This window comes from Cydia amplana, chromosome 5 (assembly GCF_948474715.1).
Source record: "Cydia amplana chromosome 5, ilCydAmpl1.1, whole genome shotgun sequence".
Lineage (NCBI taxonomy): Eukaryota > Metazoa > Arthropoda > Insecta > Lepidoptera > Tortricidae > Cydia > Cydia amplana.
The window spans coordinates 8,452-142,437 of NC_086073.1; the positions used below are offsets into that span (position 1 = coordinate 8,452).

The 133,986-nt window shown below is 47.3% G+C and overlaps 7 protein-coding genes and 1 non-coding gene across 8 annotated transcripts in view; 2 read left to right on the plus strand and 6 right to left on the minus strand.

Moving 5' to 3' along the window:
• Positions 1–642, minus strand: part of LOC134648201 (uncharacterized) — a 948-nt gene extending 306 nt beyond the window's left edge. The window contains exon 1 of the mRNA XM_063502684.1: positions 1–642. This exon is cut by the window's left edge and continues 306 nt beyond it. Within this exon, the coding sequence (XP_063358754.1) occupies positions 1–642 (642 nt within the window).
• A 28,181-nt stretch (positions 643–28,823) lies between these two features.
• On the minus strand, positions 28,824–31,127 carry LOC134648203 (uncharacterized). Its single transcript, XM_063502685.1, has one exon. It carries the CDS (start codon positions 31,125–31,127, stop codon positions 28,824–28,826), a length of 2,304 nt encoding a protein of 767 aa, XP_063358755.1.
• Positions 31,128–46,320: 15,193 nt separating this feature from the next.
• LOC134648204 (uncharacterized) lies at positions 46,321–48,624 on the minus strand. Its single transcript, XM_063502686.1, has one exon. The coding sequence runs from the start codon at positions 48,622–48,624 to the stop codon at positions 46,321–46,323; it is 2,304 nt and encodes a 767-aa protein (XP_063358756.1).
• Positions 48,625–60,922: 12,298 nt separating this feature from the next.
• LOC134648205 (uncharacterized) lies at positions 60,923–61,882 on the minus strand. Its single transcript, XM_063502688.1, has one exon. The coding sequence runs from the start codon at positions 61,880–61,882 to the stop codon at positions 60,923–60,925; it is 960 nt and encodes a 319-aa protein (XP_063358758.1).
• Positions 61,883–77,667: 15,785 nt separating this feature from the next.
• On the plus strand, positions 77,668–94,801 carry LOC134648402 (TBC1 domain family member 20). Its single transcript, XM_063502922.1, has 10 exons — positions 77,668–77,881; positions 78,029–78,157; positions 88,084–88,190; positions 88,561–88,698; positions 89,143–89,345; positions 89,702–89,918; positions 90,396–90,505; positions 90,630–90,723; positions 90,923–91,044; positions 94,773–94,801. The coding sequence occupies exons 1-10, from the start codon at positions 77,731–77,733 to the stop codon at positions 94,792–94,794; spliced, it is 1,293 nt and encodes a 430-aa protein (XP_063358992.1). The 5' UTR covers positions 77,668–77,730; the 3' UTR covers positions 94,795–94,801.
• On the minus strand, positions 87,036–87,139 carry LOC134648553 (U6 spliceosomal RNA). The gene has a single exon (XR_010096905.1). It is a non-coding gene; the product is annotated as a U6 spliceosomal RNA (small nuclear RNA).
• A 1,929-nt stretch (positions 94,802–96,730) lies between the features above and the next one.
• On the minus strand, positions 96,731–109,603 carry LOC134647757 (phospholipase A2 group XV-like). Its single transcript, XM_063502054.1, has 6 exons — positions 109,336–109,603; positions 108,855–109,229; positions 106,162–106,389; positions 102,345–102,516; positions 99,247–99,369; positions 96,731–96,984 (listed from the first exon to the last, which is right to left on the minus strand). The coding sequence occupies exons 1-6, from the start codon at positions 109,415–109,417 to the stop codon at positions 96,744–96,746; spliced, it is 1,221 nt and encodes a 406-aa protein (XP_063358124.1). The 5' UTR covers positions 109,418–109,603; the 3' UTR covers positions 96,731–96,743.
• Positions 109,604–110,510: 907 nt separating this feature from the next.
• On the plus strand, positions 110,511–112,193 carry LOC134648403 (uncharacterized). The gene is made up of 5 exons (XM_063502924.1): positions 110,511–110,662; positions 110,761–110,857; positions 111,318–111,445; positions 111,576–111,700; positions 112,054–112,193. The coding sequence occupies exons 1-5, from the start codon at positions 110,527–110,529 to the stop codon at positions 112,183–112,185; spliced, it is 618 nt and encodes a 205-aa protein (XP_063358994.1). The 5' UTR covers positions 110,511–110,526; the 3' UTR covers positions 112,186–112,193.
• Positions 112,194–133,986: the final 21,793 nt, after the last annotated feature.

The window sequence follows — 133,986 nt, forward strand, 5'->3', positions numbered from 1 at the left end:
CACCGCTGTGTCCTCTCGTCGTGCCACTCGCCACAGGTACCTACCAAAGCAACCGTGCCCAGTAAGTATCTGTGTCAAGTGGTACGTCATTGGCCCGAAGTCGCGCTTCAACCAGTCCCTAAGGACTGGGCGTACTGCGCCCACCACCTCGCGGCTTGCGCTCGGGGCTTCTAGCCTTTCATCCCACCTCCGGAGAAGGTCATCCTTGGCCTCCTCCCTCCAAAGCTTGATCTCCTCCGGAAGTGGACGATTTCCCGCCGCCCGCTCTTCCGCAACTTGCCAGTATACCGCCGCCAGGACCCCAGCCTCCAGGTCCCATGGTGGGCTGCCGGCCAGCAACGTCGCCGCCTCAAAGGAGACCGTCCTGTACGCTCGTATCGCTCTTGTGGCTATAACCCGTTGGGGTCTGCGCAACATGGCCACGTTCCGAGCGTTCAGGGATTCTGCCCATATTGGGGCCCCATAGAGTGCCATGGAGCGCACAACACCCTGATAAAGGCGGCGGCATGTGCTGCCCGGTCCCCCGGTGTTCGGGAGCAGTCCCCCGAGTGCTCCGGCTGCGGCCAGCAATTTTGGCGCCTTCCGCGCAAAGTGCTCAGTGAAGCTCCACCGACCGTCGAGGACAATGCCTAGGTACCGCATCGTCGACTCGACGGCGATGGAGGTTCCCCCGACCACTATTTCCAGCCCAGGAGGCGGTGCGTTTCGAGGCCCGTGAAAACAGAGAGCCTCGGACTTGTTGAGGGCCACTCCGAGTCCCAAGGCCCTAATGCGACTCACCACGTGAGCTACCCCTGCTGTGCCGAGCAGGACGGCCTGCCTGTGGGTGCTCCCCTTTGCGGTGACGAGAGTGTCGTCAGCGTAACACAGTACGTTGACGCCCCGCAGGTTGGTACCGCGAAGCACCCAGTCGTACCCGATGTTCCACAGGAGTGGTCCGAGGACTGACCCCTGTGGGACACCGCACGTGACCGTCCTGCTTGCCCATCCAGCTTGAGTCGGGTATGTGATGGCCCGGTCTCTGAAGTAGTCCTCGACTACTATTCTGAGATAGTGGGGCACACCGTGGTACTTCAGTGCCTCCTTGACAGTCTCAAAGGGCAAAGTGTTGAAGGCATTCGCTATGTCTAGCGACACTGCCAACAGCACTCCACCCCGTGAGACTGCCCCATCGGCGAGGACCCTCAACCGCGCTATGGCATCAATGGTCGACCTTTCCCGCCGAAAGCCGTACTGGCACTCGTGCAAGTCGGGTCCTACCTCCCCGAGGTGTCTGACGAGACGGGCCGCGAGCACTCGCTCAAGGAGCTTGCCCATCTCGTCAAGCAAGACTATGGGGCGATAGGCCGACGGCGACTCAGCCGGGCGCCCGTCCTTCTGAAGAAGGACGAGCTTACCGGTCTTCCAGCTTCGCGGGAACCGACCTTGTTGGAGACATGCGTGGAAAAGGGCCCTCACTCTCTCCTCCAGCTCACCAAGCGCGAGCACCACGACACGTCCGGGCACACCGTCAAGTCCGGGGGCGCTGTCTTTCAGCCGGAGCCTTAACACCGCTGCCCCGAGTTCCCCCTCTGTGACAGGAGGTATGTCCTCCTCTACCGCAGTGCTGGTAGCGTTCCCACCCATCGCTGGCGGATGCCATACACCTCTTTCAGGGAACAGACCAGTAAGGATTCGTCCTAAGAGGTCCGGCTCAAGGTTGCTGGTTAGCGGAGGGGCCCAAGGCCGGAGTTTTGCCCTTACAGTTTTGTAAGGGCGTCCCCATGGGTCCCGGTCCAGCGTCTCCAGCCACTCCTTCCACGCCGCTTCCCTAGCCTGTGCGATGCCTGCCTGCAGGGCGTGGCATTTGGCTCGGTAGGCGGCGTAGAGCTCCTCCTCCCTGGCCGGATCGCGTATCCTTCTCCGTCTGCTCCTGGTGTATTGGCGGCGCGCAGCTATGCATCCGCTTCGTGCCTCACGAAGCTCCTCGCGCCACCAGTAAAGCCGGCGCCGCGGCGGAGTCGCCTTTGCTCGGGGCATTGCTGCATCGCATATGCGCTGGAGAGCAGCAACCTGCCGCTCCGCCTCGGCGTCGACTTCACCGATGGGCCTAGGCCCGGCCTGCCACCCCTCGACAATCGCTGCCTCTTTGGCCATTTCTCGGTCGAGTTTGCGCAGTTTCCAGCGCGGCCCTTCCCCCGCAGTGGGTCGACCGACACCCCTTGGAGTGGCAGGGAACGTGGAGACATCGAATCGAATGTAGCGATGATCCGACAGCGTCTCCACGTCTACCCTCACTCCCCACCCCATTACGCGCCGTGCGAGAGCAGGGCTGGCCATTGTTAGATCCACAATTGACCCGCCCCGCTGTCGCACGCACGTGTGTGTCGACCCCCTGTTGAGGATCTGCAACCCCACTTCGACCGCCCATTCTTCCATGGCCTGCCCTCTCGCGTCCGTCGCTGGGGATCCCCATGTCGTGGACTTGGCGTTAAAGTCTCCAGCGACGAGCACCAGCCCCGGGCGACTGCTGCCGATCAGAGAGCCCACCTCATCCAGGAATGACTCGAACTCGGCCAGTCTCCTGTTTGGCGAGAAATACGCCCCGACCACCATCGTGTCTCCTAATAGTGTGGCGACAAAGCCGTGGCCTCTGGTGACGTTTTGGTGACGCGGCGCATTAGCTTGGGCCTGCGTGACAACCGCTACTAGGCCATCCCTGTCACCAGCCCAGTTGTCCCTCGGGGGCACAGAGTAGGGCTCTGCCACCACCGCGACATGTATCAACCACTCCGCCATGCTTTGGAGCAGGAGGTCTTGAGCTCTGGCGGAATGGTTGATATTCGCCTGCAGATACCGGACGGCCATTCCTAACCATTGGCTGTCCGATCCTCCTCGACCCCAGGCTCAGGCCTTCGTGGGGGACTCGGCTGCGTAGAGGCTCCGGGGCCACCTGCAGCAGTTTTCTTCCGTTTGGGTGGGTTGCATGTTTTGCTTCCCACCCTGTGGTCTGCACGGATGCCCGCAGCGGCGCACAATGAGCAATGCGCGGTGGCATTGCAGTCACGCGCGATATGGCCCGTCCCACTGCAGCGGTAACATATCAGGCTCCGATCCACCTCCGACTTGCACTTCGCACGCACGTGTCCCACTTCCAAGCATCGGAAGCATCGCGTGGGCCGACTGTCGAGCAGTCTGACCTGCGCCGACACCCACCCCACGCGGACCCGTCCGCCCTGCGCCACCTTTTTGGCAGCTGCGATAGGACACCGCAGCCACACCGTACCCAACCCCGAAGGACCGAGCGTGACCTCCCCGGACTTGATGTCCTCCTCTGCGCAGCCACCTTCCTTTGCTACCGCCGCCACCACTTCCGAGGAAAGTACGGAGTCGTCCAGGCCCGAGATGCGCATCTCCGCGCATTTGGTGGGCCTAGATATACGGACCAGGGCAGGGTCCAGCACCTCCCGCAGTTTGGCGGCCAGATCATCTGCCTTTTGGCCGCTCGCCGCTCCGGGGATCTCGAAGGCGCGGGCATCCGTGGCGGTCCTTCGGATCCGAACACCCGCGATCCCCATCGAGTCAATGTCGACCTTGCTTTTAGCCTCGTTGAGTACGGCGGCGTAGCTCGTGCTGCTATCGGCCTGGGGTATCAGTGTCAGCACCACCGCTGATGTGTTAGGAAGGCGAAGCTTCCGGGCTTTCTTTGGTGGAGCCTTGTTCGTATTCGGGCTCACCTCCTTTTTTGCACCCTTGGGCTTTCCCTTTTTCCCCTTCTTTACTACCTCGGACCAGGTTGACGTGGCAGGTGCAGGCGCCAGCGCAGCAGCGGCGGAGCCTGGCATTACCGGGGCCGGGATTTCCTGGGCGGAGCTTCCCTTCCGGGGCTTCTTCTTCTTCTCCCTCCCCACAGAGCCTGAGGAGGAAGGTCCCTTTGCAGGCACCATAGGCGAGACCAGGGCCTTCGAGGAAGCGCCCGCGAGCCTCGCGCCGGACGGAGGGAGGAGTCTGTCTTTGATTGTGGTCATGTGGGCGTCCAGGTACGACGTCACCTGGGCCATGACCACGCGACAGATCTCCTTCGTCAGAGGCGCCGAGGTTTTGCTCTGTTCGGCCACCGTCTTCGAACTCCTATCCTGTCCGGGTAGGGAGGATGCAGCACTGCCCTGCTGACGCATCGCCTCCATTTGGGCCTTAATTTCGGCCATTTCTTTTCGGAGACTGGCCATCTCCCCCCTCAGCCGGTCGTTGTCGGCCTGAAGCCGCGTCGTTTCCTCGGTGGCTGTGCGTTGGCTGAGTTCAGCAAACGCATCCGTGATTGCCGACGAGGCGTCTTTTAGGCGGCGGATGTACGGGCCCTTCAGATTCTTTGATGTGGCTGCCACCCTTTCGATGACAGCCACACTATCCGCGACCTGTCGTCTCAGGTCCCGTATGCCGGGCTCTTCTTCGGGGTTCGCCCCAGGCCGAGGAATGGTGTCTTTGCGGAACCCTTGCCGCGTTCGGATTTCCATTTGTTCCAGCTCTTTCTCCGCCTCGAGGCGAGCCTCTTCCCGGAGGGCACGGTTATAAGCTTCTCTTGCCTTAGCCATGCCCATGTAATTCCCAGTCGTGGGGGGGCGGCCCCGGCGTTTAGAGGCTTGGGATGAGCCCCCGCTGCCGGTTGAACGGCGTCCCTCATCTCCGCTGGAGCCTGGCATAGAGTCCGAGTCGGATGGTCGAGGTCTTTTTTCTGGGCGGTCCTGCCACATCCTCCCACCACTCCACTCTTCACCCTCCGTTGTCTCCACGTCCGAAATTGGCACTGGGCCCGCGGGTTTGAGTGGGGTCGGCATCCGTGGGCGCACCTTTCCCTTTCCCCGGTTTCTGGGGTTGCCCGTTGGAGCCTTCCCCTCCACGTCGGTTCCTTGACGTTCCGTGGTCGGGTTCCCATGGCGACTAGGGGGGGGGGGAGTCACCGGCGACGGGCTGGACCGCACCGTGTACGTGGTGACGTCCGAGTCACCCCCCCCTCCCGCTAGAATCCCTGGGTCTATTCGGGTCAGGAGGACTTTGGCGACCCTCTCGAACCTGGCCTCACGGCCTCCCTCGAGCGCCAGTAGTGCGCGTGGCTCCTCCTGTCTTGCCCCTACTTCTGTGGCGGTGCTCGGAGTTGCACTTGGCGCACGCCGTATAAAGCGGCCCTGCCTGTCCCTTGCCTCTGTTAGGACGTCAACCCCTCCAAACGGAGGAATCTGCAGCTCGGGCAAGCTGAGGTCAATGCGTGGGCTTGGATAGTCCACACATTGACTGTGCTGTGACACGTTCGCCTGTGCAGGGACAGGCCCCTGCACGGGCGAACGCGCCAAGGAGCTTCGCGGGAAAAAGACCCTTTCCTCCTCGTCTTCAGAGTTTCCTCCCCTCATCCGCAAAATATCCATATCGCTTGCGTAATCGAGTTCCGTTTGTTCATAGCCAATGTCGTGTTCACGAGAGCCGGCATCCCGCCGGCCCACGAAGCAACTTTTGCCCCCTCCGTATACGACGGGGCTCTCACCCGCCGAAGCGAGTGAACGGGATTGGGTACCCGCCCGGAGAATTTTAAAGTTGCCGATCTCCATGATTAGCTTTTTTAAGGGGTGGGCTCCCCCGCACGCTCGGGACTGGACTCCCTCCAGCCACGCATCCCATCGGCGCGATTGCTCACCTTGGGATTGGGGTAATTTATTATAGTGGTTTTCTTCCACGCGGTGCTACTCTCAATGAGCAGCACCCCCGGCCGGCTCAGTGCGGGTTACGGGTTGCCCGACGGGGAGCCAAAACTCACCCAGCAGTCGCATGACTGCAACTGCCAGACCCGTCGCGCCGCGAGCCTTGAAGGCCCGCCATCCCACGCCGCTCGAAAGGCGGCCGCTGCCCAATATTAGGGCTCCTTCAAACACGGTGCACGCGCACCACCACCGTGCGTGCCTCCGTCGCGGGTACCTGGCCTCGTGAGATCCACACACATCTCAGGCCAGGCCCGCCCACCCTATGTACTTCCCCTGCGCCCTCTGCTCCGTCAGAGGGACACGGGGAGAACCGTCATGTGCCGCTCTTTGTCTGGTCTCTCACCCCAGGCCTGTCTGGTATGGGTAGCCCTGTCCGGCGTAGCCCCGAGGATCATTGAGACACGCAAGCCCCCCCACCACGGCAAGGTGGCAGCACTTCGAGGGGGAACCTTTTTTTTTTTTTTTTTTTTTTTTTTTTTTTTTTTTTTTTTTTTTTTTTTTTTCGTTGGAAAAATGCTTTATGCATACCCGCACACCCGGGGGAGGAAATGCGGGTTATGTGGGACTCGGCAAAGGTGCCGCTACCCACTAAAAAACCAACGGTATGCCTGCACGCCGCCGGTGGGGCGTGGCCACGGGTTCTCTGGAGTACGCAACCGCAACCACGCCGGCGCCGCCCGCCTATGCAGCGGGCCCTTCTCTTGGGGAACTTCTACCCCTGCCTCCTCAGAAGGCGCGTGGGCATACCACGCGCGCCCTCTCTGCGAGGCCTATGTAATGGGCAGCGACGCCCCCGCGCCGCTGCCCAGACCTCGCTAGGTGGGGGGGAGGAGATGGGCATACGCTCTCCTCCGGGCCCCTGTGCGCTTGCGGCGGATCGGGTGCGAGGCTGGGTTGGCCTCCCTTTCCCTCTCCGCCGCCTCCTTCTGCGACATTACATCCTCGCAGAAGGAGAGGACCGCTTTCCACGACCTCTCGTCGGCAACCATAGCCTTAACTACGGCTGGCAAGGAGAGGTCGTTCCCCACCACTGCCGCGAGTTCGCGGCGCTGCCCCTCCCAGGCTGGGCATTCCTCCAGGGTATGCTGCGCCGTGTCCTCGCCGCAGCTACACTGGTGGCACTCCGCCGTCTCCTCCCGTCTCGCGTACCGGTGCAGGTAGCTCCCGAAACAGCCATGCCCCGTGAGCACCTGCACCAGCCGGAAGGTTAGCGAGCCCCGCTCTCTCTCCAGCCAGTCTTGTAGGACCGGCCGGACCGCCTCAACAGTCCTGTGACCTTCCTCGCGTCCAGCCAGTTGTTCCTCCCATTGGAGGACAATGGACTGTCGGACGAGGAGCTTTTGCGCCTCTACCTCCCTAGGCGCAGGATGGAACTCCTGCAGCCGGAGCTCCCTGCGCCACTCGTATAGAGACGCTTGGGCCTCCGCCTCCAGATCCCACGGAGGCGTTCCCGCCAGCAAGCACGCCGCATCATATGAGGTGGTGCGGTAGCCGCGTACGACGCTGATGGCCATCGCCCTCTGAGCCTTTCTCAGCAGGGCGACATTTCGGGCCGCCAGATTCACCGCCCAGATCGGCGCCCCGTACAGGGCCATCGATCGCACCACCCCCATATATAGACGGCGGCTCGCCACCTCCGGCCCCCCGATGTTGGGCATCAGCCTCTTCAGTGCGGCCGAAGCTGCCATTAGTCGGGGGGTCAGGCGGGCAAAGTGCTCGCGGAAGCTCCATCGGGAATCGAGGACAAGTCCAAGATATCTCATGTTGGACTTTACCTCGATTCGGGTGCCACCAACGATGATGCTGGATCCTGCAGGCGGCGCCTTCCGGGCTGCGTGGAAGCAGAGCGCCTCGGACTTGTGTAGCGCCACCTCCAGACCCAGCATCGTTATACGCCTCACCACCTGTGCCACCGTCACGGTGGCGAGGCGTGCTGCTTCCCGGTACGAGGTCCCCCGGGACGTGACCAGCGTGTCATCTGCGTAGCAGGTCACACTTGACCCCGGGAGAAGCTCCCCCCGCAGCACCCAGTCGTACCCAATGTTCCACAGGAGCGGCCCTAAGACCGAACCCTGTGGAACACCGCACGATGTCTCCCACCTTGCAAGCCCGCCACCCCGGACCGGATACTCCACGCACCGCTCCGAGAGGTAGGCCCCGACTATTTGGCACAAATAGGGAGGCACTTTGTGGTATTTCAGCGCCTCCCTAATGCACGACCACGGCAGGGTGTTAAAGGCATTGGCGATATCCAGGGACACCGCCAGAAGAACCCCACCGTGGTCAACCGCCTCATCCGAGAGGGCTTTGATGCGCGCGACCGCATCTACGGTCGACCTGCCCTCTCGGAATCCAAACTGATGCTCGGACAGGTCGGGTCCTACTCCTCGGAGGTGCTCGACGAGGCGAGCGCAGATGATGCGCTCGAAAAGCTTGTCAGCCTCGTCGAGCAGTACGATCGGACGGTAGGCTGATGGAGATCCCGCGGGACGCCCGTCCTTTTTTAGGAGGACGAGCCGGCCGGTTTTCCATATGGTCGGAAATTGGCCGGACCGTAGACAGGCGTCCAGTAGCCCGCGGAATCTCTCCCCTAGGGACCGCAGCGCCAAAGCCAGGACGCGTCCTGGGATCCCATCTGGACCCGGTGCCGTGTTTTTGGCTTTTAGCCTCCGCACGGCTGCGTCTAGCTCTGCCTCCGTTACCGGAGGCACCCCGACTTCCGCACCCTCGAACCCTGCGAGCTGATGGGGAGGTGCCATTTCTGGGGGCTGGTGTTCCGGTCTGTTCGGAAACAAGTTGGAAACAACCACCCCCAGTAGTCGAGGCTCGAGACTCTCCGTCAAGGGGGGGGCCCAAGGGCGTAATTTACCCCTGACCGTCTTGTACGGCCTCCCCCATGGGTCTCGGTTTAGAGTCTCGAGAAGCTCCGCTCTGGCGCTCGCCTTCGCCTCGCAGATGGAGAGCTGCAGCGCCTTGACCGCCTCCCTGTAGGCACTGTACAGCCGCGTCTCCTCTTCAACGTCTCGGTGTCTGCGTCGACGGGACCGTGTGTACTGGCGTCTCGCTCTGTTGGAGCGGGATCGGAGTTCACCGATTTCTCGCGACCACCAGTACACTTGACGCTTCGGAGGCCGCGGCTTGGCTCGCGACATGCCTGCGTCACAGACTTGTGACATGGCTTCGCGAAACCAGGCTGCCTCCTCCTCGGTCTCCACAGGCCCAGGAGATGTTGTCCAGGCCTGGACGAGGGACGCTATCTCCACCGCTTCACGATCCAGGCTGTTCAGGGCCCAACGAGGGTAAGGGGTCGCAGCACGGCCATTCGGACGACGATCCGTGTCTGTCGTGCCTCCGGAGGAGGTGGAGACATCAAACCGGATGTACAAATGGTCTGATAATGTCTCCACCGTCTCCAGTACTCTCCAGCCCCGGACGCGGGTCGCGAGTGCCGGGGTCGCGAAAGTAACGTCCACTATGGACTCTCCCTGCCAGCGCACGCAGGTGCTGGCCGACCCTCGGTTCAGAACCGACATACCGGTCATCGTCGCCCATTCCTCTAACAGGTCTCCACGAATGTCGGTTGCGGGACAGCCCCAGGCCATGGATTTGGCGTTTAAGTCCCCTGCGACTACTACCTGGCGCGGTTGGGTCTGCGCAACAAGAGCCGCCAGCTGGCCGAGGAAGGCTTCGAACTCGGAGACTCTTCTGTTGGGGAGAAATATACCCCGATCAGGGTAATTTCGCCCCAGAGGACAGCCACATAGCCTTGGCCCCTCGACAACGTGGAGGGGGGCGGTATGCCCTCTACCCCTGCTTTTGTAATAATGGCCACCAAGCCATCCAGGTCCGCAGCCCAGTTGTGGCTGGGGGGGACGTAGTACGGCTCGGCGACCACGGCAGCATCTATCGACCACTGCGCCATGGACTGCAGGAGGAGATCTTGCGCCCCGGCGCAGTGGTTTATGTTCGCCTGGAGGATCCGATTGGTTGACCTCGTCATTTTGGCGCATTGTTAGTCGGACCCTCTTGTGCAGCCGGAGGCGCCGCCACTCCAGGGGTGCCTGGTTTGTTGGTCACCTTCCGGGACATGCGTTTTGGGGCTTTAGCCCCCATCGCGCAGGTACTGCTGCCGGCACTGTGGTCAGCAGGTTTGCCCGCTGCAGTGCACAGAGTGCAGTGGGGCGCGGCGGTGCAGTCCCTGGCCCGGTGACCGGATTGACCGCATCGGTAGCATTGGTCACTACGGTCGATTTCTGAGGTGCACCCCCTCCTAACATGGCCAGGCACCAGGCAGCGGAAGCACCTCAGGGGTCGGGACTCCAGCAGCTTCACGTTTGCCGAAGCCCATCCGACGAGGAGTCGCCCCTCAGCCACTTTCTTGGCGGCTGCTACGGGGCAGCGAGCCCACGCTGTGCCCAGGCCTGTTGGCGTGCGGGAGATCCGGCCAACTTTCACTGCCTCTAGGGCACACCCTCCAACTTTCGCCACGGCAGCGGCGAGCTCTTCCTCTGTAACCGAGTCATCCAGGCCGGAAATGCGCATCTCCGCGCATTTTACCGGCCTAGAGATGCGGACGTCGGCCACATTAAGCGTCTCCCTCAGCTTGGCAGCAAGAGAGTCTGCTTGGTTGCCGCTGGTGGTGTCTGGGCCCGGGATCTCCAGGATTGCCGCCCCTGTCACTGCCCTACGGAACCTCAGGCCGGTGATACCGAGCCCATCCAGGGAGATTTTGGTCTTGGCCTCCGTAATCAACGTTCCGTAGGTAACGCCCCTCTCTTCTGCTCCCGTCTCCAGGGTGAGGACTACGGCCGCTGACCGCGGGGTGCGCAGTAGCGCCTTGGTCTTATTGCGACCCTTCCCTTCTTGCGCTTTCCGCGGTGCCGCCGGCTGTTGCGGCTTCGCAGTCGTCGCTTCTCCAACGGGAGACTTCTTTTTATTCTTCTTACCCCGCTTGACCACAGTCGTCCATTCCTCTTCCGAGGCAGGCACTGTTGTCTGCAGCCGAGGCTGCCGGACTTGGGAAGCGGGGCCAGGAACACTCGTAGGACGCTTTTTGGGCCCCTCCTTCTTTTTATTCTTTTTCGCAGCCCGCTTCGCACCCGCTGGGTTGGTAGGAGCTGGAGTGTGACCGGGGGGAGAGCTTCCTGCTTTGGAAGGTGTGGGAGCAGACGACACCTGAGTAGGTTGCTGTGGGAGCAGTTTCTCCTCCAGGGCGCTCAACCTTGTACCCATCATTTCAGTCACCTTGGCCACGATATTGCGCTCTAAGTCACCTTGCTCCCGAGCAGGTGATGTCGTCGTCTCTTGGCGCGTCCCTTCGAGGCGCTGCCCAAGGCTAGTACGCAAGTCGCCCATCTCCTTACGGAGCTCGGCCATTTCCGCCTTAAGGCGAGCGTTTTCGGCGGCGAGCCTCCTCGTCTCATCGGAGACAGTCCGGCCCCTCATCTCACCGACAGCTTCCCTGATCGCAGCCACAGCCTCCTTCAGGATTCGTTGGTACGTGCCCTTTAGGTTTTTGGACTTGGTGGCCACGTCCTTGATAAGCCCCAGACTATCACGCACCTGCTGGTTTAGGGCCAGGACAGTGCGGTTTTCTTCGTCGTCTGACCCACTTGTCGTCCCAAACGAATCCGGATGGCGGGCAAGCCGTCTTAGCGTCACCATTTTGGACGCGGCCATCAGGTCCTCTTCAGTTTGTAGCTCGAGCTCCCGGCGCTTAGCCTTTTCCTTGGTTAGCCCGGCGTGGCGCGCCGTAGATGGTTGGCGGCCTGTTCCTCGCTTGGAGGGCCCCGAGGCGGACTTTCCTCGCTCCGCAAGATCGGAAGCCTCGCCGCTCGGCGATGCTCCCGTGTCGCTACCACTGCTTCGCTGCCTCTTCCGTCCTGCGGCCATTTGGGCAGTTAGCGAAACGTCGGATTCGGCGGTTTCCCCGTCGGTTGGCACCGGAGAGAAAAATACTCCGTCCCCAGGGAGGTCACCCGTGTCTATTCTCATGGGGGAGAAGAACTCCTCCCTGCCAAGAGAGGGGACCCTTTCTGGCATGCGTTCTATTCGCACTACGGGTTGCCGTCTCTCACTAAGCCCCCTAGCGTGTTTGGGTGGGGAGCGTGTAGAATCCTCCGCTGTCCCCGGAGGCACGTCATCAACATGGAACACCCAGCGCCCCTGGGCGTCCAGAAGTGGCCGAAATCCATCTTTGGGATGGCCAGTGGAGGCTCCTGCCTCCGCCGGACTGCTATTCTCCCCATCACCCCCTCCTTGCAGCCTCAATACCAAATCACTCTGCAAATCGGTGTCCATGAAGTGTTTGCTTGTGTTGTCGTTTCGGGATCGTGAGTGGTTTGCCCCCCCAGAATACGGAAGGCGGCATGTCGCCACAGCATGGGCAATTGCCCGTCCTGTGGCGACATGGAGGATTGGAACCTCCTGGGGTAGTTCTACATTTTCGTTTCCACTCATTTTGTGTGCTATTTTGTGGAGGTATGCCCCTCCCTGACGTTTGTGACTGGACTCCCTCCAGCCACGCATCCCATCGGCACGTCAGACACACCTTGGGATTGGGGTGATTTTTATAGTGGTTTTCTTCCACTTCTTCATCCGCCGCGCTTGGTGGCCGGAGCCATCCCCACTCCTCACCCCGCCAGAGGGAATTTCTAATAGCCGCACAACCCCCCAGACGCACAACAGATACGCGCGGCATCCGGTGCGCGAGCCTCCCGATCCGCTAACACCGCCGACCCGCCCGGACAAATGGATCTGCAATTGGGTTTCACAGAAGCCCAATGCACAATCCTTCCAGACAGCTAGGCAGTGTCAGAAAAGCAGAAGGCTCCCCAATCCAGCAACCACTCGCATCCACGACGCGTTAGGGAGCCCTCAGCCTCCTCCAGCGCCTACGGGGGAAGTCCCCAGATGTCCTCCTCTCCGCTCGTCCACTGCGCCGTCTGCTTATTCAGAGGGACGCGTGGAGAGCCATTCTCGGGTACAAAACCCCCCAAATACCCCCCCTGGTGTTTGGTTCGCGGGACTACGTCCTACCCCGGCACGACAACGGGCCGGGGCATTCCCCTATCCACCACCTGGGGACGCGCCACGTCGGGGTTCACCTCCCCGCCCACTCGGACACCCGAGCAGGTCCGTGGAACCTTTTTTTTTTTTTTTTTTTTTTTTTTTTTTTTTTTTTCGTTGGAAAAATGCTTTATGCATACCCGCACACCCGGGGGAGGAAATGCGGGTTATGTGGGACTCGGCAAAGGTGCCGCTACCCACTAAAAAACCAACGGTATGCCTGCACGCCGCCGGTGGGGCGTGGCCACGGGTTCTCTGGAGTACGCAACCGCAACCACGCCGGCGCCGCCCGCCTATGCAGCGGGCCCTTCTCTTGGGGAACTTCTACCCCTGCCTCCTCAGAAGGCGCGTGGGCATACCACGCGCGCCCTCTCTGCGAGGCCTATGTAATGGGCAGCGACGCCCCCGCGCCGCTGCCCAGACCTCGCTAGGTGGGGGGGAGGAGATGGGCATACGCTCTCCTCCGGGCCCCTGTGCGCTTGCGGCGGATCGGGTGCGAGGCTGGGTTGGCCTCCCTTTCCCTCTCCGCCGCCTCCTTCTGCGACATTACATCCTCGCAGAAGGAGAGGACCGCTTTCCACGACCTCTCGTCGGCAACCATAGCCTTAACTACGGCTGGCAAGGAGAGGTCGTTCCCCACCACTGCCGCGAGTTCGCGGCGCTGCCCCTCCCAGGCTGGGCATTCCTCCAGGGTATGCTGCGCCGTGTCCTCGCCGCAGCTACACTGGTGGCACTCCGCCGTCTCCTCCCGTCTCGCGTACCGGTGCAGGTAGCTCCCGAAACAGCCATGCCCCGTGAGCACCTGCACCAGCCGGAAGGTTAGCGAGCCCCGCTCTCTCTCCAGCCAGTCTTGTAGGACCGGCCGGACCGCCTCAACAGTCCTGTGACCTTCCTCGCGTCCAGCCAGTTGTTCCTCCCATTGGAGGACAATGGACTGTCGGACGAGGAGCTTTTGCGCCTCTACCTCCCTAGGCGCAGGATGGAACTCCTGCAGCCGGAGCTCCCTGCGCCACTCGTATAGAGACGCTTGGGCCTCCGCCTCCAGATCCCACGGAGGCGTTCCCGCCAGCAAGCACGCCGCATCATATGAGGTGGTGCGGTAGCCGCGTACGACGCTGATGGCCATCGCCCTCTGAGCCTTTCTCAGCAGGGCGACATTTCGGGCCGCCAGATTCACCGCCCAGATCGGCGCCCCGTACAGGGCCATCGATCGCACCACCCCCATATATAGACGGCGGCTCGCCACCTCCGGCCCCCCGATGTTGGGCATCAGCCTCTTCAGTGCGGCCGAAGCTGCCATTAGTCGGGGGGTCAGGCGGGCAAAGTGCTCGCGGAAGCTCCATCGGGAATCGAGGACAAGTCCAAGATATCTCATGTTGGACTTTACCTCGATTCGGGTGCCACCAACGATGATGCTGGATCCTGCAGGCGGCGCCTTCCGGGCTGCGTGGAAGCAGAGCGCCTCGGACTTGTGTAGCGCCACCTCCAGACCCAGCATCGTTATACGCCTCACCACCTGTGCCACCGTCACGGTGGCGAGGCGTGCTGCTTCCCGGTACGAGGTCCCCCGGGACGTGACCAGCGTGTCATCTGCGTAGCAGGTCACACTTGACCCCGGGAGAAGCTCCCCCCGCAGCACCCAGTCGTACCCAATGTTCCACAGGAGCGGCCCTAAGACCGAACCCTGTGGAACACCGCACGATGTCTCCCACCTTGCAAGCCCGCCACCCCGGACCGGATACTCCACGCACCGCTCCGAGAGGTAGGCCCCGACTATTTGGCACAAATAGGGAGGCACTTTGTGGTATTTCAGCGCCTCCCTAATGCACGACCACGGCAGGGTGTTAAAGGCATTGGCGATATCCAGGGACACCGCCAGAAGAACCCCACCGTGGTCAACCGCCTCATCCGAGAGGGCTTTGATGCGCGCGACCGCATCTACGGTCGACCTGCCCTCTCGGAATCCAAACTGATGCTCGGACAGGTCGGGTCCTACTCCTCGGAGGTGCTCGACGAGGCGAGCGCAGATGATGCGCTCGAAAAGCTTGTCAGCCTCGTCGAGCAGTACGATCGGACGGTAGGCTGATGGAGATCCCGCGGGACGCCCGTCCTTTTTTAGGAGGACGGAGGACGAGCCCGGAACCTAACCTTTTTTTTTTTTTTTTTTTTTTTCGTTGGAAAAATGCTTTATGCATACCCGCACACCCGGGGGAGGAAATGCGGGTTATGTGGGACTCGGCAAAGGTGCCGCTACCCACTAAAAAACCAACGGTATGCCTGCACGCCGCCAGTGGGGCGTGGCCACGGGTTCTCTGGAGTACGCAACCGCAACCACGCCGGCGCCGCCCGCCTATGCAGCGGGCCCTTCTCTTGAGGAACTTCTACCCCTGCCTCCTCAGAAGGCGCGTGGGCATACCACGCGCGCCCTCTCTGCGAGGCCTATGTAATGGGCAGCGACGCCCCCGCGCCGCTGCCCAGACCTCGCTAGGTGGGGGGGAGGAGATGGGCATACGCTCTCCTCCGGGCCCCTGCGCGCTTGCGGCGGATCGGGTGCGAGGCTGGGTTGGCCTCCCTTTCCCTCTCCGCTGCCTCCTTCTGCGACATTACATCCTCGCAGAAGGAGAGGACCGCTTTCCACGACCTCTCGTCGGCAACCATAGCCTTAACTACGGCTGGCAAGGAGAGGTCGTTCCCCACCACTGCCGCGAGTTCGCGGCGCTGCCCCTCCCAGACTGGGCATTCCTCCAGGGTATGCTGCGCCGTGTCCTCGCCGCAGCCACACTGGTGGCACTCCGCCGTCTCCTCCCGTCTTGCGTACCGGTGCAGGTAGCTCCCGAAACAGCCATGCCCCGTGAGCACCTGCACCAGCCGGAAGGTTAGCGAGCCCCGCTCTCTCTCCAGCCAGTCTTGTAGGACCGGCCGGACCGCCTCGACAGTCCTGTGTCCTTCCTCGCGTCCAGCCAGTTGCTCCTCCCATTGGAGGACAATGGACTGCCGGACGAGGAGCTTTTGCGCCTCTACCTCCCTAGGCGCAGGATGGAACTCCCGCAGCCGGAGCTCCCTGCGCCACTCGTACAGAGACGCCTGGGCCTCCGCCTCCAGATCCCAAGGAGGCGTTCCCGCCAGCAAGCACGCCGCATCGTATGAGGTGGTGCGGTACCCGCGTACGACGCTGATGGCCATCGCCCTCTGAGCCTTTCTCAGCAGGGCGATATTTCGGGCCGCCAGATTCTCCGCCCAGATCGGCGCCCCGTACAGGGCCATCGATCGCACCACCCCCATATACAGACGGCGGCTCGCTACCTCCGGCCCCCCGATATTGGGCATCAGCCTCTTCAGTGCGGCCGATGCTGCCATTAGTCGGGGGGTCAGGCGGGCAAAGTGCTCGCGGAAGTTCATCTTTTTTTTTTTTTTTTTTTTTTTTTTTTTTTTTTTTTTTTTTGAAGAGGGGAAATGCGTTACGCATACCACCCGGCGCGGGGACGGGCCGGGTGGTTATGTGGGACTCCCTGTTGTGGGCTGATGAGACCCCAGGTATACCCACTAAAACCCCCCTGTTGGCCGCCTCATGGCTTTAAAGGCGAGGCACGGGAAACGGCCGGGACCATGCTTCCGGAACCCCGCCAGCGGCTGTCCGAACTCCGGACTCGACTTCGGAGGAACTGTTTTCCTCTACTCTAAAGTGTGCCATTTTTTGGCGCATTGGCCATCCCAGGGACCCTCGTGTAGGCGACAGATGTCCCGAGCCTGCCGCCCACGGGTACCCTTAAGGGGGAAGTCGGCGGTTGTGCGCCAAACGCCTCCTTCCTACGCGCTTGCGGCGCATCGGTTGGGAGGCCGGATCTTCCTCCCTTTCTCTTTCCGCGGTCTCTTTTCTCGCCATCACGTCTTCGCAAAAAGAGACCACCGCTTTCCATGATCTGTCGCTGTCTGCCATAGTTTTCACCACGGCAGGCAGAGACAGGTCGTGCCCCACTACAGCCACGAGTGTGGCCCGCTGTTCAGTCCAAGCTGGGCATACAGCCAGCGTATGTTGTCCCGTGTCTTCGGCCGCGCCACACTCGTGGCATATTGGCGTCGGTTCTCGGCCCAATCTGCACAGATATCGGCCAAAACATCCGTGTCCAGAGAGGACCTGCGTCACTCGGAATGTCATAGGGCCATGGTCCCGGTCAAGCCATTGTTTTAGGACCGGACGTATTGCCTCTATAGTCTGGTGGCCAGCAATTGGCTGCTCCAGTCTCTCCTCCCAAATGCCCACCATTTCCAGCCGAATTTCTTCGCGCCGTCCATCTATTTCCCTCGGTGCTGGTGACTCATCCCTCTCATGCATCTCCTCGCGCCAGCGGTAAACAGCTGCGAGGGCTCTTGCATCGAGGTCCCAGGGCAGGGATCCCGCTAAAGCACACGCAGCATCCGTAGATATAGTACGGTATCCCCGGATTACCCGCAGCGCCATTGCTCTTTGCGCTTTTCTCAGCTGCGTAGAGTTTTGCCTTCCCAGGGCGTCAGCCCAGACGGGTGCGCCATATAAAGCCATGGAGCGCACGACTCCCGTGTACAAACGGCGGCATGAGGCCTTGGGCCCTCCCAAATTTGGGAGTATACGCCCTAGGGCCGCCGCTGCACTGAGCAGTTTTGGAGCCAAGCGTTGGAAATGGGCCTGAAAGTTCCATTTGCTGTCGAGTATAACGCCCAGGTAGCGCAGGGTCGGCTTGACAGCAATCGAGACCCCGCCTACTATAATTTGGGCTCCTACCGGAGGACCTCTACGGTGGCCATAAAAACAAATGGCCTCGGATTTCTGTAGGCCGACTTCCAGGCCCAGCCGCCGTATTCGGCTGACAACGTGGGCAACACCCGCAGTTGCCAGAATTGCCGCATCGCGGAAACTGGGTCCGCGGGCCGTCACCAGCGTATCATCGGCATAGCAAAACACGTCTACTCCAGGAAGGTTTGCCCCCCGCAGGACCCAGTCGTAGCCGACATTCCAAAGTAGCGGGCCCAAAACCGATCCCTGAGGGACACCGCATTCCATCCTTTTCTGTCCCCAATTTCGCTGCCCAGGCCAGGTCACAAATCGCTCACTTAAATAGGCCCTGATAATATGGGCCAGGTGAGGCGGAACCCTGTGGTAGCGCAAGGCCTCATTTATGGTTTCCCAGGGCATGGTATTGAAGGCGTTGGCTATGTCTAACGACACAGCCAAGACAGCCTCTCCCCGAGAGACAGACTCCTGTGCCAGCCTTTTCACCTGCAGGATCGCGTCCACTGTAGAACGGCCGCTCCTGAAGCCGTATTGGTTTTCGGCCAAGTCTGGGCCAACCCCTTGCAAATGCTTGATGAGACGGGACGCTATGATGCGCTCGAATAGCTTCCCCACCTCATCAAGCAAGACAATCGGCCGGTATGCCGAAGGCGAATCAGCCGGGCGACCCTCTTTCTTTAGCAGGACCAGTTTCCCTGATTTCCATCCTACTGGGAAGCGGCCCTGCTCCAGGCATGCCGTGAAGAGACGGATAAGTCGCGGCTCCAGCTCTTTCAACGCGAGGGCCCAAGCGCGGCCAGGGACTCCATCTGGTCCAGGAGCAGTGTTTTTGGCTCGCATTTTAGTCACTGCTACGCCGAATTCAACTGCTGTTACAGGTGGCACTTCAGCTTCCTCCACTTCGTCTGCTCGTGGTGGTGCCATTGATGGCGGCCTGTTATTACCTCCCCTAGGGAACAATGCCGAGACCACGTCGCTGACAAATTCAGGTTCCAACGTTTGGGTGATCGGGGGGCCCCAGGAGCGTAATTTGTTCCTGACGAGCTTGTAGGGCCGGCCCCAAGGATCCGCATTCAAGGTGTCGATAAATGCTTCCCTCGCAGCGTCTATGGCATTTCCTATGGCTGCTTTTAGGGACTTCTTTGCCTCCTTGTACAAGGCGTAAAGGTTCCTTTCCGCATCTTCGTCTGTTCGTCGGCGTCTCTGCCTTGTATACCGACGCCGCGCGGCTGTACAGTCCTTGTGCATTTGTGCAAGCTCAGCCGTCCACCAATACACCTTTCTTTTTTGTGGTGGAGGCTTGGCCCTGGGCATCGCCGTGTCGCATATTAGTGTCATGGCATCCCGGAACCAGGATGCTTCCGCCTCCACCACTACTTCGCCTTCCGGCGAAGGGAGCCAAGCCTGTACAATAGCCGCCTCTAAAAGAAGGTCACGGTCCATTTTGCCGAGAGCCCATTTTGGACCTCCGCCGCCAATCGGTAGCCTGCAATTATGGCCGACTTGAGCTACTGGCGACGTGGAGACGTCGTAACGGATGTACAGGTGATCGGACAACGTCTCCACGTCTACCAGTACCCTCCAATCACGGACACAGCGTGCCAGGGCGGCATTTGTGAAAGTCAGATCCACTATTGATCCGCCTTGTTGCCGCACGCACGTGTTAGTGTCTCCCTGGTTGGCTAGGGTCAGCCCTGACGCAATTGCCCACTCTTCAACGACCTCACCGCGCACGTCCGTCGCCGGCGAACCCCACGCAGTGGACTTCGCATTAAAATCTCCGGCGACGACCACTGACCCCCGGTCATAAAGCTGGCTGACTCGGGCGCCTACCTCCACCAGGAAACGTTCAAATTCGGCCAAACAGCGATTTGGAGAGAAGTAGATGCCGACAAAAGTGACACGTTCATAATTTGCCGCCACATAACCTTTCCCTCTTACGACGCTTTCGAATGTGCCTGTACCTCCTCTTGCCACCAAGGCGACAACTCCGTCCATGTCAGACACCCAATCGCTTCGCGGTGGAACCGAATACGGCTCAGCCACAACTGCCACATTTATACTCCACTGAGCCAGGGACTGGAAAAGCAAATCCTGAGCCCTGGCGCAGTGATTGAGGTTAGTTTGCAACACCTTTATCGTCATTAATTGTCGGTTGTTACGATCTCCATCTCAGCCTCTTCCACCGCACCGGTGGAGGGGATAACAGCCTGGGAGGGGGCCCGGGGGCCATCGCCAGCGTGTTTTGTCTTGTGTTTGGGATTGGTGCATGCTTTGGACCCGATTTTATGGTCCGCAGGTTTTCCCGCAGCATGACACAAGATACATTGAGGTGATCCTGAGCAAGCTGACCTCTTATGTCCTGGTTGACCGCAGTTGTAGCAGTGGTTGCTATAATCTTCCGACGCTATGCATTGGGCCCCAGTGTGCCCCGTCTGTAGGCAACGAAAGCACCTCATGGGTCTTTCTTCCAGCAAGCTAACTTTAGCCGAGAGGCCCCAACCGAGTTCAAGGCGACCAGCCTGAGTGATCTTCTTGGCTGCCGTGACAGGGCAGCGCACCCACAGAGTGCCGAGTCTTCTAAGACCTCGACGAACCTCGCCGGTCTTTACCAGTGCTGCCGAGCACTGGCCGACGCTGGCGATCGCAGCTACTACCACCTCGGGCGATATTGAGTCGTCCAACTCTGTCAACCGGAGCTCTGCGCATTTGACCGGTCTTGATACCCGAACAGCTTCTGGGCCTAGTTTTTCCACCAGCGCTCTGGCCAGTTGGTCGGCCTTGTCACCACTGGTAGTTCCCGGGACCTCTAGAACGGTGCCCCCAGTGATAGCGCGCTTGATCCGTAAAGCAGTGATGCCGAGTCCAGCCAAATCGACCCTGCTCTTGGCCTCCGTAAGGACTTTCGCATACGTTACCCCCTTTTCTACTGCCTCTGGGAGCAGTGTCAAAACCACCGCTGAAGAACGCGGGGGTACCAATTTGCGCGCCTTCTTTGGTTGCTGTTTCTGTTTCGGTTGTGTTTTGGAAGCAGCTTTGGTCGTCTTCTTTTTCCTTTTGCCCTTGGGGCCTACCTTTTGCCATTCTTCCCCTGTAGAGGGACATGCAGATGCTGGCTGGGTCCGAAAGGTCGCCGTGCTCTGGTTGACATTGGGCTGTGGGACAGCGCTTTTCTTGCCCTTGCCCTTGCCCTTGCCGCTGATCTTTTGCGGCTCTTCAGTATAGTTTGGTGGTCCCTTCTTACCGGCGACAGGGACCACTGACTTCGCGGGCTTTTGGACGACGTTAGCAGCCGACTCTTTCCTCTTGTCGCTTGCTAGTGGTGGACGGAGACTTTGAGCTGGCAATAGTCTGCCTTCCTTCTCTAAACCGTCAAATCGGGCATTAATCATGCTACCTACTTGCTTTGTAACAGCCTGGACAATGCTCTCTATGTCTAGGGCCGCAGTTTCGTTAGGCTTAGCCTTCTTTTTGGATGGCGCCGGTGGATGAGGTCCCGACGGCACAAATTGAGCCACGTTCATTTCCTCTGTGGGAAGCGAGCTCCGATGCGACATTTCAAAACGTTGCATGTCCTCGCGAATTTTCCGGAGTTCAGAGCGGACATCTGCCAGTTCCGCTTTAAGGCGCTTGTTCTCTGCCTCTAGTTGCCGGGTTTCGTCGGATACCGTGTGTGTCCTCAGCACCTCAAAGACCTTCTTCATTTCCTTGGCTGAGTCCTTCAGGGCCTTTTGAAAGGTGCCCTTAAGATGACTGGACTTTTGGGCCACCATGTCGATGGCTTCCAGGCTGGCACGGACGCGATCGTTAAGGTTCACCTCGTCGTCGGTGGACGTTTCCGATAATCTCACTTGGCGGGTACCTAAAGACCGACAAAATTTCTCCGCCTCTTCTTCGTTGCGAAGCCGCAGTTCTTCGCGCTTCGCCTTATTGGCCGCTTCAACAGCCTTTGCATAACGGACATATTCCCCCGTGGTGGGAGTCCGGCCTCTTCCTCTGCGTGTAGGCGCTACAATTGTCGAGGTACCAGGACCATCGTCAAAATTCGGCGACCTAGATCGCGACCTTTCATTTGAGGCCACAAGCTCGCGGTCGCAGCGGGTCAGCACCACCCGCAAATCCGGGAGAGATTCTCTCCGCGAGGGGGCCGCTGCGATCGGGGGCCCCGCCACGGCCTCCGTGGGCCGTGGGGCGGTCTCGAGTGGCTGCTCCGGCCCCGAGCACCCAGCTCTGGCTCGGGCCGCACCCACACAGTTTCCTCGTCCTCTCTTATTTGGCCCGTAGCCGGGCCTTGCTCCGGAGACGGAAGCATCACCATCAGATGCCCCCGACCCGTCCTCCTCGCTCAGCAGCCGCTTCCGCACTTCCCCGGATTGGGCGGAGGTGGGACCATGCAGCGAGCCGTCGCAGTCGGTCGTCTCGCTTTCGGTGTCTGTTTGCAGCGGCGACCAGTAAACGTCCCCACCAGGCAGGTCGCGCATGTCCACTTTTTGGGGGGAAAAAAATTCCTCGCTACCTGCCGGGAACATTTCCAGCCCGCCGCGAGCCCTTCTCCCACAAAACACCCTCGTGGGGATTGGCGTGGGCGACCGCACGTATTCCTGCGGTACCGCACGTAATCCATCTTTGGGGGGCCCAGTGGAGGCTCCTGCCTCCGCCGGACGACTATTCTCCCCATCACCCCCTCCTTGCAGCCTCAAGACCAAATCACTCTGCAAATCGGTGTCCATGAAGTATTTGCTTATGTCGTCGTTTCGGGATCGTGAGTGGGTTGCCCCCCCAGAATACGGAAGGCGACATGTCGCCACAGCATGGGCGATTGCCCGTCCTGTGGCGACATGGAGGATTGGAACCTCCTGGGGTAGTTTTCCATTTTCGTTTCCACTCATTTTGAATGCTATTTTGTGGAGGTATGCCCCTCCCTGACGCTTGTGACTGGACTCCCTCCAGCCACGCATCCCATCGGCACGTCAGACACACCTTGGGATTGGGGTGATTTTTATAGTGGTTTTCTTCCACTTTTCCATCCGCCGCGCTTGGTGGCCGGAGCCATCCCCACTCCTCCTCCACAGCCACTCCTCAATCGAGAAACTGCTCCTCGGGCAAAGATCCGGAATGTGACCCCCCGCAGCCGTCATTGGAAGCCAAGAGCCCCCCAGACGCACAACAGATACGCGCGGCATCCGGTGCGCGATCCTCCCGATCCGCCAACACCGCCGACCCGCCCGGAGAAATGGATCTGCAATTGGGTTTCACAGAAGCCCAATGCACAATCCTTCCAGACAGCTAGGCAATGTTAGAAAAGCAGAAGGCTCCCCAATCCGGCAACCACCCACATCCACGACGCGTCAGGGAGCCCACAGCCTCCTCCAGCGCCTACGGGGGGAGGTCCCCAGACGTCCGCGCGCGAAACAGTGACTTGATTGACACTACACAGCTCCTCCTTTCTGCTCGTCCACTGCGCCGTCTGCTTATTCAGAGGGACGCGTGGAGAGCCATTCTCGGGCACAAAGCCCCCCAAATTCCCCCCCTGGTGTTTGGTTCGCGGGACTACGTCCTACCCCAGCACGACAAAGGGCCGGGGCATTCCCCTATCCACCACCTGGGGACGCGCCACGTCGGGGTTCACCTCCCCGCCCACTCGGACACCCGAGCAGGTCCGTGGAACCTAACCTTTTTTTTTTTTTTTTTTTTTTTTTTTTTTTTTCGTTGGAAAAATGCTTTATGCATACCCGCACACCCGGGGGAGGAAATGCGGGTTATGTGGGACTCGGCAAAGGTGCCGCTACCCACTAAAAAACCAACGGTATGCCTGCACGCCGCCGGTGGGGCGTGGCCACGGGTTCTCTGGAGTACGCAACCGCAACCACGCCGGCGCCGCCCGCCTATGCAGCGGGCCCTTCTCTTGGGGAACTTCTACCCCTGCCTCCTCAGAAGGCGCGTGGGCATACCACGCGCGCCCTCTCTGCGAGGCCTATGTAATGGGCAGCGACGCCCCCGCGCCGCTGCCCAGACCTCGCTAGGTGGGGGGGAGGAGATGGGCATACGCTCTCCTCCGGGCCCCTGTGCGCTTGCGGCGGATCGGGTGCGAGGCTGGGTTGGCCTCCCTTTCCCTCTCCGCCGCCTCCTTCTGCGACATTACATCCTCGCAGAAGGAGAGGACCGCTTTCCACGACCTCTCGTCGGCAACCATAGCCTTAACTACGGCTGGCAAGGAGAGGTCGTTCCCCACCACTGCCGCGAGTTCGCGGCGCTGCCCCTCCCAGGCTGGGCATTCCTCCAGGGTATGCTGCGCCGTGTCCTCGCCGCAGCTACACTGGTGGCACTCCGCCGTCTCCTCCCGTCTCGCGTACCGGTGCAGGTAGCTCCCGAAACAGCCATGCCCCGTGAGCACCTGCACCAGCCGGAAGGTTAGCGAGCCCCGCTCTCTCTCCAGCCAGTCTTGTAGGACCGGCCGGACCGCCTCAACAGTCCTGTGACCTTCCTCGCGTCCAGCCAGTTGTTCCTCCCATTGGAGGACAATGGACTGTCGGACGAGGAGCTTTTGCGCCTCTACCTCCCTAGGCGCAGGATGGAACTCCTGCAGCCGGAGCTCCCTGCGCCACTCGTATAGAGACGCTTGGGCCTCCGCCTCCAGATCCCACGGAGGCGTTCCCGCCAGCAAGCACGCCGCATCATATGAGGTGGTGCGGTAGCCGCGTACGACGCTGATGGCCATCGCCCTCTGAGCCTTTCTCAGCAGGGCGACATTTCGGGCCGCCAGATTCACCGCCCAGATCGGCGCCCCGTACAGGGCCATCGATCGCACCACCCCCATATATAGACGGCGGCTCGCCACCTCCGGCCCCCCGATGTTGGGCATCAGCCTCTTCAGTGCGGCCGAAGCTGCCATTAGTCGGGGGGTCAGGCGGGCAAAGTGCTCGCGGAAGCTCCATCGGGAATCGAGGACAAGTCCAAGATATCTCATGTTGGACTTTACCTCGATTCGGGTGCCACCAACGATGATGCTGGATCCTGCAGGCGGCGCCTTCCGGGCTGCGTGGAAGCAGAGCGCCTCGGACTTGTGTAGCGCCACCTCCAGACCCAGCATCGTTATACGCCTCACCACCTGTGCCACCGTCACGGTGGCGAGGCGTGCTGCTTCCCGGTACGAGGTCCCCCGGGACGTGACCAGCGTGTCATCTGCGTAGCAGGTCACACTTGACCCCGGGAGAAGCTCCCCCCGCAGCACCCAGTCGTACCCAATGTTCCACAGGAGCGGCCCTAAGACCGAACCCTGTGGAACACCGCACGATGTCTCCCACCTTGCAAGCCCGCCACCCCGGACCGGATACTCCACGCACCGCTCCGAGAGGTAGGCCCCGACTATTTGGCACAAATAGGGAGGCACTTTGTGGTATTTCAGCGCCTCCCTAATGCACGACCACGGCAGGGTGTTAAAGGCATTGGCGATATCCAGGGACACCGCCAGAAGAACCCCACCGTGGTCAACCGCCTCATCCGAGAGGGCTTTGATGCGCGCGACCGCATCTACGGTCGACCTGCCCTCTCGGAATCCAAACTGATGCTCGGACAGGTCGGGTCCTACTCCTCGGAGGTGCTCGACGAGGCGAGCGCAGATGATGCGCTCGAAAAGCTTGTCAGCCTCGTCGAGCAGTACGATCGGACGGTAGGCTGATGGAGATCCCGCGGGACGCCCGTCCTTTTTTAGGAGGACGGAGGACGAGCCCGGAACCTAACCTTTTTTTTTTTTTTTTTTTTTTTCGTTGGAAAAATGCTTTATGCATACCCGCACACCCGGGGGAGGAAATGCGGGTTATGTGGGACTCGGCAAAGGTGCCGCTACCCACTAAAAAACCAACGGTATGCCTGCACGCCGCCAGTGGGGCGTGGCCACGGGTTCTCTGGAGTACGCAACCGCAACCACGCCGGCGCCGCCCGCCTATGCAGCGGGCCCTTCTCTTGAGGAACTTCTACCCCTGCCTCCTCAGAAGGCGCGTGGGCATACCACGCGCGCCCTCTCTGCGAGGCCTATGTAATGGGCAGCGACGCCCCCGCGCCGCTGCCCAGACCTCGCTAGGTGGGGGGGAGGAGATGGGCATACGCTCTCCTCCGGGCCCCTGCGCGCTTGCGGCGGATCGGGTGCGAGGCTGGGTTGGCCTCCCTTTCCCTCTCCGCTGCCTCCTTCTGCGACATTACATCCTCGCAGAAGGAGAGGACCGCTTTCCACGACCTCTCGTCGGCAACCATAGCCTTAACTACGGCTGGCAAGGAGAGGTCGTTCCCCACCACTGCCGCGAGTTCGCGGCGCTGCCCCTCCCAGACTGGGCATTCCTCCAGGGTATGCTGCGCCGTGTCCTCGCCGCAGCCACACTGGTGGCACTCCGCCGTCTCCTCCCGTCTTGCGTACCGGTGCAGGTAGCTCCCGAAACAGCCATGCCCCGTGAGCACCTGCACCAGCCGGAAGGTTAGCGAGCCCCGCTCTCTCTCCAGCCAGTCTTGTAGGACCGGCCGGACCGCCTCGACAGTCCTGTGTCCTTCCTCGCGTCCAGCCAGTTGCTCCTCCCATTGGAGGACAATGGACTGCCGGACGAGGAGCTTTTGCGCCTCTACCTCCCTAGGCGCAGGATGGAACTCCCGCAGCCGGAGCTCCCTGCGCCACTCGTACAGAGACGCCTGGGCCTCCGCCTCCAGATCCCAAGGAGGCGTTCCCGCCAGCAAGCACGCCGCATCGTATGAGGTGGTGCGGTACCCGCGTACGACGCTGATGGCCATCGCCCTCTGAGCCTTTCTCAGCAGGGCGATATTTCGGGCCGCCAGATTCTCCGCCCAGATCGGCGCCCCGTACAGGGCCATCGATCGCACCACCCCCATATACAGACGGCGGCTCGCTACCTCCGGCCCCCCGATATTGGGCATCAGCCTCTTCAGTGCGGCCGATGCTGCCATTAGTCGGGGGGTCAGGCGGGCAAAGTGCTCGCGGAAGTTCCATCGGGAATCGAGGACAAGTCCAAGATATTTCATGTCGGACTTTACCTCGATTCGGGTGCCACCAACGATGATGCTGGATCCTGCAGGCGGCGCCTTCCGGGCTGCGTGGAAGCAGAGCGCCTCGGACTTGTGTAGCGCCACCTCCAGACCCAGCATCGTTATACGCCTCACCACCTGTGCCACCGTCACGGTGGCGAGGCGTGCTGCTTCCCGGTACGAGGTCCCCCGGGACGTGACCAGCGTGTCATCTGCGTAGCAGGTCACACTTGACCCCGGGAGAAGCTCCCCCCGCAGCACCCAGTCGTACCCAATGTTCCACAGGAGCGGCCCTAAGACCGAGCCCTGTGGAACACCGCACGTTGTCTCCCACCTTGTAAGCCCGCCACCCCGGACCGGATACTCCACACACCGCTCCGAGAGGTAGGACCCGACTATTTGGCACAAATAGGGAGGCACTTTGTGGTATTTCAGCGCCTCCCTAATGCACGACCACGGCAGGGTGTTAAAGGCATTGGCGATATCCAGGGACACCGCCAGTAGAACCCCACCGTGGTCAACCGCCTCATCCGAGAGGGCTTTGATGCGCGCGACCGCATCTACGGTCGACCTGCCCTCTCGGAATCCAAACTGATGCTCGGACAGGTCGGGTCCTACTCCTCGGAGGTGCTCGACGAGGCGAGCGCAGATGATGCGCTCGAAAAGCTTGTCAGCCTCGTCGAGCAGTACGATCGGACGGTAGGCTGATGGAGATTCCGCGGGACGCCCGTCCTTTTTTAGGAGGACGAGCCGGCCGGTTTTCCATATGGTCGGAAATTGGCCGGACCGTAGACAGGCGTCCAGTAGCCCGCGGAATCTCTCCCCTAGGGACCGCAGCGCCAAAGCCAGGACGCGTCCTGGGATCCCATCTGGACCCGGTGCCGTGTTTTTGGCTTTTAGCCTCCGCAGGGCTGCGTCTAGCTCTGCCTCCGTTACCGGAGGCACCCCGACTTCCGCACCCTCGAACCCTGCGAGCTGATGGGGAGGTGCCATTTCTGGGGGCTGGTGTTCCGGTCTGTTCGGAAACAAGTTGGAAACAACCACCCCCAGTAGTCGAAGCTCGAGACTCTCTGTCAAGGGGGGGGCCCAAGGGCGTAATTTACCCCTGACCGTCTTGTACGGCCTCCCCCATGGGTCTCGGTTTAGAGTCTCGAGAAGCTCCGCTCTGGCGCTCGCCTTCGCCTCGCAGATGGAGAGCTGCAGCGCCTTGACCGCCTCCCTGTAGGCACTGTACAGCCGCGTCTCCTCTTCAACGTCTCGGTGTCTGCGTCGACGGGACCGTGTGTACTGGCGTCTCGCTCTGTTGGAGCGGGATCGGAGTTCACCGATTTCTCGCGACCACCAGTACACTTGACGCTTCGGAGGCCGCGGCTTGGCTCGCGACATGCCTGCGTCACAGACTTGTGACATGGCTACGCGAAACCAGGCTGCCTCCTCCTCGGTCTCCACAGGCCCAGGAGATGTTGTCCAGGCCTGGACGAGGGACGCTATCTCCACCGCTTCACGATCCAGGCTGTTCAGGGCCCAACGAGGGTAAGGGGTCGCAGCACGGCCATTCGGACGACGATCCGTGTCTGTCGTGCCTCCGGAGGAGGTGGAGACATCAAACCGGATGTACAAATGGTCTGATAATGTCTCCACCGTCTCCAGTACTCTCCAGCCCCGGACGCGGGTCGCGAGTGCCGGGGTCGCGAAAGTAACGTCCACTATGGACTCTCCCTGCCAGCGCACGCAGGTGCTGGCCGACCCTCGGTTCAGAACCGACATATCGGTCATCGTCGCCCATTCCTCTAACAGGTCTCCACGAATGTCGGTTGCGGGACAGCCCCAGGCCATGGATTTGGCGTTTAAGTCCCCTGCGACAACTACCTGGCGCGGTTGGGTCTGCACAACAAGAGCCGCCAGCTGGCCGAGGAAGGCTTCGAACTCGGAGACTCTTCTGTTGGGGGAGAAATATACCCCGATCAGGGTAATTTCGCCCCAGAGGACAGCCACATAGCCATGGCCCCTCGACAACGTGGAGGGGGGCGGTATGCCCTCTACCCCTGCTTTTGTAATAATGGCCACCAAGCCATCCAGGTCCCCAGCCCAGTTGTGGCTGGGGGGGACGTAGTACGGCTCGGCGACCACGGCAACATCTATCGACCACTGCGCCATGGACTGCAGGAGGAGATCTTGCGCCCCGGCGCAGTGGTTTATGTTCGCCTGGAGGATCCGAGTAGTTGTCCTCGTCATTTAGGCGCATTGCTAGTCGGGCCCTCTTGTGCAGCCAGGGGCGCCGCCACTCCAGGAGTACCTGGTTTGCTGGTCGCCTTCCGGGACATGCGTTTTGGGGCTTTAGCCCCCATCGCGCAGGTACTGCTGCCGGCACTGTGGTCAGCAGGTTTGCCCGCTGCAGTGCACAGAGTGCAGTGGGGCGCGGCGGTGCAGTCCCTGGCCCGGTGACCGGATTGACCGCATCGGTAGCACTGGTCACTGCGGTCGATTTCTGAGGTGCACCCCTTCCTAATATGGCCAGGCACCAAGCAGCGGAAGCACCTCAGGGGTCGGGACTCCAGCAGCTTCACGTTTGCCGAAGCCCATCCGACGAGGAGTCGCCCCTCAGCCACTTTCTTGGCGGCTGCTACGGGGCAGCGAGCCCACGCTGTGCCCAGGCCTGTTGGCGCGCGGGAGATCCGGCCAACTTTCACTGCCTCCAGGGCACACCCTCCAACTTTCGCCACGGCAGCGGCGAGCTCTTCTTCTAACACCGAGTCATCCAGGCCGGAAATGCGCATCTCCGCGCATTTTACCGGCCTAGAGATGCGGACATCGGCCACATTAAGCGTCTCCCTCAGCTTGGCAGCAAGAGAGTCTGCTTGGTTGCCGCTGGTGGTGTCTGGGCCCGGGATCTCCAGGATTGCCGCCCCTGTCACTGCCCTACGGAACCTCAGACCGGTGATACCGAGCCCATCCAGGGAAATTTTGGACTTGGCCTCCGTAATCAACGTTCCGTAGGTAACGCCCCTCTCTTCTGCTCCCGTCTCCAGGGTGAGGACTACGGCCGCTGACCGCGGGGTGCGCAGTAGCGCCTTGGTCTTATTGCGACCCTTCCCTTCTTGCGCTTTCCGCGGTGCCGCCGGCTGTTGTGGCTTCGCAGTCGTCGCTGCTCCAACGGCAGTCTTCTTTTTATTCTTCTTACCCCGCTTGACCACAGTCGTCCATTCCTCTTCCGAGGCAGGCACTGTTGTCTGCAGCCGAGGCTGCCGGACTTGGGAAGCGGGGCCAGGAACACTCGTAGGACGCTTTTTGGGCCCCTCCTTCTTTTTGTTCTTCTTCGCAGCCCGCTTCGCACCCGCTGGGTTGGTAGGAGCTGGAGTGTGACCGGGGGGAGAGCTTCCTGCTTTGGAAGGTGTGAGAGCAGACGACACCTGAGTAGGTTGCTGTGGGAGCAGTCTCTCCTCCAGGGCGCTCAACCTTGTACCCATCATGTCACTCACCTTGGCCATGATATTGCGCTCTAGGTCACCTTGCTCCCGAGCAGGTGATGTCGCCGTCTCTTGGCGCGTCCCTTCGAGGCGCTGCCCAAGGCTAGCACGCAAGTCGCCCATCTCCTTACGGAGCTCGGCCATTTCCGCCTTAAGGCGAGCGTTTTCGGCGGCGAGCCTCCTCGTCTCATCGGAGACAGTCCGGCCCCTCATCTCACCGACAGCTTCCCGGATCGCAGCCACAGCCTCCTTCAGGATTCGTTGGTACGTGCCCTTTAGGTTTTTGGACTTGGTGGCCACGTCCTTGATAAGCCCCAGACTATCACGCACCTGCTGGTTTAGGGCCAGGACAGTGCGGTTTTCTTCGTCGTCTGACCCACTTGTCGTCCCAAACGAATCCGGATGGCGGGCAAGCCGTCTTAGCGTCACCATTTTGGACGCGGCCATCAGGTCCTCTTCAGTTTGCAGCTCGAGCTCCCGGCGCTTAGCCTTTTCCTTGGTTAGCCCGGCGTGGCGCGCCGTGGATGGTTGGCGGCCTGTTCCTCGCTTGGAGGGCCCCGAGGCGGACTTTCCTCGCTCCGCAAGATCGGAAGCCTCGCCGCTCGGCGATGCTCCCGTGTCGCTACCACTGCTTCGCTGCCTCTTCCGTCCTGCGGCCATTTGGGCAGTTAGCGAAACGTCGGATTCGGCGGTTTCCCCGTCGGTTGGCACCGGAGAGAAAAATACTCCGTCCCCAGGGAGGTCACCCGTGTCTATTCTCCTGGGGGAGAAGAACTCCTCCCTGCCAAGAGAGGGGACCCTTTCTGGCATGCGTTCTATTCGCACTACGGGTTGCCGTCTCTCACTAAGCCCCTTAGCGTGTTTGGGTGGGGAGCGTGTAGAGTCCACCGCTGTCCCCGGAGGCACGTCATCAACATGGAACACCCAGCGCCCCTGGGCGTCCAGAAGTGGCCGGAATCCATCTTTGGGGTGGCCAGTGGAGGCTCCTGCCTCCGCCGGACTGCTATTCTCCCCATCACCCCCTCCTTGCAGCCTCAATACCAAATCACTCTGCAAATCGGTGTCCATGAAGTGTTTGCTTGTGTTGTCGTTTCGGGATCGTGAGTGGTTTGCCCCCCCAGAATACGGAAGGCGGCATGTCGCCACAGCATGGGCGATTGCCCGTCCTGTGGCGACATGAAGGATTGGAACCTCCTGGGGTAGTTCTACATTTTCGTTTCCACTCATTTTGTATGCTATTTTGAGGAGGTATGCCCCTCCCTGACGTTTGTGACTGGACTCCCTCCAGCCACGCATCCCATCGGCACGTCAGACACACCTTGGGATTGGGGTGATTTTTATAGTGGTTTTCTTCCACTTCTTCATCCGCCGCGCTTGGTGGCCGGAGCCATCCCCACTCCTCACCCCGCCAGAGGTAATTTCTAATAGGGGACCTATTAGAAATTCCCAACAGGGACTTTGCAGCTCACACTGTGCCCTCTGCTATTCAGAGGGACACGCGGAGCCACCCGCCCAGCCACTCCTCAGGGTATCAATCAAGGAACTGCTCCTCGGGCAAAGATCCGGAATGTGGCCCCCGGCAGCCGTCATTGGAAGCCAAAAGCCCCCCAGACGCACAACAGATCCGCGCGGCATCCGGTGCGCGATCCTCCCGATCCGCTAACACCGCCGACCCGCCCGGAGAAATAGATCTGCAATTGGGTTTCACAGAAGCCCAATGCACAATCCTTCCAGACAGCTAGGCAATGTCAGAAAAGCAGAAGGCTCTCCAATCCGGCAACCACCCACATCCACGACGCGTCAGGGAGCCCTCAGCCTCCTCCCCAGACGTCCGCGCGCGAAACAGTGACTTAATTGACACTACATGCTGCTCTCATAGCTCCTCCTCTTTGCTCGTCCACTGCGCCGTCTGCTTATTCAGAGGGACGCGTGGAGAGCCATTCTCGGGCACAGAGCCCCCCAAATCCCCCCCCTGGTGTTTGGTTCGCGGGACTACGTCCTACCCCAGCACGACAACGGGCCGGGGCATTCCCCTATCCACCACCTGGGGACGCGCCACGTCGGGGTTCACCTCCCCGCCCACTCGGACACCCGAGCAGGTCCGTGGCCCGGAACCTAACCTAACCTTTTTTTTTTTTTTTTTTTTTTTTTATAGAGGGGAAATGCGTTGCGCATACCACCCAGGCGCGGGGACGGGCCTGGGTGGTTATGTGGGACTCCCGTATAGGCTAATGAGGCCCACGGTATACCCACTAAAACCCCTCTTGGCCGGCTCAACGCAATATGGCGAGGTCACAGGGACACTGCGGCACTCTTCCGCAACCTCGCCAGCGGCCGTCCGGACTCCGGACACGACTCTGGAGGAATTTAGTATTCCCCCTACCTCCCTAATTGCGCGCCATTATTACGGCGTGCTTGCCACCCCAGGGACCCTTGTGTAGGCGATAGACGTCCCCGAGCCTATCGCCCACAGGAACCCTTAAGGGGGAAGTCGGCGGTCATATGCGAGCCGCCGCCGCCCCACGCGCTTGCGACGCATCGGCTGGGAAGCTGGATCGTCTTCCCTACGGCGCTCCGCCATCTCTTTCTGCGTCATGACCGCCTCGCAGAAGTCCAGCACAGCCTTCCACGATCTGTCGCTGTCCACCATGTTCCGGACCACGGAGGGCAGCGAGAGGTCTTGTCCCACCACAGCGCTTAAAGTGCGGCGCTCTTCTTCCCAGGCTGGGCACACTTCTAGTGTGTGCTGGGCAGTGTCCTCCGGACAGTCGCAGTGGTGGCATACTGCGGTCATTTCCCTTCTGGCTCTGTCCTTAAGATACCTCCCGAAACATCCATGTCCCGAGAGGATCTGAGTCAGTCGGAAAGTTAAGACGCCATGTGTCCGGTCTAGCCACTTTTTAAGAACCGGGCGAACCGCTTCAATGGTCAGACGGCCTGCGCTAGGGTGCGCCAGCCTCTGCTCCCAAACCTCCACCATTTCTTGTCGAAAGGCGTCTCGTCGTCCTAGAGTTTCTCTCGGTGCTGGCAAGTCTCCATTGTGATGCGCCTCCTCGCGCCAGCGGTAAACCGCTGCGAGGGCTCTCGCATCTAAATCCCATGGTAAAGTCCCTGCCAGCACACATACCGCTTCAAAAGAGATCGAGCGGTACCCTCTAATGGCTCTAGTTGTAATTGCCCTTTGAGGCGCCCTTAGTAGAGCTATCTCCTCCCTCTTTAAAATGTCTGCCCAGACTGGGGCTCCGTACAGGGCCATGGATCTGACGACCCCCATGTACAGCCGTCGACTAGACGCTTTGGGCCCCCCCGTGTTTGGGAGTATACGCCCTAGAGCGCCAGCAGCTCCCAGCAGCTTCGGCATCAGGCGCTGAAAGTGGGCGCGGAAATTCCACCGGCTGTCGAGTGTGAGGCCCAAGTATTTCATTGTGGACTCGACGCCGATCCGGGTTCCGCCCACCATTAAGTGCGCATCCGGCGGTGGCCTATTGCGGGGCCCGTGGAAGCATAAAGCTTCCGATTTTTGTAGGGCCACCTTGAGTCCCAATCGCCTGATTCGACCGACGACGTGAGCGACTCCTGCCGTTGACAGTATGGCGGCCTCCCTAAAGGTTTTCCCGCGAGCTGTCACTAAAGTGTCATCGGCGTAGCAAGTGAGGTTTATGCCTCGCAGGTTTGCGCCTCGCAGGACCCAATCATATCCAATATTCCACAAGAGTGGCCCTAGGACCGACCCCTGTGGAACACCGCAAGACATTGGGTATCTTGCCCACTCTTCCCGTCCTGGGTAAGTGACGTACCTGTCCGAGAGGTAGGCGTCAACTGTCCGTCTTAGGTATTCTGGTACCTGGTGGTACCGCAGCGCCTCTTTAACGCAGCCCCAAGGCAACGAGTTAAAGGCATTGGTAATGTCCAGGGACACTGCCAAGACTACCTCGCCTCGGGACACCGCCTCGTCAGCAAGAGCCTTAACGCGCTGAATGGCGCCCACCGTTGAACGGCCGCTGCGGAAACCAAACTGGCAATCTGCCACATCAGGTCCGACACGAGCGAGGTGCTTGATGAGACGGCTGGCTATTATGCGCTCCAGGAGCTTCGCAATCTCATCAAGCAGCACTATTGGGCGGTAGGCCGATGGAGAGTCTGCCGGGCGTCCTTCCTTTCTTATGAGAACCAGCTTGCCTGTCTTCCACTGCCGTGGAAACCTGGCTTGATGTAAGCAAGCTGAGAACATTTGCAGCATTCGTGATTCCAGAGCATTGCTGGCCAAGACCCAGGCGCGACCCGGTATGCCGTCAGGCCCAGGGGCTTTGTTTTTGGCCTTAAGTCTTAGCACAGCTGCTCCAAGTTCATCACCAGTCACGTCAGGTATCTCCTCCTCGTCACCTTCAATTTCAGTGGGGGGCGCCATTGCCGGCGGTGCGAAGTTATCGCATGGCGGGAACAGCGCTTCCACCACATTTCGCAATAAATTCGGCTCCAGACTTCGAGTTAGGGGGGGAGCCCAAGGGCGAAGTTTGTTTCGGACCATTTTATATGGTCGCCCCCAAGGATCATTATTTAACATTTCGAGCATTTCCCGATATGAACCCTCCTTTGCCTGCTTAATAGCGATCTTCAGGCTTTTTGCACGCTCTCTATATGTTGCATATAGTTCTGTCTCCCGAGCATGATCTCGGAGCCTGCGCCTTCGCTGATGACTATAGAGGCGCCTCGCCGCAACACATGAGTCTCGGAGTTGCGCGAGCTCCGGAGACCACCAGTAGACCTGACGTTTAGGAGGAAGAGGCTTGGCTCGGGGCATCGCTGCATCGCAAATTTTCGACATTGCTTCGCCAAGCCATTTCGCCTCCTCGTCTACATCTATTGAATCCGCCGGAGACGGGTTCCATGCCTGGACCTCAGCAGCAAGAACCAATGCCTCTCTGTCTAGGCGTTTTAGTGCCCATCTTGGACCGTCGCCTGGCAGTGACTGACTAATTGGACCGCTCAGAGTACCTGGGAGTGCAGAGACCCTGAACTGTATGTAGCGATGGTCGGATAAGGACTCTACACTCTCAAGCACCTCCCAACCCTGAATACGATGGGCCAAGGCAGCATTAACAAAGGTTACATCGACAATGGAACCACCTTGTTCTCGAACACATGTATCGACAGAACCCTGATTGACAACCACCAGACCAGCCGCAGCCGCCCACTCCTCTAGTTCCCGCCCACGTACATCCGTTGCTGGGGATCCCCATGCGACAGACTTGGCGTTAAAATCGCCCGCGACAATCACGGGCCGCGGATTACAGCGGCCAATAACCGCTCCTACTTCTACTAGAAAGGCTTCAAATTCGGCCACACTCCTATTGGGCGAGAAATAAACACTGACTACTGTGATGCCACCAAGGAGCGCGGCCACAAATCCCTTCCCTTTTTCCACCTTTTCGAAGGGCGGTGAACCAGTAGCTGTTTGAGTTATAATCGCCGCCGTGCCATCGTGGTCCCCAACCCAATTATCCCTTTGGGGGATGTGGTATGGCTCGGAGAGTATAGCCACATGTGCCAACCACTGCGCCATGCTCTGAAACAAGAGATCCTGAGCATCGAGGCAGTGGTTGAGATTCACCTGCACAAATTTTAACGCCATTATTATGAGGTTTCCATTGGCGCTGCCTGCTCACCCTCGGCCGCATCAGTGGCGGGTTGGTGGACGGATTGCGAGGGGGCTCGGGAGCCATCGCCATTCTTCTTCCCCTTCTTGTTGTTTTTGGCAGCAGTGCACGTCTTGCTCCCAACTGTGTGTCCTGCCGGTTTTTTGGCTGCCGCGCAAACAGCGCAGTGCGGTGTGGCAGAGCACGTGGCAACCTAACCTAACCTAACCTAACCTAACCTAACCTAACCTAACCTAACCTTTTTTTTTTTTTTTTTTTTTTTTTTTTTTTTTTTTTTTTTTTTTACGAGGGGAAATGCGTTGCGCATACTCCCGCCCCCGGGGGGGGGGGGGTCGGGAGTTATGTGGGACTCTCCTCCCTTAGGGGGAGGCCTACCCACTAAAACCCCTCGGTGTACCCTCGCTCCGCCTGAGGTAGGGCTAAGGGAACGCTTGGCGCTTACCTCGGCCCTGCCATGTGCGTGTCGCCCTTGCGGGCTCGGCTATTGCGGCTTTTGCCACTGTCCCTCCTAGGTGTGCACTTTTGTGCCTTATCCGCCTCGGGACACTCTCGTCAGGCAGGAGACCCCCCGATCTCCTGCCCGAGGTCCCAGTTAGGGCGGCAAGCGGCGGTCATACGCGGCCCGCCTCCGCCCGGTCCTTTTTCGGCGGATAGGGAGCGAGAGGGGATCGTCCTCTCGCTCTCTCTCCGCCGCCTCCTTTAGGGACATGACAGCGTCGCAGAACGCGACGACCGCCTCCCAGGTGCCTCTGTTGCGGACCATCGCACTGGCTATTGCCGGCAGCGATAGGTCTGCTCCAAGAACCGCAGCCATCTCCGATCTCGGTTCATCCCACGCAGGGCATACGGCGCGGGTGTGATGCGCCGTGTCCTCCTCACCTCTGTCACAGTGCTTGCACACCGCTGTGTCCTCTCGTCGTGCCACTCGCCACAGGTACCTACCAAAGCAACCGTGCCCAGTAAGTACCTGTGTCAGGTGGTACGTCATTGGCCCGAAGTCGCGCTTCAACCAGTCCCTAAGGACTGGGCGTACTGCGCCCACCACCTCGCGGCTTGCGCTCGGGGCTTCTAGCCTTTCATCCCACCTCCGGAGAAGGTCATCCTTGGCCTCCTCCCTCCAAAGCTTGATCTCCTCCGGAAGTGGACGATTTCCCGCCGCCCGCTCTTCCGCAAGTTGCCAATATACCGCCGCCAGGACCCCAGCCTCCAGGTCCCATGGTGGGCTGCCGGCCAGCAACGTCGCCGCCTCAAAGGAGACCGTCCTGTACGCTCGTATCGCTCTTGTGGCTATAACCCGTTGGGGTCTGCGCAACAGGGCCACGTTCCGAGCGTTCAGGGATTCTGCCCATATTGGGGCCCCATAGAGTGCCATGGAGCGCACAACACCCTGATAAAGGCGGCGGCATGTGCTGCCCGGTCCCCCGGTGTTCGGGAGCAGTCCCCCGAGTGCTCCGGCTGCGGCCAGCAATTTTGGCGCTTTCCGCGCAAAGTGCTCAGTGAAGCTCCACCGACCGTCGAGGACAATGCCTAGGTACCGCATCGTCGACTCGACGGCGATGGAGGTTCCCCCGACCACTATTTCCAGCCCAGGAGGCGGTGCGTTTCGAGGCCCGTGAAAACAGAGAGCCTCGGACTTGTTGAGGGCCACTTCGAGTCCCAAGGCCCTAATGCGACTCACCACGTGAGCTACCCCTGCTGTGCCGAGCAGGACGGCCTGCCTGTGGGTGCTCCCCTTTGCGGTGACGAGAGTGTCGTCAGCGTAGCACAGTACGTTGACGCCCCGCAGGTTGGTACCGCGAAGCACCCAGTCGTACCCGATGTTCCACAGGAGTGGTCCGAGGACTGACCCCTGTGGGACACCGCACGTGACCGTCCTGCTTGCCCATCCAGCTTGAGTCGGGTATGTGATGGCCCGGTCTCTGAAGTAGTCCTCGACTACTATTCTGAGATAGTGGGGCACACCGTGGTACTTCAGTGCCTCCTTGACAGTCTCAAAGGGCAAAGTGTTGAAGGCATTCGCTATGTCTAGCGACACTGCCAACAGCACTCCACCCCGTGAGACTGCCCCATCGGCGAGGACCCTCAACCGCGCTATGGCATCAATGGTCGACCTTTCCCGCCGAAAGCCGTACTGGCACTCGTGCAAGTCGGGTCCTACCTCCCCGAGGTGTCTGACGAGACGGGCCGCGAGCACTCGCTCAAGGAGCTTGCCCATCTCGTCAAGCAAGACTATGGGGCGATAGGCCGACGGCGACTCAGCCGGGCGCCCGTCCTTCTGGAGAAGGACGAGCTTACCGGTCTTCCAGCTTCGCGGGAACCGACCTTGTTGGAGACATGCGCGGAAAAGGGCCCTCACTCTCTCCTCCAGCTCACCAAGCGCGAGCACCACGACACGTCCGGGCACACCGTCAAGTCCGGGGGCGCTGTTTTTCAGCCGGAGCCTTAACACCGCTGCCCCGAGTTCCCCCTCTGTGACAGGAGGTATGTCCTCCTCTACCGCAGTGCTGGTAGCGTTCCCACCCATCGCTGGCGGATGCCATACACCTCTTTCAGGGAACAGACCAGTAAGGATTCGTCCTAAGAGGTCCGGCTCAAGGCTGCTGGTTAGCGGAGGGGCCCAAGGCCGGAGTTTTGCCCTTACAGTTTTGTAAGGGCGTCCCCATGGGTCCCGGTCCAGCGTCTCCAGCCACTCCTTCCACGCCGCTTCCCTAGCCTGTGCGATGCCTGCCTGCAGGGCGTGGCATTTGGCTCGGTAGGCGGCGTAGAGCTCATCCTCCCTGGCCGGATCGCGTATCCTTCTCCGTCTGCTCCTGGTGTATTGGCGGCGCGCAGCTGTGCATCCGCTTCGTGCCTCACGAAGCTCCTCGCGCCACCAGTAAAGCCGGCGCCGCGGCGGAGTCGCCTTTGCTCGGGGCATTGCTGCATCGCATATGCGCTGGAGAGCAGCAACCTGCCGCTCCGCCTCGGCGTCGACTTCACCGATGGGCCTAGGCCCGGCCTGCCACCCCTCGACAATCGCTGCCTCTTTGGCCATTTCTCGGTCGAGTTTGCGCAGTTTCCAGCGCGGCCCTTCCCCCGCAGTGGGTCGACCGACACCCCTTGGAGTGGCAGGGAACGTGGAGACATCGAATCGAATGTAGCGATGATCCGACAGCGTCTCCACGTCTACCCTCACTCCCCACCCCATTACGCGCCGTGCGAGAGCAGGGCTGGCCATTGTTAGATCCACAATTGACCCGCCCCGCTGTCGCACGCACGTGTGTGTCGACCCCCTGTTGAGGATCTGCAACCCCACTTCGACCGCCCATTCTTCCATGGCCTGCCCTCTCGCGTCCGTCGCTGGGGATCCCCATGTCGTAGACTTGGCGTTAAAGTCTCCAGCGACGAGCACCAGCCCCGGGCGACTGCTGCCGATCAGAGAGCCCACCTCATCCAGGAATGACTCGAACTCGGCCAATCTCCTGTTTGGCGAGAAATACGCCCCGACCACCATCGTGTCTCCTAATAGTGTGGCGACAAAGCCGTGGCCTCTGGTGACGTTTTGGTGACGCGGCGCATTTGCTTGGGCCTGCGTGACAACCGCTACTAGGCCATCCCTGTCACCAGCCCAGTTGTCCCTCGGGGGCACAGAGTAGGGCTCTGCCACCACCGCGACATGTATCAACCACTCCGCCATGCTTTGGAGCAGGAGGTCTTGAGCTCTGGCGGAATGGTTGATATTCGCCTGCAGATACCGGACGGCCATTCCTAGCCATTGGCCGTCCGATCCTCCTCGACCCCAGGCTCAGGCCTTCGTGGGGGACTTGGCTGCGTAGAGGCTCCGGGGCCACCTGCAGCAGTTTTCTTCCGTTTGGGTGGGTTGCATGTTTTGCTTCCCACCCTATGGTCTGCACGGATGCCCGCATCGGCGCACAATGAGCAATGCGCGGTGGCATTGCAGTCACGCGCGATATGGCCCGTCCCACTGCAACGGTAGCATATAAGGCTCCGATCCACCTCCGACTTGCACTTCGCACGCACGTGTCCCACTTCCAAGCATCGGAAGCATCGCGTGGGCCGACTGTCGAGCAGTCTGACCTGCGCCGACACCCACCCCACGCGAACCCGTCCGCCCTGCGCCACCTTTTTGGCAGCTGCGATAGGACACCGCAGCCACACCGTACCCAACCCCGAAGGGCCGAGCGTGACCTCCCCGGACTTGATGTCCTCCTCTGCGCAGCCACCTTCCTTTGCTACCGCCGCCACCACTTCCGAGGAAAGCACGGAGTCGTCCAGGCCCGAGATGCGCATCTCCGCGCATTTGGTGGGCCTAGATATACGGACCAGGGCAGGGTCCAGCACCTCCCGCAGTTTGGCGGCCAGATCATCTGCCTTTTGGCCGCTCGCCGCTCCGGGGATCTCGAAGGCGCGGGCATCCGTGGCGGTCCTTCGGATCCGAACACCCGCGATCCCCATCGAGTCAATGTCGACCTTGCTTTTAGCCTCGTTGAGTACGGCGGCGTAGCTCGTGCTGCTATCGGCCTGGGGTATCAGTGTCAGCACCACCGCTGATGTGTTAGGAAGGCGAAGCTTCCGGGCTTTCTTTGGTGGAGCCTTGTTCGTAAGGTTCACCTCCTTTTTTGCACCCTTGGGCTTTCCCTTTTTCCCCTTCTTTGCTACCTCGGACCAGGTTGACGTGGCAGGTGCAGGCGCCAGCGCAGCAGCGGCGGAGCCTGGCATTACCGGGGCCGGGATTTCCTGGGCGGAGCTTCCCTTCCGGGGCTTCTTCTTCTTCTCCCTCCCCACAGAGCCTGAGGAGGAAGGTCCCTTTGCAGGCACCATAGGCGAGACCAGGGCCTTCGAGGAAGCGCCCGCGAGCCTTTTTTCCTTCTGAGTAGTCTCTCCGCCGGACGGAGGGAGGAGTCTGTCTTTGATTGTGGTCATGTGGGCGTCCAGGTACGACGTCACCTGGGCCATGACCACGCGACAGATCTCCTTCGTCAGAGGCGCCGAGGTTTTGCTCTGTTCGGCCACCGTCTTCGAACTCCTATCCTGTCCGGGTAGGGAGGATGCAGCACTGCCCTGCTGACGCATCGCCTCCATTTGGGCCTTAATTTCGGCCATTTCTTTTCGGAGACTGGCCATCTCCCCCCTCAGCCGGTCGTTGTCGGCCTGAAGCCGCGTCGTTTCCTCGGTGGCTGTGCGTTGGCTGAGTTCAGCAAACGCATCCGTGATTGCCGACGAGGCGTCTTTTAGGCGGCGGATGTACGGGCCCTTCAGATTCTTTGATGTGGCTGCCACCCTTTCGATGACAGCCACACTATCCGCGACCTGTCGTCTCAGGTCCCGTATGCCGGGCTCTTCTTCGGGGTTCGCCCCAGGCCGAGGAATGGTGTCTTTGCGGAACCCTTGCCGCGTTCGGATTTCCATTTGTTCCAGCTCTTTCTCCGCCTCGAGGCGAGCCTCTTCCCGGAGGGCACGGTTATAAGCTTCTCTTGCCTTAGCCATGCCCATGTAATTCCCAGTCGTGGGGGGGCGGCCCCGGCGTTTAGAGGCTTGGGATGAGCCCCCGCTGCCGGTTGAACGGCGTCCCTCATCTCCGCTGGAGCCTGGCATAGAGTCCGAGTCGGATGGTCGAGGTCTTTTTTCTGGGCGGTCCTGCCACATCCTCCCACCACTCCACTCTTCACCCTCCGTTGTCTCCACGTCCGAAATTGGCACTGGGCCCGCGGGTTTGAGTGGGGTCGGCATCCGTGGGCGCACCTTTCCCTTTCCCCGGTTTCTGGGGTTGCCCGTTGGAGCCTTCCCCTCCACGTCGGTTCCTTGACGTTCCGTGGTCGGGTTCCCATGGCGACTAGGGGGGGGGGGAGTCACCGGCGACGGGCTGGACCGCACCGTGTACGTGGTGCCGTCCGAGTCACCCCCCCCTCCCGCTAGAATCCCTGGGTCTATTCGGGTCAGGAGGACTTTGGCGACCCTCTCGAACCTGGCCTCACGGCCTCCCTCGAGCGCCAGTAGTGCGCGTGGCTCCTCCTGTCTTGCCCCTACTTCTGTGGCGGTGCTCGGAGTTGCACTTGGCGCACGCCGTATAAAGCGGCCCTGCCTGTCCCTTGCCTCTGTTAGGACGTCAACCCCTCCAAACGGAGGAATCTGCAGCTCGGGCAAGCTGAGGTCAATGCGTGGGCTTGGATAGTCCACACATTGACTGTGCTGTGACACGTTCGCCTGTGCAGGGACAGGCCCCTGCACGGGCGAACGCGCCAAGGAGCTTCGCGGGAAAAAGACCCTTTCCTCCTCGTCTTCAGAGTTTCCTCCCCTCATCCGCAAAATATCCATATCGCTTGCGTAATCGAGTTCCGTTTGTTCATAGCCAATGTCGTGTTCACGAGAGCCGGCATCCCGCCGGCCCACGAAGCAACTTTTGCCCCCTCCGTATACGACGGGGCTCTCACCCGCCGAAGCGAGTGAACGGGATTGGGTACCCGCCCGGAGAATTTTAAAGTTGCCGATCTCCATGATTAGCTTTTTTAAGGGGTGGGCTCCCCCGCACGCTCGGGACTGGACTCCCTCCAGCCACGCATCCCATCGGCGCGATTGCTCACCTTGGGATTGGGGTAATTTATTATAGTGGTTTTCTTCCACGCGGTGCTACTCTCAATGAGCAGCACCCCCGGCCGGCTCAGTGCGGGTTACGGGTTGCCCGACGGGGAGCCAAAACTCACCCAGCAGTCGCATGACTGCAACTGCCAGACCCGTCGCGCCGCGAGCCTTGAAGGCCCGCCATCCCACGCCGCTCGAAAGGCGGCCGCTGCCCAATATTAGGGCTCCTTCAAACACGGTGCACGCGCACCACCACCGTGCGTGCCTCCGTCGCGGGTACCTGGCCTCGTGAGATCCACACACATCTCAGGCCAGGCCCGCCCACCCTATGTACTTCCCCTGCGCCCTCTGCTCCGTCAGAGGGACGCGGGGAGAACCGTCATGTGCCGCTCTTTGTCTGGTCTCTCACCCCAGGCCTGTCTGGTATGGGTAGCCCTGTCCGGCGTAGCCCCGAGGATCATTGAGACACGCAAGCCCCCCCACCACGGCAAGGTGGCAGCACTTCGAGGGGGAACCTTTTTTTTTTTTTTTCGTTGGAAAAATGCTTTATGCATACCCGCACACCCGGGGGAGGAAATGCGGGTTATGTGGGACTCGGCAAAGGTGCCGCTACCCACTAAAAAACCAACGGTATGCCTGCACGCCGCCAGTGGGGCGTGGCCACGGGTTCTCTGGAGTACGCAACCGCAACCACGCCGGCGCCGCCCGCCTATGCAGCGGGCCCTTCTCTTGAGGAACTTCTACCCCTGCCTCCTCAGAAGGCGCGTGGGCATACCACGCGCGCCCTCTCTGCGAGGCCTATGTAATGGGCAGCGACGCCCCCGCGCCGCTGCCCAGACCTCGCTAGGTGGGGGGGAGGAGATGGGCATACGCTCTCCTCCGGGCCCCTGCGCGCTTGCGGCGGATCGGGTGCGAGGCTGGGTTGGCCTCCCTTTCCCTCTCCGCTGCCTCCTTCTGCGACATTACATCCTCGCAGAAGGAGAGGACCGCTTTCCACGACCTCTCGTCGGCAACCATAGCCTTAACTACGGCTGGCAAGGAGAGGTCGTTCCCCACCACTGCCGCGAGTTCGCGGCGCTGCCCCTCCCAGACTGGGCATTCCTCCAGGGTATGCTGCGCCGTGTCCTCGCCGCAGCCACACTGGTGGCACTCCGCCGTCTCCTCCCGTCTTGCGTACCGGTGCAGGTAGCTCCCGAAACAGCCATGCCCCGTGAGCACCTGCACCAGCCGGAAGGTTAGCGAGCCCCGCTCTCTCTCCAGCCAGTCTTGTAGGACCGGCCGGACCGCCTCGACAGTCCTGTGTCCTTCCTCGCGTCCAGCCAGTTGCTCCTCCCATTGGAGGACAATGGACTGCCGGACGAGGAGCTTTTGCGCCTCTACCTCCCTAGGCGCAGGATGGAACTCCCGCAGCCGGAGCTCCCTGCGCCACTCGTACAGAGACGCCTGGGCCTCCGCCTCCAGATCCCAAGGAGGCGTTCCCGCCAGCAAGCACGCCGCATCGTATGAGGTGGTGCGGTACCCGCGTACGACGCTGATGGCCATCGCCCTCTGAGCCTTTCTCAGCAGGGCGATATTTCGGGCCGCCAGATTCTCCGCCCAGATCGGCGCCCCGTACAGGGCCATCGATCGCACCACCCCCATATACAGACGGCGGCTCGCTACCTCCGGCCCCCCGATATTGGGCATCAGCCTCTTCAGTGCGGCCGATGCTGCCATTAGTCGGGGGGTCAGGCGGGCAAAGTGCTCGCGGAAGTTCCATCGGGAATCGAGGACAAGTCCAAGATATTTCATGTCGGACTTTACCTCGATTCGGGTGCCACCAACGATGATGCTGGATCCTGCAGGCGGCGCCTTCCGGGCTGCGTGGAAGCAGAGCGCCTCGGACTTGTGTAGCGCCACCTCCAGACCCAGCATCGTTATACGCCTCACCACCTGTGCCACCGTCACGGTGGCGAGGCGTGCTGCTTCCCGGTACGAGGTCCCCCGGGACGTGACCAGCGTGTCATCTGCGTAGCAGGTCACACTTGACCCCGGGAGAAGCTCCCCCCGCAGCACCCAGTCGTACCCAATGGTCCACAGGAGCGGCCCTAAGACCGAGCCCTGTGGAACACCGCACGTTGTCTCCCACCTTGTAAGCCCGCCACCCCGGACCGGATACTCCACACACCGCTCCGAGAGGTAGGACCCGACTATTTGGCACAAATAGGGAGGCACTTTGTGGTATTTCAGCGCCTCCCTAATGCACGACCACGGCAGGGTGTTAAAGGCATTGGCGATATCCAGGGACACCGCCAGTAGAACCCCACCGTGGTCAACCGCCTCATCCGAGAGGGCTTTGATGCGCGCGACCGCATCTACGGTCGACCTGCCCTCTCGGAATCCAAACTGATGCTCGGACAGGTCGGGTCCTACTCCTCGGAGGTGCTCGACGAGGCGAGCGCAGATGATGCGCTCGAAAAGCTTGTCAGCCTCGTCGAGCAGTACGATCGGACGGTAGGCTGATGGAGATTCCGCGGGACGCCCGTCCTTTTTTAGGAGGACGAGCCGGCCGGTTTTCCATATGGTCGGAAATTGGCCGGACCGTAGACAGGCGTCCAGTAGCCCGCGGAATCTCTCCCCTAGGGACCGCAGCGCCAAAGCCAGGACGCGTCCTGGGATCCCATCTGGACCCGGTGCCGTGTTTTTGGCTTTTAGCCTCCGCAGGGCTGCGTCTAGCTCTGCCTCCGTTACCGGAGGCACCCCGACTTCCGCACCCTCGAACCCTGCGAGCTGATGGGGAGGTGCCATTTCTGGGGGCTGGTGTTCCGGTCTGTTCGGAAACAAGTTGGAAACAACCACCCCCAGTAGTCGAAGCTCGAGACTCTCTGTCAAGGGGGGGGCCCAAGGGCGTAATTTACCCCTGACCGTCTTGTACGGCCTCCCCCATGGGTCTCGGTTTAGAGTCTCGAGAAGCTCCGCTCTGGCGCTCGCCTTCGCCTCGCAGATGGAGAGCTGCAGCGCCTTGACCGCCTCCCTGTAGGCACTGTACAGCCGCGTCTCCTCTTCAACGTCTCGGTGTCTGCGTCGACGGGACCGTGTGTACTGGCGTCTCGCTCTGTTGGAGCGGGATCGGAGTTCACCGATTTCTCGCGACCACCAGTACACTTGACGCTTCGGAGGCCGCGGCTTGGCTCGCGACATGCCTGCGTCACAGACTTGTGACATGGCTACGCGAAACCAGGCTGCCTCCTCCTCGGTCTCCACAGGCCCAGGAGATGTTGTCCAGGCCTGGACGAGGGACGCTATCTCCACCGCTTCACGATCCAGGCTGTTCAGGGCCCAACGAGGGTAAGGGGTCGCAGCACGGCCATTCGGACGACGATCCGTGTCTGTCGTGCCTCCGGAGGAGGTGGAGACATCAAACCGGATGTACAAATGGTCTGATAATGTCTCCACCGTCTCCAGTACTCTCCAGCCCCGGACGCGGGTCGCGAGTGCCGGGGTCGCGAAAGTAACGTCCACTATGGACTCTCCCTGCCAGCGCACGCAGGTGCTGGCCGACCCTCGGTTCAGAACCGACATATCGGTCATCGTCGCCCATTCCTCTAACAGGTCTCCACGAATGTCGGTTGCGGGACAGCCCCAGGCCATGGATTTGGCGTTTAAGTCCCCTGCGACAACTACCTGGCGCGGTTGGGTCTGCACAACAAGAGCCGCCAGCTGGCCGAGGAAGGCTTCGAACTCGGAGACTCTTCTGTTGGGGGAGAAATATACCCCGATCAGGGTAATTTCGCCCCAGAGGACAGCCACATAGCCATGGCCCCTCGACAACGTGGAGGGGGGCGGTATGCCCTCTACCCCTGCTTTTGTAATAATGGCCACCAAGCCATCCAGGTCCCCAGCCCAGTTGTGGCTGGGGGGGACGTAGTACGGCTCGGCGACCACGGCAACATCTATCGACCACTGCGCCATGGACTGCAGGAGGAGATCTTGCGCCCCGGCGCAGTGGTTTATGTTCGCCTGGAGGATCCGAGTAGTTGTCCTCGTCATTTAGGCGCATTGCTAGTCGGGCCCTCTTGTGCAGCCAGGGGCGCCGCCACTCCAGGAGTACCTGGTTTGCTGGTCGCCTTCCGGGACATGCGTTTTGGGGCTTTAGCCCCCATCGCGCAGGTACTGCTGCCGGCACTGTGGTCAGCAGGTTTGCCCGCTGCAGTGCACAGAGTGCAGTGGGGCGCGGCGGTGCAGTCCCTGGCCCGGTGACCGGATTGACCGCATCGGTAGCACTGGTCACTGCGGTCGATTTCTGAGGTGCACCCCTTCCTAATATGGCCAGGCACCAAGCAGCGGAAGCACCTCAGGGGTCGGGACTCCAGCAGCTTCACGTTTGCCGAAGCCCATCCGACGAGGAGTCGCCCCTCAGCCACTTTCTTGGCGGCTGCTACGGGGCAGCGAGCCCACGCTGTGCCCAGGCCTGTTGGCGCGCGGGAGATCCGGCCAACTTTCACTGCCTCCAGGGCACACCCTCCAACTTTCGCCACGGCAGCGGCGAGCTCTTCTTCTAACACCGAGTCATCCAGGCCGGAAATGCGCATCTCCGCGCATTTTACCGGCCTAGAGATGCGGACATCGGCCACATTAAGCGTCTCCCTCAGCTTGGCAGCAAGAGAGTCTGCTTGGTTGCCGCTGGTGGTGTCTGGGCCCGGGATCTCCAGGATTGCCGCCCCTGTCACTGCCCTACGGAACCTCAGACCGGTGATACCGAGCCCATCCAGGGAAATTTTGGACTTGGCCTCCGTAATCAACGTTCCGTAGGTAACGCCCCTCTCTTCTGCTCCCGTCTCCAGGGTGAGGACTACGGCCGCTGACCGCGGGGTGCGCAGTAGCGCCTTGGTCTTATTGCGACCCTTCCCTTCTTGCGCTTTCCGCGGTGCCGCCGGCTGTTGTGGCTTCGCAGTCGTCGCTGCTCCAACGGCAGTCTTCTTTTTATTCTTCTTACCCCGCTTGACCACAGTCGTCCATTCCTCTTCCGAGGCAGGCACTGTTGTCTGCAGCCGAGGCTGCCGGACTTGGGAAGCGGGGCCAGGAACACTCGTAGGACGCTTTTTGGGCCCCTCCTTCTTTTTGTTCTTCTTCGCAGCCCGCTTCGCACCCGCTGGGTTGGTAGGAGCTGGAGTGTGACCGGGGGGAGAGCTTCCTGCTTTGGAAGGTGTGAGAGCAGACGACACCTGAGTAGGTTGCTGTGGGAGCAGTCTCTCCTCCAGGGCGCTCAACCTTGTACCCATCATGTCACTCACCTTGGCCATGATATTGCGCTCTAGGTCACCTTGCTCCCGAGCAGGTGATGTCGCCGTCTCTTGGCGCGTCCCTTCGAGGCGCTGCCCAAGGCTAGCACGCAAGTCGCCCATCTCCTTACGGAGCTCGGCCATTTCCGCCTTAAGGCGAGCGTTTTCGGCGGCGAGCCTCCTCGTCTCATCGGAGACAGTCCGGCCCCTCATCTCACCGACAGCTTCCCGGATCGCAGCCACAGCCTCCTTCAGGATTCGTTGGTACGTGCCCTTTAGGTTTTTGGACTTGGTGGCCACGTCCTTGATAAGCCCCAGACTATCACGCACCTGCTGGTTTAGGGCCAGGACAGTGCGGTTTTCTTCGTCGTCTGACCCACTTGTCGTCCCAAACGAATCCGGATGGCGGGCAAGCCGTCTTAGCGTCACCATTTTGGACGCGGCCATCAGGTCCTCTTCAGTTTGCAGCTCGAGCTCCCGGCGCTTAGCCTTTTCCTTGGTTAGCCCGGCGTGGCGCGCCGTGGATGGTTGGCGGCCTGTTCCTCGCTTGGAGGGCCCCGAGGCGGACTTTCCTCGCTCCGCAAGATCGGAAGCCTCGCCGCTCGGCGATGCTCCCGTGTCGCTACCACTGCTTCGCTGCCTCTTCCGTCCTGCGGCCATTTGGGCAGTTAGCGAAACGTCGGATTCGGCGGTTTCCCCGTCGGTTGGCACCGGAGAGAAAAATACTCCGTCCCCAGGGAGGTCACCCGTGTCTATTCTCCTGGGGGAGAAGAACTCCTCCCTGCCAAGAGAGGGGACCCTTTCTGGCATGCGTTCTATTCGCACTACGGGTTGCCGTCTCTCACTAAGCCCCTTAGCGTGTTTGGGTGGGGAGCGTGTAGAGTCCACCGCTGTCCCCGGAGGCACGTCATCAACATGGAACACCCAGCGCCCCTGGGCGTCCAGAAGTGGCCGGAATCCATCTTTGGGGTGGCCAGTGGAGGCTCCTGCCTCCGCCGGACTGCTATTCTCCCCATCACCCCCTCCTTGCAGCCTCAATACCAAATCACTCTGCAAATCGGTGTCCATGAAGTGTTTGCTTGTGTTGTCGTTTCGGGATCGTGAGTGGTTTGCCCCCCCAGAATACGGAAGGCGGCATGTCGCCACAGCATGGGCGATTGCCCGTCCTGTGGCGACATGGAGGATTGGAACCTCCTGGGGTAGTTCTACATTTTCGTTTCCACTCATTTTGTATGCTATTTTGAGGAGGTATGCCCCTCCCTGACGTTTGTGACTGGACTCCCTCCAGCCACGCATCCCATCGGCACGTCAGACACACCTTGGGATTGGGGTGATTTTTATAGTGGTTTTCTTCCACTTCTTCATCCGCCGCGCTTGGTGGCCGGAGCCATCCCCACTCCTCACCCCGCCAGAGGTAATTTCTAATAGGGGACCTATTAGAAATTCCCAACAGGGACTTTGCAGCTCACACTGTGCCCTCTGCTATTCAGAGGGACACGCGGAGCCACCCGCCCAGCCACTCCTCAGGGTATCAATCAAGGAACTGCTCCTCGGGCAAAGATCCGGAATGTGGCCCCCGGCAGCCGTCATTGGAAGCCAAAAGCCCCCCAGACGCACAACAGATCCGCGCGGCATCCGGTGCGCGATCCTCCCGATCCGCTAACACCGCCGACCCGCCCGGAGAAATAGATCTGCAATTGGGTTTCACAGAAGCCCAATGCACAATCCTTCCAGACAGCTAGGCAATGTCAGAAAAGCAGAAGGCTCTCCAATCCGGCAACCACCCACATCCACGACGCGTCAGGGAGCCCTCAGCCTCCTCCCCAGACGTCCGCGCGCGAAACAGTGACTTAATTGACACTACATGCTGCTCTCATAGCTCCTCCTCTTTGCTCGTCCACTGCGCCGTCTGCTTATTCAGAGGGACGCGTGGAGAGCCATTCTCGGGCACAGAGCCCCCCAAATCCCCCCCCTGGTGTTTGGTTCGCGGGACTACGTCCTACCCCAGCACGACAACGGGCCGGGGCATTCCCCTATCCACCACCTGGGGACGCGCCACGTCGGGGTTCACCTCCCCGCCCACTCGGACACCCGAGCAGGTCCGTTCGAGGGGGAACCTAACCTAACCTAACCTAACCTAACCTAACCTAACCTAACCTAACCTAACCTAACCTAACCTAACCTAACCTATAAATAAAATTTTTTTTTTTATTTAAAAAAAAAAAAAAAAAAAAAAAAAAAAAAAAAAAAAAAAAAAACCTAGCCTAACCTAACCTGACTCAAAACCTAACCTGACACAAAAGCTAACCTGACAAAACCTAACCTGACTCAAAAGCTAACTCAAAACCTTTTTTTTTTTTTTTTTTTTTTTTTTTTTTTTTTTTTTTTTTGTGGGCTTCCCTCTTTTCAGCCCCCTCTCCTAGCGAGAGGGAGTGAAAGAGAATACCCACTAAACCCCCACTCCGGCGTCTCACCCTCTCAGACGTTGTTTGGGGGCATCATGGGTGTCAACTGTAGGTATGGTGCGGGAATGAGAAGACGGATTTTGAGTCGAATATTGCCAAAAATGCAAGCGAAACGGTATACGTGTGCGCTTCGTGAAGGTGCAATGGCGACTAGAGGTCAAACGGTGCACACATGCATACCAGTTCCTTCACATTCGCTTTATTATAAAAAAAACTGTTTCCTTAACTAGGTACACAGATGGCGTTACAGGTAAGTAATATTAGGATATTTGTCTTATATTTTTACATAATATATATGTGTATTTATTTATGCATGTATAAACTATTATTATTTTTGGTAGATTTTAAGTATGTAAATGTTTTTAGGAACGTTCTTAGCGAGCATTATCCCACACAGGGTGCGTATGAGTTTCTAGCGTTAACATCCTCCCCCTTAGTGCAGCCCTAGCTGCACTCTTCTCCCATGGGAAGCAATGCAACGCGTGTAGCAGGTCGCTTGTATATTTACTTATTCCAAAGTAAAATGTGCATAAACGGTGCGCAGTTTGCGCCAAATTCAAAGCCGTCATAGCGTATGCCTTCACAGGTTCCGAGGTAGTTTGTAGTTTCACGCCAAAAAACCGCAGCGCGTTCTTATCTTCCTCTTGTGATTCCGAATTATCCATAATTGGTGCAACAGTTTCCGGATCGGAAGTATTGTTTTTGTTGACCTTATTTTGTAAATAATTCGCACTATCTATGCACGCCGGTAACAGCTGATAAGACATAGGCAATAAATCAGCGGGGGCCGCGGGGGCGAGGGGTGCAGGCGCCAGGTGATACAGTGGCTGCGCTCGCGCTGATAAAAGTGCTGCGTCATTCCGTAGCCGGCCGCCGGGCGCAGCGCATATGTTACCATGCACACACCAGCCGAGCGGTGTGCGTGTGAGATAAGGCTTATTTTTGCTTCCCCGTATTATTGTAAGAGGTTCAACCAGATGATAATGGTCCTGACCAATTAACAATTGCGGTTTAACGTCGACGCGCAATACATATTGCTTAAAGTCTTTTAATTGTTCGTAGCTCTCAAATTTAACACGGGATAGCTTTTGTACTGGCAAATCAAGATCACTCATTTTACGCGCGCACAGATCGAATGACTCACCCGTATTGTTTGTAATGGTTAAGTTTACAATTTCACTTTTGCATTGTAATTCTGTAGTTTTCCAAGCACCTTGAACTTGTAACGTATTACTGTAGCCGCGCAAGCCTAATGTGTCGGCGAGATCAGCTGATACCAGAGATATCGATGCTGCGTCATCGAGTAACGCGCAGATTCGCTTGCTTCCATTAGGTCCGTGCACCACTAATGATACTACTTTCAATAGCACTGTCTTGTTATCAATGTTTATGTTATTTACATAATCACTTAAGTCCGCGGTTTCACTCTCGTTAGCTAATTTTTCGATGTCGCTCGGGTCACGCGAAGACTGCTGGGATACTGTCCGAGGTGCTAGCTGCGGAGTTGGCTGAGCGGCGGGTTGCGAGGCCAGCTTAGTCGATTTATCAGCGCGAGGGGCGATCAACTTGGCATAAACAGCGAGTGGTTCGCCAGCGGGACCGGCGGCGGCGGCGGCGGCGGTGGTTGGGAAGTCGGCGCGAGCGGCGGCGGCGGCCGGGTAGTCGGCGCGAGCGGCGGCGGCGGCGGCCGGATAGTCGGCGCGAGCGGCGGCGGTGGCGGCGGCAGCCGGGTAGTCGGCGCGAGCGGCGGCGGCGGCCGGGAAATCGGCGCGAGCGGCGGCGGTGGCCGGGTAGTCGGCGCGAGCGGCGGCGGTGGCCGGGAAGTCGGCGCGAACGGCGGCGGCGGCCGGGAAATCGGCGCGAGCGGCGGCGGTGGCCGGGTAGTCGGCGCGAGCGGCGGCGGCGGCCGGGTAGTCGCCGCACGGCGCGCCCGGCTTTTCGGCGGAGGCGGCAGTCGGCTCGCCGTTAACGTAGCTAGTGGTTTCGAGTTCTTGACGTGGTTTTTGTTCTCTAACTTGATCACTGCGCACGAGCCATTCTTCAACTTTTTTATAACTAGAGCTAGCAGAACGATGTGATCTGTCACTTCCATTCGGTTGCACTTCCAGGGCTGCGATCTCCAAAGCTAATTTTTTATCGATTAATTCTTTGTCGATTTTAGCCTTACACTCTGCAGCCTCTAGTTCTAACTGCATTTTTCTAGCCATAAAAACCGACGAGGATACCGATTTATTACTGCGCGGAGGGTGTGGTTTCACAACGTCGTTCTTGGCTTCCGCATTATTTTCTGATTGATGCTCGGGCGTAGGATGGGGCTGCTGAGCGGACGGTTTTCCATCATTCTCCACTAGATTGGACGATGCTTCATTCTTCATGCGTCGCGTTTGAATAACACTGCGCGGCGGTGACATCGTGATCTAGTCCTGCTTACAGGTTCTGTTCCCGTGATCCGGTTCGAAGGACCAATTTGTCAACTGTAGGTATGGTGCGGGAATGAGAAGACGGATTTTGAGTCGAATATTGCCAAAAATGCAAGCGAAACGGTATACGTGTGCGCTTCGTGAAGGTGCAATGGCGACTAGAGGTCAAACGGTGCACACATGCATACCAGTTCCTTCACATTCGCTTTATTATAAAAAAAACTGTTTCCTTAACTAGGTACACAGATGGCGTTACAGGTAAGTAATATTAGGATATTTGTCTTATATTTTTACATAATATATATGTGTATTTATTTATGCATGTATAAACTATTATTATTTTTGGTAGATTTTAAGTATGTAAATGTTTTTAGGAACGTTCTTAGCGAGCATTATCCCACACAGGGTGCGTATGAGTTTCTAGCGTTAACAATGGGGTCTCGCATTCATTCTTCCACCATGCCCCCCGTCTTTTCCCGGCATTAAGCCGGGGAACCCGCATAAAAGGAAGGGAGAATCAGGGACGCTTCTGATTCCCCCAAAACATCTAGGGCCGTGCAATGTGAGCCCCAACCCACTGGCCCTACTGAGGAAAGGACGCGGTTTGCCGTAGCGTACTGCGCGCGTTTCCTCCCTCGTCGTCTTTGACGAATCGGGGGCGCGTCCATCGCGTTTTCGCGCTCCCGCTCCGCTGCCTCCTTCTGCGAGATGACCTCCTCGCAGAAGGAACCTACTGTCTTCCATTTTCTCTCGCTGCCCAGCATGGCCGCAACGACGCTGTGCAGCGAGAGATCCGTTGTTCCTATTCCCGCGCCTCATCCTTTCTTTTGGCAATTGCCCTGTTGAGAGCCTCTTTTGCCGTTTTGACGGCCTGGTATGCTGCCTCTTCCTCTTCCTCAGTATGCCTCCTCCGTCGGCATCCATTGAATGCGCGGCGGCACGCGTTACTGGTGATACGGAGGGCCGCGATTTCGTCCGACCACCAGTACACCCTCCTCTTTGCTGATGGTCGTCTGGCGCGTGGTTAACCTAACTCAAAACCTAACCTAACTCAAAACAACCTAACTCAAAACCTAACCTAACTTAAAACCTTTTTTTTTTTTTTTGACGCAGGGGAAATGCATTTATGCATCCACTTCACCCCGGGCTGGAGAGGCCCATCATGGGGTGGTATGTGGGACTCGCTCCTCCCGTAACTCCCTCTGCTAATCAGTACCAAGTACCACGTGGTGGCGTGGTCAGCGATCCAGAGGCGTGCGGCAAAATCCGACGATACAGTAAGAAGCGGCTCATCACCTGGAGTGTTACGGCACTTAGATCAAAATTTTTGGACCTTTTATTTGTAAGTAATTGACTTTTTAAAATTCGAAATTCAACGTGAAATAACTCTGAAACTTCAGGCAGATCATATGATATAAGTATATACTTTTTAAAGTGAAATCTGGTGCGCGCTAGCTGGGACAACACATCTGCGAAGTTTGGAAATTTTTTTTGCCTTTGTAGTTAAGAAATTTTTAAGTTTTTCCAAATTTGTGAAAAATACCGATTGTGAAACTTTTTTGTATTGGATCATTACAGCTTATTATTGTGTGTGATAGACGTGTATTTTTTTTTAGACTAATTATACAATTTTTTGTGCAAATTTATGTCAAGCGGTTCCGTAGATATTAAATTTTAACCCTTTTTTGGCCATAAATCCTAAATTAATAATAATTATAGTTTTTTCTCATTTGAGTTATAGAACAGGTATTTCACCCCGGGAAAGCGGAAACGCGGACCCCGTAGCATTTGAATTGACAGGAAACCGAAAATTCGCCATTTTGTTTTTTCTGGTATTAAACTTTAAAGTGTAATTTCTCGGTAACCGCTTGACGTAGAAAGGTCGGATTTTCACCTTATGTATTATTTTTTGAACAGAAACCAACTTTTCCTGGTTTCAGGTGAAAATCTCGAAAAAAATTTATAAGGGTTGAGACCACCCTTAATTGACAGAGGGGATAGGGCAAATAGCAGGGAAGAAAACCCGAAATTCCTCCGGCTACTGGTTCCCGAGATATCGGCCCTCAAACATCAAGTTTGACAGGTCGGCGGCCATCTTGCCGTTTTTCAAGTTGCAATATCTCGGCAACCCGGGGGCCTAGAGACTCGCGGTTTCCTTCCTAGAGGATAGAGCAGGCCCTTCCACCACCCCCAATTCTTTTCAGGAAGTTTCAGGCATTTTTCAGTCCGAAAATTTCTGAAAATTTTTGAGGCCTGAAAGTCGTCTCAGCCGACAGTTTAGGTTAAGTTTAGCATACCCGTCGAAGATCCGGGTTTTCTGCGACCCCGGGAACGGGAGATATCAGCGGTCAAAGTTGAACTTTGACAGTTCTTGCCGCCATCTTGGAAAAGTTCAAACCAAGATATCTCCCAAACGGTAAGTCGTAGAGGACCGGGGTTTTTTGCAGGGATACAGGCACGGGCTGCTCTGTATGGGTACTCACTTTTCAGGACTCCTTCGGAGCTTTCAGGAGTCAAAATTTTCAAAAAAAATTCAGTCCTGAAAGTTAACACAGAGGATAGAGCTCGTCGAGCACAGTAAAACGAGCCCAAGCACGGCAAAATTGGACCACCGGTTCCCGAGATACAGCAAGATACCAGATTTGAAACCAGTTCGGGAGACCGATACCAGAAACTTTAAAGCGCCACTGCTCGGGAACTCCTGGGACTAGGATAGCCGTGTTTGGTACCGTTGGAAAGGGCTTGGGGAGATCTACCTTTTGGACATAAAAATTCGGCTCTAGGTAGAGTCCAAAAAATTTTTTTTTGTAAAAGTGAGTGTCATCTCTTAGATTTAAGTGATTGCTATGCATATATATACAGTTACAGTTAGTTTTAAGATGATAGTAGAGTCTTCGACTCTACAATTGTATGAAAATTTTTTGACTCTACATTTTATAAAAAATTTATTTGTGTTCTTTTCCATTCCTACAACCCTCTTTACAATCTGACGGCGAATACGATCGCCAGAGCGCCACCTCCCCTTTACAGAGGCGGCAAACTTAACGATAAGTCGGGATAGCGTACTTAAACTCTCGTACTTAAATCAGACCTTTTCGACGTACTGACGGAAAACTACTTTTATTTTATTTTTTTATTGTTGTTACCTTGTTTTCACTGTTGTCGTTGACTAAAACTACATTAACCCCCCCTATACAGGGGTTCAGATAAAATGGCAATGTTTAGGACTCCCATGAAGGGCAAAGACGACCTGGGAACGGAAATGCCGTCTCCGCCAAAGACGCAAGAGGAGGGCACCCCACATCAAACACCGACGGCCGATGGGCTCACGGAAGAGGTACCTGCCCCAAACGTGAGACGCAGCATCGGAGAGTGGGAGCAGGGAAAGAGCCGTATTCCCATACCCCCCAAAACTACTCCGACCACAGTAACGAAGCGGGCAGGTCCCGCGGAACGGGTGAAGCTGGACAGCACTTTCCGGCTCTCACAAAGCCCATCGTCGGGAGGGGCCGCGGGTGCTGATGCGACATCAAAGCCAGTCCCCGCGGCCCCCCCGGTGTCGGCCGTGGGTATCAACATCTCAAAATCACAGGCCGGCCCGTCGATAAACAAAACAGCTATGTTCCCAAGAACCGCCGAGGCCAGAAGACTTATGGAGAAGGCTAAAGACCAACTAGACAGATCTGGGAATATAAAGAAAGACATGAAGCTGTCGGTAAAGGACATCATAGACAAATTATACAAGTTGGTGAAGGATGTCGAACAGAAAGGAGCCGGAAAAAAGGAAAACCCCGAGAGGGTGGTGTCTGAAGCTACAGACACAACCTTCACGGCAGACGCGGAAAAAGAGAGAGAGGAGCATGAGAGAAGAGCCGATAGACAGGAAAAAGTGATAGATAAAATGGAAAACATGCTAAGAGACAATGAAAGAAAACAAATGGAATATTCAGAAAAGATAGATGGATGTGCAAAGAAGATAGAAGAACTCAAGGAAGTAATTGAAAGGCAGAAAGATATGATGGAGAGGGCCACATACGCGAGCGTAGCAGCAGCCAGCCAAACTGGCAGAAAGAGCTCAGAGCAGGCTGCGCTGCACTCAGTAGTGATCACCTCAAGGAATGAACAGGACACGGGAGACGAAGTACTATATTATTAACCCGTGTTTAAAAATAGAATAAATAAAATAGGAAAAAGAAATAGATTAGAATAGAATACAGTAGTTGGGAATCCCACCCATAAAAAGAAGCGTAAGATATGAAGGATGAGAGAAAGACAATGTATGAAGGATAAAAGTACGAGAGGCATAAAAGCGAGAAATTGTATGAAAGAGTTATCCAGTAAAGACAGGCTCCGATTGTACGTACTATGTACTGTGTACGTATATTAATAGTCTCAAGGCCTAATATTGAAGGTTGCAATTAGAGTTCGGAGATAGTGAAACACACGTGTGATACGTTAACTAGTAATTTATTGACTGAAGCTTTTTATCCATCGCGGGCGCAGCCGCGGTTATGTTAAGTTACATATAGGTAAAATAGATAGCTATCCATTCATGTGTGCCTACACCATTCCCCCTTCCCCTTTTTTACAAAAAAAAAATATAACGAGAGAATAGACACCATTGAAAACAATACTAAAAGTTTTTTATTTAATTAACACTCTTAAATTCTAACACCTTATAACTAAAAAAAAAAACACTCTGTTGCAGCAACACTTAGTGTTTCTACACCACACAATACGTAAGCATAACGCTATGCATAGCTGGCGCCCGGTGCCGCCTGTTGCGGGGTATTAATCACTAACTGTCTCTGCACCCAGTTTCTCGCTGTCTTCCTGCAGCGATACCACAGTATACATAACAGGATCACGCCAAACATTATCGACATGGCCACCAGTACCAAACTGATGGTGCTGAGTTGATACTGGAAATCGTTTGTAACCGTCTGCGTTTGGGTTACGACACTGCCAAGCTTATCACCTTCCTTGCTTTGTCCCCAACCCATAGTTGTAGGTTTACAAAGTTTACTCGCAAGTATCACACAAAATAGCGTTTAAATTCTGTATAGTAACAGTAGTTACTAGTTCCAAATTGAAATTTATAATGAGAAAAAAATGTAAAAAGTTATATTATATACTAATACAAATATCTTACTATGAAAAAAAATTACACGTTCGTAACCTAAATCATACTTTTCCATTGCTAAAATCATATAACATAGTAAAATACACCGTATGTTATGACATTAACGCACATTATGTTTTTGCAACATTATACCTAAAGAATCGAGGCGTTGTTATTGTACTCGCTATAACGCTGCATCTGCAAATCGCACTGGCCTCTTTACAACACGTCCACTGCGCGTTGTTTTCACGGGTATAATTTTGCAAGAAGTGTCATTGTTAATCAATGTGGAATCATTCTGTATGCAATTAAAATTGTTAGGTAAACTGTTTACAGGATTTTTGTCTGTAGTTTCCATATCGTTAATTACATATGCCGGTTTTAACCTATCGATTGAAACGATTGTTTCCTTATTTTCCAATTGAATAACGAATGTCTTATCTTTCCTACTTAAGACTTTATAGGGTCCGTCATAAGGGGGCTGTAAGGACTTTCTTACTAAATCGTTCCTTAAAAATACATATTCACAAGTTTTAAAATCTTTATGGACAAACAATGAACGTGAATTACTGTGACTTGGCGGTCTGGGTTTTAATTTACCTATGGAATCCCTAAGCTTCTGCAAGTATTCCGAATCTGAATCACTAACCTTGACATCGTCATAAAATTCACCAGGTAACCTAATTGTTTTTCCATACGCTAACTGAGCTGCGCTCACTCCAGTGTCACTTCTAGGCGCGGCACGCAGACCTAACATGATCGTTGGTAATTCGTCCACCCAACAAGTGTTATCACTAAGGCGAGCCTTAAGGGCTGTTTTCATGCTCTTATGTAGCCTCTCGACGATTCCATTGCTCTGGGGATGATAAGGGGTTGTACGCAATTTATGGACTCCTAGGTACTTCATTAATTGCTTGAACAAATCACTTTCAAATTGCCGACCACAATCGCTTGTTAAACGCGTAGGGCAACCGAAACGTGTAATCCAACCCTCATACACTACTCTAGCTATCGTCTCTGCGGTTATATCTTGAACCGGATATGCTTCAGGCCACCCTGAAAACCTGTCTATCATTGTGACACAGTAACGATAACCTTCGCTGGTCGTTGCTAACGGTCCAGTAATATCGATGTGTACATGTGCATAACGATCGATTCCGCAAATCGTTCTAAGCCTGACACTGTGTGACGTATTATTTTCGCTTTTTGACACTGTATACATGACCTAGTCCATTTAATAATATCGGCATTCATTTTCGGCCAAAAAAATCTTTCGGTAACTAAACGTTTCGTAGTTCTGATACCAGGGTGACTTAGATTATGTATATATTGCCATGCTTGCTTTCTAAAAGGTTCAGGTAAATAAGGTCTAATATTGTTTGTTGACACCTCGCAGTAAATATTTTTCTCACAGTCCGGCAAGCTGACTCGCTTAAACTGCAGGGTATCGTGTGACGCTTGCACGCTTTCCTGTAGGTAATTATCGCTAGCTTGCCTTACTGCTAACTCTGCGTAATCAATTCCCGTGGGACAGTAGATAGCTTCTATCCTGGACAAAGTATCTGCAACTACATTTTGTATACCACTTATGTGGTATATGTTAGTAGTGAACTCACTTATATATGATAGATAACGCACTCTCCTAGGACTTTCTTTATCGCTATGTACCTTACTAAAAGCAAAAGTTAGAGGTTTGTGGTCCGTATATATACTAAGATCACGACCTTCTAATAGATTCCGAAAATATCGCACAGCGGCATAAATTCCTAACAATTCCCTATCATACGCTGAATATTTCTTTTGCGCATCCGATAATTTCCGCGAAAAATATCCTAAGGGTTGCCAAACATCCCCAACCCTTTGATTTAACGCGCCTCCAAGACTGACCTCTGACGCATCCGTCATCAGCGCCAGCTTGGTATTAGGTAATGGATGAGAAAGTGTGACGGCGCTTTTTAAGCTTTCCTTACATTTTTCGAATGCTTCGTTAGCCTTATCTGTCCACTGTATAACAGTCCTATCTCGTTTCTTCACGTTATGCAAATAATGATTTAATTCGGCCTGGTGGTCTACAGCCTTGGGAATGTGCAGTCGATAAAAATTTAACATACCTAGAAATCGTCGTAGTTGCTCGACGGTTTCTGGTTTCGGAAAATTGACTATGGCCTGCACTTTGTCGTCCAAAGGTCGTATACCGCTCGTAGACACTTCGTAACCGAGAAATTCGAGTTTAGATTTGCCAAAATCACATTTAGACACATTAATTGTAATTCCATATTGATTAAATCGTTCGAAAACTAACTTTAACTGCTCTTTGTGTTGCTCTTCTGTTTCACTCGCTATTATGACGTCATCAATATAAGTAAACAGAAAATCTAAATTCCTCAGTACCACTGTATCCATAAAACGCTGGAAAGTTTGTGCACTATTTCGCATTCCAAAACACATACGAGGAAATTCGAACAACCCAAAAGGCGTTATTATACTGGTTTTCTCTATATCGGCCGGGGCCACCGGTATAAAATGATACGCTCTATTTAAATCCAATCGAGAAAATATTTTCTTATTGCCTGCCAACAGATATGTAAAATCTTGTAAACGAGGAATCGGGTATCGGTCAGGTTTTGTAATTGCATTAAGCCTCCTATAGTCGCCACACGGACGCAATTCCCCATTTTTCTTGGGTACAACGTGCAAAGGGCTTGCCCAAGGGCTGTTGGACGGTCTACAGATGCCAAGTTCTACCATCAACTTGAATTCCTCTTATACTTTATTATACCGATCTGGTGGTAACGGTCTAGCTTTCGCATATACCGGAGGTCCCGTCGTTTCAATATGATGAACAACGGAATGTTTTGGGGTGTCCTTGTAACACACCGCTTTCGTCAAATCCGGGTAATTTAATAACATTTCATGCCAAGGATTTCTTATATCTACAGACTTAATAGATAATAACGCATCGTGGCTAACAATTGAACCGACAGTTGTAAACTTAGTGACTTTATCCCACAATTTCCGCGCGTGTAGATCTACTAACAACCTATAATGGCTTAAAAAATCGGCTCCGATTATAGGCTGTTTAACGTCCGCCACTATAAAAATCCATTTAAATGCCCTTCTGAGGTTCAAATTTAACACTAAGGTACGCACACCGTAAGTTTTTATCTCGCTGCCATTTGCGGCATATAACTTATATCTAGCACTCACCAACGCTGATGCTGTACGCCTGTTCGACACGGGTAAAACACTCACGTGAGATCCGGTGTCGATAAGAAAGTTTAACCGGCTATTTAAGTCTGTAACACATAGGCGATTGTTCGTTGCGTCGATACACATCTCCGCCTCAGATTGTACCGAATCTAGTTTTCCTTTTCCTTCTGGTCCTCCCAGTAACACGGCTTAACGCACTTCGCGGCTTTCTCCCCATAGCGGAAATGGTAGAAGCATAACCAACCCGGCTTCCGTCCGCTTCTGCTGGCATTCCGCTCTCGCGACCTTGAAGGCTGCCTCCCTGCTCTCCCTGGTGTGGTACTTCTCTGCGGACGCCTTGCCCGCCGTAACTCCGCCACCTCTACTGAGAGTCTATTCAATTTCGCTGTTAAATCTGACGAGGATGACTCCTTGGGTCGCTGTTTGCTGGCAGCTATTTCTGTGACCTCCAATGGACGCGTCGCCTCCATTACCTTGTCGGCGATGGTCGCTAATGTTTCCATGTCTGTAACCTCTGATGCGGCCAACACTGCCTGCACCGCCGGTGGAAGATGGCCGTTCCACATGATGATCAGAGTTTGGTCCAATATCTTCCCTCGCGCAAGGTCACGCATGTTCCGGAGGAGTTGGGACGGCTTTTGTGTGCCTAATTCCATCTCCCCAAGCAATTTCTGCGTTTGACGTGTATCGGACTCTTCATAAATCTTAAGGAGCCTTTCCTTCAACGTCTCATAGCGTTCACTTTGCGGTGGTGATAATAGTAAGTCGCTCACCTGCTTTATCGCGTGCTTACTAAGCTTCGTCACTACTAAATTCTGCTTGGCTGTATCTCCCAGACGCTGATTCTCCACCGCCGCTTCAAATTGTAAAAACCAGAGTCTTGGCATGTCGGTCCAAAACTCTGGGATCCTTGAAGATACTGTGATGCTGGCGAGCGCGGTAGCATCCCCCAAGTCCCTACTGGGGCCTGGTAACGGCTGCTGGCTCGCTGGTACACTCGGTGGTTGAACCACATTTCCTGATGTTCCAGCCACAGGAGTCGTACTTGCACCCTGCACCGAGGTTGGCGCAGGTCCTAGCGCGGCGCCGGGTTTTTGTCCATTTACCATTTTCACAACACTATACTACTTCACTATCTTAAATATTTTCAAAATGTTCTAACACGGGTCACCACTGTACGTACTATGTACTGTGTACGTATATTAATAGTCTCAAGGCCTAATATTGAAGGTTGCAATTAGAGTTCGGAGATAGTGAAACACACGTGTGATACGTTAACTAGTAATTTATTGACTGAAGCTTTTTATCCATCGCGGGCGCAGCCGCGGTTATGTTAAGTTACATATAGGTAAAATAGATAGCTATCCATTCATGTGTGCCTACACCGATCATGTTGGAGGTTTAAAAAAAAAAAAAAAAACTAACCTAACCTAGGCCAGTGAGGTGTCCTCCACAACCAACACCACTACGGAGTCAACACCTCGCAAAAGGAAGGGGAAGGGGAAGGTACAGGACGTGGGGAGTCGCAAGAGAAGCCTGAGCCTTAGTAGCTCGAGCAGTAGCGGCAGCAGCGGCAGCGGCAGTGGCAGTACCGGAAACAGCTCCAGCTCCAGCTCCAGTTCCAGCTCCTCATCAACATCATCTGGAACAGCAACAGCTACGGAAGAAACAACAACATTAACGAAGACAACGGACCAAAATATAAAGACAAACAACACACCCAAGATATCAAAAAAACCTAACGTACAAAATGCACCCATCACACCTGACCTGTTCGACGCATCTGAGTGCGTGGAAACGGACCTGAAACGCAGGAAGGAACAGACAAACGAGCTGGAACAGGAACTGGAACAAAGAATACAGAGTTTGAAGATGACCGGGGACTCAGGTACCTCCGGCACCTCTCAGGAAAATGAGGAGAACGCGGAGCAATAACCAACAACAAAGAAAAAGAGAACAACAAGAGGTAACCTGCATAGAATAAAACAATGTACTCTATGTGGGTATTCAACCAAAAGCGGACACATGCTACGACACCAGCGCGTAAAGCATAAAGGGCTGACAGAAGATAATGGGAAAAAAGTATTTGAAAAATATGGGTCGTATGAATGCAAGAAACCCGCAACATACTGCCCACAACAGCACCTCCCCCCCATGTGGCTGGTGGGGGCTGTCACGGGCACAAACCACAAACCCCAAATTTCTGGAAGCTCTAAACACGGGCGTGATCCGGGATACAAGACAAAAGGATGAGGAAGAACACATTGAATAGCGACAACAATAACATACCACAAATGCATGACGTCACCAGGAAAGGACCTCCCGGAGTGGCAGGAGAATCAAATCAAATTAAATTGCTGCTCCACATGCAACTGTCGATGGCAGGCAGACCCAATCAGGCCTGGCAAAGACAACGGCATTGATGATCATCAGAAAATTTCCTTCCTTTATTATCTTTTTATTTCTATTATTTCTATCTTTATATTACTATAAAAAAAAACGAATTAATTAATTAAATGTACATAATCATAATCATACTCAGAGCGTACAGAGCGTACTTGCCTGCTCCACGCTTGGGGGGAAAAAATCACCACGACGCCGGGCGTCGACTCCCCATGCATAGCTGATCCTGGAAAGAAGAAGAAGAAGAAGGAAGAAATCAAATTAGATTAAGATAGATAATGAATAGCAAACTAATTTCAATTTCAAGTAACCGTGAACATAGAATTTACTACAAATGCTCCATGCTCCATGCATGGCCACTCCACGAACTCAAAAGATAAATTGAAAATGCTCCATAATAAATACTCCAGAAACTTAGATTTACCAAATAATTCATAGCATTGTATAAAATAAACACAGTTGCAAATTCAATAGTTAAATGAATCCATGAACATAGAATTTATTGTAAATGCTCCAGGCTCCATCCATAGCCACTCCACGAACTTAGAAGAAAAAATTGTAAATGCCCCAGAATAACAGCTCCAGGAAATTAGACACACCAAAATTATTACTAGCATTGTATAAAATAAACACAGTTGCAGATTTAATAGTTAAATGAATGACTGCTCCATGAACATAGAATTTATTGTAAATGCTACATGCTCCATGCGTAGCCACTTCACGAACTTAAAAGAAAAATTGAACTTAGATATATCAAAATAATTAGCAGCATTGTATAAAATAAACATAGTTGCAGATTTAATAGTTAAAAATATGACTGCTCCATGAACATAGAATTTATTGTAAATGCTCCATGCTCCATCCATAGCCACTCCACGAACTTAGAAGAAAAATGATAAATGCTCCGTAATAACTGCTCCGTAGGAACTTAGACATACCAAAATAATGACTAGCATTGTATAAAATAAACACAGTTGTAGATCTAATAGTTAAATGTAAGACCGCTCCATGAACATAGAATTTATTGTAAATGCTCCATGCTCCATCCATAGCCACTCCACGAACTTAAAGGAAAAAAAAAAATTGTAAATGCTCCAGAATAATAGCCTCAGGAAATTAGACACCAAAATAATTACTAGCATTGTATAAAACAAACATAGTTGTAGATTTAATAGTTAAATGTTTGACTGCTCCATGAACACAGAATTCATTGTAAATGCTCCATGCTCCATCCATAGCCACTTTATAGCCATAGCCACTCCATGAACTTAGAAGAAAAATTGTAAATGCTCCAGGAATTTAGACACACCAAAATAATTTTCAGTATTGTATAAACTCAGTTGCAGGGCATATGGTCGCCCGTATCCATTGCAACAATACATTGAACCTATGTATACCTAAAATCAAAATTAAATTCAAAATTAAATCTAAAAAAAAGGCATGGTTGACCAAAGGTATTAGACAATCGTGCAAAAATAAAAGATTATTAAAGGTATTTATATCCCAAGCCAATAACGAAATTCTAAACCAACACTATAAGCAATATGAGAAAACATTAAAAAAAGCAGTGATAACGTCTAAAAGGCTATGCAATATAAAAACGATCAAACAATCTGATAATATAATAAAATCAATGTGGTATGTAGTAAAAAGTGAAACCAATAAATTAAATAGAAAAAATCGAAATAATATCAAATTAAAAACTCTAAACACAGTTATTGATGATCCAAAAGCAATCGCTATCACGTTCAATAGCTTTTTCTTGTCAGTCGGAAATCAAACGTTACCCTCGACAGGCAGACCAGTAATATCGACAACTAAAAACTCAATGTACCTTCGACCAGTATCAGAACCCGAAGTTAAAAACATAATAAAAAACTTAAAAAACAAACGAAGCTATGGATACGATGAAATGCCGCCTTATTTAATTAGGCAATGTGCAGATATACTGTCAGGACCCTTAGCGCTTCTTATAAACCAATCATTCGCGGAAGGAACTGTTCCGGATGCGATAAAAATTTCAGTAAGAAAAAACACGTCCACAAAAAGGGCAATAAAACCGACTGTAATAATTATCGACCAATAGCGCTCTTATCGACCTTCTCAAAAATATTTGAAACCGCGATGTCAAGGCGACTCTACTCCTTTTGCGAAAAATTTCACATCTTTAATGACGCCCAATACGGCTTCCGAGAGAAGCGATCTACAACCCTAGCAGTGTACAAGTTTGTTCGAGAAGTACTAAATATAATTGTGACGGTAACTAAGATGGCGGCTTTGAAAATTGAAACATCACCATTAGTCCACACAAATTTATTTAAAAAGTCTCAAGGTCTGAGGTCTTTACGCCCGTATGGTTCGCTTCCGCGGATCGCTGGTACTCCCCTGGCCCTGGCGCTGGTGGTCGGCGCTGACGAAAGGTGGTCGAGGCCCCGGAAACCGAGGTTCACGTCTTCACAGGGGGTAGCCGGCCGGCGAGTAGGGTGTGGCACCTCGTCCTGGGCGCATGGGGGTGAGCCGTCGTGTGCTAGCGGGAAAGCAGGTCTTGCAACACGACGCCAAGAGTTTCAGTCTAATAAACGCACCCTGTGGATAAACGACCCGCATTAGATTGGGCTCCTCCGTACTTGATTGCCGTTGATGATGAGCACCGGGGAATAAGCAAAGCAAGGGGAAACCGCATATAGTTGGTGTAGGTGCTCAAAATCAGAACGGAGATACAGAAGAAAGAATAAAATACAATAAAAGAGGAAATGTTCCATTACAATATTCTAAAAGAGGGTAGCCGTAAGTAGACGCGGCAGAAGGCTGATGCAATACCTAGCTCGCATTGCGGCACTCTAAATACGAACAAGCATTTAACACTGTAAGCTTTACACACTATTCGATATCGCTAAATACTAAAATGCCTTATAGCTAAAAGCGTTAACGTTTTAAAATGTATTCTTCAAAACTTACCCGTATATGGGGCGCGAACACACTTAATTTAATGTAAGAACATCTCAAAAGCAACTAAATATGTAGTTGTGAGACAATACAAAAATCAGTCTTTAAATATGGTCGGACGCGACTGGCGCGTGCGTCCCGACACGGAAATAATGTCCGTGCGGGCGCAGCGCGCGTCCGACCTCAATCGTCTCCGCAGGGGGAATGTCTCCGACCCGCGGAGCGCTCTGGTTATAAAGACCATATGCAGAAAAACTTGTCCTGCAAACCAGTCGAGACGTTAAGGCGACGCCTCGCACTAATACCGTTAAGGCGATGCATTACATTCAATATTATATAAATGTATATTATATTTATAATTATTACTACTCTCTTATTAGTTTATAAATAGTTATTATAAGGTATATTATAAGTTAATATCGTTAATTTACTTAATTATATTGTTTATGTAACACTACGTTACATTATTAATGAAAGAAAATACGCTATAGGCGTTTTACTAGATATGAGCAAGGCCTACGACCGAGTTAAGTATAACATATTATTAAAAAAACTAAAAGATATAGGCATAAGAGGAAATGCTCATGACTGGTTTTCTTCATACCTCTCAAACCGCGTACAGTACGTCGAAATAGAGCATCACAATTACAACACTGAAACAATAGACTATGTCCAATCACAAATAACAAAAGTAAACCAATCGATACCCCAGGGAAGCGTCCTTGGATGTATTTTATTTCTGATCTACATAAATGATTTACCCAAAATAATAAATAGCCCAAGTACCTTGTTCGCTGACGACATTTCTTTTGTAATATCTTGCGAAAACGAACAAAACTTGAACCGTGATTTAAACTCTACTTTAGAAGAAGTTGTAACCTGGCTTAGTGACCACAACTTACAAGTAAACTTCGAAAAAATGAAAATTATACAGTTTAAACCTTTTCAAAAACGAACATTAAAGATTAATTACTCTTACAACAATAATAAAATAGAATCAATTAATTCAACGGTATTTTTGGGTATTAATATTGACTCAGCCCTAAACTGGAAAGATCACATAAATAAAATAAGTAATAAATTAAGTAGCTTCATTTACGCATTATATCACCTAAAAATATGTACCGACATAAATATAGCCACCAATGCATACTACGCCTACGCTCACTCTTGGTTGCAATATGGAATTATACTGTGGGGAAATAGTCCAAGCGTGAACAATCTTTTCTTGCTATAAAGCACTGTATTAGGATCCTTGTAAATATTCATCAACTGGAAAGCTGCAAACCTTATTTCATAAAGTTAAGAATCCTAACCTTAATCTCCATGTACATATTGGAAGTTTGTCTTTTCGTGAAGAATAATGGAAACCTCTTTCCTCAATACTCGCGACCGGCCCACCTACGACCTAAAACTAGACTAGCCACACAAAACTCCACTCTACAGATGATCCATAAAGGCCCTTTTGGCATGGCCATAAAAATATATAATAAAATACCAAACGAAATCAAAGAAAGACGACTTTTATGACATAGTGCATGGCCGCCATTTTGGAATCCAAAATGGTCATCATTTTCGAAATCAGCGCCCCCTAAAACCTATAAAACGACATCCATGACGACTTTTATGACATAGTGCATGGTCGCCATTTTGGAATCCAAAATGGTCATTATTTTCGAAATCTGCGCCCCCTAAAGCCTATAAAACGACATCCATGACGACTTCAATGACATAGTGCATGGCCGCCATTTTGGATTCCAAAATAGTCATCATTTTCGAAATCTGCGCCCAGAAGCCAATGTGTATTTTCAATTTTGCGCGAGCGCCACGTGACACGACTATCGTGCACGCCGAGCGGCAGCCCACTGCCAGCAGTGTTGCCAGAGCGCTTCCAGCTTTTGTACGTACGTACGTCAAAAAAGGTACGATTTGGGTAAAAAAAGTACGGATTTTTTTTTAGGATAAATTTCTTACAGAAACAATATTTCTGAAGAATCTGGGGGCCTACCGCAAGATCCTAAATTCGCAAAATTTTTCTCTTTTACTCCAATGAAGGCGTAATTAGAGTGACAGAGACAGATGCCCGCAATTTTTGAACATCGATTTTCGCGGTTATTATAGCCCTATTCGGAAAAAGAAAGAGTCGTGAAATAACTTGAATAGTCCAGAGGGCCTACCGCGAACCACCTTCGACGTGTTGCCTGCCTCCCTGTCACACTTACGTACGAATTCATAAGTGGGACAGAGAGGCCACAACTGCCACAAGTCAAAAGTGGTTCGCGGTTGGCCCTCAGGGCTATAACCGCGAAAATCAAAGTTAGCAAATTGCGGGCATCTTTGTCTGTCACTCTAATTACGCCTTCATTGGAGTAAAAAAGAAAGATCCCCGCAATTTGCTTATTTCGGTTTTCGCGGTAGGCCCTTAGATTCAAAAAGATTATATTATAAAACAGCATGCCATCAGCGTTTGCCTACATTTTGCGATTGCAATTTGCAATAAAAAATGAACTAAGTATTTTAAAGTACACAATACAACTCATTTGTTGTAAGTATTTCTCTCAGTAAATATATTTTAACATAAACAAAGTTAAATTGATATACATGAAAAATTAATGGCCGACCGAATTTTGACTGAGTTTTGTTACGACACAACTGCTGACTGCAACTGCTACTTGTAATTACGTAAGTACATTGTTTGGACGTATAGGTATTGTCTATATTTTTAATTTCCTTATAGTACCTACATGTACATGGTACTTTTTTATATTGGCCATTATTTTCAAATTAGAAATTTTGCCCCGAATTAACCGAACCAACATACCGAAAAAAAATTTTAAAAACTATCGTACATCAAATAGTACGATTTTAGTACGATGTACGCTGCGTACAAAAAAGGTACGCAAGTGTCAAAAATAGTACGTAAAACCGTACTAAAAGGTACGATCTGGCAACACTGACTGCCAGCCCATCGACACCCCATACTATGATAACTTAGGAACGTACTTGTTACCAACGTTGAGGCATAGTAAATAATCTTATCGAATTAAAATGACTGCTGTTGCATTTTGGTAGCACATACCATACTTGCTTTCAAACATAGACGTATTATACCTACTTTTCTTTAGGTTGGTATGATCGGTAAAACGTCTACCGTCATTCTAAATTGTCGTGAAAGCGTTTATGTTACGTGTTTATTTTTGTGTTTAGACTAAATAACTTTAGCTTTTATTTAAATGGGGGGCAAATCTTTAAGAAAATGTGAAGTTTGTGGGGTCAGGCGTGTAAGGAAACTTACTTCTGATATATTTTTGGCAAGATTTCCCCTTGATTCGAACAGGTCGGTAAACTGATGTTTTTGTGCGATATTTTCATTTTGAGTCGTTACCAGATACTAATTTAATTAGTTTGGAGTAGTCTGTGAATAGATTCTTCTTGTAAAAAACTAGGTAACCTAAGACACGAATAGTGTGCGAACAACTTATCGATAATCCCTTTATTTCAGATATCGACTATAATATGGGTAAAGGTAACAGGTAATGAGGATTTGGAATATTTACCTATACAAAGGCTGAATGAAACTCCAACCTCTGAATATCTACAAGTGAATGTAAATAAGCCTGACAGCTTTTCCCTTTGTGGGAAGTTGGAGTTCACAGCCTTCACAGGCAAGACTCAGTGTTTGCAGGAGTGCTCTAAAAGTAGATTGTAGCTTTAGTTACGTTCATAAGCGTATTGTAATATGCCTTCGTAAATATAAAACTATCTGTATCTTATCTTTATTATGTAAAATAAAATTATTTTTATGTTTTGCATTTATTTTATTGATCCACCTGATTCTCAATATTTACTTTTACAGTAGTACAATACAACAGCACGTATCGCACATTTATCGATATCGATAAACAGTAGGTACCGGAAGTGTCGAGCCCTAGCGTTGTTTTTTTTGTGATGGCAGTATTGACATGTATTTGGTGTGTTGGCACAATGTACGTTCTTAATTCGGTTTAAGGCTTGTTCGAGAGTGCCGACTCTTAAAACGTAGTGATTTAATACTCTTTGCCCACTGCCATACGCCTGTCCGATGGGCGCGCCGGCCAAATGTACCTAAACTGCGGAGTGACACCCCCCTGCCTATGATGCATGTTATCTCATAAGTTAGTGTTAAGTATATTGCTATACCCTTACAGGGTTCATGTGGAACTGTACTAAGTAGTTTTTAAGATCTGTATACTAATATGAGTGCAATAAACAATTCTGATTCTGATTCTGATATCCATAGCGAGGACCATATGTCTATAAATTTTCAGAATATCATTAAAGCAAAAAAAAAAAAAACCTAACCTAACCTAAGTAGAAAATGCGAGAAATGGTATGAAAGAATAACATAGATTAATAAAAACTCCGATCATGTTGGAGGATATAGAAAAAAAAAAAAAAAAACCTAACCCCAACCTAACCTTTTTTTTTTTTTTTTAAGAGGGGAAATGCGTTACGCATACCACCCGGCGCGGGGACGGGCCGGGTGGTTATGTGGGACTCCCTGTTGTGGGCTGATGAGACCCCAGGTATACCCACTAAAACCCCTCTGTTGGCCGCCTCACGGCTTTAAGGCGAGGCACGGGAAACGGCCGGGACCATGCCTCCGGAACCCCGCCAGCGGCTGTCCGAACTCCGGACTCGACTTCGGAGGAACTGTTTTCCTCTACTCTAGAGTGTGCCATTTTTTGGCACATTGGCCATCCCAGGGACCCTCGTGTAGGCGACAGATGTCCCGAGCCTGCCGCCCACGGGTACCCTTAAGGGGGAAGTCGGCGGTTGTGCGCCAAACGCCTCCTTCCTACGCGCTTGCGGCGCATCGGTTGGGAGGCCGGATCTTCCTCCCTTTCTCTTTCCGCGGTCTCTTTTCTCGCCATCACGTCTTCGCAAAAAGAGACCACCGCTTTCCATGATCTGTCGCTGTCTGCCATAGTTTTCACCACGGCAGGCAGGGACAGGTCGTGCCCCACTACAGCCACGAGTGTGGCCCGCTGTTCAGTCCAAGCTGGGCATACAGCCAGCGTATGTTGTCCCGTGTCTTCGGCCGCACCACACTCGTGGCATATCGGCGTCGGTTCTCGGCAACCCCAACCTAACCTAACCTAACTTAAACTAACTTTTTTTTTTTAATCAGTTAAATTAAATTAAAACGATTTAAGCATACACTGTCTTTTATTCACGTTTACAAAAAAAAATACAATGACTTTTGTTTTTTTTACCAGGAATATGAAACCTATTTTTTTTTTTTGAAAAAAATCAGTTAAATTTTTTTTAAGCTTTTTACACGACATATCAATATAATGTAATTCAATCTTAACTTATCTTCACAAAAACACTTTAACGACCATGGACCTAGAATATTACGGACGGACTGTCACCTAAGACAAACTGTGACACTGCAATGGCGGACGGTTTGATAGTGTGCGTGTAGACGAGTGTTACCATGTCACACAAATTCTCCCCTAAATGTGAAATAATTATTTTCAATTTCGTCCATTTTTTTAAATTAAAAAAATTGGGACAATTGACTACTTTCCTACTAGTCACATCAGCTTGATTTTTAGAACTGTCAAAACGATTTGCTAATATGGAATTTATATGAAAACGTGTGTAGTGAGTCCGATTTATTAAATATAATTTCTAATAATTACCTGGTGCTTTATTTCGTGCACCGTGTGTAATAATTTATTTTAAGTAGAGGAAAGTACCCAATTTTACGTTAGATAACAAATATATTATGTATTTGTGTATTTGATTTTATAGGTCTTGAAAATGGGTAATGTTGCACTATTACTTTGTTCAAACATTGTAATTGTGCAAACATTATTCTCAATAATGTTATTTAGTATCGGAATGAAATCAGTTCGTCATGATTCTTTTTTTCATTTATCTGGGGGCACCGCAGTGCCCCCGCCAAGTCGATACATTTTACTTGTAACATATCTGGTTTTAAACAAAATGTAGTGATCGATCAGAAAACATGATAAATAATGACCGTAACTCGTAAGGATTTATAGAAATGATAACCGCTGGACTACATTGTACATATTTATTAAAACCAAACCAAACACAAACACTCGCACTGCCCTTCACAAGGCTTCATAAATAATAAAAAATCAATAATTGGTAACCACTACTAACAGTGTAGCCTGATTACACTATTAATCAACCGGAACCGAAAATAAATAGTGATATATCGAATCATACACCAGTATGCTGTATTATTTTTCTAAATTGCTGTCTTTTACCTAAAAGTGTACGATTTATGTAGTCTAATTTTGAAATGTGGTGGAAACGAATGGACATATACTTTTCAGCAATAAATTTTATGAGGCTTATTTTGTGTTCTATTCCGGCAAATGTGTGTTCGCTTTCTAAATTTTGAAATATTTTGTCACTGCCAATAAATTTTTCTTGAATTTTGGCAAGTATGTATTCATACTGCCTTTCACTGTATAGTGTAATATTTTCTTTCGAAACCTTCTTGACAACTATTTCACAAATACAGAAAATTTCGTATAAGTCTGTAGAGGGAAACCGCAATCCACCTCTGCTTTTCAAGTTTATTAGCTTATGAAAATACAGTCTCTCATTGCAAGTAAGTCTTGCATTACACTTTTGGCACTTTAGTTTTTTTAATGCGTAATGGGCAATACTACCAGCCAGGTATCCGATAATTAGCTCTCTGAAGTTGTTTAAATCGTCCACGTCTAATCTTTTTGCAAGATCTCTAGCTTCGCCGGAGAGTTCTTCCATAAAGTTTAGAGTATCGTCCTTATCATCACTGTGTCTATATGTTGGCGTCGTGGTATTTATAATCTGACTGGTAGAGGTGCAGTTTAATATAGCAATTTGTTCCATGGGAACACAGTTGCCGGTGGTCAAGCAGCGGATTTCTAAATGTGCGAGGAGTTTTCTATAATTACCTTTAAACTGCTGTACATTTGGATTATCATTAAAGCCACCTTGCATTCTTAGAGAGGAAAAAAACATTTCCAAATGATCCTGGCTAAGTTTATATGTAGGCAGGAAATTTAGAACTTGATGATTTTGTATTAATGTTTCATATATATAACGCAAACTTTCTATATTTATAATTGTTCCTAGAAAACCGGTTTTACATTGAGCTGCTACTATTGGCTGGTAATAACGTGTGATTAGATACTTAGTTCTACCGTTAATTTTTACTTTGCGTTTCGTCATGTGTTTTATTTTCAATTTAAGTATGTATTCTTTTAATTCATCCAAAAATTCAAATACTGAATCTTTGTTTTGTGCACAAATGGGTTTTTTGTAATCAAAGTCTGACAAATTCCGGGAGTTAAAAATATCAAACATGTCGTTAATTTTTTTTATGAACGTCTCTGTAGCCTCTGAATGTTGAAAGTCATTTAGTTTGAGTATTTCTCTGCAAGCTTTAATTGCCGTTGCAACACTTGTGCTGAAAACTTGAGTTGCTAATTTCACTTTCATCTTGTTATTTTGAAAGTATATATGTCTGTTAGAAATTTTATTTGCCAAGTGTAAACCTTCCTCATTTTGTAATTTAGTTAGTTTTTCCAGGAGGTACCATTTAATCTTATTTTCATTGCCGTCCACAATGATTTGTTTTGAATGCCAAGTGTTTCTTAAAAGTTTCATAACATGGCTAGGATCCAGAAAGCATGCAACCTGAGAAGTATTGCTTGGATGAGTAAATGTTGTTTTGAATTCGTTTAAGTTAAAATTACATCCAAGTAATTGTAAAGCGTTCGTGTTCGTTGCGTGACCATCACACGTGAGGGAGATTACGTCGATGTTGGACTCAAAACATTTAGTAAGGCATAGTTTAATCAAATTTGACTTCTGTTCCGCTGTAAATGAATTACTTAAAAAGTATCCCAGAGGAAGTTTAAATCTGTTGTTAATTCCTACGATAAGGAATACTAAGGCTTGTGTCGCAAGAGGAGCACCTTCTTTTGGGCCTGTACCCATGTCCTCCAAACCAATATTTTTTTTACCTTCCCAAATAGGTTGAGGCCTAATTGCAACTTCGTCAAATATTAATGAGCAGAGAGGTCTGTGTTCGCTCACTTGTGCTTTCGCTTTCAAGGCTTGAAAAGATTCTTCGGTAAATCCTGGGTCTCCTTTCAAATTGCCATACCACTTACTCAGAGTTTTGCGGTGAGGAAGACACGTGTTAAATGTGTCTCTTACGTAATCGTATGCTTTTGGGGAGTAATAGTTTAACGTCAGGCAAAATTTTTTTATGACGGGAGAATATTTGACGTTCTTTTTTAATTTTTTTCTATTGTAATTATTAAACACATTTACTGCAATGATGTCTTCATTCAATTTACCAAATAAATCGGTGTCTATTAAATTATTTTCCTTTAAACATTTGACAATGTCCTTTAAAGATTTATTCCTAGACTGTAGTCGTTTGATTCTTTGGTTGGCAGTCCTCAATTTCTGTCGTAGTTTTCTAACAAGGATTTCTTTCTTGATAAGACTATCTTTTAACTTGCGTTTCTTGGGAGAGTATAATACTATCATAGGGTTTTCTATATTCTTATCTGACGTTTCTTCAGCGTTAACAGGTTTCTAAAATATATAAAAAGGTATGTAATAGATACAAGGAATATCCTTCCTTTAGCTACCTCGGAAACTACAGTAAACTACACTACACTACACTACACTACACTACACTACACTACACTACGCACTACACTATTATACCGTAAAAATATACTCGTCTATGACTATAGTTTGTCAAAGGACTGCCTCATTTCAAACATAGACGGAGATAATCATACTATCTTTGTCTTACACTACTACTAGCACCCAAAAGAAAAGGATGAGTATAGTTTTCCTGGTTCTTACTGACTGGCAAATTGGTTTGACCAACTATACCTATAAAATTAACGTGCACACCTGTTGTAAAAGAAGCGGTTGCAAAACGCATGGTTGATCTGATTCCAATGTTAAAGGTTGTTTGTTTGAAACAGGTCCCGCAAGTGTGGATAAATTCTATAAGGGATATAAGAAGGATATTTGAGAACAATTGTTTTTTTTAAATTATCATTGATATGTATATTATCCATATATTTTAGACACTTGCCTTTTGTATATCTATATTGATTTTTGTATTTAAAGTTTGTTTTTCCACTATGAATATACTCTCTGTCTCCAGCCTTGACTAGAAATATAAAAATACTGAATTTATAAATATGGTTATATGTATAAAGCTAACGTATCATTATTAAATACAATATATATTATACATGAGATCCATGTGCCAAATTAGGCGAATTGTGAGTGTGTTTAGTGGTGTCAGGTTGCTCTAATTCCACGACACTTGACTTGAATTCTGTTGTCGATAATGATGCATTCTGAAACAGTAAATTTATTTTATTTACTACTCAGGTATCAACGTTAATTTATATCCGAAACTTAGAAAAACGTTTAAAAAATAAATAAAATAAAAAGAAACCTTTTGGAAAAAGTTACAAGTATTTGTCACATTTAAGTTTTGTTCTTGACTGTACGAAGGCCCCAAAAACTGAAATAACCATTGAATTATAAATAACTATGTATATATTTTTGAAATACGTAAAAATGTAATCTTATTATGTTATTAATACCTTCTTTGGTATCGCATTGCTATCAAGATAAAGACGTCCACCTCTTGACGTATAAAAATCATTTGCATCAAAATGCACGCTACAAATCACGCTTGATTTGGAAGGAATCCAATCGGTTTCATGTCTGCATTTTCTTATAATATCTACAATTTCTTCATTTTTTTTATTAATCCTGCAATATATAAAAAAATATGGGCTAAATTTATAAATATGTACGTAGGTACATGCCTTTATAAGTTTTTAAACCCGTAGGTTATGCTGCGTAAGCATAACTACTGACTCAAATTACATGCACCGCGTGCAAACACCCAAGTTCATGATTTAATAAGAAGAGCATCAATTACCCTACTTTCGGGAAATTACCCTATTCAACGTACTGGTCACACTCTTGTTTCGAAGTTTGATAATTTATAAAAGCAATGAAATAACGTGATTTTACGTACTATAACGTGATAATTGATAAACTTACCTATGAAAAGTTATCCCGTCACTTTTTTTCTGTCGATCCGTACAATTTTTACAAGATTTAACCACGCAAGCCGGCATATTTTATATTTTTCCCCCGACCTGTTTACTCTTATGACGTTTAGATCAGTCTGGCGGCAAACTGGTGGATGTGGACTGTCAATGTGTGTGTGTCATGCGTAAATACTAGGAAACTGGTGGATGTTGGAATCACAGTTTTGTTTGTAGCGAAACTATGTCCGTAATATTCTAGGTCCATGTTAACGACTAAGTAGTTATTCACACTCCGCACGCAAAAACCCACACTACCGTAAAACGAGGTGACTTTAGGAAATTTTGGGGATACTTTGATAGTTTTAAAACTGCCACTAAATTATCATTATTCATTATTTTCTCGAACTGTTCGTGTAACAAGTTAGATTATTATACATACTTGTTTACCTACTACTAAAAAATCCGAATAAAAATATGTAACGGCTGAAAAACTGAATTATCGAAGTCGCCCCTGCATTTGAAAGTCACCCCGGTTTACGGTACGCATTTCCACTCACCTCGGCGATCACCTGCCGACTAATTCGTGCGCAGTAACCGGCTAGCGAGACAGAACCCACGCATGTTTAAATTGCGGTGACCTACACTTGTACCTACCTCGCGCTTAGTTTAAATTGGCGTAAAGGTCCTTAATTTCTAAAATCAATAACGAATGAAATGTCGTAATCACCGTTCGTAAATTATATATTTTGCATTAAATGCTGTAAGCGCCATCATAATCTTATTACTATATGCAAAAACGATGTAACCGCCACAAAACACGATTTCATGAGCGCTGTAACCACCATGGTCATTTAATTTTGTAAAACCGGAATTGGCGTAAGTGGACTTGGTTCAAAATTTGCCATTTTTGTGGCGTTTACATAATTTTGATTTAGGAATGATCAAGAAAATGCATTCGTTTTCCTACGCTGTCCAGTTTTTTCTAATCATCGTAGAGCCATGGGACCCAGACCATTCGACGCAGAAAAATTCGCTGATTCCGAATATGCAATAAAAAAATTTTTGGTCAGGTGGCGGTTACTACGTTTCCGCTTTTTGCCATCGATATCTATGAAATCAACATAAATATGCGTAGAACCGAACGTAACTAGTAGCGTTCTGGTTCTAAATATTATTTGTACAACTTTCATACACACTTATACAGTTAACTGTTTTTACAGCCTAATTAAACACCTTGATTTATAATGTTATCAAAATAATAAGCACATTTCATACATATAATGAAAAATGTTACCTGATTTAATATTGTTTGTTTTTATTTAATATTGTATTAGAAAAAGACATAAAACTATGATTTCTGAACAGTTTCCTAGTTGAAAAAGTTAAATGTCAAATCACAATCTGAAGTGTCATTAGATTAGTGTCAATTTGTTACTACATGTAGGAAGATGGTGTAATGTTTTTGCTCGATTAATTTTCGATTTATTAGAATGGAGTCTAATAATCCCGACGCCGATATCGGCGACAAGTGTAACTTCAACGGGGGCTGCTCCCCGCCTCTCAAGAAAGCGACCATCGACATGAATCACGCCAAAAATATTGATGACATATCTACGCCTTCAGAGTTAAAATTCGATGAAGGTATTGTAAACAACAGATGACTCCATTAAAATTACTTTGGGCTTATTACTCCTTAATTAACTTTAAGCCTGTGGCTGCGTTTATATGTATGGTACAGTTGTCATAAAATATCAAAGTGAAAGTAGTGGGGTTGATTTTGTGTCACAGATTTTGACTTGGTGGATCCCGATATAACGGAGAAGAGGAGGGAGATAGAGGAGTGCCTGGAGGACGTGGACGCGACCAGCCTGGAGCAGTGGCAGAGCTTCGCCAAGAGTAAAGGTGGCCTCATCTGTGGTGAGTGTGAACGGGCCTTTATCTAATCGATGAGTATTGACATCACCCACTGTTAACATTTGCATCATAATATTTAACAAACAATTACAAATACTACAATATTTATAATATATTTATTCCTGTGAAATTTCTGAGAATATTTCCGACTTGTTTGTAACTTTCCGCAACATCTGTAGTATCTGTACTAGTGTCAGTGGTGATCCTAACAATTTTTTAGGGTCTGTAGGACTGGTCCTTTTAATAGATGTCAGTGCCCCTCTTGCAGATAGCAGTGCCCGTATAGCCACCCCTGACTAGTGCCTACAACATCTGGAGTAGGAATGCTCAATGATGAAATAAAGTTGCTGTGATAGATACATACCATGTATGTTTAACAGACCTGCCATGAAAACATTGTAATATTATCTTAAGGAACCAGTGCTCTGTTGAATCCATGGTTTGAATTTGTTGTCATCCTGCTAGTACCTAAATAATGAACTGAAGGCCCACTTATTGCCAAAATGAACTATCTCCCTGAACTGTCCTGTCTATCATGCTTAACATGCTTTAGATATATTCTCAAAAACATTCAATATGGACTTGTAGTTTAAGAATTATTGTACGTCATTGTAGAAGGTAGGATCCTATAGAAGTGGTATACGCGTGCCTCCGTGAGGGACAAAACATACGCAATGCGATACTATGATTGGTCGAATTTATTTGTTGCCCACCATTATCCATACAAATTTACAGTGGGGAATAAATAAAAAATGTGAGACTGTAACAAGGACAAACAATAATGGGCATTTCTATTTAAAGTTGTACCCCCAACTTGCATTTGGGCATTTCTATTTAAAGTTGTACCATGACTCAATTGACGAGTTGAAAATATATTTTGGATTATTTGGTACTTTTTTATGTAATTCTATGAGTAAATATATTCTAGTTTACCAAACACTAAAGAGAATCGTCATATTTTTAGGATAAATAAGTTAAAATTAATATTTAATAGGATGAGGGAGGTTTTTTGTGGTCCGTTTGGTTACAAATGGTTTTTGATGTAGTAAATAAACGACATACTTGAAGCAAATGTTTTTATGTTGAAAGCTTAGAACTGTTAATAAACAAACTAAAAACAATCATCATTGACCAATTAAAAATAAACATTTTTCATAAAAGGGAACTTTAGGTGGTTTGGTTACGAGGTGACCCCAATTCGTACCTTATTTTTAGCTTTATTAAATAGTTATTGGTATTACTGCCATGTGACGAATAGCAATCATTAGAATTAACAAAACATGTGATTATTGACAAAAAATTTAAATATTTTAGCTTTTAAACATTAAATAAACAATAAAAATACTTTTGAAAACAAGGGGACATTTCCAAATGGACACCCATGTAACTTAATGGATAAAGTAAAGACGAGATCACAATAATCAAAAATTTACACAAATACTCAGTGAATAAAAAAAGGACTACAATATATGTTCTAAAATCAGTAGATAGAGTTTTAAACACAAAAAAACTCAATATGACTTCATAAAATATTACTTATTAATTGCACATGAATTAAATAAGTACAGACAAAGTCACGGTAAAAACTACATATACTCAATGTGCGTGCGACTTTACTGTGGCCGTTTGGTTACATTTTTCTAGTCCGGCTATATGTTACGCTTCAAATTGTTACCAAACGGACGTAACGATTTGTCTGGGCCAGAATTAAATATATTCAAAATAATACAAAACTAACCACAATATTCAACTTATTTACTTGATAAATAACTGTATGAGACATACTTTTATTTAATATAAACAGTATTTCAGTTACTTAAGGTTTAAGCTGCATAAACTGTTGAACAAAACGGACAAAACATTGGGTAAAATTACATGTCAACACCAGCAGGCCACGATGGTCGCGATTTTGACCGTTTCAAATCAAATTTAACGTTTAAATAAGCTTTATCTATGGTCACAGGTTTGCCAGGATAAAATAAAACCTAAAATGTTGGTAAAAATATTTCGCTACTTGGCGAAAACTGCGTAACCAACCCGGACTATGTCCGATTCGCTAATTCGGGGGGACAACGGTTTTATCGAATTTAAACCCTATTATTGATGTTTTTAAAGCTGTTTTTCATCAATTACGCATTTTTCAACATTTAAACTATGCCAAGAATACATTACTTGGTGTTGCCTTCATAGAAAAAATATGTGTAAAAGCCCATCAAAAGTTGAAGTCGGTGAAGGGGACAGTACTACGGGGTGATTTTATCATATCTAAAAACCTGATTTTAAGTAAGAAAAAAGTGATTTATTGAGCATTTAACGTAATAAATGATGTGTCCATATAATATATTTCATAAAAAACATCATTTGTCCAGTTAAAAAAATCGTCTTAAGAGTAAATCGCAAAAAATGTAAGGGGACATGCGAAAAACTCAAGGGTACAACTTTAAATAGAAATGCCCTTTTTAGATAATGGATTCTTTAAATTATTTCCACTCAGAATCACGAGCTCTTTCGATCCTACCTAGTACAAGAAAAAAGTGTCCCCAACATTTCATACAATTTTGTTTGGTCCGTTTTGTTATGGTCATAGAAGGTTGTATGAAAATCGTAACCAAACGGACCAAAAATTTTGGGGGCACGTTTTTTCTCGGTAAAAATGGAGAAAGCTCGTGATTCTGAGTAGAAATAATATAAAAATTCCCAATTCTAACACAAAAAATTTTGGTACAACTTTAAATAGAAATTCTCTAATAGCACTTTCGCTGCTACTCCTACTGAAAGATACATAAGACTATCCCGTTCGGTCATTCCCCCCCCCGCCCCTCATGACCGATCCAGTTAAAATATTGTACGTCATGTTGTACGTCAAGGTTCCTTAGTTTCGCCACTAACACACTCACTCACATGATCGTGAGATCATCATAATTCTAAGATACTTCTAGCATACCCACAAACTTCAAATTTTAAACATAAGTACTTTTCAGTTTATCAAGTCATAGAAAACCTAAAAATATTGCAATATATGTCACGTTTTAATGATTTAAGAACTGCATAAGTAAGTTTGTAGCCCCATATAAATATATGCTATTACAAAGTTACTGTTGCAGTTCCTACAAATAGTAGTAAGTTGGTAAAGTAAAGGTCTGTGATGTACGATGTGAGTATGAAGATGTGTATAGTTATTACATGTGTAATAGTATGAGTATGGTATGGCTATGAGCATGCTAAGGATATGAATATGGCATAGGTATGAGTGCGGGTAATTATGGTGTGGGAGTTGTGGGATGGATACTTGTGTATGAGTATTGTATGAGTACATGTACAGTTGTGTATGACCATGAGTATTGTATAGATATGAGTACGAGTATAATGTGGGATGGGTATGAGTATTAGCTTTGAGAAGAGTGGTAGCTGACGTACAAAAAGTAGTACCCGAAAAGAAGGATTACTTACAAAAAGAGATGAGATCCCATCAAAAACATTACATGTAAAAAGATGCGTCTCGCAACGCAATTCTTCTACTACTAAAAAGTTTCGAGATGTAATGTGAAACCAAGTTGGTTATTTTAGTCAGTGCCAGGGGGTGTTAAAACCGTATCAATAAGATATCTTTAATTTTTAAATACATTTAATGACTTGGCAATCGCACATAATGCTTCACTCGTACCGTAAGCGTAAAAATGTATAATGCTCAAACTGCATGTGATTAGCGCTAGCGTTATGTTTAATTACTTAGAATTATTTTTAATAGTAGCTTTATGATCCTTATGTCATTATGCAGCCGTGCGATGGCCAAGTCATTAAAATTAAATATATCTTATTGAGTTATTGATACGGTTTTAACACCCCTTGGGACTGACTAAAATAACTGACTTGGTTTCACATTACATCTCAAAACTTTTTTGTAGTAGAGGAATTGCGTTGCGAGACTTGCATCTTTTTACATGTAATATTTTGATGGGATTTCATTTTTCTGGTTGCATAATAATCATCAATTTGGTTGCCGCCAGTATAGGGGCAAACAACAATGTTTTATTTTATTATTAAATGTTTTTAGTAGGCTAATTAAATAGTGTTTTTATAAACAATGCAATTGATATTTTGGCTATACATACAAAGTACTAACATTTCTACTACTTCCTGAAACCCAATAGCCGATTACTGATAATCAGACAACATCATTTTTCTAAATATCACCAAATACCTACAATAAATTATCTTAATATTATTGATAATTATTGACAGCGTTTTACACAAAAATAAAACGCTAATTAAATAACTTACCATATTCGGAACCTAAAGTAATATATTGAGAGTGGCAACACTGTAGTTAGTCGTATTGTCCTTTTCTAGCATATACGTCCATCTCTCTCCCACACCCCCACCACTTCAGGCAGTTGCGTTTGACAATTTTGACAGTTAGAAACAAACGCAAATTACCTCATTGTCTCAAAATTATACATATTTACACCAGGCAGGATTAAAACTTTAGGTTCCGAATATGGTAAGTTATTTAATTAGCGTTTTATTTTTGTGTAAAACGCTGTCATTAAACAACTGTACCGATATTCGGAACCTAAAGTAATATATTGAGACGTGTTTGTTATCGCCTGGTGGTGGGAAGACGCCAAGCCAATGTGATTATACATGTACTTACATATTATGTATATGTAATATTATTATATTAGGAGTGTTTAATTAATTAATTAATTATGTAGTACACCCTTTATTTTAATACATGTGAGGAGAGAGGTATTTAGTAAAGCATACAATTTTATATACCATTATATTATGATACTAACTTTCCATTTTATATACGTATTTAATGTAATAGGTACTTATAAATTTTCAACGAAAATAAGTGAGTCACCACAAGGGTGCTATAGTACTTAATTATATGTATGTGAGACTATGTAAAAGAAGATAAGTCAGTCTACTCTTCAGGGAGCATACAACATCTGTGATATGGAGTGATGTAATTAAAATATGAAAAGATAAAAATCATAAAGTACTCGAGTAGTTTTTATTTATTATATTAACTCCCAATTATTGACAAATTTGATAATAATTATCTAGTAAGGTAAGCAGTTGCAGGATATAACAAGGACAAGACCTTTCTTATTTCCAGAATCCCTCAGGATTAAGTAGACGAATATTTTAAATATTCGTTATATCACTATCACTACCCACAAAGTTAATATTGGGTAGGTACTTAATAAAATATCATAGGGAATACTTTTAATGATTTTACTGAATTCTTTTAATGACTGTGAGCCAGTGTGAGCTATTTATTTGGTTATAGCTATAAAATGCATTTAATCGTTTGTACGCTTTACTAACGCGAACGCGAGCTAATGGACCTAAACAAACCTTACTTAAAATTGTGAAGGTTACTTTGAGAGCTTAAGCCATATCATAATACTCATGTGGGCACTAGTTACGACGCTTTTTGGTGCTCTTGGCGTTCAAATGGTAAATGTAGAATTGCCACAGAGCTTTATCAATGATATTTGTATAGGTGCAGCTCATTCTGCTTATGTTCATGTTTAGCTATCATCAAGTGACCTTAATTGTACTCATTATTGTCTATATATGCAGTATGAGTAGTTTACCTTATCTGGTGCCTACTAGTAGACATAAACTTGATTGTTTCTGAACGCTAAAGTGGCTTAATTTATGTAAACCATTCATAGACATAGCTTAATTCTGAATATTCAGTCTTCTCTTTCCAGATTAAGAATAAGGTACTTAATTCGAAACCTTAGCTCATCGCATATGTGTTTTTAACCAAAATGAAAATTTGTGTTTATTTTGTGATTTTACATTATTTGCAATAACTGTGCGGAACCATGGGGTCCCCGACCTTTTGCCGGGCACCCGTGGGCCCAAAGCCAACAGCGCAGATGCCGTTTAAGAGGAACCTCTATTTTATCCAATGCTAGGGTCAACACTTTGTCGAATATATTTGATATTTATGTATATTTATCCTCCTTATGACCTAAGGGTAGGTAATTGTAACTTTTTGATATCAAATATACGCAGAATAGTCAATTATTTTGTATTCTGAAGTGCATATAATATTACTGGATTTGGGCCAGTGTGCTTTTGTATACTATATCTCTGGCCTACTATATAGGCTAGTCTATTAACATCCCGCCTCCTGGAAGGCAGTATACAGACTTCTTAGATATATTCACGGTAGTGCTAAGAGTGTGGACCTGGTTTTCCGACACTTGACTGCATGAGATTATTTTTTCAGGTCTCGAGCAAGAAGGGTGCCTAGATAGGTTGAGGTCCTCAACTTGTGGATTTGGTAGGAGCAAGACACAGACGGGGTGTAAATTAGTTAATCCACCATGTTTCAAGAGATTCATGTGCATTCATGCCTTCAGGTTACACTGTAGAGACAGACTAACACTTTGGCAGAGTTTTGCTAACATATAATAAATGATTGCATTTGTTTGGGTGTACAATTACATGTTCCACACCAAAAACATAATTATTTATATATTTCAATCTATTTTTGAAAGGTTTGCGTTTCAAAATAGCTTCGCCTTTTCGCAAGGCGTGCTCCTGTTCCCCTATTTTATTGTGCAAAGCGAACAGTATCACAATGCTATAATTTTGTATAAATTGAGAACTAGAGGGTCATGCCCTAGACGTGACCGCCCAGAAACTGTGCTAGAACCGTTCGTACAAACCATTCAGTCACTATTTTTAAAAACCTTTTGTAGTGGGTACATTCCACGGTCTTAAATTTATTAAACGTGTAGTATCAAACTATGACAAGTCATGATAAGTGAAATAAGTGACAACAGTATCTGGTCCGTGCATAGAAGCACTTGCCCTTGAGGTTAGGGCATGGGTAGTTTATTATAAACTTAATCCGTGCATAGGAGCACTTACGATACAGGTGGTTTAAAACTTCCAGGGTCACAATACAGACACAAGGGTGTAAAATACATAATTCATAAACGCCCGTTAGGCCAGTTTTGTATATTTTATTTCAAACATGCTTGTGCAGCACCGCCAGCACATGATAATTTTCCTAATATACCATGGCAGTCAGGGATATAATAATTATGTAAAAAGGTAGGTAACCTTGGTCATGTCGTGTACATAGGTAGGTACTCGTAAACATGTTAACTGAAAGACAAGTGCTCTCCAGCCAAATATAATTTATGCAACTGTGAGCTGCTCTTACATTGGGATCATATGTATTTATTTCTAGTCTGTCATATTGTAGCAGGCCTAGACTTCAAAGGTTTGTAGATGTTTATAGGGCCGTTAAACGGACCCTTTGTACACCTTGAGCAGGCTGTTTGTTTCACACCATGGGTAATATATATTGTAAACATAGCTTATTTCAGAATGGAATCGTAAGCTCTGTCGTGTCGTGAGCTTACCGAGCCTGATTTAATTAGAGTCCACAGATTGTATGGACCTTGGAGGATTGACCACTCCTTATTCTAATTATCAATATTCTGCCTGGGCTTATAGTCGAAATTAGGTGACTAAATCTCTTAGTATTATCTATGCCACCCAAGTTATGAGGCTTAGCGTCTCCAGACCACAATTTTATATTAGGGTGCAAAGATTTTTTCCCATCTTTAAAATAAAAATGAGTCGAGATAGGCCTGGAATCTTAGGTTTTTATTTTACCTATTATAATTTTAGAAATGTTATGTAAATGGAAAGCAGTTTTCACTTTTACCACAGTTAATTAGCCCAATTTCGGGTTTAGCCAATAGGGTGTTCGGGACCCTTGAAATAGATTGGTAAACAAAAATGAAAACTCTAATAACGAAGCCTTGCCTATTTCGACTGATTTTTACCCAAAACATTATTTTAAACCATTTTTACATTCTCTAAAAAGAGATATTTACAACTTAATCTTTGTAATATTTTTGTGATTGTGGTCTACTCGCACGCCTGTGTTATGACCATATCATTTATATTTCTGTGAATATGTCTGACGTGCCTTGCGCAGGCTTACATAGGTTATAATATCATCATCAATAACTTGACGTCAGTTTGTGAACGAATCAAAGATTCTTTTGGCACACCTTACGCAGGTGTAAACATGGCAGCCTTGCGCAGGTTTAGATAGGTACATAATATATTGGTTTCATCACAAATAACTTGACGTTAGTTTGTGAACGAATCAAAGATTCTTTTGGCACACCTTACGCAGGTGTAAACATGGCAGCCTTGCGCAGGTTTAGATAGGTACATAATATATTGGTTTCATCACAAATAACTTGACGTTAGTTTGTGAACGAATAAAAGATTCTCTTAGGCGCACCTTAGCAGGTGGAACCATAACAAACGTAAGTTTAAGAATAAGTATCATTCAAATCAAATACCCTGAGTTTATGGGTAATATTCCCTAAGTTGCGGGTTCCTTGCTCGACAAGGTGAAAGGCTTTACGCCGGCTTTAACAGGCACTTTTAGAAAGTGTCATTCATGGTGACGCGCAGATTTGCCAAAACTAAACTTTAACTCTACAGTTAACTAATATAATTTGACAATATGAACCAAACCATGCGTCTTCGTCAATGAATCAATCTAAAGATTCCCGTATCGTTAATGCCCTTCCATGTCACAGGCTTCCGATTTTATTTGAAACGTTTAATTGAAGTGTACTATTTATGTAGGTAGGTAAGTAGGCTTAAGAATTGACCCTCTTGTATGTAGTTACGTATAGAATTAATAATCAAGTTATTCAAATTCAAAATAACACAAGCACATATAGCACCTACATGCAAGAGTTCTTTTCCTTAACCTTTAAAGCTGTAAGTACCTGCTAAGTTATAGGTATATTTAAGTAGGTACCTACCTACATAAATCAAAGATCTAGTTGGAGAGATATAAGTTGATAGATACAGAGTGAAATACTTCACGAATTCGCATGTCATTCTTGCGCAGAGCCATGCTAATCTCTCTCTATGTCTAGTCAGATTTAAGTTTATGTACTGCCGAAGTACTCACTTTCCACAAAAATAAATGCAATGTTTGCGATGTAGGTTTGTTCGTTACCTTGTGTCCCTTAGAACGGAAATATCGTCGACTCCTATTCGGGTACACGTTATTTATCAGCAAGTTTATTACCAAAAAATTAATTTTGCAATATTATATTAACCCGGAACGGGATAAAAAGATAAATTGCTGATAGATACTTGGACAGATAAAAAAAAAAAAAAAAAAAAAAAAAAAAAAAAAAAAAAAAAAAAAAACCTACACGTCTATAAGCTCCTTAATACGTAGGTTCTACGTAACACGTATTAACTATCCGATCCATTCGTATTCGAAAACACAAATCACTTGAAAGGGTATACCTCCACACATCACCATTTAAGTATTATATAATTTCAACCGTTATTATACACACACAAAGATTTAAACTAACAAGACTCGGAAGAGACTTAATAAAATTAAATTATAATGGTGACACGTGCACGCTTTACCAGCTCGATGTGTTTTCTACCATGTGTTTTAGTATTTTCATTGGCATAGCCACGGTGCGCGCAGGCAGCCTTTGAAAACACTTGCACATCACTATTCCGGATCATTTTTATTTGCTAGATAGTTTAACGGACAACTAAATTTAAATATTTATTTCGAACGGCAAAAGCCGTTAGAAACTGTTTTTCAATATAGTCAGCTAAACTGGGGTACAAATTCAAAAACTCACCAGCAGTTTAGCTTCACGACCTTCCAGATGGAAAAACAGCAAGCCAATGAGGTAATTTGCGTTTGTTTCTAACTGTCAAAATTGTCAAACGCAACTGCCTGAAGTGGTGGGGGTGTGGGAGAGAGATGGACGTATATGCTAGAAAAGGACAATACGACTAACTACAGTGTTGCCACTCTCAATATATTACTTTAGATTCCGAATATCGGTACAGTTGTTTAATGAATGAATAAACAGATGAGTACAGAAGAAAAATATGGCCGCTATTGGTGGGCGTGACCACCGAGGAAATGACAGAACCTCCTTCTCTGGACGAGCTATCTACACATAGTGAATATAATCAAGTGAGTATTGTTTCCACCAGTGCAAGTTTTATAGTCTAATATTGTTTGATATTCAATAGTTGCTCTTTGAGATCCCGCTTGTTTATTTATTAATTTGAACTTTATTGCACAAAACATAAACATGATTCGCAATGATTTCGACAGACTAGACCAACAAGTTGTCAACAAGACCTAGTTTTCCCTCTGGGTTTTTACCCAGGTTAAATTACAGTCACATTAGTAAAAGACACTTTTTACACTTGCCAACTGCATTCTGAAGTGACCATTTGAGGCGTTTTATTTTTGTTATTATGCGTGCGTTTGTGGTCGCCGTGCGTCCGGCCCGCGGCCTCGGAGCGTAAAGGAGGATACATTGTGTGGTCGGCGGCAGGTGGTGCTGGACGTGAACCGGTCGCTGAAGCGGTTCCCGCCCGGCATCCCGTACGAGCAGCGCGTGGCGCTGCAGGACCAGCTCACCGTGCTCATCCTGCGCGTCATCATCCGGCACCCGCACCTCAAGTACTACCAGGTACGGCTCGTCCGTCCCGTCCCCCCTTCTATTGCTAAACTTCTACCGTTACGTAATTTCTTCTAAAGACGTATGTGGCGCTATAGAAACGGTTTTTGTATCAATATTACTAAAATTTACATACATGAATAACATTATCACAAAAATCTCTTGCTATACTCAATATGTGTCCTTTTATAAAAGTCTATTCCGGTAACGTACTGTATTGTACGCCTCTCTAATTCGGGACATAAATACCTGTTGTAAATTAGAGTAGCATCTTTGTGACTACATACCGTCAGCAGCAGAACTCGCTAAGCAGGCGAGGTGTTCAAAATTACCTTGACGCGCTCTTATAATCTTAACAATAAAGCCGCGTCGAGATCATTTTGAACACCTCGCCCGCTTAGCAACTATTGCTGCTGATTGTACATACCGCCCACATTAAATATATTGACTTTGCAGGGCTACCACGACGTGGCCATCACGCTGCTGCTGGTGTGCGGCGACCGCGCGTCGTTCCCGCTGCTGTGCCGGCTGTCGTACGGCCCTAGGGCTCCGCTGGCGCCCTTCATGCAGACCACCATGGCGCCCACGCAGCACCTGCTCAACTACATGCTGCCCGTGCTGCGTCGCGCCGACGATACGGTGGCCGGATGCTTGGAGAAGTGAGTCCCCAATTTATCGAGCGACGCGACTTTAACTGTAATTGTAACCTGAAAATCTTAAAACACGGTTTTTTGCGTTTCTCTATTTGGCAATAAACAATTATTTACCTCTAAAGCGAATAAATATTCATCCTTAGCTATCTTCAATTCCCACCTACTTTGACTATGTAATTTTATATTTTAGTAAGGCATCGTTATTTGGGGTTTTTCGACCAAACAAAAACTAGTAAAATATGACTGGTTCGAAACCAGCGCTTCCTAGACCGCATCTCATTGAACGATGACATTAATTATGTGTAAAATGATGTAATCGGCAAGGCGGCTCGGTAAGTAAGGTTTCCGTGTCGGTGCCGCAGGGCGGGCGTGGGCACGATGTTCGCGCTGCCGTGGTACCTGACGTGGTTCGGGCACTCGCTCAACCGCTACGCCGACGTGGTGCGCCTCTACGACTACTTCCTGTGCGCGCCGCCGCTCTTCCCCGTCTACGTCACCGCCGCCGTCGTGCTGCACCGCCGCAGCGAGGTGCAGGCCTGCGAAGCGGACATGGCCATGCTGCACTGCCTGCTGTCGAGGGTCAGTAACGTTGTTTCTGCATATCTAGTTACATTACATATTGTATGAGGTGGGATTCTTTGATGAAATACTTTTATTGCGATAAACATGGTATACATGAGATTGTACATTAATTACATTATTGCTAAGTAGCAATACATGTTTAGTCACAGATGGCATGCAAGCTCGAACCGTCTTATTGCGATAAACATTGTATATGTTTATCGCAATAAAATAAAATGATTCATTCGACGTCTCCGTTTGCCGAAACATATTTCGTTTGTCCGTTTGGATTTTCTCGACAGGTCGTATTTCATAACCGATTCTTGTGAAATTTCGTGTGTAAATATTCGAGAATTATTTTGAATTCATTGTGCCGATTCAGTTTTTGGAAATTTTCAAAACGGCGGGACGACAGGGGATCGCGAGATTCGCAAGGAAGGTAAATATCTTCCACGGTCCCCGGTAACAATAAGCAAAGCGTTATATATGTTTCAGCTGCCGGACGACCTGCCGTTCGAGGAGATCCTGGCGACGGCGAAGACTCTGTACGACGAGAACGACCCCGCGGACCTGGGGCCCGAGGTGGCCGCGCTCGAGAGGAGGGAGTGAGTATAGCGCGGACGGTCTTTACCATTTTGTTATTCGAGCATATTTCAATTGAAACTAAGAATTAAATATAATAAAGTGGGCCGCTACCGTGCATTTACCTAATTCCGGTTTCGATTACAGAGAAGAGCAGCGTTTGCTGGACGAGGAACGCCTGAAGCGGCGCCGCGCCGCCGCCGCCGCCGCCAGGAACCCCACCCTCTCCGTGCGTATACAGGTGCGCTCAGGCTGCCAGCTCATTGCCCTTATCGTCGCACTAAATTACCCCATAGAATGATGCCCTACTCGATGACAAAACTTACATAAACATTATAAAATGTAGCTTTTAATATTAGCAATGAGCGTAACGTAAGTAACGTTGAGTATATAGATAGAACAAGTGTAAGTCGCGCTCATCGTGTCCCTTGTTGTGGCAGCGCACCCTGCGGCAGTACGTGCCGGCGGCGCTGCGCTACCCGCTCACGCGGCGAGCGCTGCTGGCCACGGCGACCGTGCTGCTCGGCGTGTACGTGTACTACCGGCCCGACTTCTTCAACAGGTAGCGCCACGCCTATCGGTTTGTCCTGTTCCGGCTCTAGGTACACCTCGACACCTAGCAGGGGCGGGTGCCCCGTTTAGCCGTGTCGGTATTATTGTTTGACATTTTAAATCATGTTAAATGTTCCTATCTGTCCCCGCCTCACGTGACCGCCGCCATACAGTCGTGAAGCGGAAACAGAAATGAATGATTCGTATCGGTTCACCTTTTCCCATCTGTGCCTGGCGGGAACGAATGGGAATACACCGTTTCAAAAAAAAATACAAACAGGTATAGGGGGTATTCCACCTGTCCAATATTTTATCAAATGTGCATTGCATCTCAGTCTCTCATTATCTCATTAAATGTGAGACGCAAATACGATCAAATATTGGACAGGTGGAATACCACTCTAAGTAACCAATTAAATTTCTCTGCCCTCATACGTAATTTCGAAGTATCTCAAGTCAAAATTGAATGTAAACTTGTATCTTATATACCGCTATGAGGATTATGAGGGCAGTCAGTTTATTTACTGTATACATTCTTGACTATTTTGATGAGGCCAATATGGTTGACTACAACTTACAAGTTATTGTACACAAAACAAACTTTGAATAGGTTACTTCCTACGAGATGTTTTCTTTTCTCTCATCTTTACCTCGCACTTCCTTAAAGTTTCATTTACATGTCGGTCTAAACGAGGCATGCCTGTTAATCTACCGGGTTCGGGATCTACTAACATCCAAACATTCGACTCTCAATCATTTCTTTGTAATCAACATTTTTGAACCAAACTGATGATGATTTACACGTTTTTTATTGATTCCGATTACAACAGTACTTAGAAGAGTGAGCCGATCGACTTACGAGAAATACAATTTAACAACAATGTCTAAATTTATTTTATTAATTGATTATTTTTAATATGTACCTTCAAAAAAGATAAGTTTCGAAATATATCTGCAATATCTTTTTTTCTGTACAAATAACTAGAAGTACGAGTATGACCCTATTTTGTAAGTTATTGGTGTCACTTACTAAGTGCTGAAGCAGACTCATGTTTGGAATTTTCCAGAGTTTCTGGTAACATTGTTATTATGAAGTTTGTACACGGATGAAGTTTACACTTGTTGACGAATGAACAGTCTGTTCGTTAATATAGAGTTCAAAGTGCAATAGCATCGCTAATCAAATATTCAATAATCGCTTCTCATATACATTACTAACTTTAAGGTACAGAATTAACCACTTTGACATTGACAAAACATAAATGCCTTATAAGTAAATATAAATAAACTTTATAAAAATATGCTTATGATGGATGGTAACGCGATACACAAACTGTATTGTAAACATGAATAATATTGAACATGCCAATACGAACAAAACTCGAGTATAAATGTTAAAATCATGTGGGTAATTCTATGTGCTGGAGTTCTTGCCGTATCGTATAATATACTAATAGAATCGTGCTAGTTTCATGTTCATCATCGGCTACATTTAGACCTTACCTTTATTTATACAACTTATAAGTTTGTGTTGAGACATGGTGCCGGTAACAATACCTATGCCTGGGGCAAACAGACAAATTGATTGTGAATTAAAGGACATTTTAGTGTAGGCATGGATTATTAGGAGTTGGTGACAAATCTATGCGAATTTAGATTATAAGGCTGGTGGTAAAAAAGTAATGTCTCGTACGAAACGAAACGAAGAAAGCATTGTAATTGTATGGTTTAGGAAGAATATGAAGTGAAGTAGTAGTTAAACAGTTGAACAACTAATGACCAACTTAATGAAATAATGATTGGAGGCTAAAACTGTAACCAATTATAATTGGATTAATGGTGTGAGAATATTGATGTTGAAATTAATTGTATTTTGTAACAAATCCTTCTAAATTTTCCGCTTGTATTGCGTTCTATCAACATGTGATATTTAATTTGATACTAATTAATAGTGGTTAAAGTGTAGGGTACAGGGTACCTAACTTTATTTCATTCCTCATTAAATACTTATTTCCTTTAGATGTAAATAAATTGGGAAATGTAATTTCGTTAACTGTCCAGAGTTAATCAATGTCCACGGCTATATGTATAGTCGGTTTATATACTATGTATCATTGTCACAGTTTCCTGATCAGTCTTTAACGATTCTAACGACATAAAGTCCAGACATATACGCGACATTTGTGTAGGTAGTGTATTCAGGAATCTAAAGTAATCTAAACTTAATGTGAAATCATTTTGGCATTGTATGGATTATTTAGTTATTTAAACTTTATCGCACAACAAGGAAAAATGTACAAACGGCGGACTTAATGCCATAAGGCATTCTCTACCAGAGAGACAATCAATACTTCTACACATGATGTACATATTATCATGCCGCGATCAGAAAGGGATTAGAAATAACAGATTTCCATACACTTACGTCAAAATCAATATGGATTGACAGCTATCTCAATCCCTTTCTAATCGCGATTCAGTAATACCAATAGCAGCACTCATAACCATCGGTAGACCTTATCCCGTTGACTAGTTAACTGTCTGTCCACGACGCGCGACGGTATACATATATTATATAACATACACCTACACGGCGACTAGTGGTAGCCGTCGGTCGGTCGGTAACAGAAAGAAGTTGGTTACCTCTGGCGATACATATAGCCGTGGGCACGTTACTAACACAAATGTGGTTACTTACAGTAGGTACAGAGGTGTTGAGCATTTATTATTTGTAATTACTATTCTATAATCATTCATGTTAGATCAGATTGCATTCGTGCGGAGGTTGACCTTGTTTCCCAGCGGTAATAACGTGCACGATATTGACGAATTGTATGTTTCAACATTTATAATGCACTATTAGGTTTAAGATGATTTGGGTATCGCACCGTTATGTACCTATATTAATTTATTATATCACTCATACTCATAATTTCGTGTAAGTCGAGTTTCGTTTTGTATATAAGGTATGTTATTCCGATATTTATTTCATGAAATGAAAACCCTTGTGATTGAAAGATCTTCTGTGTGTTCGCGAGAATCGTTTTATCTTTAGTTAATTTGTTTGTAAATAATGGAACTGGATTTAGTTTTAAGTGAGGTATGTTAAGTACCTGTCAGTAACGACCCGGGGCTCGGTGACAGTGAGGTAAATGTTCAAGATATGATCCTAAACTTTCTCTTGCAATGTTGACTTCATTGACACCGAGACACGGTGATGTTCATTCTGTGTCAAAGTGTACCCGGTCTGCTGCACGCCTGGTCACGAGTCGCTGTTTCAGTGATCGAGAGACATCATCATTACATAATGTCAAATTTAATATCTGACCAAACCCACTAGTTTACATGTTTAATTATAATTTAATATTTGGCATACATTAGTTCATTTGATTATAACCACAAGAAATAGGCAGTATTTATTTTATAGTATATCCTCTTGGTACCACTGATATACAATGCAAACTTATATTAGGACTCGAGTGGTTCGTTCCAAACTGTCGTTGAAATTGGTGCCTAAATATAAAGCCGTGAAGTCTGCAACGGCAGTTGGAACGATCGCTACACAAAATTAGTATTAAAGTAAGCTTTATACGGCGCTATGTAAAGTTGTGCCGGTCTGTACTGGCGGGTAGACGCGGTGTGGACGCGGCACGTGACGTTAATACACGTTTATTACGAGCCTGTGTTTTATTGTCTGCATGTGTTACTACAGATACGTTTGTTTGTTTGTGGTTGCAGGCGACGGGAGCTGGAGCTGTGAGGGGAGGCTCACCCTCAGGGGGCAATAAAATTGAGTTTTATTGTTTAATATTTATTATCTTTCATTGAACAGATCGGCCATCTTACTAATGAACTTAACTTTAAGGTATCCAGCTCTAATATGGACCTACGCTACGTGGAATATCAACCCAACCTTCACGGTTTGAACTGACGTTTACCTCGGTTAGCACACTCATTCTCTTGTAATTCTTGTCTCAGATAAAACCTAAATAAGTGAAACTGTGCAACATACGAGAGGGAGACTCCATAAAAGATAGTATTATCCAAATAAAAACACATCATATTGGAGTGATAGTTGCAGGATAAAGGAGCATATTTATCACAGCCGAGAGCTTACAGTAAAAATAACTTAAAGTAATTGGGACAATAATCACAAACATAACTAATATCTGTTATTACACCTATTGTGTTACGTAGTGTTACATTTAAAACTACGTTATAACCAGTTGATCGCAAAATATAACCTTAAAAAGTCATCGGCCGCGCCGCGATGGCGGCTAGTTCCCGTCTAGATAAAAACTTTTAGCGGGTAAAACGAAGCAATCAAAGGGTTACAATTATATAAAATAAAATCCTTACAAGTAATATAGGAAGGCAAGACCATTTTACAATTATCTTAGAACAGTTTGAGTTCTAAATAAACTCGTGACCTACTATTTCAACAACCGGTAGAATTCTTAGCTAACGTTAGACATTGTATTGGTAATCTATTAAAAATAGACGAGTATCACTGATGGTATCTACTTTAAAGTTTATTAAGTTTAGTCGTTGTGAATATTTAGATAAGTAATTACACATTATATTATATTAGGACTAACAATGACTATGGAGTACTATTATAGAATCACTGAAAAGGTTTAAAAACTAATCGAATTTATTTAATTGATAAGCACTTGTATTATTTTAGGATTAGGCACTTATTATGTTATTACTTTTCTTTTCGAGTCAGTCCGAATATTATTTGTCCTAAAAGAAGTAAAAGATAATTGGCAATATTGACTAGGTCACTACACACTAATAAAGATGACATCGAGAAAATTAACAATCATTACTTTCTACATGAATCTTAGGTGTATTCCGCATCTGTCCCTGCGGGCCACATGTACATGGTAACGTGTTTGTTATCATCTGTGGCCACTGGGGACAGATGGGAATAATAAGGCATGTTATGTACCTATAAATAAAATATTGGAGCTGACTGAGGCAAGGGCAAATGGGAGATTTCCAATATTTCCATTCCTATCTGTAAATTAATTGATGTTAATAAAAGCTAATATTCTCAATCGAGAAAGACAAATCTCATTTCATTAGAGAGCATCAATAATAAAAGTACCCAGATTTTATACAATTAATGCATATTTATAATACCAAACAAAACATAAGCTTATCAGTATAACTGGAGGAGCAGCTATATTTATTTCATAATTATTGACTAGTTATTGCACGGAACCATATGAAGTTGAAGCAAAAAAAAACTTCTAATAGCTACCATTTAATATCAGTAGATCACTAATGAATAATAATAAAATATTGAGTACCTATTTATAGAGAGCTAGAGCAGTGTGGAGACGGAGACCTTATTTCTTAAGGCTAAAGTGGAGGACCCGCGCGAAATCGACTTTTCATACAAACGTAGTCCTCATTTTCCTCTGGATATTAACATTATTGAAAATATTTTGACACAATGTGTTATTTTGTCGTATATCAACCCCAGCTATGCCACTATACCCTAGATTTTTTTTTTAATTTTTATCGATTATAAGAGTTACGAAGCGTTTAAAAATTTGTATGAAATCTGTTTTTCGCTCCTAATTTTTAACGTAGGTAATCTAAGGTAATAGCTCGAAACGGTGAAAGACCGGACGTATAAACTGTCGCCGCGGCCAACCGGACACGCCATACAGAGCGGCCGGCTTTTAGATTGTCAATTTACGGGTGCCGCATAACGGTGGTGATGTAGTCGAGCACGCGCGGGTCGTGCAGGATGGTGAGGTGCTCGGCGTCGGGCAGCGGCAGCGCCTCGACCGGCTTGCCGTTGAGCGTGCGCCCGCGGCGGCGCCGGGCCCAGTGCGCGCACGCCGCCAGCGAGCGCAGGTTCACGGTGCCGTCGCCGTCGCCCGGCGCCAGCGTCGGGCGCCCGTCCAGCCACGTGCCCGCCGCGTACACCAGCCTGCCGGACCGCCGGACGAGAACGGTTAACATTTATTGCGTCATAGCTTGGGACGCCGTCGCCTTCGTTGCCGACCCCGGACAAAAAGTATGAAAACTCTAAGGTCTCCGAGACGCATATGCTCGTATTATAAAAATACGTACGTATTATAATATAATTTTCCTCGGATTCGATAAAAAAAACTGCGGCCAAGTGCGAGTCGGACTCGCCCATGAAGGGTTCCGTATTTAGGCGATTTATGACGTATATAAAAAAAAACTACTTACTAGATCTCGTTCAAACCAATTTTCGGTGGAAGTTTACATGGTAATGTACATCATATATTTTTTTTAGTTTTATCATTCTCTTATTTTAGAAGTTACAGGGGGGGGGGGGGACACACATTTTACCACTTTGGAAGTGTCTCTCGCGTAAACTATTCAGTTTAGAAAAAAATGATATTAGAAACCTCAATATCATTTTTGAAGACCTATCCATAGTACCCCACACGTATGGGTTTGATGAAAAAAAAAATTTTGAGTTTCAGTTCGAAGTATGGGGAACCCCAAAAATTTATTGTTTTTTTTTCTATTTTTGTGCAGTTCACAGAATACATCTACTTACCAAGTTTCAACAGTATAGTTCTTATAGTTTCGGAGAAAAGTGGCTGTGACATACGGACGGACAGACAGACGGACAGACAGACAGACAGACATGACGAATCTATAAGGGTTCCGTTTTTTGCCATTTGGCTACGGAACCCTAAAAATCCATTTCAAAAGTAATAAAATGGGTCACTTCAGTTCGGACGCTCCCCGAAAGAGGACAAATCCGGGGAAACTCGGAAGAATGTCGGTCCCGCCTGCACGATTAACCGACTAACCATTTGTCTTTTTGCACAAAAAAGAATAAAGATAGGTATGTGTGTTCTCTCATAAACTAAAGAATATGATAGAACGGGGAATTCTAAAATATAATTTAGAAAGTAGCTGACAAATTGTAAGAGATTCCCCATGAACGTACCTGTCGACGGTGGAGATGTTGTACCCGTACACGCAGTGCAGCTCCACTCCCGGCGCGCTGAAGTCCGTCGTGAACTCTCCATGAACGTACCTGTCGACGGTGGAGATGTTGTACCCGTACACGCAGTGCAGCTCCACTCCCGGCGCGCTGAAGTCCGTCGTGAACTCTCCATGAACGTACCTGTCGACGGTGGAGATGTTGTACCCGTACACGCAGTGCAGCTCCACTCCCGGCGCGCTGAAGTCCGTCGTGAACTCTCCATGAACGTACCTGTCGACGGTGGAGATGTTGTACCCGTACACGCAGTGCAGCTCCACTCCCGGCGCGCTGAAGTCCGTCGTGAACTCTCCATGAACGTACCTGTCGACGGTGGAGATGTTGTACCCGTACACGCAGTGCAGCTCCACTCCCGGCGCGCTGAAGTCCGTCGTGAACTCTCCATGAACGTACCTGTCGACGGTGCAGATGTTGTACCCGTACACGCAGTGCAGCTCCACTCCCGGCGCGCTGAAGTCCGTCGTGAACTCTCCATGAACGTACCTGTCGACGGTGGAGATGTTGTACCCGTACACGCAGTGCAGCTCCACTCCCGGCGCGCTGAAGTCCGTCGTGAACTCTCCATGAACGTACCTGTCGACGGTGGAGATGTTGTACCCGTACACGCAGTGCAGCTCCACTCCCGGCGCGCTGAAGTCCGTCGTGAACTCTCCATGAACGTACCTGTCGACGGTGGAGATGTTGTACCCGTACACGCAGTGCAGCTCCACTCCCGGCGCGCTGAAGTCCGTCGTGAACTCTCCATGAACGTACCTGTCGACGGTGGAGATGTTGTACCCGTACACGCAGTGCAGCTCCACTCCCGGCGCGCTGAAGTCCGTCGTGAACTCTCCATGAACGTACCTGTCGACGGTGGAGATGTTGTACCCGTACACGCAGTGCAGCTCCACTCCCGGCGCGCTGAAGTCCGTCGTGAACTCTCCATGAACGTACCTGTCGACGGTGGAGATGTTGTACCCGTACACGCAGTGCAGCTCCACTCCCGGCGCGCTGAAGTCCGTCGTGAACTCTCCATGAACGTACCTGTCGACGGTGGAGATGTTGTACCCGTACACGCAGTGCAGCTCCACTCCCGGCGCGCTGAAGTCCGTCGTGAACTCTCCATGAACGTACCTGTCGACGGTGGAGATGTTGTACCCGTACACGCAGTGCACCTCCACTCCCGGCGCGCTGAAGTCCGTCGTGAACTCTCCATGAACGTACCTGTCGACGGTGGAGATGTTGTACCCGTACACGCAGTGCACCTCCACTCCCGGCGCGCTGAAGTCCGTCGTGAACTGCTCCGTGTCCTTGCGCATCTCCCACGCGTTCGGCAGGTTCATATCGCTGCTAATTCAATTGTGTTTCATTTTATTTACAAAATTATTCGGATTTGGTTGTTTTCACATGAAAATTAAAATTTGATATCATATTGACGGTGGAATTTAAATTTCGATTTTTATCATAAAAAGAATTGAAATTGTATGTATTGTCATCAGAGAATTCATAAAGCATCATAGGTACCTCTACACAAGTCACTGAACGTTACAGTACCAATTCAAGACCTTAAGATTTATAGAATTTAAGGAATTGATAGTAAGTAAAAGAATCGAAACCGTTTGTACCAGGTAGGTATACAAATACGTAGAGTCTGTGCGGAAAGAGAAGAGTCGTGGAATGTATGGGGCCCAATACATTCCACGACTCTTCTCTTTCCGCACAGACTCTATAGGGGGAAATAAACATTTTTGAAGTGAAAACTTCTTTAGCGGCGCTGTGCACTTTTTGAGGTGGGGAAAAAACGGACACGTGACCTGATCGAAAAACTTACAATGTCATTGAGTTTTTCTTTATTGCGACGAAATAACGCTAGATGGCGTTAACCTCAATTATACAGTGCTGCAGACCTTTTGCAATAGTGATTGAGTTTTCACTTCTGCCGGCACTCCCGGAGTGCAACCCGTTGTTTTTTTTAATGGGTACCTACCTATAGACTTAGAGTCTGTTCAGAAAGAGAAGAGTCGTGGAATGTATGGAGCCCAATACATTCCACGACTCTTCTCTTTCCCAACAGACTCTAAATCTGGGGGCACGGCAGTGCCCCCGCCAAGTCGAGCAAAACAAAGAGGCACTACGGCTGTACCATCCTTTTCTCGAAGCGATTCAGGCCATTTTCTACGTCCTGTAATTTTGTGCTGGCTGAAGCTAGAACTCTGAATAGGCTTAACATGCTATAGATATATTCTCAAAAACATTAAATCTGAACTTGTAGTTTAAGAATTATTGTGCGTCAAAGTTCCTTAGTTTCGACACTGACACACTCACTCACTCACTCACCTACGATCATCATAATTCTAAGGTACTTCTAGCATACCCACAAGCTTCAAATTTTAAACATAAGTAGTTTTCAGCTTATCAAGCCATAGAAAACCTAAAAATATTGCAATATCAGTCACGTTTTAAAGATCTAAGAACTGCATAAGTAAGTTTGTAATCCCATATAAATATATGCTATTACAAAGTTACTGTTGCAGTTCCTACAAATAGTAGGTAAAGTAAAGGTACACTACAAACGATGTACGATGTGAGTATGAATGACGATGTGTTTAGTTATGATATGTATACATAGTATGGGTATGAGTACCCGAAAAGAAGGACTGCCTACAAAAAGAGATGAGATCCCATCAAAAACATTACATGTAAAAAGGTGCACGTCTCGGAACGCTTCTACTACAAAAAAGTTTTGAGATGTAATGTGAAACTAAATCGGTTATTTTAATCAGTGCCAGGGGGTGTTAAAACCTTATCAATAAGATATCTTTAATTTGTAATAGATATAATGACTTGGCAATCGCGCATAATGCTTTACTCGTACCGTACTCGTAAATATGTGTAATGTTCAAACTGCAATTAGCGCTAGCATTATGTTCAATTAGAATTATTTTTAATAGGTGACGATGATCCTTATGTCATTATGCAGCCGTGCGATGGCCAATTCATTATACGTATTAAAAAATTAAAGATATCTTATTGATACGGTTTTAACACCCCCTGGCCCCTCCAGTACCATCGGTCCACTTTCCCAATCTGTCTACTTTACCAAAGGGTCCTTTTTCGCGATCTGTGTACTTTACCAAACGGTCCACTTTCGCGATGTGTCCACTTTACCATCGGTCCACTTTCCCGGTCTGTCTACTTTGCCAAACGGTCCACTTTCCCGATCTGTCTACTTGAGCACGTTGTCTACTTTCGACATTGGTTCACTCGTTTCGTAGCATAGTACCAACTTCGCGAACTTTCATTTGGCGATTCGCGAAATGTTTTTTTTTTACACGCAAACCACCAGTTTCTCAGAATACCAAAAACGCTAAGTGCCAACATAATGCCAAGTCAATATGTTTCAACCACAGAGGACCGACATATCGGTATTGTAACAGGTGCGAGTGAGACACCGTCATTGTTCTGACAGTATTTAATCAAATATAACTGATTGCGTTGCAGCAAATTACCGTTTTGTGACTACAACGAACAAAATGTCTGGGATCATTCCAGTAAACAATATCCCATGAAAAACATTTCATGTAAAATGTTGCCAAGACGAAACCACAAGGCTCGGACTGTCAAAAAGTTATCAGATATCTTGTGGAGCCAAACTCTGCAAGCCCTAACATGACAAACTCTACACCTTAGTCAACATATGTGGCTTGGCCGTTTCGCTACCGTCACATGGGCGGAAGGTGAAGTCTATTCATAATTTTTTATTATACAATAGTTTTTGTAGTAACAAAACGGCCATGCCACGTATTTTGACTAAGGTGTAGAGTTTGTGATGTTAGGGCTTGTAGAGTTAGAAGCTTGGCTCTACAAGATATTTGATAACTTTTTGACAGTACGAGCCTTGTGGTTTCGTCTTGGCAACATTTTACATGAAATGTTTTTCATGGGATCGGAAAAGCGGACCATTTGGTCAAGTAGACCAATGACGAAAGTGGACCGATCGGTAATTAGACGGATCAGGAAAGTGAACCGATCGGTAATTAGACGGATCAGGAAAGTGGACCGATAGGTAATTAGACGGATTGAGAAAAGCAATTAGGCAGATCGAGAAAGTAGGCCGTTTGGTAAAGTAGACAGATTGGGAAAATGGACCGATGGTACTGGAGGGCCCTGGCACGATAGAATAGATGACGTAATTAATGAACAGCCCCAATGATCACATGGCAGCAAATATGTAGGTATATTTTTATCCTTAAATCGTGCTTGGCTTCCGCTTGACTTGAATTCAATTGCTCTTAGAACCTAAGAGGTAGGTAGGTACTCACGTGAACAGTTTCTGCAGGTCGTTGATGGTGTAGTTGTACTTGTCGGTCTGCACCAGCACCTCCTGCGGCTTCCAGAACAGCCGGGACGGCAGCAGCCACGCCAGCGACGGGCACGTGACCTGCTGCGCGCGCAGCACGCTCTCGCGCAACACGCGCGACCCCAGGTCGTCGCCTGGGACACCGACACACAAATACTTATCAATGGATATTCATTCAACTGCAACAACATTCATTGACGAAAAATATCCAGCGCCACGGAACGTTTTGTTAGACTATTCATTACCGAGTGTTCACAAAGTCCTTTCTATTCCCGCCTGTCCCCGCGGTCACAAATGGGAAGGCTTCTATTCCATCTGTCACCGCCCCACCGCGACCGAGATGGAGAGAGATGGGAATACGTTTAGGTTTTAGGTATCTACTAATACTAACGAAAAGCGTTATAGAATGCTTTAGAATTTAAAGAGTTCTAAATATTATGCTACATGAAGTGATAATAATTAGGTTTTTTGTTTTGCTAAACAATGCGTCATTTATGATTATGACCGTACTTATGACGTATATAATACTGATTATCGTCGTAACATGGTCGTAACAATGACCTTTCTTTGTGGAGTAATTCGTATTTGTTAAATTTGGATTTTAACCCTTTATGTATAGAGTGGGGTTTGTAATACGAATGACTCAAATGAGCAGTACTTTACAAGTCTGTACCTAACCTAATAATAATAACAAGCGACTGTTATATTATTTCCTGTTTCCGTACATAGGTACATTAGAAAACACAACGCCGCGACGCCCGCGACCCCCAAGTCCCGCGACCGACGTCAGACCATAATATTATCAACGATAGATACTTCTAGTGACATTAGTGACACATTTTGCGTAATAACAATGCCATCTGTTTGTGGAGACTGGTCTCGAGCGAGCTATTATTTTAGTAACTTTATTTTTGAGGATAATTACATGGACACACCTCATTCGGTTCTCGTATGCTATTTTATTTTTATTATAATTTTCTCTCTTAATTAATGTTTTAATTAGGTATACAGGATTTTGACTCTTGGAGACCCTATACCTACATCTCTAAGGATAATTTGATTAACTATATTATTGTAATCTTTTAGTTATGATATGACACTTAGAAACATTTACACCTCTAAATAATTTTAGATTATAGTTTTTGTATCTTTGTTTTTTTTTCAATACTACATTATAGTTTTTTTTGTAATTCGACATTTAGAGACTTTATACATCTCTATGTAATACTTTGGTTTGATTTGATATTTGCGGCTTAGTTGTATTTTATAATTGTTGATGTGTTTTTTTTTGCTGTATGTAAATTCCATGTTGACGTGTAAAAGTGCCCTATTTGCTGAATAAATGTTGATGTTTGATGTTGAAGAATTATTTTTAACGAGCCAACATATATCGTATATACGAGTATTTCAAATACAAGGTCACAATCGTTAAATATAGCAGTAAAAATAGTTAAGTAGGCGAGGCGTTTAAAAAGATCTGCACACAAGTCTGTTGTTAAGAAAATAAGAGCAAGTGCAGTTGATTTTGAACACCTCACTTGGTTAGAGCTCGTTCTCATTGTTATTATAATTAATATAAATTACATAGTAAAGCAGTATTGTATTATTAGGGTTAACCGGCAAGGATAGTTGCCAAGTGTATAAAATAATAAAACAAAATCCGTACAAAAATGAAATCAAGATGCAAGACAACAATTAAGGGCGCCTGTACACGGTGCCGCCGCCGCACCGTCGCAGCGCCGCCGCCGCACCTTCGCGCTATGTACATGAGACGCGTAAAACCCGCCGCCGGCTTTACGTGTCTCGTGTACATAGCGCGAAGGTGCGGCCCGGCGCGGCGGCGGGCTTTACGCGTCTCGTGTACATAGCGCGGAGGTGCGGCGGCGGTGCGGTGTCGGCGCGGAGGCGGTACCGTGTACACGCGCCCTAAATTGTTTTATCTTGAAATCCGGATCATTGTACTCATCGTACGATGGTCAGTACGGTCATGGCAGTAGGTAGTAATCACTCTACCTTATGCGCTACTAATCACACTTATAATCGAGTGGCAATGAAATTAGTATGGATATTCAATTACTTTTTACTCATACTGGGTTATCTAATCTATAGTTTTATTACACATTTGTTATACACAACACCTGTTACATTAATGTATACCTACCGGGTGTGGCCTGTACTATGCAAATGATTTAGACATAATATATTGTACTCCTCAAACGTTAAAACTTTTCTCTTGAACATCTTTTAAAAATTATGAATCCTTCTTTAGACTTATTTTAAAGAAAAACCGCAAGTCGATGTTGCGATTTACTAGAGGAGTACCTATGCGTGTACCTACCAAACGGCTAAACTGTACATCGATTTGCGTTTTTTTTTTTGCGTACGGCTTCCACTATACAGCATACACTTTAATTTATTGCTCCTGTTACAGCCCACTCCCAGTATACTGTAACACGCACTGAGACTCAGATTTTTAGGGTTCCGTAGCCAAATGGCAAAAAACGGAACCCTTATAGATTCGTCATGTCTGTCTGTCTGTCTGTCCGTCTGTCTGTCCGTCCGTATGTCACAGCCACTTTTCTCCGAAACTATAAGAACTATACTGTTGAAACTTGGTAAGTAGATGTATTCTGTGAACCGCATTAAGATTTTCACACAAAAATAGAAAAAAAAACAATAAATTTTTGGGGTTCCCCATACTTCGAACTGAAACTCAAAAATTTTTTTTTTCATCAAACCCATACGTGTGGGGTATCTATGGATAGGTCTTCAAAAATGATATTGAGGTTTCTAATATCATTTTTTTATAAACTGAATAGTTTGCGCGAGAGACACTTCCAAAGTGGTAAAATGTGTCCCCCCCCCCCCCTGTAACTTCTAAAATAAGAGAACCACCAAAAATTGGTTTGAACGAGATCTAGTACGAGAAAAAGCGGCCAAGTGCGAGTCGGACTCGCCCATGAAGGGTTCCGTATTTAGGCGATTTATGACGTATAAAAAAAAAACTACTTACTAGATCTCGTTCAAACCAATTTTTGGTGGTTCTCTTATTTTAGAAGTTACAGGGGGGGGGGACACACATTTTACCACTTTGGAAGTGTCTCTCGCGCAAACTATTCAGTTTAGAAAAAAATGATATTAGAAACCTCAATATCATTTTTGAAGACCTATCCATAGATACCCCACACGTATGGGTTTGATGAAAAAAAATTTTTTGAGTTTCAGTTCGAAGTATGAGGAACCCCAAAAATTTATTGTTTTTTTTCTATTTTTGTGTGAAAATCTTAATGCGGTTCACAGAATACATCTACTTACCAAGTTTCAACAGTATAGTTCTTATAGTTTCGGAGAAAAGTGGCTGTGACATACGGACGGACAGACAGACGGACAGACAGACAGACAGACATGACGAATCTATAAGGGTTCCGTTTTTTGCCATTTGGCTACGGAACCCTAAAAATGCATCATATTTTTATCATTATCAACAGTTTTCCAATCCCTGTGTATGTAGTTGTGTAGCTAAAGTTTACAAAAACGAAAAAATAAGGTTATGTTGTTATCTTTTGTTTTCAGTGTCATTTTCTTTAAATATTAGTCTCGCGGTAGCTGTATACGTACCCCTTAGTTTGTAAGTGTTACTAATTCAATGTGTCATTGTCATGGTTACGTGAAATAAAATTACCTCTATTAAGTTGCTTATGAAAATGATTACATACAAAAATGGCATGTTCTAATACATTTATCCACAGAAAAGGCTCAGTTATGAAGATGTAACTCACCAATGGCAAATGTTTTAAGTGCCTTGACCGCTCCTCCCCAGGGTGTGGAGAGCGACACCAGTCGGCGGATGTACTGGTCCTTCCACGCCTGCGTCTGCAGCCGCAGGAAGTGCAGTGCCATGGACCCGCCCATGCTGTGCACCAGCAGCGTCACAGAAGTCTTGTTGTTGGTGTTGTAGGCATCTTCCACTAGGGTCTTTAGTTTGACAAAGAACTCTGCATTCTCATCTGGGAAATTGAGCAAGACAATTGTTTTAGTCCTAATAAGGTCATTTGTTATAAAAAAATAGTTATGTGCACATAAAAACTCTTGATACATATTATTATATGAATTAACAGGCAGCTTATCAATAAGAATAAGAATAAATTTTATTATCAATAAAACACATATAATATTATAATATTCTTTCTTATATTATAACCGACCTTTCTTCTGACCGTTGACACGTGACGTTTTGTTAGAAAAGCTGTACGCTTCAAAGCTCCACGTTTGCCTTATCAGTGTTTTTATTGTTACTATGCGTCGGCATCACATCAGAGGTGCTAATTTCACAGTATCGTTATTTTAGATAGAAAAAATAACAATGCTTGCAGCTGCATCTTTGTAAATTATTACATTTACCACCGCAAGCTAATAATTTAAATAAAACAATATAATAAATAACCGCGTTTCATTTTTAACACCACGCTAAGTATCAAAATAATATGAGCGCCGTATCGCTTCGGGGCGGTTTATCGTCCTACACTACCAAAACGTAATATCTAGAATATCAGTGACATTAAATTTGAACCTTAATACTATGACGATACCGGTTGTTTTTCAATATGAATGTTGTACTGGCACGTGCCAAGTCGGGAGCAAGCGCTTTTGCGATAATAGAGACAATGGCCTTTGTTTGAAAGATTACGGTTTGAAGCGAAAAGTTCACCTCAGAAGAGCCGTACTATAGCAGAATATGTCAAGGGTCTCCGCACTAGGCTACGCCTGTATCGCGGGGAACCAGTTAGGGCGCACTACATCCGATCCGAATCAGATCCGAACACGTGAAAATATGGGTCTAGAAAACTCGGACCGAATTCGGATATTCGCTTGTTACGCACTATTCCTATCCAAACCCGTGAAAATATGTCTAACTCAGACCGAATTCGTATATTGGCTTACGCACTAGTCCTATCCGAATACCCCGCCCGCCCCGCTGCCTCTCTGCTCGTACGCAGCTCGGCTTTAACTCGGACACAGTGCGCGAGCGTTCATACAAATAATACTAAGGCTACTTCGTAAAAGTCAAAATTCGTCTCCGGAATGGAGATTCTAGAATGATGGAAAAAAATCGGATGACGGATATCGGATGTAGTGCGTAACTTACCATAGAAAGTTCTACGGCTACAACGGACCAGGGATGTTGCGAACATCCGCTACCGCATCCGCAACCGCGGAACATCCGCATTATTTTCAACATCCGCATCTGCATCCGCATCCGCAATACATTAGATTTTTATCTAAATAAGATGAAATTAGGTTGACGAGAGTTGAGGTAGCATCTTCCGTGGATTTATTCTGCCTAAACCCGAATTGTCGATTCAACAAGAGGTTGTGATTCTCAAGGTACTTGACTAATCGAGTGTTGACTAATTTTTCTAAAATTTTTGAAAATACACTGAGCAGCGATATCGGCCTGCAGTTACTGGGAACGCTTTTTGGTCCTTCTTTGTGTATCGGAGTGACGGATGCGGTTTTCCATTGGTCCGGACAGCAACCAGAACCAAGGCTTAGGTTGTAGATATGGGTTAGGGGCACAATAATAGTATTTTTGACACATTTTAAAAGCTTGTTAGTAACGCCGTTGAGGCCTGGTGCACTGTCGACTTTTAACTGCATGATAATGGTTTCAATTTCACTAAAATCTGCCGGCTGCATAAAAAAGGACTTGTCAGTACAAACAATTAGTTTAAGGTTATTGGCTAAATCTTCTTCTGAAATTCCATATTGTGAAATGATGTTATTAGCTAGGTTTTGACCCACTGAGGAAAAAATCTGTTACAGTTATTAAGAGATTGTTCGGTATTAGTTGTAGATATAAGTTCTGTAGGTATAGTGTTTTTTTTCTTAATATTACATATACTTTTGACAACCTTCCACAGTTTCTTTGTGTTATGATTACTATTAAAAAGTTCATCAGTTCAAAGTTCAAGTATTGTTCTTACTGTTTTTTAAGGAGATTGTTACAAAAGTTTTTGTATTGGTTATATGTTAGTTGAAGCACTGTATCATGTGGCTATAGTTTAGATTTTAAATGTAGTTTATCACGATGTTTAGCACAGCGGAGGAGTCCTGGCGTCATCCAGGGTTTCTCCAATCCAATCTATAACTATAATATAATTGTAAGGATGAATTTAATAATCCATTTAGATTATTTTTCAGGTGATTTAAATATTAGGTAATTCAAAATCACTCAATATTTATACTATACTATTTAATCTATTTATACTGTTTTTATTAGTATTTAACTCCTACAAAATTTGTGGGAAAAAAAATTCCCAGTAGTTACCACTGGTAACAACTTGGTGGTAACTAGTGGGAATAACCTAAATCAACCCAAATGAAGTAGCGGGCAAGAGCTAGTACCATATGTGCACATCAATGTCGTGCACTTGCATGTTTTTAAAAATGATGTATTCTATTTAGTACTTACTTGGTGCTCTACGAAAATCATAAGGTGCCCCTCTAATGGACACATTTCTGACATATCCTATTTTGACAAGAGCATCAGCAATGCTGTTGAAGTACGCCCCGGACTTTTCATGCGAGGGGTCGAGCCACTCCACGGGCTCCGGGGTGCCCCAGCCCGGGACGCGCACGTCGACGCCCGCAGGGTTCCGAGTGGTCCGCGTCACATTGTCGTACTCCAACTTCAAGTTGTCCACCCAACAGTCTATCACAAATGGCACTAGCAACTCCAAATTCAGCCAAATATTGAAATAATCAGCTGATGTCTTGGCGCATATGTAATGAACTACTGAGGTCTTATTTAACTTCGCTTCTAACTGGCTGCCGCCGTCCCCGGGTACTGAAATTAATAACTCAATATAATTCTCATGTCCAGAGACATTTCTAAACAACTATAATAATATGGCTATAAATGGTAACATAGTAATGAAGTACACAGCACTTACTTAAGATAACCGGCGATAAACCCAAAGAATTCTGAGCGAGGATACCGTAAATAAATAATATCGCAAAACTTATTTTTGACATTGTGGTCTTAAATTTAATACTAATGGGAAGCAGGCGCAGTTGTGACGACTTGCTTGTGAGTAAACAGTACGTCTACAAGTGGGGCTACCACTGGTTTCGCAATTTCGCAGTCTATGTGCCCTAAAATAGTTTTGAATTCAGTTCAATCAAACGTTGGTCACGACGTCGCGATCGCGGTCGTACGATGCGGGACTCTGGCGCGAGCGCGAATAAACATTAAACACGCCACTGATAACAATAAGACACGCGGATAGACCTCCAGTCAGCTGGGAATGTTTATTAAAACATGGTTGTTTTGCATTTCAATTAACGAGTAATTGATATGATAAAATACGATAATACCAAGTAAGCAAGCAAGTCACCAACCAAGATAGTTACGTTTCGTTTCATGCAGTTTTAAAACAAAATATTGTTAAATGGTTAAAGGGGATAGTTGTAATGTAAAAAGTAACCGCCATAAATAAAATATGGAGAATAAATAAATAAATTTGTCTTCTAACTTTAAACTGGGAAATAGTTTTCTATTATTTATTTATACAATTTTAACATTAAGATTAAATGAAATATTACCGCAGAAGCGCAGACTAACGAAACGCAAACGTCAAAGTGACAACTGATGGAAAAACTGCAACGCTGTTCATAATGTAACATTTATAATTCTATGTAAATAATATTGTGAAATTAATGTTATATTATTTAAAACGAATTCTTTCGATTTTGTAACTTATTAAATTAGTTACTTGTTATATACATTACAAGTTATTTTACGGTCAATAATATTGAAACGGTACCTACCTCGATTTTTGTTTCTGAACGTAAAAGTAGAAAGCGCCAGCGCGCATGATTCGAATAAGTCAAAAATGCGAGGACAGTGAACTTTCATTTCTATTATTTTAAGATAGATTTTAAATAGTTTTTTAAGATTTTAAGTAGTATTTTGATACCAAATTAATATAGGTACTTAAGATGTTAGGTATTCAATATGTAGAGGGATCAAAGACGAGGGTTTTTTATTTTTCTGTTGAATAGTGAAATGTTTCTGCAGGTATGCACCGGGTAAAAGGATGTTTAATCGATACTATTTGCAAGGGTTATTGTTGTTAACTTAAATGGATTTTGATTTCTTGCAGGGCCGTGTTATAATTGTTTGGTTATCTTGGCTTATCGGAGGAATTTGTGGCGTTGTCATTTTGTTAGTTATAGTTTGCTACTGCCGCCTCATGCCGCGTCACCAGAAATCTTTTGGTAAGAGCTCCAAGAACTCGTGCTTAGTTATAATATCATGCATCAGGGTGCCCGCCTTAACGCATCCGCCATTTATTAATTTATTTATTAACTCGCAGATGAGCAGTATGTGAAGGAAAAGGGCAGCATCAAAGACGGCCACGCCGCGTACACCAGTCAGGACGGCTACACGAGGGTGAAGAATGCCGAGGCAAGTTCTAACACTGTCCGAGAACCGGGAAACATTTACATGTAGTAGTTAGAACACATAGAACTAAACATTACCTGACAGTGAATACATGATTAGCCGTATGAAGAAGCATCATTATCTATTCTTAAAGCACAAGATAATGCACAAAAGTATGGTGGCCATCGGAAGTAGGGAATTTACAAATACCTCCTAACCGGAAGAGGTCGATCGTCGGCGGGTCTATAAAATTCGGCGTTCAACGGTTCCCGCGGGTGTCTGAATTCCTCATAAATCTTGAACAAAAATTAGTAAAGTCTCTCCGGCTCACGCGGAGTCGGCTACACTTTTACGTCTTCTTCGAGAACGCTAGGAAGCCGCATTTCGGTGTTCACGCTCATCAGACTAAAAATGATCACTCTAGCATTTTCAGTGGGCAGATTTCATGATCATAATGAATAACCGAGTATAGAATGTCGTCCCGCCGGTGCAGGTGCAGGTGGGGCGGCACGCGCGGCCCGCGAGCTACGCGGGCGCGCGCGGCGTGCGCCCGCCGCCGCCCGCGCCCCCGCCCCCGCCCCCCAGGGACCAGGCGGCGCAGTACGCGTCCAGCGGCAGTGAGTGCCCCTACTTTCTATGAAATCCGTCATTCAATAAGACCTAGAAGCTAGAATCGAACCTCGAGTCGAAAATATTTTATATAGGTACCTATAACAACTATATACTACTTCCTAGCCCCGTTTTCAGTGCTGGACGAACTGTCTACCGGCACGAGCGTCGACGCGCTCAAGACGCGCTCGCTGCCGGCGTTCCTGCGACCCAAGCCGCGACCCCTGTCCACCGAGGACGACCTGCAGCAGCTTTACGCTAAGGTATTATCTGATAGGCGATCCCGACCTTGTACACGTTTATCGACTTTATAAATCGGAATCGACGCGACCGGATCTGGAAATGCTTACCTACGCGCTGCTCCTTTAATTTAACGTTGTTTTTCTTAAACGCCCGCGAACAGCTCCTTTCGCAAACCGTGAATGTCCCGTTAAAACGGCACATTCTCCAGTTTTGATATAGGCTTTTTTGACGATGCTTCATTATTTCGCTAAGTACAGTCGCCATCTGATGGCGTCGTACCACAAAGTCGTCCTACTCACCATCTACAAATATTGGCTGTCAGAAAGCCAGAAAGGTTACAAGCCGTCTATAAAACTCGACCCTGGTGTTGCAGGTGTCACTGAGCAAGAAGTACAAGAACCGCATGCGTAGCGAACACGCAGCCATAATTGCGCTCAGTAAATCGCGCAGTCAGTTCTTCGACGCTGATGCAGTCATCGTGTACGACCAGCGGACCGCACTCTGACTTCTGAAGTCTCTTGTGCTCAAAGTCCGTAGTGATAGTGATTCAGAATAAATCTGCACCCACTTTATCTTAGAGTAGTAGAGTGAGGTCACTAAAAATGTAAAATTTTGTCACTTTTTAGGGTTCCGTAGCCAAATGGCAAAAAACGGAACCCTTATAGATTGACGAATCTATGACGATGTCTGTCTGTCTGTCCGTCTGTCCGTCTGTCCGTCTGTCCGTCTGTCTGTCCGTCCGTATGTCACAGCCACTTTTCTCCGAAACTATAAGAACTATACTGTTGAAACTTGGTAAGTAGATGTATTCTGTGAACCGCATTAAGATTTTCACACAAAAATAGAAAAAAAACAATAAATTTTTGGGGTTCCCCATACTTCGAACTGAAACTCAAAAAATTTTTTTTCATCAAACCCATACGTGTGGGGTATCTATGGATAGGTCTTCAAAAATGATATTGACGTTTCTAATATCATTTTTTTCTAAACTGAATAGTTTGCGCGAGAGACACTTCCAAAGTGGCAAAATGTGTGTCCCCCCCCCCTGTAACTTCTAAAATAAGAGAATGATAAAACTAAAAAAAATATATGATGTACATTACCATGTAAACTTCCACCGAAAATTGGTTTGAACGAGATCTAGTAAGTAGTTTTTTTTATACGTCATAAATCGCCTAAATACGGAACCCTTCATGGGCGAGTCCGACTCGCACTTGGCCGCTTTTTTTTAAAGTCAGGTCAGACTTTGCTTATATATTTAGACGAAGTCAGTGCCGGATTTGCAGTCTTTGCCGCCCTAGGCCCAGGCCCTGTACCTATAGTAACTACAACTACTATTAGCCACTCCTTTCTCAGCACATCATATAGACTGCCGCCCCTAATGTAATGTCTTGCCACCCTAGGCCTGGCCTACTTGGCCTTAGGGCAAATCCGCCACTGGACGAAGTCTATTCTCTTCAGACGTCCAAAGGAATTATGTACTTGTTTGCAGCTGAAGAACAACAACAGGTAATATTGCGCTGCTGAACATTTACAGATGATCTCGATTTCAGTTGAGGGAGTTTCCATTCGAACATAACTTAGATTATTTGAATTTAATCTAGATGTTAAATTCAGATGTACAATACAAATTGTAAATATATTTTTTACAGGAATGTTCTACGCGCGCGTGCTTCTCGACAATAAAGTCGTGTGTAGATGTTTTTGACCTGTAACCAGTATATCTACTTCAATAGACATTTTGATTAAAAAGTAGACGTTTAAAAATATTTAGTCGTTTTGGTCCTTCGAACCGGATTTTAAAGTTTTAATGTACTCTTCGCATATTTCTACATTTCTACCGGTTTGAACGAGATCTAGTAAGTAGTTTTTTTTATACGTCATAAATCGCCTAAATACGGAACCCTTCATGGGCGAGTCCGACTCGCACTTGGCCGCTTTTTTATGACATCATTCCGCTGAAGTAGATGGCGGCGCCACTGTCTCCCGGCAGTTTTGGAGACCCAATACCATGCCCAACAACATACTAAAAGTTGGAAGCGGTTTTCGGATCTGAACTATATTCCCATAAGGCAGAAAAATTTTCGGTGGAAGTTTACATGGTAATGTACATCATATATTTTTTTAGTTTTATCATTCTCTTATTTTAGAAGTTTCAGGGGGGGGGGGGGGACACACATTTTACCACTTTGGCTATTCAATTTAGAAAAAAATGATATTAGAAACCTCAATATCATTTTTGAAGACCTATCCATAGATACCCCACACGTATGGGTTTGATGAAAAAAAATTTTTTGAGTTTCAGTTCGAAGTATGGGGAACCCCAAAAATTTATTGTTTTTTTTCTATTTTTGTGTGAAAATCTTAATGCGGTTCACAGAATACATCTACTTACCAAGTTTCAATTTCAACAGTAGGTAGAGTCTGTGCGGAAAGAGAAGAGTCGTGGCAGAAACGGGAACTAACATTTTCAATTTTATATGGCAATCAAACCTATGACACCTATCTTGTAAAAAGTAAACAAACTTCTGTCATTGTATATTTTTATTAACAAAAACCGCAAGTTTTATGTATAAAATATTTTCAAAACACGATAAAACCGTATATAAAGCCACAAAGAAAATTATATTTAACATTGTTCGGTTTTGTCAGCGGGAAGAATCGGCTAAAAGCCGACTATCGACTTACAAAGATTCGCGGAACGTGTTTCCGCTATTCACGGGTATTGATGTTGTATTTAATATTCAATAATTACCTAGCTATTTAATAAGCCGCCTGTAAGCATCACAATACCTAGTTAATGTCCTGTATGTGGCTTTACACTGATAATCATGTAGTAGGCACCCGGCTTTATACTTTTTGTTTATTGTATCTATGGTAATTTGCTAGAGAGAGAGAGAGAACTGTCAGATATGGCGGCGCGCGGTGCCCGAGGTTATGTTCGATTTGATATTATTGTAATCTTAAACTAATCCTGTATATCAATGTAATAAAAGAAATGTTGCTGAAAGCAGTGGTTTGAGTGCTGAACCCCTTTTGCCGAGCATTAAATCTGTGAATGATTACATCTCAGAAAGCGGGATTGTGAATTCAAATGCCCACATAGAAATTGGATGATTGTTTTCACCTGTATGGAGGTGCTATATTGAACCATCGCACTGGGAGACTTCGGCACAAGATCGGCCGAAGTGAAGGCATACAATGAATACAAAAGTGCAAGCCTTTGAAGAGCAGAGGCGAGTGGAACTACGCGAAGCGTGATGAGTTAAAGGCACGACCACCTGCGGTCATCAACTACAATTTTGTCGGAGGGCTGCTGACCTGCGGTGAATGTGGACGTACATTCACTGCAAAGATAGGTTACGTCAGCCACCTGAGAGCTCACGATCGTCGCTCTCACTGATGACGAGAGGTGCGTAGAAATGTAAGTTGCTTGGTCTTTTAAGAGTTCATTTCATAATGAAAGCAATAGAAAATATATATATGATACAAGATAGATTTCATATTTTGTACGCTAAACAAAATGATTGACAATTGGTTTTGTTTGCTTACCATAAAAAGTGTTTTAAATTTGCAATGCACTGGATGTTTGCTATATATTGATCTAGTTATTAACCCGTGTTTTTGTCATTGTTTGTTTTTGGACTGTGAGATGACATGTTGGAATACAATGAGAATAGATCTCGATGAGAACGCAAGCAAAACAACCATCAGCTTCGTCACGGTGAGATTGGTGAGACACAGAGCTATCATTAAGAGCCAACAAGGTTACGAAGGAAGTCAAAAGGGTAAGGATGGCATTATGCAGTATTCAGGTACAATGCAGGTGCTCAGTGAAGTTAGTTATTAACACTGAGTTGTATAATGATGTTAGTTGAATATTTATTAGATATTATTACTATTCTTTTTTTGGATAGTCTAATGACACTAAAAGGTATATTGTTTCTAATGATGCATGAGTATATAATGCCTATATATGGTAAGAGATAACAAAACAATGTTATGGATCAGTATCGCAGAGGTTATCGCCATGATAAAATGATGGGATAGCGAAAATGAGAGGAAGAAAATGATAGCGGGCTAGAATTGTAGGAGATTGGCCCATGACGGTTGTCAATGGAAAGCGTTAGAAGAGGCCTTTAGCAGGCACCACACTTATTTAGATATATATCTATCTCTATACTCCGGTCTCTAATTCAGAATAAAATAATATAATAGGTAAATGTGCATATAAATTATTTTGGACAAAAGACAGAAAATAGTTTTTGATTTGACAACAAAAAAATAATTATTTATGAACATTTGTGTATGAAAAAGGGATTAAAAAAATGATAATTGAAGATATTTAACGGTATATTCTACATAGGTAGGTACATGCATGTAGTTGCATATCATTGTTATACTGAAAATTATCAATCTGGATACTTAGAGAGGAGCATATAGAAACAATAATGATTGAATGGAATTACACACAGTATGAATTCTAAATTTGAAATGATGCTGGTAGTTTCACATCTATTTCATGCTATTGTTTCAAATGTCATGCATCTCAATAACCCAATTCATTAGTTTATGTAATTCATTCTTAAGCCTGAATTTTGTATATGAGCAAGGTTTATATAATTTAAAGATGAAAAACAGATGAGCAGAATTTTTCGAAATTTTAAATGTTATCGGTTACAGATTTGTCATACATTCTTTTATTATTATTATTTTCGATTGATTGGATGTATGGAAATTTTGCATATTGGACTATAGGGATAGTCCAGGCTTAATCCTCACACCTCACATACAAATCAAGGAAGTTTAAATTAATGATATTAACATTTCAGAATGTAAAAGAGACTTGCACCATTAATGGTGTCACAATTATTCTACATCAGTTTACAAAAGAAATAAGTTTGAAAATATAAGCAACAATTTCAAAGCATCATTATTAGCAACATGATGTCTGGTCGCATTGTGGATACTTTTACTGACATTGCATATGAAAACGAAAAAGAAAGTTTATTTTCTGTTAACGAGTACAGGTTCATTTACAATGGTTAAGATCTCCTAGTAGGTATTTAAAAAAAGAAAGTGAATAATTTCACTCTATTTGGAATTCTTGAATACCTACTTCATACCTTTGAATTGATGACAAGCGGTATTTATATTTAAACCTTATTGCACAAAATATACACCAATGTACAAATTTGTCTCTCTAAATTTATAAATTTAGTGCAAGTCCTGTCTGGTAAAAGAATTTGTTAAACGGGATTGGCTAAACAAGAACAGATTACTTTTTCCGTGCTGTTGACTCAATATTTGTCTAATAATATTGCATAGTATTCAGTTATATTTTTAAAAATTTTACTAGGTATTCAAAATTGAAATAAGTAATGCAGTTATACATGCGTAATGTGTGTGTGTGTGTGTAATGGATTGCGACTAATAAATGATTATGATTATGATTGCAATCCAGTAATAAACCAAAAATGAAACTATGAATTGTTGCTATGAAATACAATTTATTTGTGACTTTACGATTTCATTTGCTTATAGGGTGAATTAAGGTATTGGAATAACTTTAATAATAATAATAGGTGGGGTAATGACGATAGTATTTGCTACGGTATACTCCGTGTAGTATACAGTAGTACTTATTTGGAGTGTTTTCTTTGCGGGTGCATGTCACCCCAAGGTTTATTGCTGCGTTTTTGCCGATTCCTGTGGCTGAATCCCTATTACTTTACTATTGTGAAATATTGGACGAAGTTTAGGACGAAACATCAGGACCATCAGGTCATTGAATAATCTGTTTATATAAATAAAAAAAATAAAAAAAACATATTTTAGATGTTATTTCTGAGTTAATGAATTGATGGAATATTTGTTATTTTAATTAATTAATGTTGATGATTTTTGATGAAGATAATGATTGATATCCATGACGACATTGACGTCTGATTACGATCTTAGTAACGATGAGTAGGTATCTAAGGAAAATCTAAGGTAATAGAGGTCCGATAACGATGATGATGTATATGACTGAACATGTCTACTATGTCTACTACAGTGTCGATGTCGGCGACGATGTTTGCCCCATGACAGGGTCAATAACTGACCATATCGATGATAAAAACGGAGCTGGACGATTTAGATGACAATGTCGGCGATAATGCTTGACCGACCACTTTGATGACGTTATATGGATGATGTATATAGTAAGATTAATTGATGATGATAGTGATTGACTGAGTCGATGTGCATGATCAATGAATTAATTATTGACGAGGACTGAGACTAAAATGATCGTTGCTACTGCCAATAATTATAACATTTTTATTTTTTTATGTTTCAACGCTGGTAACCTGGCTGAACGGATGAAGTTGATGATAAGCGAGGGCTTCGCAGCAAGAGCTGACTGAAGCAAAGGAGGTTAAACTGTTAAGATGGTGCTGCCAGCAGTGGGCAGGGCCCAAGCTGCCGATGGTCAGGGCCACAGAGTGAGGAACCGACGTACATACGCGCCGTGTCCAAGATTACCACCTTCTGCATCTGAACCTTGATCCAGCGACCCAGCAAGAGTATCTCTAGGTGTTGTTCGAGACTCTTCGCTGACATGATTGCTAGTTATCATATTAATATTATGAATCTAGAATATAACTGTTGAGTTTTGGCAGACTGTCTAGTGCAGGCCGTAATGGCAGACTGTCTAGAGCAGGCCATGACTGTTTATTATGTTAGTTTATGTTTTGGCAAAGTTAGGTTATTGTAATATGGGCTTTGTTGTTTGATCCAAATTAAAATATATATATTAGTTTATACTTTGGCAAACTGACCAGCGCAGGCCTTGAAGGCAGACTGTCTGGGGTAGGCCGCGATTGTTTATGATGTTGATGATTTAAACTTTGGCTGACTGTCTAGAACAGGCTTTGATAGCAGCCTGTCTTCTAGAGCAGGCCGTGATGGCAGACTGTCTAGACTGGTCCAGTCTAGAGCAGGCCATACCAAATCAAATTATTAGATTGACTAGGTTGAATCTTGGCAGACTGTCTAGAACAGGCTTTGATAGCAGCCTGTCTTCTAGAGCAGGCCGTGATGGCAGACTGTCTAGACTGGTCCAGTCTAGAGCAGGCCATACCAAATCAAATTATTAGATTGACTAGGTTGGATCTTGGCAGACTGTCTAGAACAGGCTTTGATAGCAGCCTGTCTTCTAGAGCAGGCCGTGATGGCAGACTGTCTAGACTGGTCCAGTCTAGAGCAGGCCATACCAAATCAAATTATTAGATTGTCTAGGTTGAATTTGGCAGACTGTCTAGAACAGGCTTTGATAGCAGCCTGTCTTCTAGAGCAGGCCGTAGTGGCAGACTGTCTAGACTAGTCAAGTCTAGAGCAGGCCATAACAATTTATACTTTGGGATTATGTCTAGAGCAGGCCTTAAGGGCAGACTGTGGTTGTTTATGATGTATTATGTTTTGCCAAACTAATAGAGCAGGCCTTAAGGGCAGACTGTGGTTGTTTATGATGTATTATGCTTTGCCAAACTATTAGAGCAGGCCTTATGGGCAGACTGTGATTGTTTATGATGTATTATGTTTTGCCAAACTATTTAGAGCAGGCCTTAATGGCAGACTGTGGTTGTTTATGATGTATTATGCTTTGCCAAACTATTATAGCAGGCCTTATGGGCAGACTGTGTTTGTTTATGATGAATTATGCTTTGTAAACTATTTAGAGCAGGCCTTAATGGCAGACTGTGATTGTTTATGATGAATCATGCTTTGTAAACTATTTAGAGCAGGCCTAAATGCCAGACTGTGTTTGTTTATGATGAATTATGCTTTGTAAACTATTTAGAGCAGGCCTTAATGGCAGACTGTGATTGTTTATGATGAATTATGCTTTGTAACCTATTTAGAGCAGGCCTTGAGTGCAGACTGTGATTGTTTATGATGAATTATGCTTTGTAACCTATTTAGAGCAGGCCTTAATGGCAGACTGTGATTGTTTATGATGAATTATGCTTTGTAACCTATTTAGAGCAGGCCTTAATGGCAGACTGTGATTGTTTATGATGAATTATGTTTTGCAAACTATATAAAGCAGGCCTTAATACTGTGATTGTTTATGATGAATTATGTTTTGCTAAACTATTTAGAGCAGACCTTAAGGGGAGACTGTCATTATTTATTAGGGCGAGCGAAGCGAGCCCTATTACTATTCGACAAACTATGCATTCTTGTGGTACACTTTACGGAAAAACTATCGCACTGATAGGTTTGAAATTTAACATAGTAATTTAAATTAATGTCTAGATGTGTTATCAAACATAAAAATATCATTTTATAAACCTAAAAAAATATAATAAAGGAATAACACTTTGTATTACTACTAGCGCCATCTGTTAGAAAATTTATGAATTAAAATTCGTGCTAATGTACTATGTGCTAACAACGATGAATACAAAAAAGGGTTAAAATTTTGGATTCTGACCCTGATTCCCAATTTAGCAATTAAGTTTCTGTGAATACTGGAAACATTCAATCTTGCTGTATAGGTATTCACGGCGGAGGTCAATTTACTCGTATGTTCTGTTCTGTGACGCCGATGAACTGATCAGTCATGTTGTGTTAGCAAACTTAAATCGGGTAGGTATTTTCAGTTCGAGAAACAGTTTTAGTATTACTATTGCTTGGAACTGCTAAAATTATAAATAAAGATAAACATATTAATACAAACTTCTGTGACTTAGGGCCGATACAGACGGACTACAACCCGACTGCAACTTGTATGGGAACTGCACGCCGACTGCACGCCAATTGCAATGTCGGCGTGCAGTTCAACAAAATGACCCAGTACCTAGGCCCTAGGGGAACTCGGGTTTGGTACAACATAGGCACACGCTGTTTTAGTAATTCGACACGTCTTGATGAGCACTTGGGAAAGTAGTACGATAAAGCTGATGCTGAACCCTAGCTGTACCTAGCGGAACTCAGGTTTGGTGCAACATAGACACACACTGGGTTGGACATCCGACTCGTCATGTTGATCACTTGGTAGAGCAGTACCCAAGATAGCTGATGCTGAACCCTGGCAGTACCTAGTGGAGCTCGGGTTTAATACAACATATGCACACGCTGTTTTGGTCATCCGACTCGTCTTGATGAGCACTTAGGAGAGTAGTCCCAAGATAGAGCTGATGCTGAACCCTGGCAGTACCTATTGGAACTAGGGTTTGCTCCCGGGAAATACCGGAACCGAAAGTACCGGGATTTCCCGGGATTTAGAGCCAAGCAAAGAACCGGGATTTTAAAATTAAAATCCCGGTACTTTCGGGATTTTCGGGACTAACATTTCCGATAAAATATTTGACTGTTTTCTGTTACTTAGCATGAAATATCTTGTTTTTTAAAGAAATATGTTCTATCTATCTAAGACTGACGCTAATACTTTTACGGCTGACCACAATATTAAAATCAAAACAAAAATAGTCAACGGGTTTGACAATGTCGACAACATAAAATTACGTAATTTGAAACTTTAAGGACATAAGTGTTTCTACGATTAAAAAATAACGATTAATTAGTTATTTGTATACTGAATACGAGAAAATAATAGAGAGAAATTTTGTAGATAGTTTAAAATATGACATGTAGATTAGGATTAAACCAAAATTATATTATTTAGTAGTATAGTACGCAGAGGCAGTCCATATCACAGTTAATGTGGGCAATGATTGTGTAAAGCTTATATAAAAACAAATTATCGTAAAAAAGAAGTGTGTGTACCTTCACTTTGGTACTTTTTATATTATGCCAATGTTTAGAGAAAGATTCGTGGTCGTTTTACGCTTTTATTACTGAAAATTAAGATCAACACTGTTTTTTGATGGTAGTCCCGAAAGTACCGAAAATACCGGGAAATCCCGGTTCCAATTTTGCCTGGTACCGATAATCCCAGTTCTTTTAAAAAGTACCGGTTCTGCAATCCCTAATTGGAACTCAGGTTTGGTGCAATAAGGCACACGCTGTTTTAGTCATTTATCACATCTTGATGAGCACTTGGGAGAGCAGTACCCAAGATAGAGCTGATGAGCTGATGCTAAACCCTGGCTGTACTTAGTTGAACTCAGGTTTAGTGCAACATAGATATACGCTGTTTTGGACATCCGACTCGTCAGAATGAGCACTTGGGAGAGCAGTACCCAAGATAGAGCTGATGCTGAACCCTGGCAGTTTGGAGCTCAGGTTTGGTGCAACATAGGCAAACGCTGTTTTGGTCATCCGACTCGTTTTTTTGAGCACTTGGGAGATACCCAAGATAGAGCTGTAGCTGAACCCTGGTAGTATTTAGTGGAACTCAGGTTTGTTGCAATATAGGCACACGATGTTTTGGTCATCTCACTCGTCTTGATGAGCACTTAGGAGAGTAGTACCCAAGATAAAGCTGATGCTGAACCCTGGCAGTTTGGAACTCAGGTTTGGTGCAACATAGGCAAACGCTGTTTTGGTCATCCGACTCGTTTTTTTGAGCACTTGGGAGATACCCAAGATAGAGCTGTAGCTGAGCCCTGGCAGTATTTAGTGGAACTCAGGTTTGTTGCAATATAGGCACACGATGTTTTGGTCATCTCAGTCGTCTTGATGAGCACTTAGGAGAGTAGTACCGAAGATAGAGCTGATGCTGAACCCTGGCAGTACCTAGTGGCCGAGTGGAGCTCGGGTTTTATACAATATAGGCACACGCTGTTTTGGTCATCCGACTCGTCTTTTTGAGCACTTAGGAGATACTCAAGATAGAGCTGTAGCTGAACCCTGGCAGTATTTAGTGGAACTCACGTTTGTTGCAACATAGGCACACGTTACGCTGTTTTGGTCATCTCACTCGTCTTGATGAGCACTTAATAGAGCAAATTATACGTAAGTTTATGTGCGGAGCAGCATGATTACCGCCAGCATGGTGTGGACGCATAAATAAATTCAAGGACATTGGTTCGCTGACCCAACATCGTGTAGAAAAGCCAGTTGGCTTCCTAACAAAAAGTACTGGGCGACCGTGTAGAATGTAATCAGGGCTTATGAAATTGTATATTATGTGTGGATGATATTGGCAATTTGATTTTGTCGTCTGGACAAGTTTTTAATGGACAAAGTAAAAGCGGTAACAGACAAACGTACCGGACAGCGACTGGGGTCCAATTAGTAGGTATATTTCTTTCTTGCTCTCACTTATAGCGGCGTCCTTAACGGACTTATTACGTACCCACTCGATCGAACATGGAACAAGCCTCGGACTGGATCAAAGTCGCGGTCCGGTACGTTTAGGTAGAAAAACTCCGCGAGCCCTTACAAAGCTCTGCTTTTTGCTAGTGACGTGTTATACTTTGCCATACTGTTTAGAGCAGGCCTTGAGGGCAGACTGTGATTGTTGATGTTGGTTTATACTTTGGCAGACTGTCTAGAGCAGACCATGACTGTAAATTAGTTTATATAAGTATATTGAAAGATTATCGAAAGAAGGTTGTTAATGCCAGCCAATGGTTGGCTACCAGGTGCTGGTCGTATTAAACTATTGTTTACATGATGTCAGGTTAAAGCATGTGAAGTGAGAAGATTGATTTCTCAATAAGGTTAGCTGGTTGTATTAAATTATTGTTTACATGATCTCAGGTTAAAGCATGTGAAATGAGAAGATTGATTTCTCAATAAGGTTAGCTGGTTATATTAAGTTATTGTTTACATGATCTCAGGTTAAAGCATGTGAAGTGAGAAGATTGATTTCTCAATAAGATTAATATATGCAAATAGTCATTGGCTGTGATTGACTAATAAAGGTCTATAGTCAGACGTTTACAAAAACTATTCTTATGAATGTTTGTTTGATATCGATAAAATTGTTATGATATATTACTGCTGTTATTAATGTACAATTGTTTTTAGTGAGAGGACTCACTTTAAATAAAAGGACGGCCGAAGCTGTAAGCATCACAATACCTAGTTAATGTCCTGTATGTGGCTTTACACTGATAATCATGTAGTAGGCACCCGGCTTTATACTTTTTGTTTATTGTATCTATGGTAATTTGCTAGAGAGAGAGAGAGAACTGTCAGATATGGCGGCGCGCGGTGCCCGAGGTTATGTTCGATTTGATATTATTGTAATCTTAAACTAATCCTGTATATCAATGTAATAAAAGAAATGTTGCTGAAAGCAGTGGTTTGAGTGCTGAACCCCTTTTGCCGAGCATTAAATCTGTGAATGATTACACGCCTAAGTAACTTGTCTCCGGTACATAATCAGCACGGCTAGCACATGATTACCCGCGGGATAGCTCGCGCCGCGAGAGACGGCAGTCGCCCGTCACAAATTTCTATCTCTATCTGTCAATTCCTCGATTTTGGCAGCATGAGTTCGCACATCGAGAAAAGAGTTCCACGAGAGAGAGCCATCCCGCGCGCGACTTAGCCAATGTGGCCATTTATACATGGAACAAACTTTTCATTCGTGGCAACACTGAATCGGTAAAATAATAATCGGATAAGTAATGAATAGTCAGCCTTAGAAACGGAGCGTCCCTAGTCACGATAACTTTGTCTCTTTCTCGCAGTATGAAGAATAAGAAATAGCAAATATTATTTTTAAGTCGAAAATGTCAGTGTCAATACTGTCAATCAAAATTTGATTCGCTTTGTCGTTACAAGTTGGAATATATTATTATAATTATCTAAAGATTACCTACCTAATCATTAAAATACAACTCCTTACGAATAATTGGCGTTTTGTTAAAAGTTTTGGCTAACAAAATACCATCTTTACGAAGAAGTCAAGTTGTAAGTACTTACGTACACAATTCAATCTTCATAAAGCTCTTTTCCGTTGTCTTTTGCAAAAAAATTACATTCCTTTTAAATCTTATTTACAGACTAAATATCTTATGCTAATCCCCGACATATCTCCCTTATGGCTGGCTAGCCGCTGCATTGCTGGCTTCGAAGATAGATTGAATGACAATCATGCACAAGCCTATCATCAAACACGGAGGTATTCTCTACACCTAAGCATGCTGCTGCTAACCGCAGCCCTCCTGCCATCACGGAGGACATAGAAGGGCTCAAGTTGGGAACCTACTCCGTGCAAGGACAGTCGAGTGTTGATAACACTTCTCAAATAATGTGACTTTTAAATAAATACTACCAAAAACTTTAAATGATTTTATTTACTTTGACCTTTTTGAGATAGGTACTCAGATTTAAGTACGATTCGTCGGAGTCGGAGCGCATTTCACATTTGTATGCCCAAAGCCGGTCGGCTGCTTGCGGATCGGATGGCTCCGGACGGATTCTATCGCTTCTGCCACACATTATGTAAATAGGTACACTGAAAAAGCATTCCGGCGCGGCCCAACTCCAGCCGGTCGGTGGGAATCGTAACTTAAGGATTAGGCTAGTACCAACTCGTACACTACAAAGTAAGTATTACGGCTGTGGTCTTCTGTGAGGTGGAGTTTGAGTTGAGCTGCCAGATTCATTATTTGCATTCTTTGTGGAATGTTGTTTCACAAAATTTCGTCTAAATCGGTTCGGCGGATTAAGCGTCAAGAGGTAACATATAGTCAGCAGCAATAGTTGCTAAGCGGGCGAGGTGTTCAAAATTACCTTGACGCGCTCTTATTCTCTTAACAATAAAGTCGCGTCAAGATCATTTTGAACACCTCGCCCGCTTAGCAACTATTGCTGCTGACTGTACATAGGTACAGATTTACTTTTGCATTTACTTATTATAAGTGAGGTTGATCGCAATATTCAGGTCGGGATTGTGTTGTTTATATCCCACAATGAATGGAAACACCTAAAGAGCGACATAATATAGGTTGTCAACAATAATTGCATGTAAAAATACGCGTGTAAATATAACGGGTTAGCACTGATTGATAGCACGTAATTGTTTCCCGGATTAGCAATGTAATATTTTTGTATCAATTATTTATGTTTCTATTACTTATCCCCCAGTCAATTCGCCACCAAAGGTTTGCTTTGTTGATGTGGTCGTGATCGTACAATCTTAGGCTTAGATTTTTTTCTGTCGGATTTTCGTTTAACTTAAGAGAACAAACAAGTCATTGTGAAAAAATATAATAATTTTGATATTAATGGCATGATCATGAAACTCAAGATTCAAATTATACTTAAACAAAAAAGTGTTGTAGTATGAAATAAATATAAAATATGGAAAATTATCTTTCTTTTAGAACAAAAGTCAACAAAACTTCGACCAAATGCGCTTGTCGCCAAACTCAGTACCGGGAGCAAACCCTAGTCGCGACCCTCTAGCCTCGAAGACAATTTCTCTCATTTTGACGTTCAAACGCGGGACATTTTGTCTCCCATAGTACACTCGTGCTACGATTTTCGAGAGTATCCCGCGTGGAACTGTCAAACGACAAAATTATGTCGCTTTGACATTTGTCCGCGAGACAGCGGGTTGTCGCGCGGCTCTTATGCTACCGATTCGCGAGAGAGCTCTATGTCGCGGCATTTTCTCGCCTGTCGACTGTCGCGCCCATCATGTGCTAGCCGTGCAGGTCATTCATGATTTTTAAAATAACTGGCAAATAGTCTTGATACTTGCCATTTTATGCATATTTATATGTAATTTTTTTTTCAGGATTGAGTAAAAGTACCTACGGTATCTCGAATAAAAGACCGAAGCTAGCTCAAACATAAGTGACATTTTAATTCAGACTTCGATTACAAAGAATAAAACGTTTTGTAATAAAATATTTCTTTATTTGTAAGTTCGTTTACTAGGTTCTGTTAGTTACGAAAGTTTGTGGTTACGAAATTATATTTCATATTTAGCAGTGACTTTTCGGCGAAGTAAAATATCGTGAGATGAGAGAACCGGACATACCCCAATAAGGCCTACCTACCTACTTATGCTCTATTTTTATATCCCAGATAGTAAAATTACAGTTCTATTGCCCAATTTCTACCCGATCTACCCGGTTTTGTATTAAAATAACTGTTGGACTGCACAGATTAGGCAGTACACAAATGAGACTCTATCTTGTTTGGTACTAAAATGACAGTTGTATTGGGCAGATTCTTAACTAGTTTTAGCAGTTTTGTCAATCGCACTGTCACTTTTTAGTATCAGAGACATAAAAACAAGTGTGTTTTAAAACGAAAACTAGTGCCTGCGCTAAATTAGAGGATTGAGTTGACGAGCCGACACAACCACAACGCTCCGTTTAGAAAGCCGTGGCAAAAAACCGGAACAAAAGGGATTCAAGTATCATGACCTCTAGTGTCGTACTATAATCACGTGACCAGTGTTGTCAGCATAGCAAAAACCATAAAATACCACTGGCGCGCCCTCAAATCCCACGACTCTTCTCTTTCCGCACAGACTCTATAGTTCTTATAGTTTCGGAGAAAAGTGGCTGTGACATACGGACGGACAGACAGACGGACAGATAGACAGACAGACATGACGAATCTATAAGGGTTCCGTTTTTTGCCATTTGGCTACGGAACCCTAAAAATGACTCCCGCCTCGTTGCGAATATTGCATATTGCACTCAAACTATGCATTGCACATACACGTGTGGGGTATTAAATGAAAGCTAATTAAACTTATAACGTTTTTAGTTGAGCTATAAAATATATATATATGAACTTTATTCATAAAGAGTGTTTTTTCTTTGTTTGTGGCTCTTAAACTATACAATGTTTTAATAAATAATGTATGAACGAATCATAATATATTTAATAACCTTTCGTTTGATGTAGCACACGTGTATGTATGACTCATGGTATAGTTATAATTTACATTTTGCGAATTTCGGTCGCGGTGATTATCTGTATGACGTCATTATTCGCTACCCAGAGACAATAGAGATGGTCTCCCGGCGGTTTTAGAATCCAGGTCATATTGCTAATAACATACTAGATGCTTATGCGGATTATCCTGAAAATGAGCAATATCGAATTTTTTAACTTTAATGCATTTGTACTGGCAAATACTTACATTTTGTTGCATAATTTCCACATTTTTGGACAAATTTTGTTTTTTTTTTAAATTAGTATATGGCTCGAGATGCCACCTTTAATGTTGTAGTACATTGCTTTAACGTCCGACTTGTATGGTTCGGTTGTAAAACCCAAATAATCGAATATTTTTTTACATCATTTTTATTTGTTTGTAAATTTCTCTTAAACTGTCGTTTATTTCGGTACACACTGTGGAAATTAAATGTAGTATATTTAATTAGCTTTCATTTAATACCCCACACGTGTATATGCAATGCATAGTTTGAGTGCAATATGCAATATTCGCAACGAGGCGGGAGTCATTTTTATGACGTCATTCCGCTGAAGTAGATGGCCGGCGCCACTGTCTCCCGGCAGTTTTGGAGACCCAATACCATGCCCAACAACATACTAAAAGTTGGAAGCGGTTTCCGGATCTGAACTATCTCTTCGACCGTTTCCCATAAGGCATAGTACTATTTCTCTCGTCTCTATACATATCATATATTAATATTAGTCTCATAGTGAAAATAGATTACTCTGCGCGTATTACGTGTTGGCATTTGCCATCGAAGACATCCAAAAAGGCTCGTTTTTCGAGTTTACCTTCAATAAATGTAAATGTAATGTATTGTTGTATGGCATTAAGATGGCAAGCAACTCAAACACGCGCCGCAGCCTACCTATTTAGCTTAATTACACTTCATGAAAATTTGAAATATATACTTGGTCAAGCAGATCTTTTCAGTAGAAAAAGGCGGCAAATTTGAAAAATGTAGGCGCGAAGGGATATCGTCCCATAGAAAATTTGAATTTCGCGCTTTTTTTTACTGACAAGATTTGCTTGACCAGCTATATAAGTAATATTGTAGGCTGTAGCGACAGCACCTGATCACTCTTAAACTTTATTGCAACACCACCATGAAACTTGCCCACAGTGAATGTGACCCAATAAGTACTCAGTGTATTATTGTATTGCTGCTATAGTATTTATAATAAGGAACGCGTACATTTTTGTATGAATGAACTGAAATGTTATTGGTTACATCGACTGATCTCTGGATCTCTAAAAATATTCATACACCTATTTGTCCAGAAAAAAGCAGTCGATGGTATTAGAAAAATATTATATTTTTAACCTAGTGGTTCCAATATTTTAACTTATTAATCAAAATTTACTGTCACACAATTGACACAATTGGCGGATTGTTGAATATTGTGATCATGAACCTATAATATTCTAGGTCCATGATTGTGATAATTAAATTTACATATAGTTTTAGTTAAGAGCCAGGCCGCGTAGCCAAGATGCCAATCGCTTACGCTTCGTAGCGATCGAAACGCAACTGTCACTGTCGCACTAATATGGAAGAGTGATAGAGAGACACAAAGAGTTTCGCAGTCGAAGCGATAGCGATTGTAACCTTGGCTAGGCCGGCAGGCGTGGCTCACTCCGCGATTTCGTCGCTTTGCTACTACAGGTAGCTAAAAGTACATCCGTTCCACACCAATTTTGGTGGCTAGCCATAAGCCGCGCGTGGCGCTGTCGCCTCCTAGCGGCCGTATCTGTCCTGATCGTAACAGACGTGTTTTGTTAGAGAGTGAGTCTTCTGTACCTAGTACTATTATTTATTCTGTGTAAGAGCTCATCAATGTGCACACTAGCGCAACTGCTAAATAATCGTGTAAAAACGAAAGATATTTAAAAAAGGAGGCCGCTACGGACTGTATCTTGTATTAAAGTACCTTTTGGATACATCAAACTAGTTTTTATGTTGCTGGATTCGTCAATCTATGCGTCCAAAGTTAAAACGGCCGTTTTTGTTTTGAGTTCATAAGTAGATCGACAACATAAAAACTAGTTTGATGTATTCAAAAGGTACTTTAATACAAGATACAGTCCGTAGCGGCCCCCTTTTTAAATATCTTTTCAAATAATCACGCATTTAGCAGTGGCGCTAGTGTGCACGTTGATGGGCTCTTAAAAACGAAAGTGGCCTACCGTGGGCTTACCAATGGGTGGTGCAGTTTAGTAAAATCGGTATCGTCTTGGGCCGTCCCATTCGTTTTTCGTCAAGTTCTTAAATTAGTCCTATTCTGCTTTCGTCACTCATTCTACATTCGTCACAATCGTCGGTGGCTTTCAATGTAGAATGAGTGACGAAAGCAGAATAGGACTGGGTGGATCAACAATTTCTTGTTGTTATTCTGTCCGGTCAGCCAAGAGACAATAGTAGCATAGTTTGTTAGAAGACATTGTACACCACCTTCTTCTGACGCGCTTGGTAGACGACCCTCAATGGAAAGGGTTTATAATGATCACTAAAAAGCGTGTTTGGTGAATTTAAATGCCTAAAAATCCGGTTTTAAAGAGTGACCCAGGAGAACGTAACCATGGCAACGAGTGACAAGAAAAAGTTGATTCACCCGACTAATTTAAGAACTTGACGAAAAACGAATGGGACGACCCAAGACGATACCGTAAAATCACGTAACAAACTGCAGGTCAGTGATGAACCGTTTTACTCTTAATGTTTTACTATTTCGAACAGGCCTAAAATATCGTGGTGTGAAAAAATAAACACAGACAAAATCAATATTCTTATTCTTAATAAAAGGCCCCTTTGTATTTTTGGAATTGAAAAAACAAATTGTTTTTTACGCCACTGACTTTTCATATTGTTTTGTATTACACAACAATATGTTGTGTAATATTAATAAAGTAAGTAGGTAAATCATAACGGTTTTAATTATAGGTTGCCTAAAGCTTTGGTTTCCTCCGAAAGCGGTGCCGTCATATTATAGGGGCCGTACCTAATACAGCGGTGAATGACGAGAACGGAACAACTACAAGGAACTCGGTGTTGCCGGGCTGAAAAGTGGTGCCGTTTCCAACACCAGCCCCTTGAATTTCCCCCTTACAATTCTCATACATTCGCTGTCGAAAAAATTACACCGTTTTCACAAATAGAACTTCGGTGGGGCTAGCTCTTAGCGTATTTGCACTACCTAATTAAGATTGATATCAATTGAAAGTACGTTTAATTACCTTTAAAATGACATATTTTGTGTTTGCATAAAATATTATTTAGTTAAGTTTTGGACTTTAAAAAAAATTACAAATACAAGTTTGAAGGGCCGGTGTTATGTATGTTTGCAAAATAGAGTACCGTAAGAAATGTGCATCATAGGAACCTTTTTTTTAGCATTTTGAAATATAGTTTTGAATTTATTTAGATCACTGAATAACCTGATAAATTCCAAAATGGCTGCATTCACATACCATAAACATATTACACGACCCAACTCTTATTAGTACTAGTGCACTATTTTAACTGGTATAGCTCCAGTAGTTTCTATTATTGATGATAATTTTCTGGCTTGAGTTATGAAATGTGCATTAAATACAACTTTACCTAACATCTGTTAAGTGCATAAGTATTATACTGACCATTTTCAAGCCATTTTTACCATAACGCTTTAGAAATGGGCATAACGCGCCACCCTTCAAGCAATTATTTTCATATTTTTTTCAAACATCTTAAACTCAAAAGGATAATATTTTGTGTAAACTTTAAATATGTCATTGTAAAGGTAAATAAATGTAAGTACTTTCAATTAATACCAATCTTAATTGGGTAGTGCCAATACGCTAAGATCTAGACCCACATAAGTCCTATTTATGAAAAAAGTTCAATTTTTTCGAGGGCGAATGTATGAGAATTGTAAGGGGGAAATTCAAGGGGCTGGTGGTGGAAACGGCACCACTTTTCAGCCCGGCAACATCGAGTTCCTTGTAGCCTGGGAGCACCTCTACAAGGATCAGAAGTCAAACTGCGGTCTAACAATTATGCATAGATCCTGGTCTATCTCGGAAACTATTCAATCTACAGAGATAATTCTAGTGTCGTATTGTAGCAAATTTAGTCTTCTTTAAAAACTCCCTGAAAAGGTACTATCAAAAACTAGTCTTTTAGGGTTATAATAGCCCAAATCTAAAAGAAAACCGATATTTTCGCGGTTTTTTCGATTTTTGATAAAGTTGCGTTCGGCGCTCGAGGTCACAAACTTGGATTATAAATAAGGCTAATATCATCAATAAGTCTGCAAAAAATCTACTACGGGATTCAACGCAAAAACGCTAAATGTATTAAATTTACTGTGTTATTGACGGCGTCGATAGTTTCGTGAACGTTTTATTTATAGTGGTGAAGCCAATGTGCACTAAAATCTCAAATGCACCTTCTGTACCACGAGATTTGAATAAATGATCTTCCGCACTACGACTTTTTCCCTCTTCTGATGATATTTCATCCTCCAAGTAAATTATTAAAGCTAAAACATGGTCGTCCATTTTCTCTGATACGTTTCGTTTGACCTTGGTGGCTGACTGTGTCTTTTTGCGTCCGCTATATGACGGCACCGCTTTCCGAGGAAACCAAAGCTTAAAAGCGGCCAAGTGCGAGTCGGACTCGCCCATGAAGGGTTCCGTATTTAGGCAATTTATGACGTATAAAAAAAAACTACTTACTAGATCTCGTTCAAACCAATTTTCGGTGGAAGTTTACATGGTAATGTACATCATATATTTTTTTAGTTTTATCATTCTGTTATTTTAGAAGTTACGGGGGGGGGGGGGGGGGGGACACACACATTTTACCACTTTGGAAGTGTCTCTCGCGCAAACTATTCAGTTTAGAAAAAAATGATATTAGAAACCTCAATATCATTTTTGAAGACCTATCCATAGATACCCCACACGTATGGGTTTGATGAAAAAAAAAATGTTGAGTTTCAGTTCGAAGTATGGGGAACCCCAAAAATTTATTGTTTGTTTTCTATTTTTGTGTGAAAATCTTAATGCGGTTTACAGAATACATCTACTTACCAAGTTTTAACAGTATAGTTCTTATAGTTTCGGAGAAAAGTGGCTGTGACATACGGACGGACAGACAGATGGACAGACGGACAGACAGACAGACAGACAGACATGACGAATCTATAAGGGTTCCGTTTTTTGCCATTTGGCTACGGAACCCTAATAAGTATTACTTTTCTATGTAAAAATTGTATGTTTGCTCAATTTTTTGATTTTTGTAATATAGGTAGGTAAGGTGCAGACCTGCAGGACTGCAGGGGGGCAATTTCGAGTATTTCGACTGCGGGAAAACATCTTTTTGGCACTCTATTTAGTTAATAATGTAAAACATGGAATATATTACTTCGATTAGTTGAAATTTCCCGCAGTCGAAATTGCCTCCCTGCACCTTATATTATTTTATTTCATAAAACTTTAAATAACTATTTTGCAAAACGAATTGTCATAAGTATACTTATTGAAAATTATTATAATTTTAATTTTAGTGGAATTTATTTGCATTTATATAGGTACTAATGTAGTTGTACTCGTATAGGTACTTAGTTATGATTCTTTACAGGAAATATAATTTTATAACCACTTTAAGTTGTTATTACTCCGCCCGAAGTACCCTGCCAAGGGTAAATAACCATTACCTATCAGCATCTATCAAGTTATTATCGTCCCCTCACAGTTCAGGAATGGTGACAAGCTCAGATACAAACCAATGTCCCAAATATCTCGAAGTCACGCTGGATAGGTCCGTCACTTACAAGGAGCATACCTTACCAAACTGTCGCTGAAGCTGGCATCATGGAACAACATCCTGCACGGACTTTGTGGTACGTCCTGGGGAGCATCTGCCGATTGCTTGCGTTCCACTGGCTTAGCTTTGATATACTCGGTACTCTCGGTAGCAGTAGAATACTGTGCACCCGTCTGGCCGCGTAGCCAACATGCCAATCGCTTACGCTTCGTAGCAATCGCAACGCACTCGCGCCTTTCCACCCACTGCTATCGCTTTGATATAAGCGAACACGTGGCGAAGGTTGATACCGGCTAAACGACACGATGCGATGTATCTCGGGTATTACCATTATGCCATATAGCCCCACCGCACCTGCGAAGGAAGTGTGCACTAAAAAGGGAAGATGCAAAGATCGAGTCCGCTGCCTCATTACCCTTTCATACTGAGTTCTGCTACCCGCCACCTCAGCGCCTGAAGTCCCGAAGCCCTTCATGTGTTGCTGCTCAGAAACTCCAGGGCTTCAACATTCACGAGGCATGGAAAAACGAATGGGCCACTTCAAATGCAGACTTTCGCCTGGGAATCGTGGAACCTACACATCAGCTTTAAATGTTGATCTATAATTGTATTGTTTTGGACACCTTTTATTTTTTCGCGATAATTGTACCTATATATGTAAT

Excerpts from the sequence above, each read along its gene's own strand:
- LOC134648205 (XM_063502688.1), bottom strand. The coding sequence starts at position 61,882 with ATGGTAAATGGACAAAAACCCGGCGCCGCGCTAGGACCTGCGCCAACC.
- LOC134648403 (XM_063502924.1), top strand. The coding sequence starts at position 110,527 with ATGGATTTTGATTTCTTGCAGGGCCGTGTTATAATTGTTTGGTTATCT. Across the intron at positions 110,663-110,760 it reads GCGTCACCAGAAATCTTTTG|ATGAGCAGTATGTGAAGGAA; the intron begins GTAAGAGCTCCA and ends ATTAACTCGCAG. Across the intron at positions 111,701-112,053 it reads TGCAGCAGCTTTACGCTAAG|GTGTCACTGAGCAAGAAGTA; the intron begins GTATTATCTGAT and ends CTGGTGTTGCAG.
- LOC134648203 (XM_063502685.1), bottom strand. The coding sequence starts at position 31,127 with ATGGACACCGATTTGCAGAGTGATTTGGTATTGAGGCTGCAAGGAGGG.
- LOC134648204 (XM_063502686.1), bottom strand. The coding sequence starts at position 48,624 with ATGGACACCGATTTGCAGAGTGATTTGGTATTGAGGCTGCAAGGAGGG.
- LOC134647757 (XM_063502054.1), bottom strand. The coding sequence starts at position 109,417 with ATGTCAAAAATAAGTTTTGCGATATTATTTATTTACGGTATCCTCGCT. Across the intron at positions 109,230-109,335 it reads TTTATCGCCGGTTATCTTAA|TACCCGGGGACGGCGGCAGC; the intron begins GTAAGTGCTGTG and ends TATTAATTTCAG. Across the intron at positions 106,390-108,854 it reads TGATTTTCGTAGAGCACCAA|ATGAGAATGCAGAGTTCTTT; the intron begins GTAAGTACTAAA and ends TCAATTTCCCAG.
- LOC134648402 (XM_063502922.1), top strand. The coding sequence starts at position 77,731 with ATGGAGTCTAATAATCCCGACGCCGATATCGGCGACAAGTGTAACTTC. Across the intron at positions 90,506-90,629 it reads GCCGCGCTCGAGAGGAGGGA|AGAAGAGCAGCGTTTGCTGG; the intron begins GTGAGTATAGCG and ends TTTCGATTACAG. Across the intron at positions 90,724-90,922 it reads CCCTCTCCGTGCGTATACAG|CGCACCCTGCGGCAGTACGT; the intron begins GTGCGCTCAGGC and ends TTGTTGTGGCAG.